Source organism: Lontra canadensis, unplaced genomic scaffold (genome assembly GCF_010015895.1).
Source record: "Lontra canadensis isolate GAN:19392208 unplaced genomic scaffold, GSC_riverotter_1.0 scaffold2, whole genome shotgun sequence".
In the NCBI taxonomy this organism is placed as follows: Eukaryota; Metazoa; Chordata; class Mammalia; order Carnivora; family Mustelidae; genus Lontra; species Lontra canadensis.
In genome coordinates this window covers 44,597,054-44,718,949 of record NW_022630996.1, presented here as the reverse complement: position 1 = coordinate 44,718,949, position 121,896 = coordinate 44,597,054, and the positions used below count along the sequence as shown (strand labels likewise).

General features: G+C 38.4%; 2 protein-coding genes across 8 annotated transcripts in view; both read left to right on the top strand.

The window, feature by feature from the left end:
• The first annotated feature begins 11,935 nt into the window (after positions 1–11,935).
• Positions 11,936–77,636, top strand: KLHL7 (kelch like family member 7). Of its 4 annotated transcripts, XM_032873374.1 has the most exons (12): positions 12,218–12,332; positions 27,854–27,987; positions 32,411–32,513; positions 33,437–33,530; positions 33,801–33,925; positions 38,103–38,278; positions 41,487–41,661; positions 51,832–51,974; positions 68,766–69,006; positions 73,036–73,237; positions 74,788–74,885; positions 75,827–77,636. In XM_032873374.1, the coding sequence occupies exons 3-12, from the start codon at positions 32,435–32,437 to the stop codon at positions 76,108–76,110; spliced, it is 1,617 nt and encodes a 538-aa protein (XP_032729265.1). In that variant the 5' UTR covers positions 12,218–12,332; positions 27,854–27,987; positions 32,411–32,434; the 3' UTR covers positions 76,111–77,636. The 4 variants fall into 4 exon arrangements, with proteins under 4 accessions (XP_032729274.1, XP_032729258.1, XP_032729265.1 ...); XM_032873383.1 differs by lacking the exons at positions 12,218–12,332; positions 27,854–27,987 and adding an exon at positions 11,936–12,035; XM_032873367.1 differs by lacking the exon at positions 27,854–27,987 and having other exon boundaries at positions 11,964–12,332.
• Positions 77,637–84,439: 6,803 nt separating this feature from the next.
• NUP42 (nucleoporin 42) overlaps positions 84,440–121,896 on the top strand; it is a 43,705-nt gene continuing 6,248 nt past the window's right edge. For 2 of the 4 annotated variants that reach the window (XM_032873348.1, XM_032873359.1), the window contains exons 1-6: positions 84,440–84,642; positions 87,205–87,433; positions 89,150–89,244; positions 95,241–95,317; positions 96,048–96,134; positions 98,711–98,795. In XM_032873348.1, the coding sequence (XP_032729239.1) occupies positions 84,531–84,642; positions 87,205–87,433; positions 89,150–89,244; positions 95,241–95,317; positions 96,048–96,134; positions 98,711–98,795 (685 nt within the window). In that variant the 5' untranslated portion in view covers positions 84,440–84,530. Of the gene's footprint in view, positions 84,643–84,810; positions 84,910–87,204; positions 87,434–89,149; positions 89,245–95,240; positions 95,318–96,047; positions 96,135–98,710; positions 98,796–106,194; positions 106,958–121,896 lie in introns of those variants that run through there. The other 2 variants (XM_032873329.1, XM_032873339.1) reach the window with 2 other exon arrangements.

Genomic DNA, 121,896 nt, shown 5'->3' with positions numbered 1-121,896 from the left:
TGAGCAAAGATGGTGATGAGGGAGCAGAAGACAAGCTGAGAACAAAGCTTAAGTTGACACCCTACATCTGCCTCCCCCATGGAATCTGTGTGACTTTCCTCAGACCCTCCTAACTGCCCTGAAATGAAGGGAAGGAAAGGACAAATGATTAATGAATAGAGACCACAGTTATGGGACATGAGTCTCCATTAGTTTACCAGTGGTCTTAGTGATTACAAGGAAAATGCATTCTTATCAATAGCCTAACTCTCAGAGACCTATAACTCTTTATCCTGGAGCTCTAACATCACCCTCCCTTCAAGAGATGTGGGAAACAGAAAAATCGGGAAAGTAAACAAAGTTAAGTTTCTTTACCACTTGCAGCCTATTGACAAGGGCTTATAATAGAAAGAGTATAACATTCCTCCAGAAAGCTCCCAACTGTCTTAATGTTATTGCCTTACTAGAAGAAAAACAACGTGAACTGGGCAATAGCCAGGCCTCCAGTATCCTGTAAATCTTCTTTAGCACATGAAAGTCCTTTTGAACACCTCTGTTTTTCCTTACTTCCCCCAACCTTCAAGTATGTAATTAGCCATTCCTAACAACCACAGTGCAGCAGCTCTTTCTGCCCGCAGGTCCTGTCCCCATGCTTTAATAAAATCACCTTTTCGCACCAAAGACATCTCAAGAATTCTTTCTTGGCTGTCGGCTCCAGACCTCACCAACATTCCAAAACTGCATCATTGGTATTGGAAAATACTGGCTCCTTTACAAAGTAAATATTGAGAACTTTCACAGATAATGCCAGAAGGAGACTCTCCAGAGGGAAGGCAGAGGGAAACCATGCAGTCCTGGCTTACTCTCAACTGATTACGGTGGCCATTGTAATTTTGTTTTCAAAGTATATTTGACTAACAACTCACAACAGATAAAAGGGCAGATAGTGTTACAGCCCTTGAAAGTTAGAGGTTACCCGTGAAGGACTTGATAAGATGTTATAATTTGATAGCCTTTAGAGAAATTAACCCTGAAGCTGTTATGATTTTATTGCCATATAGAATGTTAACCAGTTTTGTGTCTCAATTAGCAATGCCTTCTTTTGCTAACTGTGCAAACATTTGTGTGTGTGTGAGAAAGCATTAATGGAAATCAGCTCTTTTGTCTAATTGTCTAATTCCTGGTTCCCTCATTAATAATTTAAATTACAATTAGACACATTTTGCGGTGCCTGGGTGGCTCAGTTGGTTAAGTGCCTGCCTTTGGCTCAGGTTCTGATCTCAGGGTCCTGAGATGGAGCCCCACATTGGTCTCCCTGCTCAGTGGAGAGTCTGCTTCTCCCTCTCCCTCTGCCTCTTTCTCCACTCATGTACGTGCTCTCTCTCTCTCTCTCTCTCTCAAATAAATAAATAAATAAATAAAATCTTACCAAAAAAAAAAAAAAGGTAGACACATTCTGATAAACAACTGTTCAATAATTTTGCTTTTAAAGCTCTGTATTGTTCCACACATTATCTGACATATTTACCTGCTTTTCTGGACTGATAGAGGGACCCCTGAGTAGCTCAGTCGGGTAAGCATCTGATTCTTGGTTTTAGCTCAGGTCATGATCTCAGGGACGTGGGATTGAGCCCCACATCGGGCTTCATGCTCCTCGGGGAGTCTGCTTAAGATTCTCTCTCTCCGGGGCGCTGGGCGGCTCAGTGGGTTAAAGCCTCTGCCTTCGGCTCAGGTCATGATCCCAAGGTTCTGGGATGGAGCCCCACATCATCAGGCTCTCTGCTCAGCAGGGACCCTGCTTCCTCCTCTCTCTCCAGCTGCTTCTCTGCCTACCTGTGATCTCTGTCTGTCATATAAATAAACAAAAATCTTTAAAAAAAATTTGCTTAAAAAAAAAGGATTCTCTCTCTTTAAAATAACAAGCAAGGAAAGTGGGAAAGGGAGAAGCTGGTTTCCTGCTGAGCAGGGAGCTACTGTGGGACTCAATCCCAGGAGCCTGGGATCATGACCTGACCCAAAGGCAGACACTTAATGACTGAGCCATCTAGGTGCCCCTAAACTCAATAAATCTTCAAAAAAAAAAAAAAAAAAAAGGCTGACAGAGGTTTACAGTTTCCTGACCTATGTCATTTTCTTCTTAGCTTCCACCCTGTCTATAAAGAAGGGAACCATCTTAACATTCATCCCAGAGTACTGCTTTTTTGATAGTGTTGATGCCCTTGCAGTTGTGCCCAAAAGAAATAAAGTTTTTGCTCACACCAGCTCCCTGGACCTCTCCTTGCCGGCATCTCATCAGCTGACTGCCACCATGAAGGACTTGACCTGGACTATTTAGATAACCAGTATAAACATCACACTCTAATAAATACCAAAGTCTTGTTAAAATAAAATACTAAAGCTCTGTGCCGAGAGAAATGGGCCCAGGGGACTTTTCTGAAAGAACATCGGAATATTTGCAACTTCCTTGTATTTCCTATTTCTGTTATTACTTACTTGTTTTCCTAAAAGTGGTAAAACTTAAAATAAGAGGGGCCAACACTGAGGAGTTAGGAGAGTATTTTTTTCCTTTTTTATTTCTTTTCAATTATCTCTCATTCCCTTTATTTAAGCGTTTTGAGCAGTTTGGTTTATCATTTGGTTTCCAGACAGATTTCCTATGTATTTTCAGTGTGTTCTGCTCGCTTGCCATATCAAGAGGCTGTCTTTTTGAACCATTTCCTCACAATAATGAAAGATTTTCCCAACAGACTTTGAATGTTGGTACAGCAATGCAGTACTTGGGGATTGTATTCAAACTATTTGGGGATTTAGAAAATCATTGTAATTTTCCCATTTGTTGTGACTATTGTTGGAAATACTTGTGGAATATGGGGAAAGGTAGATGACATATAGAGGGGAAGAGGATAGAAAATAAGCCTAGAGAAGCTGGAAAGGGTTGCCTTAAAGTCTGGTCTATAAGGCCCAGTAAGAAGGGAGTTGGGGGGCAGAATTCCAACTGACTTTACAGGGCCACTCTCCTTTGTGTTTGTGAGGTAGAAGGGAGGGCAATGAGGAAGAATGAAGATAACCCTATGTGCCTGAGAACAACTGTCCTTGAGGGGGCAGGTGATGTGTGCACTGGGAGAAAGAGGCAGCAGACCTATATTCGAAATAAGCCAGACAAAGATGTTGAAGCTCTGTAGTAAGGAATTCAGAAGCATGTGTTTCTTCCACCCACTTGACCTGAGTTCTGAGACAGAATTAAATGCCTTGGGCTGAAATCCTTTCACAGAAGGATTCATTGTCATGTTGTCTTCTTAACTAAAACAACATTTCATTTACAAGCTAAGGTTACAGTGAATTAGAGTGTAACCCACAGGCAAAACAGTCAATTAAGCAATTATAAGAAATGTACCAATCTCCCTGGGTTTCTTCTGTGTTCCAAATAATTTCTTGAGTGTATTTTCTTTCATCCCCATGTCTTTTTTACTAGAGCACCTATATTTAAATTTCATATTTTTTAAACCGAGGATGTGACTAAATTATACCTTTCCCCCCCATCATGTAGTTTGAAGACTAAATATGTTTGGCACTTTAATTGAAAAAAAGAACCACTATATTACTGGACATGGCCACTTGAATTAACGTATTGGTATGCGAGTTGAAGACCACCACCTTGCTCCTTTCCCATCATGTTTGAAAGAACATTGACTTTAATTATACTCCAGTATTGAATTTTCTCTTTGAGATTTAGACCTAAAATAAAGGGTTTTGAAAGACATTTTCTAACCTTCTTGCCTAGATCTTGATGTGAGAAGCAAAAGCAAAAGAAAAATTATTTAATTTCCTAACTACTTATAGGCCATTGACAAGTTCTTGAAACAGGCAAAGTGACATTCCTCTGAGACTCAGCTGCCTTGATGTTAATACTTCACTAAGTGCAAAAGCCATTCTTAGCCCAACGCTCAGGATCCTGTAAGTCTACTTTAACGTATAAAAATTCCCTTGGAAGCTTCCTTTATCTCTACTCCCCAAGAGATATGTTGACAATCATCCCCCAAGCATATGGCCCACTGGTATCCAACTGAAGGGTCTCATGACTAAGGTTTTATTAGACAGTAGTAAATGACCTTTTCCTAACAATAGTTAACCCCCTCAAGGTCCTGGAAACCTTGCTTCCAAAATTTCTTAGTAACTTAAGTCATCCCTCACCCCCTCCCAACTTGAAAGTATATAATCTACCACTCCTCATGACCCCAATGCAGCTCTTTCTGCCCATGGGTCCTGTTCCTGCACTTTAATAAAATCACCTTTTTGCACCAAAGGCATCTCATGAATTCTTTCTTGGCCATTGGCTTTGAATCCTAGCATCTCTTCTACAACAGATATAATTTTTTTTTTTTTTTTGGTAATATAACATCAAGAAAGTCAAGGCACCCAGAAAACTTCAAATCTGAGATATGAAAAAAGAAAATAGGAGTGCCTGGATGGCTCAGTGGGTTAAAGCCTCTGCCTTCAGCTCAGTCATGATCCCAGGGTCCTCGGATCAGCCCCACATTGGGCTCTCTGCTCAGTGGGGAGTTGCTTCCTCCTCTCTCTCTGCCTGCCTCTCTGCCTACTTATGATCTCTGTCTGTCAAATAAATAAATAAAATCTTAAAAAAAAAAAAAAAGAAAGAAAGAAAATAGTGCTTGACAATTGAATTACTCAGTTAAGAGCTCAAAGCAGAGCCCCATTCTTCTGGCTTGTTCTTTCATGTTCAAGGCTCTTTCTGATCAGGTCTTAGCAAGAAGAGAGAATAAATAGATATGTAAGAAATCTGGGAAATAACTACCCACTCCTCCAAAGCAAAGATCTTTTTTGCAATTGACAAAGTAATAATAACACAAATGCTTTTGATTACTTACTATGTGCCAAACACCATACAAGGTGCTCTAATTCCCACAACAATGCTGTAAGACATGGATTTTCATCCCCACTTTCTAGCTGAAGAACCTCAGGTTCAGGGAGATTAAGGAACATTCTTAGGATTACACGGCTAGTAAGAAATGAAGGTTGGGATGGAATCAGATTGGCTTGATGCCATTATGCCGCTTTGCTTCCTAAAAGTTACACAACAAAAAGGTTTTGCCAGAGATCAGAGATAGATAATGGTCACATAATTGGGGGGAGAAAACTTCTTCAAGAAAAACAATAGAAAAATACCTTACTTTTGCAATTTTTACGAAAATATATGAGCATGTGATTACATGGTGAGGGCCCTTCCTGTTACCTGGAAGGAGTCAGGGCAAGTAACCCTTAAGCTTCATTAACATCATATATAGCCCACCTCTGTTAGGAATTCAACATTGCAGATTAACTTTGCCTAGTTAATAGTGAGAGAAGGTGCTTTTGTAATGCCACAGGACATTTCGACAACTCCCTCCCTCCCCCAAACATATTCATTACTGTTGAAAACAAAGATGCTGCTGGGAAAGAGGGTGTTTTGGTTAGAGCCCTCAACACATGACAGCACTTTTGGAAGGAATGGAAGTGAGTACTTGTTTCTTTCTCTCTCAAGTTCAAAAGAATCAATATCATTAGATGGACTTGGACATCCCAACCCAAATTAGGCAACAGGGAAGAGCAACAATATCCCTAGGAGATGATTTACCATGAGGACGGGGAAAGATAGGAGAAGAGATGAGTCAATTGAAAAGTCAATCCCAAATCTGGATTCATTAGTGAATAAGTCCCCAGCACACCCAGCTGGAGGCCGACCAGGTCTGTGTGTACCATGAGCACTTGAAGGTGGTAAAGCTGGGCTATATTTGGCATAGATCGCATTTGACAATGAATTGTGCACTTCTCCCCTGTGCAATGAGGAACAGCCATGGTTTGGACTAGGATCTACAGTATCCTTGGTGGCATAATTAGAGCCACGGCTATTTGGCTTGGCCAGGGTCAGCAGACAGTTATCCTGAGGTTCAGTTCCTGCAACAGTAGTGATGATGCAGATGGTCCCTGGGCAGCAGGAACATGGCCTAGTCAAGGCATGTCTTCAGACTGCTCTGATTTCAGAAATCAGTATACCAGGCGTCTTAGCCAACCCTGTCTCAGCAGCGCATTCTGGAGTTACAGCATCAGGAGCAGCTCTGTGGAATCCTCTAGCCTCAAGGGGCACACTGACTTTTGGGTTTGCTAAGAAAAGAATAATACTTTATATAATACTATATAATAATAATACTAGAATGACAGACATCTGGACATGAATCAGCTCCCTTGGGGCTTCTTGAATGTACTTGAGGAAGAACACTCCAAACACCCCCCCCAAAAAAACCTGGACTTCCTGCAGTCGTGCATGCCACACAAAATTGTATTGTAAAAGGAAGTGTGACTGGTAAGGATCATACGAGGACACGTTTTTCCAGGTCACTTCGAATACTTCTTTTCTGTCTGAAAGATCCTGTTTCTCTTTGAGCTACATGAATCAGTAATCTACTTTTGCTCATTTGTATTCTTGCCTTGGAAACTTCATCATACATCTTCAATGACTTACATTATCTCAAACTCAATTTGCCTAAAACTCACCTCAGCGGAAAATGCTTACAAAATCAAAAACCAAAAATGAACAAAGGACATAAATAGGCAATTCATAATAGAAAAAACTCATATGGCCAATAAACATATGAAAAGATGTTCAATCTTATTAGGAATTTTTTAAACAACACTGAAAAAAATTTTTTTTGCCTGTCATATTGATAAAAGTTTCCCCAACACCTAAGCTTCCACTCTCGTAATTCAGATCCAAAGTTCTTTTTGGAAAGGTGATCCCAAGGTCTACAAGCTCGTTACCGGTTTCCTCTGTCCCCTTGGGACTCTTCTTTCCAGGTGAATGATCCCTCCATTCATCAGGTATCTTCACAAAGAGATCAAAGATCTTTTGACATTTAGAAAAGCTAAGAAAACACTACGGGTCCAACAAAATTAACTGATTTCTTCTAAATGTTCATTCATTTGCTCTCTCCTGAGAGCAGCAGAAGATCTGGATAGATGAAAAGACACACTACAAACCTTTCACCTGACTATTTTCACTTGCTACCATGATGCCTTTGATGCTTTTAGGTGTCTTGTAATCCTAATAGAATCTAAGCTTTTGAGGGGAAGTGAAGGAGCCCAGAACCATGTTATATTTCTTTGACTTCTGCTACAGTAGTTCTCACACAGAAAATGTGAGATAAATGTTCGCTCATTTTTTTATTACCTTCCACACAGTATAAAAATTTCAACAATAAATTTAATTCAGAAAGGTGGATAGCATGGTTGTTCAGTACTTGAACACTACGGTTGGGCAGATTTAATTTCCCATCTTGACACTGCTGTTTACTAGCTGTTTCTTGACCTTCCTAAGCCTTGTCTTCGTTTTTTGTAAAATGGGGAGATAGTGGTATGGTTCTTGACACAGAGTATGCACTCAATAAATGTTATATTTATATATGTTATATTTGAGAAATTATCTTGTAAACAAGCTGTAATAAGTAAACCTATTAAATCTTTAGATGATTTTTTATAGCAGCATGACCACAATAGCCAAGAAATGGAAAGAGCCCAGATGTCCATCGACAGATGAATGAATAAAGATGTTACACACACACACACACACACACACACACACACACACACAATATTACCCATCCATCAAAAGGAATGAAATCTTGCCATTTGCAATGAAGCAGGTGGAACTAGAGGGTATTATGCTAAGTAAAATAAATTAGTCAATTGCTCCCTCTTGTGGCAGGATTCTTAGTCAGAGAAAGATAAGTATCACATAATTACACTAATAAGTGGAATTTTATTTTTATATTTTTTTTTAAAGATTTTATTTATTTATTTGATAGACAGAGATCAGAAGTAGGCAGAGAGGCAGGCAGAGAGAGAGAGAGGAAGGGAAGCAGGCTCGCTGCTGAGCAGAGAGCCCGATGCGGGGCTCGATCCCAGGACCCTGGGATCATGACCTGAGCCGAAGGCAGAGGCTTAACCCACTGAGCCACCCAGGCGCCCCTAATAAGTGGAATTTTAAAGAACAAAACAGATGAACATAGAGGAAGGGAGTTTACAATGAAGATGAAAGGAATGGTAAAAAGAAAATATGTAACAGTGATTACGATATAGTAAATTTTCAGTAAATGTTAATTTTTGTTGACTTTATTGAAGGAAAAATGGTTTCAATAAGACTAATTGTCAGCTTAAACCCCCCACTTCCTTACTGTTTATGATTATGAGCTGTGTAAACAAAAATTGGGGTTTTGATTTTATTGAGCACTTATCCATTGCTGGCAAGAATATAATTAGGTACAACCACTGTGGAGAAAAATTTGATAAAACCTCGTAAAGCTGACAATGCATATTTCCTCTCTAAGCAATTCCACAATATGGGCCTTACTTAGAATGTCACACATATATACAAGGAGATATGTATTTGTATATGAGTAGCTATGTTTTGGTAATAGAAAAAAGTCTGAACAAGCCACATTCCCCTAATAGAAAAATGGATAAAGGATGAGATTGCAGCAGTTCAATCACGTCTTCTTTATTTTAAATATTTATTTATTTTAGAGAGAGGGAGAGAGAGAGAGAAAGAGCACAAGGGAGGAGGAGAGGGAAATAATCTTGAAGCAGACTCCACACTGAGCGGGGAACTCAATATGGAGCTCAATCTCATGAGCCATGGAATCACGACTTGAGTGAAACCAAGAGCCAGTTGGTTAATTGACTTAGCCACCCAGGCACTCCCAGGCTCCACTTCTGATTCTAGTTCTTTGGTTGTTTCCACCATATCAACAGTTCTGTCCTTCACTGAAGTCTTGACCCCTCCAGGTCATCCGTGATGATCAGAATGAATTTTTCTTCTAAACTCCCATTAATGTTGACATTTTGGCCTCTTTCCAGGAGTTACAAATGTTCTTAATGACATCTAAAATGGTGAATCCCTTCCAGAAGATTTTCAATTCATTGTGCTCAGATTCATCAGAGGAATCACTATCTATAGCAGCTATAGCTTTATGAAATGTATTTCTTAAATAATAAGACTTGAAAAACAAAGTTATTCTTTGATCCATGGGCTGCATGGATTGTTGCAATGGATGTTGTGTCAGCAGGCATGAAAACAACATTAATGTTGTTTTACATCTCTGTTAGAGCTCTCGAGTGACCAGGAGTATTGTCAATGAGCAATCATATTTTGAAAGGAATCATTTTTTTCTGAGCAGATCTCGACAGTGGGCTTAAAATATTAAGTAAACCATGTCATAAACAGATGTGCCATCACCTAGGCTTTGTTGTTCCATGTATAGTGCACAGAGTAAAGCTAGCATAATTCTTAAGAGCCCTAGGATTTTTGGAATGGTAAATGAGCATTGGCTTCAACTTAAAGTCACCAGCTTCATTAGCCCCTAACGAGAAAGTAACCCTGTCCTTTGAAACTTTAAAACCAGGCATTGATTTTTCTTCTCTATCTATGAAAGTCCCATGGCGTCTTCTTTTAATAGAAGGCTGTTTCACCTATATTGAAAATCTGTTGCTTGGTGTAGCCACCTTCATTGATTATCTTAGCTAGATCTTCTAAATAACTTGCTATAGCTTCTACATCATCGCTGTTTCACCTTGCAATTTTACATCTTGGAGATGACTTTTTTCCTTAAGTCTCACGAAACAACATCCCCAGCTTAAAATTTCTGTGGCTTCCTTGCCTCTTTCAGCCTTCACAGAACTGAAGAGAGTTAGACACTTGCTCTGGATTAGGCTCTGGCTTAAGGCAGTGCTGTGACTTGTTTGATCTTCTATCTAGACCACTAGAACTTTCTCCATGTAAACAGTAAGGTTGTTTCACTTTCTTATCATTTGTTTGCTCACTGGAGTAACACTTCCAAATTCCTTCAAGAACTTTTCCTTTTCATTCACAAGTTGGCCAACAGTTTGGTACAAGACACCTAGCTTTGGGCCTATCTCATGTCTTCCTTTACTTCCAACATGTCTTCCTCACTAAGCTCAATCATTTCTAGCTTTTGACTTACAGTTCACAGATCTGTAACTGCTCCTTCCGCTTGAACACTTAGAGGCCATTATAGGGCTATTAAATGACCTAATTCCCATAATGATGTGTCTCAGGGAATATGGAGGTCTGAGGAGAGAGTGACAGGGAAACAGCTGGTTGGTGGAACAATCCAGAACACACATATTTATTCAATTCACCATCTGATATAGAGGCGGTTTGTGATACCCCAAAACAATTCGAATGGTAACGTCAAAGATCACTATCAAGAGGACCATAACAAATATAATAATGACGAAAAATATGAAATACTGCTAGAATTACCAAAACGTGACACACAGACACAAAATGAGCAAATGTGGGAAAAATTGTACTGATAGACTTGCTCAGTACAGTGTTGCCACAAATTTTTAAATTGTAAAAATTAAAAAAAAGCAATACCTGCAAAGTGCAATGAAGTGAAGAAGAATAAAATGAGGTGTATTCTGCAATATGTGAAAGAACTGTTTTGACATCAAGTAGGATGATTGCTGTTCCTTATTTCCTTTGCCTTGTTACAGAATAGTATTCCATCTCATCACCTGTATTTTTGCCTTTGAATCATGGATCCTTAGTGTCTCCCAAGGCCTTAGAGTTAAAAGACAGGTTTCTACTTCCTTTCAATGAAAAGAAATTTTTAAATACACTCTTATTCTTCAGTGTTTTAGGTCTTTTAATAAAACAAACTAAAGGGGCGCCTGGGTGGCTCAGTGGGTTAAAGCCTCTGCCTTCTGCTGGGGTCATGATCCCAGGATCCTGGGATGGAGCCCTGCATCCGTGCTCTCTTCTCTGCAGGGAGTCTGCTCCCTCCTGCCTCTCTATCTGCTTCTGAGCTCTGTCAAATAAATAAATAAAATCTTAAAAAATAAATAAAAAATAAACTAAATTATCCTTGTTTTTTGTTTCATGAAGAACAAATGGTTTCTCTTGCCAGGGTCCACTCTAGAACCTCAAATTATTGACTAGTTAAAATAGAAGATATGGAAACCTCTAGATTAAAAGAAGAAAGATAAAGGGCCATAGACATAAATCCCTTACTCTTTCATAAAAATGGAGGCTTATAGCCACTGCTTTCATGTGTTATTGCATATCGTTTGTCAAGAGAAAGCATAATGCTTCAATAGTGTAAATTATTTTCCATAAAATATGTCTCTGTATATGCCTATATAGACCTAGGTAGAAAATTAAAAGGATATGTAGAAAATTTTTAGAATGTAAAATAATGCACCATTTCAAATAATCTTGTATTATTACCATAGACTAGAAAGAACAGATTATTATCGTTAAAAAAAATAAATAAAAAGCCTTTTCCTGAGTCCTGTGACTGAATTTCGCGTCACGGTAGAATACTTGGGGAAGGCTAACTGGGCTAACTGAAGATTTCTGGAGCTGATACCTCATCTGGTTTCAAACACTAAGTAAACCAGCCTAAGTAAGCCAGCATTCCACATCAAGGAGACACCAACGGGACTGTGTGTTTTTGTTTTGATCAAGCAAACAGCTCTTGTGTTCCATGTACGATGCCTTTCACTTGCAGTAACGTAATCATCTTTCATCATTTAGTAAATACATCTAGAGCGTCTACAATTTGCCAGGCTGTGATGCTGCCGGGAAGAAATCACCAACCCGGTTCCTGTGGTGCTTACACTAAGGGGAGATACTGCCTATGTACCCCAAAAAAATCTCGCCACATAACCTAAATCTGTAAAACCTGGCTTGGGGATACGGAAGAGCATGCACACCCTTGGAGCGGCTGGAGGCCTAAAGCCCGCCGGCAGCCGGCGGCGACAAAAGCAGGAGACCCGCCCCGCGTCGCCGGGAGAGGCGCGCCGCAGTGACGCGCAGGCCTCGGCCACAGCTCCCATACGAGCCGCGCGCCGCTGTGACGCGCAGGCCTCGCCCCCTGCTCCCCTCCGAGCGCGCCCGCCCCCGCGAGCCAAGTGCGCAGACTCGTCGGCCCGGCTCCGGTTCTGTCGGGACGCTGCCGAGCCCGCGACGTCGCCTCCCGGTGAGTTTCTGAGGGGGCCGCCAGGCCTTGTCCTTCCGCAGTGGCCGCGCGGGCAGCAGGGCGCTGCAGCCGCAGTCCCGGCCGCGCTGTTTGGTAAACAGAAGCCCCAGCGTGCCCGGAGCGTGCAACCCCTCGCTCGGCCCGGCCAGACCCGGGCGTGACCCGAGCTGACGGAGGATGGCAGCCTCCGGGGTGGAGAAGAGCAGCAAGAAGAAGACCGAGAAGAAACTTGCTGCTCGAGAAGAAGCTAAATTGTTGGCGGGCTTCATGGGCGTCATGAATAACATGCGGAAACAGGTACCGCCTTTGTGGGAGTGACGGACGCCAGGGGGGAGGGGGTCCGGGACTCGCGCCCCTGGCTCCCTGGGCCGAAACCGCGCCCGGTGGGGTCGCGGCTCTCTTCCTCGGCCCTCGCCCTTCCTTCCATTTTCGCACGCCGGCCGAGCTGCTGTTGAGTCGAGGGTCGCTTTAAACCGTTCTCGAGCCGCAGCGTCTGCTCGTCTGCGGATGCTGTGGCTCCCAAGTCCCACTCCTGGGGGACTCCCCGGGCTGGCATTCGGCGTCGCGTATCGGTTGTGTAACAGCTCTGCCCTAGTTCTCTCTTTGTGAGGCGAGGATCCCTCCATTGGTGAGCCGCTCAGGTGTCGTGAGATCTTGTGCGGAGAAGCCCATTGGCACAGCCCAACCCGAAGCCCCCGAAGGGAAAGGCACAGCTGGCCTGAAATCAGCTCCTCTTAAATAAGGATCCCCGCCCCTCCTCTGTGTTAGCCGGGAGGAGCTAGTTGGAGACAAATTCTCCTGTACGTGTTAATTTCGAGCAGAAACAGTCACGGATAATACCGCGCAGCCTTTTAAGGCCCCTGTGCGCCTCTGTGATTAAGAGCAGCTCTTTGTTCTGTCTTTGATGTGTGGCGCATTAATGAAAATCTTCACGTCGGCGAAAGGTGGGTTATGAAAAGAATGGATTTTAACACGGAGAATGTGCACTAGAGATGGTTTTCTGTTTTGTTTTGTTTTTTAAATTCCATGACCTCTTATACCAAAGGGCGTAGGAAAGTCACTTGGTTAATTTTTTTATTCCGTAAGCTTTATTTCTAAAAAATGCGCATCTAAGGTGATGCGGGAATGTTTCTGTTTTGTAACCGTGGTTCTGTTTTTAGAGAAGACAAAAGGATGTGCGTATGAATAATAGCAAAACCTCATTTGCTTATCTGGTGGTTCTCATGAGAATATGGAAAACAGGACAGGAATCTAAGATTTATATGAAGATACTAGCTTCTGGTTTCTTTAAGCAAACTCTGACTGCCGGGATCTTGTCTTTGTTCATCAGCTCCTGGCATGGTGCATGAATGCAGTAGATATCTGTCCAAATGCCTTTAAATCTTTCCAGGCTTTTGTGCCGAAGTAGCTGTGAACGTCTGAATTCAGTATTGTGTGTAACTTACTTTCATGTATCTATTTTCATGTATACATTCAAGTGCCTTTTTTGTTAACCTTTTTATATTTATAACACCAGTGACTTCATATTACTGGTGCATTTAACAAGTGTCTGCTTGTAAAGGGTGAACACCCTTCACCAGTGCTCAAATTTGTTTCCAACAATCCTCCCAACTCCCCCCAGATATGTGGTTTTGTCTATCCACACCAGCATGGTGAAGCATTGCCTCATTCCTTATGGAGATAGGGTGCAACTAGGTTGCAGCATCAGTTGTTTACTTGAAAAAGAGGGGATTTTCTGAAACTCTATGTTTAGCTCTTGGGGTTTAAAAATTGATTCATATCTGGTTCTTGGACTTAGCTTTAGACTACATTAATTTCTGTTTATTTACTGTTAAGCTAGAGATAAAGTTACTGAAAAATCAGGATTCTGTTACTGTTACTTAGTAGGAAGGGGAAAATAGATACTGGGTGGAACAGCTAGGGATCTCTTCCACAGTGGTTAACTGACCTTAATATGTTGGATTCTCTCTTTGTCAATGGCTTTACATGTTATTCGGGTATTCTCCAATAGAACTTCTACCAACTTCATGGAGTCCCGCATCTTTTTCAAGATGTGCAGTTTCAGTCTGTGGTTGATTTATTTACATTGTGCTTGTATTGTTCTGTTTAACATTTGTAACGCAAGAGAGACTCACCAAGAATGACTGACAAGGGCAGTTGATGGGAATTGGCAGAAACAAACTGGTCTGAGCCAGAAGAATGTTTGAGTGGGAACCAGTTTTTTAAATGTTCTTGTCCTTTAGTGAATATTATGCTGTGACTATTTTTGCTTCCCCATATGACCTCATTACTTTGGGAATCAAAATAATGTGTGCCTCAATGACAAGGACCCTTCTGTACATACCCAGGAACATTCTTACAGGAAGTTGAGAACATGGCAAAATTAGAATATCTGAATTCCAGTTCCTGCTTTACCATTAATTAGTTTTGTGATCTTAGATAAATATGATTTAGGTCATTTCATCTCTCGGTAGCCTGGCAGCCAACTCTATACATAGTGGCCGGTGGGGTTTCTTCAGAGCCAGCAGCCTCAGCTTCTTATGGAGCCTTTTCCTTCATCATCCTTGCAGTCATTTTTAGCCTTTTGTTTTTAAAGTAAACTTTCCAATGAAGTATAGGAATCACTGAAAGGATACAAATCATAAACATGTAGCTCAATGAATTATTGCAAAATAAACATATCACCACCAACAAGAAATAGAACATGAAGAGCATACTAGAGGTCCCCCTTTACATTCTTCTCAGTCACTACCCACCTTCCAAAGATAACCAGTGTTTTAACTTTTATCATCATAGATTTGTTTTTTCCTGTCTTAGAACTTATATAAATGGAATTATACGGTATATAATCTTGGGTATTGGTTTCTGAAAGCTAACATTGTTTTTGTGATATTTATTATGTGGTTCTGTGTAGCTCTAGTACATCCTCATTGTATTTAGTATTCCATTGTATAAATATATGACAATTTATCTATTCTATCATTATGGACATTTGAGTTATTTCTCATTTAGCACTATGAAGAATAGTACTACTTATTTTTTTTAAGATTTTATTTATTTGTCAGTGAGGGAGCACAGGCAGAGAGAGCAGCAGGCAGAGCGAAAATTAGGCTCCCTGTGTAGCAAGGATCCTGATATGGGACCAGATTCCAGGACCCTGAGATCGCAACCTGCGCTGAAGGCAGACACTTAACCAACTGAGCCACCCAGGCGTCCCAGGATATACTACTTTGAACATTTTTGTATGTTTTGCTCATGTCATTAGTTATGATACACTCAGCTTTAATAGATACTGTTATTTAGTTTCCAAGGCTGTGCCAGTTTACACTTATGCCAGCTGTGTATTAGTTTTCTACTCTACATCCTTATCAACACTCAGTATTGTCAGTCTTTATAATGTTAGTCATTCTAGAGGGTGTATAGTAGCATCTTATTTAATTACGTTGAGCACCTTTTTATTTCCTTATTTTTATTTCCTTAACTTTTTGTTTAGATTAATTTTATTAATTTTATTACCTGATAAACAACAGAAGAGCTCTGCAAAGTAGGGCTAGGTCATAGTCACTACTTTTCATACCTAATTGCTTTGGCTCTTGTGTTAATGAAGTCTAGGAGACCCTTAAGGGTCAGGAGACTCAGGAGACCTTCCTGAGTACCACTACAGTTTACAGTTGCCTCATGTTAAGTGAATTAAAGCATAATTAGAATTTAAAAGCTTATGTTAAAGCCCTATTGAGAATTATGTGAGAGAACCAAAAAAGCTGATTTAAGGATTGGATGCTGAGCAGTCAGCTGGGCTTACTTACTAAGTAAAATGACTTAACTTCTGTACACTCAACTCTTCAAGATTGTAAATTACTAGTAGTCATTAATCTTTACACGGTCTGTTGTGAATAATCTAAACCTTCTGCCTTAAATTCTCAATAATAGAAACAATTCTTGAGCATTTATTTTCAACCAGCCATTCTGCAATGTGTTTTACATGCTTTGTCTCATTTGTTTCCTCCAACAGCTCCCATTGACAACTCCCATCCTCCAGACCTTCCTATTTTTAACTCTCCACTGTCTTCTTCTTTCTGTCCGCTTAGGAGTTAATCATCTCTCTCTTCACTCCCTTTCCAATGCCCCAGGCTTTCATGACCTTCCATCCTTTTTTCCCATCCATCTGATAAAAAGCATCGATGACTGTTTACCTTTTTTTGTGCAAGGTTTCTAAGCACAGCTGGAAAATATCCCATTACTGGGCAGTTCTTTGCCAGGTAAGTCCTGTTTTCCTTCACAATGAGTCCTCTCTCAGTATCTATACTTTCAGTATATCACCCTTTTTTGATACCATAAATAAATAGAAGACATTATTTTAGAACTGTCTAACTTTTAAATTTCCACCACGAAATCTATATACTTATTTTGACAGTTCTTAATTTTTGTTACAGTGAAGGAACTGCCTCTTTCCATCTAAAGCCAGCACTTTCACTTGGGCTTTGGCTCCCTCAATTAGCCTAGTCAGGAAAGTTATACTGTTGGTTATTCCATCTCTGTTGAGCATCTTTAACTTCTCCTTCTCTACCAGAGTCTAGCATTTAGGCATGTTTTAACTTCTCTAGTTTTTAAATTAACCATCCAGTCCAGTCTACCCATTCTTAGTTTCAATATTCCTCTATAAATAATACCTCTCTTCCCCCTGTTAAAGCCAAAGGGAAGGGTGGGTAGATTCACTGCCCCACCCCCCTTTTTGGCTCACTATTGACTTACTTCTCTAGCTCAATTTGGCTTTCTGACTCCTCCATTTGGATGAATACTTACTGAGACCCACTGTATGCTAGGCATTTTGCTAGATTCTATAGTTGCAGTGATGAGCAAAATTAGACAGTCCGTGCTCAGGTTTTAGTCTAGTAGGAGAGTGAGACATGAGTCAAGCAGTCACACAAAAGAAATGTAAAATTGCAACAGTGGTAGGTATTATTAAAGAGAAGAATGTGATACAGTGAGGGGTTGGATGATTTGACCATCAAATCAGGAAGATTTCCCCAAGGAACTGATAAATGAATGGAGAGTTGAAATAAGAGTACATGTTAATTAGACACCTTAAGGTAGAGCCTCTTAGGTAAATGGAACAACAGATGCAGAGGCCCTGATTCAGAGACCTATGTACCATAGAGTGGCAAGTGCAGGAGGCTGATTAAAGACCAGTGTGGCTGGAGCACCAAACATTAGGGGGAAGATGGTGTAAGATGAAACTGGAAAAGTAGCTAGAGACCTGCCCATGCACAGTCTCCTAAGTCAAGTTAGGGGGATTTGCCTTTATTCTAAAACTCCTTCAGATCTGTGTTGTGCAAGTGAGAGAAGGAGGGAGACAGATGGAAGTCAGATTATCTTGAGTAAGATATGAGACAATTGAAACAGTCATTGGAGAAATTTGGCCCTGAAGGAAGTAGGGAAGTCAAATGAAGTTCGTTTGGTTTTATTTGTTTAAATTGGAGAGATGTAAGTGTGCTTAAAAACTGGAAGGGAAGAATTCACTCGGTATGCAAAGAGCTCAGATGTCCACTGATAGATGAATGAATAAAGAAGATGTGAGATATATAATGATATGTGACATATATAATGTAATGGAATATTACTTAACCATCAAAAAGAATGAAATCTTGCCATTTGCAATGACATGGATGGAACTAGAGGGTATTATGCTAAGCAAAATAAGTCAATCAGAGAAAGACAAATACCATATGATTTCACTTACATGTGGAATTTAAGAAACAGTTGAACATAAGTGAAGGGAAGGAAAAATAAGATGAAAACAGGGAAGCAAACCATAAGAGGTTCTTAACTATAGGAAACAAATTGAGGGTTTCTTCAGGGGAGGTGGGAAGTGGGGATGGGATAATTGGATGATGGGCATTAAGGAGGGCACTTGAAGTAATGAGCACTGGGTGTTGTATGCGACTGATGAGTCACTAAATTCTAACGCTGAAACTGATAATACAGTATATGTTATTTCAGTTGAATTTAAATTAAAAATTTTAAAAAAGAATTCATTTGAGGTGTAGCACTTGAATGTATATGAGACAGAATGGATAATTGATAGATGATTCCTGAGATGAGATCTAAAGTAAAGGTAATTAATCTCTCTCGGGAGAAGGACAGTTTCTCTTCTGTAAGAGTGGGAAGGAAGAGAGGTGGGTATATAGGTGTGTTTGGAATCAAGAGAATAAAGGAGTTTCTGTCCAGAGGCCTTTGTTCTCTCTGAAAGTGGTAGATGAGATCATCCACTAGAATGAAGGAGGAAAATGAAGCTAGAAGTCGAGGCAAATAATTTTTGTGAAGAGTAGAATTGGTAGGATTGCTGCCAGTATTTTTGAAGGTTTTTTGAGGTTTATTATCGTGGATTTGTAAGGAATATTTATTCTTAACCAGGGTTTCAAAGCCCTGTCTGATGTGATCCCAGTCTATTTCAGTCAGATTTCATACCATTCTTCTCTTAGCCATTTCACTCCAGGCACCTGTCTCCCTTCAGAGCCTGAAATGTACCAATGCCTTTTAACTCTCTTTCTCTCCTATTCATGCTTCAGTTCTTTCTTTAATGCCACTTCCTTCCCGAATGCCCTACATTATGTTAAGGACCTCTGTTATTATATACTCCATTCCTTTGGTTCACACACTGATCATCTCTGTAAAGGCAAGAAAGACTTAATGTATGTCTTTGCTACTAGGCTCTAAGCTTCGTGAAGGCAGGGACACTGTCTTACTCAGTGCTGTATTGCTAACATCTACAACATAGGTGCTCAGATATTTGTTAAGTAAATAGTTGATGTCATGGTATGGTTGATAACACCTAGAGGTTGAGGGCAGAGTAAGAAGAAAAGTGGACAGAGGATGAAACTCGGGGAGCACCAACATTTTAAAGGATAGGAAGAAAAGTACATTGGAAATTAAGGTATAGAAGGAAGAAAGACAGCAGGGACTAAAGTCATTGAAACTAAGATACAAGTTACAAAGAAGAGACAGTCAGGAGTATCAAATGTAGTGAGGAGGCCAAAAAAGATAAAAGTGTCCCCTGGATTTAAAAATTGGTGGTTTTAGCAAGTTAAGTTTTAATGGAGTGGTGGGGGAGGGGGCATATTTTAGAGGCCAAAGGAAGGACAAAGTGATGAGTACATACGTGGAGAGGGACCTGTCTTCTGTACGGCCCAGGCTTTTCAGGATGGGATTAATATTCTTCAAACTCCAGTAGTATATACCAAAAGAATACAAAAATACTAATTCAGAGGGATACATGCACCCCCACGTTTATAGCATCATTATCTGCAGTAGCCAAACTACAGAAACAACCCAAGTGCCTATTGACTGATGAGTGGATAAAGAAGATGTGTGTATACACACACACACACGGAATATGACCCAGCCATTAAAAGAGAGAAATCTTGGCATTTACAACAACTTGGGTGGAGCTAGAGGGTATTATTTAAGCAAAATAATTAAGTCAGAGAAAGACAAATACCATATGATTTCTACTCGTTCATGGAATTTAAGAAACAAAGTAAATGAGTGGAGGGGAAAGGGTGGGCACAAACCAAGAAACAGGCTCTTAATTATAGAGACCAAACTGATATTACCAGAAGGGAGGTAGGGGGAGTGGGTTAAATAGGTGATGGGGATTAAAAAGGGGCACTTGTGATGAGCACCAGGTGATGTATGGAAATGTTGAATCATTATATTGTACACTTCAAACTAATATTACATGGTATGTTAACTAACTAGAATTTAAATAAAAACTAAAAATGTATGTGTATCTCCACATTAAAAAAAAAAACTCCAAAATAAATAAATAAATAAATAAATAAACTCCAGTAGTATAAAGTGCATACTGCCATCATGACACTTACCGCATGTGTGTTGAGTGAACCACAGAAGCGTATCTTAAGGGAGACATGATTGTATTAAAATTCCCTTCTGAAGAGGAGAAAGACAGTCAAGATTTGGGAGATGCAAGAACTATGCCAACCCCAAAGCCCTCTAGCCTTTGTCTGGGACACTGCCTTCATTGGACTTCAGCTTTGACTACCATTAACCTGTTGCAGAGTTTCAAATTCTGGATAGAGAGTATCTGATAGACCTAGCTTGGGATGAGTGCTAAACCTTTGAATCAGTTATCTATGCTAAGGAGAACAAGGTCTTGTAGCACAAGCATGATCTTGAAAGGCTCATTATGTACTGAGACCATTTCCTGAGAGGGGAGAATTATAAGTCAGTTAGCTACTCCAGTGAACATTTACTACAAAGATTCATATTGTTGGGGTGCCTGGGTGGTTCAGTGGATTAAGCCTCTGCTTTCAGCTCAGGTCATGATCTCAGGATCCTGGGATCGAGCTCAGCAGGGAGCCTCCTTCCCCATCTCTCTCTGCCTGACTCCTTGCCTGCTTGTGATCTCTCTCTATCAAATAAATAAATAAAAAGTTTTTTAAAAAATCATGTCATTGAAATAGCCAGCATATTAAATATTTTAGTACATAATAATATAGCATACAATTTAGTTTCATTCTGTTAAACTGTCAAAAATGTGGTTGATTAATATTTAAGAGAGACAGTCTTAAGAATATGCCATCTATGCTAAATGCCATAAATTCTATACTTAATGTAAGGTTAACATGCTGGAAAATGGTGTGCCAGGATTAAATGAGTTCATTTTGCACTTAAGTTGAATCACAATTTAATATTATACTGTAAACTTTTATCATGAAAAATTATTCTAGAGTGGTTTATGGGGCACCTGGGTGGTTCAATTGGTTAAGTGTCTGCCTTCAGCTCAGGTCATGATCCCAGGGTCCTGGGATTGAGCCCCCCATCGGGCTCCCTGTAAAGTAGGAAACCTGCTTCTCCCTCTCCTTCTGCCTCCTGCTCCTGTGCTTATGCGCGCACGTGCGCACTCTTTCTCTCTCTCTCAAATAAAATATTTTTAAAAAATAAAGTGGCTTTGTGTCTTCTATAAAATTTCTTTTAGTACTGTTGCCTTTAGTCACTCATTGCTGTGGGAAACAGTATGCAATAGCGGAAATAACATGGATTTTGGAGTCAAACAGATCTGGGTTTGAATCCTAGTTCTGTCTTCTTACTAATTGTGTGACATTGGGCAAGTCACAACTTCTTTAGACTTTTATGTTTGTATGTGCGCAACAATGACCATAATATTATATTGACCTACCTTACTGATGTAGGGGATAGTGAGACAGAAAGTGAAAAATTTTTTTTTTAAGATTTTATTTATTTATTTGACAGAGAGAGATCACGAGTAGGCAGAGAGGCAGGCAGAGAGAGAGGAGGAAGCAGACTGCTGAGCAGAGAGCCCGATGCGGGGCTCAATCCCAGGACCCTGGGATCATGATCTGAGCCAAAGGCAGAGGCTTTAACCCACTGAGCCACCCAGGCGCCCCGAAAACTTTTTTTTTTTTAAGATTTTGTTTATTTGAGAGAGAACACAAGAGCTGGGTGAGAGGCAGAGGGAGAAGCAGACTCCCCACTGGGCAGGGAGCCCGGTGCTCAATCCCAGGACTCTGGAATGGTGACCTGAGCTGAAGACAGATGCTTAACCAGCTGAGCCACCCAGGTGCCCCTGAAAATTCTTGATAAATTATTCAGTATTGTCATATATTGTTGGTATTGCTATTATCACAATGAGTCTCCTGGAATTCTTGGTTACCAGCAACCAAAATATGTCCTCTCTTAAGCCAAAATAATTTGTTGCAAGAATATCAGGAGCTTACCGTATTGACCACAGACTGGAAGAGGAGCAGGCATGGCAAACAAGCAGAAACCTTGGCATTCTCTGTTAGATAGGTTTTGGAGACTCTGGAAGCAATTATAGTGCGGGAAAAGTCTTGACTATTTGCTGCTGCTGCTGCTGCCGCTGCCATAAAAACAATTTTTCCACCATCTTTCTATTATTTGCTCAAAATTCAGAATTCTGAAAATAGGTATATAATTGGCTGGCCTTAGATCCTTTGCCAGATTTTGGCTTTGCTGAGTAAAGAGAAGAAATAACTGGGGCACCTGGGTGGCTCAGAGTGTTAAGCCTCTACCTTTGGCTTGGATCGTGATCTCAGGGTCCTGGGATCCCGAGCCCCGCATCAGGCTCTCTGCTCAGCGAGGAGCCTGCTTCCCCCTCTCTCTCTGTCTGCCTGCTTGTGATCTCTCTCTCTCTCTGTGTCAAATAAAATCTTAAAAAAAAAAAAAAAAGAGTAAATAACTGACTCTTAACTTCCGTATTGCCCTCTTACCAACATAGTTCATAAAGAGGAATTTTTCCAGAAATGGGAGCTTGGGGTTCTAATAGGCAGGAAATTGGATGCTAGATTGCCAGAATCCATTAAAAAAAAAAAGTCATCAGATTTTTCACTTAACTATATCTGACTTCAAGATTACTTGGTGATAGGGTGCCTGGGTGGCTTAGTGGGTTAGGGCCTCTGCCTTTGGCTCAGGTCATGATCTCGGTCCTGGGATCGAGCCCCTCATTGGTCTCCCTGCTTACTGAGGAGCCTGCTTCCCTTCCTCTCTCTCTGCCCGCCTCTCTGCCTACTTGTGATCTCTGTCAAATAAATAAGTAAAATCTTTAAAAAAGAAAAAAAAGATTACTTGGTGATATCCGTTCCTTCTATAGTCATTTCAAGATTCTGAGGCCTAATTCTTAATAGATTCTTTACATGATTATGGAGGGAAAAATTTCATAGTTAAAACTTAAATAAATATAAGAGCAAGAATGAAAATAAAAATAGAAGCCTCATTCATTGTTTATTATTCATTTGTTAATATTTTTATTATTCATAATTTCTTCTTTCACTGCCTATTCCTATTCTTTAGGACCTGCAGTTCAGGGTTCTTTATCTAATGGCATGACCTATTCCTTTATTCCTAGGTGTCTTGAACCTTTGGTCTTGCCTATATAGGGCACTTTAGTCTTTCATTAACATTTATTACTGGATTTAGTACCAGCAGGGGGCCTGGGATTTGGTTTTACAGTATTTATAAGCTGAGTAGTTAGCCTATTGCTGTTTGATGGATGCTGGCAGAAGACATGAGACTCCTAGGTTAGAGACAACAGATTTGATTAGTCACAGCACAGTATCATGAGCTTCCACATGTATGTGTCAGTTCCCCTTGCCCCACAAGTACTATGAGGGTGACCCACTGGGGCCCAGATGGATGTTATACACACAGTGGGTTTGTGTCATAGCTACGGAATGAACACTGAGCTTAAGGAGTCTGTCATTTTATAGCAAACAGTAAGCGAGCCTATTCTTTACTCCTATAGGGAAGACTATCTCATCCCTTATCGTTGCTTACTGCCAACATAACCCTGAGAAATGGCCCATGGCATGTCCAAGAAGATATGTAGGAATTCAAGAGAACCGTAGAGGACTCTTCTCTCCCAAGAACAAGAAGGTACCCAGGGGGATCCCCTGAGCTCCAGCTATCTTCTGTCCCATAGAGAAGAGAAACCTTTTTCTTTTTCCTTCAGGTTCAGGCAGCTAACCAAATGTAGTAACTTTTGTTCTTTCTACGCAGTGCGAGAAGAATGACTAAATACCCAGGTTGTAGCCTTAACTTCTAATTCTGTAAAAATATTACTCTGTCACTTGTTTGAAGCATTCTTCTTTTGGGTCCTCGTATCTTCAAACTAGCAGAATCCACCTCCAGGAGGACTGATTGGTGATATCAGAAGCAAAGTATTTGCGAGTGAATCATTAAGCATGAGGGGAGCTTCTTCCATCCCTTGGTTGCCAGGCTAAGTCTGACTATATAGAAAGCGTTTTGTCTGTGTAAATTTTTTTAATGTTTATTTTTTTATTTTTTTAAAAGATTTTATTTATTCACTTGAAAGAGAGTACAAGCAGGGGGAGAGCAGAGGGAGAGGGAGAATAAGGCTCCCCACTGAGCAAGGACCCACCAACCCCCAATGTGATACTCAGCCTCAGGACCTGAAGATGATGACCTGAGCCAAACCATCTGCCCCTTGTCTCTGTAAATTATGTGAAATCACATCACTTGAAAATGGATTCTGCTGCTTAAAAAGTTTGAAAACCACTGTTATAAGGCTTTTCACTGAAAGGAAAAGGAGAATGGATATACATACACACACACACATTTATGTGTATGTTGTGTGTGTGTTTGTCTCTCTCTGTCCATCTGTGTGTGGTGTGGGGAACAGAGGGCAAAGGGGCTGGGGCTGGGAAAACATGTCTGACCTTCAGCCTCACCTAGGAGGAGGAGCTCATCTCTCTCCCACAAGTTTTGCCCAGTGAGAGTGAAGTTATCTTAATCTGATGAAGCAAGAAGTTAAGACATTGTTTTATTAATGGTGCAGTTATTCTTTTGAGATGTACATCTACTAAGATCTCCATCAGCTAAGGAGACTAGGTAAAGTATGTCTTATAGTGGACTTTACAGATGGATTTGGGCCCAGCCATCTTTTATTCCCCACTACAGGACATATGAATATGCAAATTCCAAAATTTAAATATTGGGGTATCCAGGTGTGAGTAGATTAGGATTATTACCAAGTACCCATCTATCAATAATGTGTTTTTTTTAATATATATAATTTTTTAAAGATTTTGTTTATTTGAGGAAGAGGGTGCATGTGCTTGCCCATGAGCCTGGGGACAGGCCTGAGGAAGAAGCAGGCTCCATGCTGAGCGGGGAGCCCAGTACTGAGCAACCAGGACCCCGGGTTCATGACCTGAGCCCAAGGCAGACACTTAATTGACTGAGCCACCCAGTCATCCCAGTAGTGTGTTTTATTATGTATTGTCTGGCTGTTAATCTTTATGTAAACTCCCTGATGAGAATCTCAGAAGGCTGAATAGTAGAATTTGGGCACCAAAGCCCCATCCGAACTCCCAACAGAAAGTAACTGGACTGAGTAAATAAATAAGAATTTGTTTCCAGGTGTTTTGGGGTTTTTTTTAGGTTTTCTGTTTGTTTTTTGTGGTTGTTGTTGTTTTACCTGCACAGGGAGCATTTTGTTCTATCTTAAAGGTATCCTCTATCAATAACTGTTCTTCTGTGTATCCTCTGTAGACCAGCTTAGAAAGGTTATTTAAATTTTTTACTCCAGAAAGCTTTTAAATGGGTCGATAATCTATTAACTCCAGATTGGAAATTCACTTCTATTTCCCATCCCAAATTTTTCTCAGCCAAGATTTCTTTCATGGCTCTCCGGATTATCTGCAGTGACCAACCAAGTGACAGCTTAAAACACTCCCATCTAGTTACATATTAGAAATATGAAGTCCCCAAAATTTGACTCTTATGAACCCACTCATTATTAAATTCCCCTATCTGTGATCTCCCTGTCAGTTAAAATTAAAGGCCCTTCCAAATATGTGCTCTCCCTTGTTTCTTACACTGCTCAGGCTCAGCCAGGAAGCATTAGCATAAGTGTTTGGGCAGATTCTGGGAAGCTTTCTTCACTAGCTGCTGCCTGGGCTGTCTTTCATTGGAATATATTAAATTAGTTTAGCACCTCCAAAGATGAATTTCTCCGATTTCAAGGTAGTTGGTGCCACGTGTTTTCAGAATGTTGAAGGGTTCCTAGGGGTCTTAAGATTAGCACGGCATCATCTCCACCCCCACAAACCCAAAAAGATACAAGCAAATCTCCCATCTCTACAATAAATAGTGCAGATATTGACACCTTACTATGAAGTCCTAACCTACATTATTGCTCCCAGGCTAAAAAAACAGAAACTTCAGTTTCTAGGGAACAGAGAATCTTCAAAGAAAACATAAAGATGTCTGGGCTTTTTGCTTGCACATGTTGCCAGTCTGTGTTTGCTATCTATAATTTGCAGACTCTAAACTCAGGTGAGAGGAATCACTTATCCAGAGGCTAATAGAACACTTTACCATATAGGGAAGGAATTTTCATCCACACGTAATAATACTTCACTGACATAGGATACCTTTGTTCTTGGAAAAATTTGCCAGGGGGATTTACCCAGCTTCTAGGTCTTCTAGAGTCTCCCTTTTTCCTGTTGTCTGTCCTGCACATTTAAATCATAATTTTTATTTCTCTTTTGAACCTTATGTTCTTGACAACCCAGTGCTGAAATAGTTGAGTTCTGTGTAGTGACAAAGTATTTTCTTTTGAGAGAAGAATGATCCACATTTGTAGCAGGCAGTCGTGCGGAGCAGTTAGTGCCTTTGCATTCTCTACAGTTCTGATCCAACTGGGTGTTCTTTATCCCTGTATCCCCAGTATGATCCTATCCTGTGAAATTCCTTGTATCTACTACTAATCCTAACTCTTGGAGGGATCTTTTTTCCTTTCCATTTGTCTCAGCTGGAGAATGACCTTTCACTGATTCCTCTAAAGCCTGTGGTCCCCATAGGGACTAACATGGCCTTTACAGTATGCTTCTCAGGACCTTGCCTTTCCTCATTATTTGAGTCTTCCAGGCTTTGGAAACTCAGCGGTAGGAGACATATTCCTTTTTGTTACCTATTATGTGTCAAAATGGGCTATGACTCTCTTGTCTGTTCCTTTCAGGCATCCCCAACTGAATTGTTAACCTGTTCAAGTTGAATTCTTTCCTTTCTACATAGTATAGAGCTAACATTGTTTAGATTAGAATACCTTCCTTACTTTTCCTTGCCTTTTGATTTTGGGCCCAAATGTTTGTTTTGCTTCTTTTCTTTAGTGCCTTTCTTATAGACACTGTCACAGTGGAAATCAAGAGGTCCCGTGTGCTCAGGATTGATCAGCTGCTGCCAACCTTCATACCCTCAATAAAGTAATTCCAATTATGGACAGGTTCAGCCTCTCATTTAGGCTTGGATTATGTCTGGGTTGTTTGACTTCCCTTTAATGTGACCTAATACTCTCCCTTAGGGTCTTTTCTCCACAGACTTCCCAGATATGTTCCACTATAGTATGTAACATTCCTGTCTTCCCACCCATGTCACCTTGCAAATTACATAATGGATGCACTGCTTTGTTGCTGATCTTCCTTTTCTAAAACTTTACAGATCTGTCCGAATTTAATGTAATCACCTGTTACAACTGTCTCAGTCTTTAAGGATAGTCCTCTCATTATGTGTTTGATTTCTTACTGTTAGCTTTAAGAGAGCTCTACGACAAAAATTTCTTCGATCCAGGCTTTTTCTGAGAACCGTTTTAGTCTACTGCTGAATTTTGCTTTTCTTCCTTCATATATCTCTTTGGCTTATATCACCTTACTTGAATAAATAACAGACTCTTTTTTTCTAGTCTCATCTTGTAAAGAGCAGTTAAAACGAACTGTTTCTCCTTTGCCTTTTAAAGTTGTTTGACCTAACTTGCCATGTTTCCCTTAAGGAAGAAATCCCCCCTTTCCTCTATTAATCTGGGTATCTCACGTTGTTTTTCTTTTACTTTCCCATGTGCCTTACTGTGATTATGTATTTTTAAATCCAGTGCTATTTTTCTTGATTTTCTGAGCAGATAAGATTCCTAAGGCCTTTTTTTTCTTTTTTAAGATTTTATTTATTTATTTGACAGACAGAGATCACAAGCAGGCAGAGAGGCAGGCAGAGAGAGAGAGGAGGAAGCAGGCTCCCCGCCTAGCAAAGAGCCCGATGTGGGGCTCGATCCCAGGACCCTGGGATCATGACCTCAGCTGAAGGCAGAGGCTTTAACCCACTGAGCCACCCAGGCACCCCTCCGAAGGCCTTTTTAATTTTTCTCTTAGTTTATTATGGCTTTGTTGAGGCTTTCTTAGTATCTCAATCGAAGAAGATGATTTACCCCCATATAATAAGGGCTCCATTTCCCTTTATCTTTTCAGTGATTTAAGTCCATCACCCAACTATAGTTGAATCTACTACAGTCTACTCAGGGATTTATATCCAGGGCCAACTTGAAATCACGCTGGGCAGGACTGATTGCAGAACCTTGTTGACAAGCTACATAAATCCAAAGGTTAGTCATTCCTCAGTCCTCTTCTTGGGATATGATGAAGGATACAGTTTGGGAATAGAATTAGCTGCATGCCTCCTAGTAATGCCAGCACATATTGTTAAAAGTTAGAACCTTATACAATGCTGTGGAGCTTACATGGAGACTACTGCCGTTTGCAGTCCTACCTGGCAAACACATGAAGAGAACAGGTCATTCTACCAACACTTGCCTGAAATGATTTCCTGTTTTGAAGTGAAATCTTTCCCAACCAAAGGACTAATATCTGTAGGCACTAAAGCATCACCTAAGTTTCTCCTTGTCTTCAGTGCATTGAATGTCTCTGCATAATGGATTTCAGCAGCCCTCTTCTACTGTTGGTTCCAAACATTTGAGATGAGTTATGTTCCACTTTGGGGCAGACTTACAGAAGAAAATGAACCAGAAGGCCTAGCAGTGTGTGTGTGGTCAGTAACCTCTATTTTATTCTTGCTTATCCTATAGAACCTCTTCCACAAGTGACAGTGGCGAAAAGGACTGAACCTTCCTTCCCAGTACTTAACTTGCCCCAGAGAAGAGACACTGTATTATGAGAGAGAAATCTGTTTCCCCTCAATGGGTAACAGTTACACTAATACCATTTTTTCAATTATCCATTCTCTTATCACTTTTTTTAAAATTAGTAGACTTTGCTTTTTAGAGTAGTTTTAGGTTTACCAAAAAATAGAGCAGAAAGTACATTTTTCCATTTTCCCTCTCCCCCTCCCAGTTTCCCCTACTGTTAACATCTTGCTTACACAAGTATGATACATTTATTAAAATTGATGAGCCAGTATTTTGTTACATTATTATTGACCACAGTTTACATTAAGGTTTATTCTCTGTGTTGTACATTCTGTGGATGTTGACAGTTGTGTACTATAAATGTGTCCTGTTAAAGTATCATAGGAAGTAGTTTCACTGCCCTGAACATTGCCTGTGCTCCACCTTCTGGCCACATTTTTGAAATAGTATCTTTATCATATATTAAATTCCTGTTTAATGTAGATCCCTTACATTTCTTATGTTTATTTCTCAACATTTAATTATTTTGTTGCTGCCATGCCAGGTTGTTGTGGTTTTTTCCCCTCATTTGTGTTTCTTTATGGCTTACTGCTCACATGTAGGTTAGCTAATTGCTTTTTCATATTTATCTTATTTCTGTCTAACCATCTTACTGACTTTTTTATTTAGTTCTCTAAGTGTTAAGTTTATTTATCTTTATTTTCTTCCTGATTTTGTTACCTAAAAACCCAAGTTCAGCTGCTCATTGCTCAAAAGCCAATACTTAAGAGACCAATTTTGATTGGAAAGGAATATGACCTTTATCCAGAAGGCTGGCCACCTGGGGAGAAGGGAGACTTTTGTCTAAATACCAACTGAGGTTTTTACCTGGCCCAGAGATTTTTAAAAGCACTTTAGGGCAGTTAATCAGTAAAAAGGGAGCACAGTGGTCTGTAACACTTCTTGACTGTGTGCAGACTCGATGGTACCAGCTACAGACAGACATTATAGCAGTGCTTGAAGGTTGCATATTGGTGCTCTGGTTCCCATACAAAGAAAGGTTTGGTTCATCAAGAGGGCTACAGGTGCTTGCTAAACTTAAAGATTGGTAAGTTGTCTGGGGCAGAGACAATTTTCAATTTGGCTAAAATTTTCAGAACAATAATTGATTAATAGTAGTAACAGCATATGTGTCTCTGTTTCAAACTTAAATGAGAATGCTTCTTTTGTGTCACCATTAAATGTGATGTTTGCTTTTGAGTTGAATCACCTTCAGCGTATAGATATATCATTTCCTTTATTAAAGAGTATACAAGGAAATGAATTTTTAATTTTGCCTTCTATTGAAGGTTTTCTATGTGAAGTTTTTCTCTTTTAACCTATGAATATCCTGAATTATATTAAAGAATTACTGTTCTTGAATGCTCCTTGCATTCCTAGAACAATGTTTGACTAATAACCCTGCTGAATTCACTTTGCAAATATTTGACAGATCTATAAGTAAGTCCCTAAAAGAAGAAAAAAGTGCACAAGTACAAAGAAAATGGGATTAAAATACCACCTGGTAGTTAGAGAAAAAAGAAGACAGCAAGAAAGCATAATAAATTATGTAAAAGATTATGGCCTCTGTAAAATGAAACGTGAGTTATCAGTAATAAATATGAAGGACCTAAATCCTACTAAAAGTAATTTTAGATGGTGAGAATTTCAGATTAAGTCACACAAATCTGTGCAATATATAAGAGACTAAAAATTCAAAAGCTGAAAATAACAAATATAAAGATAACAAATATAGGTGGATATAAACAAATTGCCAGGGTTTATGTATTTTTTTCTTGTTTTATCCAGTGAACATGTATTGTCCAAAGGGTAGTTTTTGTTTAAGTTTCTCTTCATTTCACATAGGACTTGTTACCTTTCATATTCTCCAGTGTAACCCAGATCTCTGTCTCTTCCCATTTTCTGTCTGCAGATAGACTCTTCCTGAGTGGAACCTCTTTCTTTAAGTCAGTCCCGTCTCTTTGGAAACCTGTTAGTCTACATAGTACAGTTAGATGTACCATTTGGATACAAAAGGTTCCATCCATTCCTTCCATAACATTTATATCCAACTGGAGATTATTCTTAGCACTAAATTGCTGTGCAGAGAATGCTCTGATTTCTTTAACTTCCTAAAGTGCCTGTAAATCCATGCCACTAAAACTCACTATTACTGAGTATATATTTTGGAAAGGTTTTTCGCTGCCTTTCAGTATAGTTGTACATCTTCTGGAACTTCCTGTCAGCAGCCATAGACTCCTCCCTTATCTGACTTTCTTGTTCTTCTGTCCAAATTCTTTTTTTCCCTTCTTTCCTTCTTTTCTTTCCACCTTTTTTTTCTCTTTCTTTCTCTTGAGCAACTAGATCAGCTTGTTTTGTTGTAACCAAATAGTTGACCTGGTTTTGCTACCTGGTATTTTTGGTATGGTATGTGGCAAAGTCACCTAAGAACTATGCCTACTCTGTACCTCCCCCACCAAATCAAAGGAAATAAAAATTGAAAAATTTGAGACACTGTTGGGATAACAATGGCTTTAATCATAAGTAATCTGAATATAATATCTAAGCAGTAGTCTGTAGGCCTTATAAAAAAAATCTTAATGTAGCAGTAAAAGTGAAATATGTTCATCTTTTAGCCCACTATAAAATAAAAATAAAGCCCATTTCCTTTCTTGCACTGAGCATTACCATCTCACTTGGATTTTTATTTGTGGATTAATAAAGTAGAATATAGTGACTTACCTATCAGAAATTATAGTTTCTTTTTTTAAGATCTTATTTATTTATTTGAGAGAGAGAGTAAGAGCACAAGCAGATGGGAGGTGTGGGGGTGGAGGGAGAAGCAGACTCCCCGATGAGCAGGGAGCCTGTTGTGGAACTCCAGCCCAGGACCCTGGGTCATAACCTGAGCCGAAAGCAGACACTTAACCAACTGAGACACCCAGGTGACCTGTATTAATAGTTTAGTAAATCCTTAAAATTTACAAAATGTGATAGAATTTTTTTTATTCTAAAAGTATTATTTGCCTCATATTCCCAGTGCTAAAAGAGTTCCTAACATATCACAATCTCCAGATTTTCTCTGAGACTAACCTGTACATTTGATCTTCAACTTCATTAAGAAATTGAAATTTTGTTTGACAATAAAGATATTCTTTCTCCTTGAAATTCATTTTAAGTGTCCCAGTAAACCTTAAATTTTTTCATTACTATTTATTTCTACAGCATTGTAAGTATTTAATTTAACTCTGCCTTCTTTTGACAACCTAGAGTGATACCATTTTGGCCTTGGTCAGAAATCACAATTTAAAAAGCAGTTGCTATCCAGCTCCTATCAGACATACATTTGAGAGAGGTGTTACTAAGGAAAGAGTGCTAAGTGGTCATTGGGTTTGTCCATTCTGCATTCTGAATTGTTTTTGTTTCAAGTTAAAGCTGTGTAAGCTACTTTCTTGGGAAATACAGTGTGCACTTTGGGTCTTACCAAGTATAGATAATTTTTTAAAAACCCAGATTGCTATGTTTGAAAAACCATCAAGGACATTGCTCTTACTTCATTTAAAATCTCCATAAAATATCACCATGAGAAATACCTTACATTTTGTGTCAGAAAAAAATTGGTTTTTCTAAAGGATTAGTAGACTGCTTTTTTAAAGGAAGCTCAGTGCCATATTTTGATACAGCAAATCATGATAGCAACTCTACATCTCTTCTAAATGTGTCTGAGGAACAGATTCTGTGCTGGACAAAGACTGGATTTGAATAGAAAATAGAGATGAAGCATTTGTCAAGCACCGGTTTTGTATGTTTGCTAAGCCAGGCCCAGTGCGCCCCTTTTAATTTCATTTATTTCTCTCTTTACTAGAAAACGTTATGTGATGTGATCCTTATGGTCCAGGAAAGAAAGATACCTGCTCATCGAGTTGTCCTTGCAGCAGCCAGTCATTTTTTTAACTTAATGTTCACAAGTAAGTATATTAAAGTAAAACATAATATTTTTTCCATGAGAATGAGGTGGAGTCTAAATGAAAATATCTTCCTAGTTTTTAAAGCACTTAAGAAATTAAGGCCATAAAACAGTGAAGCGATTGAAAAGTGGTTGTAGTGAGGATTGAGCAAAAGAAAAATGTCCTTTCATCAGCCTTACAGGCCCAAAGCTTTTATGGATGAAGGTACAGTTTCTACTTGAATGCCCAGTTTTCTTCTTGATGTTAGATGGAAAGGCAAAGAAGAAAATAAATGTTTAGGATAATTTGTCTAGCAAGTTAAACTAAATAAAAATGAAGTATGAAATACCATACTAGAAAGAACTCTAGATTTAAAGTTAAGAACTGGATCCAAGTCCTGGTTCCTCTGTTTAGTATTATTTTATGAGTTTGATCAGGTTATGTAATATATCTGCCTCAAGTTTTCTCTTTGGTGCTCTGGCTACCTATAAGGTTTTTGGTAGAGAATGAGAGCTTTGTTAGCTATAGCTATATTTATTATAGCAGTTGCATTGCTGTAATTGTCATTGTTCTTGTAGATGTTTGCCAGCTACATCAGATGTAGTTTTGCTCATAGCAATTTAGAAGAGTGCTGCTAAAGTATTTTAGGACTTGGGGGAATACTAAGACTATTTTATGTATATTTTTACTTGGCCTTTTTTTTTTGTTTAAAGAAATACACTAATTCACTAATTTCCTAGCTTATTTTAATTTAAGGCACTTTTCAAGTGTGGAGAATTAATTTGCATTTATTATAGGAATGTTGGGCTTTCTGGGTATATTTTTTCCAGAGAAATCTCTGTCCTATTATTCTTTTCCATATTTAACATGACCTGGAATGATCTGGCCCTCAGTTAAACTAATAATAGTACTCGTGACATTTATATTTCTTCTCTTCATTTTAGCTAACATGCTTGAATCAAAGTCCTTTGAAGTTGAACTCAAAGATGCTGAACCAGACATTATCGAACAACTTGTGGAATTTGCTTATACTGCTAGGTAAGTTAAGAAGGATCATTTATGTTATAGAGAAGTAAGGTTGGCATCTATCACGCTGGAGCATTGTGGTGACAAATTGGTGTGCTCCAAATTCTTCAACATGAAAAACTACAAGGATGGGGAAGTTTGAGGAACATATGCCATACTGATGCAAGGACTGAAAAGTTTAATTTTCTGTTTAATTTCGGGGGCTAAAAGGATACGTTTTACAATAGCATTATTTAAATAATAAACTGTAGGAGATTAATATTCACTTTAACTTCTTTGCAGAATTTCTGTGAATAGCAACAACGTTCAGTCCTTGTTAGATGCAGCAAACCAGTACCAGATTGAACCTGTGAAGAAAATGTGTGTTGATTTTTTGAAAGAACAAGTTGATGCTTCAAATTGTCTTGGTAAGAAATCAAATTCCTACTAAAAACCAAACTTTAATGTGTATTTTAATTTTAAAAAGTGTGTTCATAAGTATCTTCATTTAATTTTAAAGACATTGTCCACTAGAAAATATGCTCAAAATACATTTTAAGAGATGCTTAAGGAGGTGCCTATTAATCTAGGCCTCAAGAAGCCCATTAAAAACTGTACTACAAAAAAAAAAAAAACACAAAACTGTACTACATTTTCTAAAATACAAAATAACTTTAATAATGATTTTTTATGTATCTGGAATGAAGAATAAGAATTGCATCTGGTGGTGCTGTGATATATGATATCATAAGTATGAGTGTTCACCTTTGTTGAAGCACTTAAGATGCTACAGTCCGTCTTGAATGAGAAAACTGGGGTTGCATATATTGCCTGAGGTCTTATAGCTAGTATGTGAAGGTGCTGAGGTTGGAATTTAAGTAATCTTGTTCTCAACTACTACACTATGTTGCTTCTTTACATTGTCAGTTATGCTAGCTGTTGTTTACTAGAAGACCTAAAAATCCTAGACTATAAAGTAAGATACTAATTAAGGGACTGCTATGGGGGCACGTGGGTGGCTCAGTCAGTTAAGCATTCAACTTTTGATCTCAGCTCAGGCCATGATATTGGGGTCTTGAGAGTGAGCCCCATGTTGGGCCCCACACTCAACACAGAGTCTGCTTATCCCTCTCCCTCTGTTCCTCTCTCTGCTTGTGCATTTGTCTCTCTCCCTCTCTCAAATAAATAAATACATCCTTTAAAAAGACCAGTCTCTAATCTCACCTGTGCAATAGAGACATTCTGGGATGAGTCTATTTCTCTGGGCCATAGTTTGGGGCTCCATTCATCAATAAGATTAACGTTCCTGAGATTTTACTTATTTCTCCTTATATAAATATTCTCACAAAATTTATTATAAAAAGGGAATTCAAAGAAGTTTTTGGAAGATGATGACTTAAATATTTTTCCCTAACTCCCTACCACTCTAAATTTCCAACCAGGTACTTCAACTAAAAGAAAAACAGAGTAGGGAGTGGATATGATGGTACAAAGCATACTGTGGAACCTGGAGCAAGTTTGCGCTAACCACATCTTGGGCTTTGGGCTTCTGAGGAGACCATTTAGGAGTTTTACTTCTGGATCCCTCTGTCATCATTGTTTTCAAAGCTGAGAGGAGGGACAGCATAGCAGCCTAAAAAAGAGCCTGATTCTCTCTGGCTATCAATGGGGCAAAGATAGTGGCCCAACCAGTTGAGCCAACTACACTCTCAGTACCCAAAGGAACTACTTCAGCCTGCTTTCTATTTAGCCCTGAATGTGGCTCTACCTGTGAGCTGATCAGAGAACGCTTTGTTTTTACCACTTGTCAGTTCTCTGCTGCCTAGAAGACCCCAGCAAGCTGTTTTCCACAAATACCAAAGGAACTTAGGATACCTGATGGAACAGGGCAAAAATCATACTAGATTAAAGGAAACCCAGTAGTTTGAGGGACAGAAAGCAAGGTAAACAGCCAAAATGAATGTTTCCTATAAACAAATTTAATATAAGAAGAGGAGAACTTAAGATAGAAAGGATGCATATGAAGGGGGTGGGGGGAAGCTGTGATTTTCCATGAAATTCCATTGAATTGAAAAATAGAATGGATATTCCTAAAAATCAGACTAAAGAAGATCAAACAGAGAAAACTGCCTCATGATATCAAAACAAAAATGCAAAGAAATGGAAATAATTAGTGAAAACATAAAAGATGAAAGGAAGATGAAGGGACACTGATATGAAGTAGGAAGTTCAGAAGGAACAGATGGAGGAAATGCAGTATCAAAGAAGTAATAAAACTTATTTGAGCTCAAAATAAAACCTTTACTTTTCACACCAAATTATACTAAGTACCAGACCTGATGAAGTAAGATATTCCTCTCCTAGATATATCCTAGTGATATTTTTTGCCTCCAAAATCAGGAGAGAACTTCTCTTTGGGGTGATAAAAATGCTCTGGCACTAGATAGTGGTGATGGTGGCACAACATGGTGAATAAACTAAATGTCAATAATGATAAGTTTTATGTTGCATATGTTTTACCATAATTTTTTAAAAAACCAATATAAAAAGAATTTATAAGCTTTTAGAGAGAAAGAGTATGGTAGGTTAGCCAGAAATTGGCCACAAATTCTTTCCATCTCTGTATGAGTCTTTGTATATGTGACTTTGTAGCCTTCAATCAAGAGGTAGAGTTTTTTCCCTTTGTAGCCTAGGCTTGGCCATGTAGCTTGCTTTAGCCCATGGGACATTGGCAAATGTGACATGAGCAAAGGCTTAAAAATTGATTATGCATTGGGGCTTGCCCTTCTTTGCTGCTGGGGACTCTTTTGCCATCATGAAAAGATTAGAGGCCATTTGGGGCACAGATGAGCTGTACTAGCTGATGTCTGTACCAGCCAGCTTACTTACTACGAGATAAGTAAATGAAGCCAGTCTAGACCATCCATTCCCAATTGAGCAACCAGCTAACTACAGACATAAGCTAAACCAGCCATGTTCAAAAGAACTACCCAGTTGACTCAGAGAATTGCAAGAAATAATACGTTACTGTTATGTTGAGCCACTAAGTTCTAGAGTTGTTTTTCCTGCAGCACTAGATAATTGGGGTTCCTGGGTGCTCACTTGGTTAAGCATTTATCTTTGCCTCAGGTCATGATCTCAGGGTCCTGGGATCAAGCTCTGCATCGGGCTCTCTGCTCAGCTGGAAGTCTCCTTCTCTGAGCTCACTCACATGCTCTCAAATAAAATCTAAAAGAAAAAGATAACTAATATAAAAGTTTACTTAGAAAAGAAAGAGAATCAGAGTGACATTAATTTATCTGTAACAGGAAGTTAGAAGGTAGTAGAATTCGACATGCAAATGGAGAAAAAAAATTACATTTTAAAACATTCATTGGACACATTGCTAAGACAAATATTTTTTTAAAGATTTTATTTATTTATTTATTTATTTGACAGAGAGAGAGAGAGAGAGAGAGACAGTAAAAGAGGGAACACAAGCAGGGGGAGTGGAAGAAGCAGCAGGCTCCCCGCTGAGCAGGGAGCCCAGTGCAGGGCTCGATCCCAGGACCCTGGGATCATGACCTGAGCCAAAGGCAGACACTTTAATGACTGAGCCACCCAGGTGCCCTTGAAGAATTATTTTAAAAAGAATTTTTAAAGAGGTATTAAAAATGAACTTACAGGCTATATAGAAATATATGACAATAAGCACAGAAAAAATCAAAACTTTGGAATGTGACTCAAGTATTTCTTTAAAGAGAATTTGTAGTCTTCAAATACTTCCAAATAAATGCATTTATTTTTATCTCAACAGAGTGGTCTACTTGAAGAGGTAGAAAGGAAAAATTTTTACACCTAATGAAAGTAGAAGAAAATACCTTTTTAAAGTAAAATTAATAAAATAGAAAAATAACCCTAATAGACTATAGATTGGCCAGAGAAACAAAAGCTAATTATTTCAAAGAATGGTATAAAATACCTAACAAGTCTAATCAAGAAGGAAAGATGAGGGGCCTCTAGATGGCTTAGTCAGTTGAACCTCCAGCTCTTGGTTTCGCCTCCAGTCTTGGTCACAGGGTCCTGGGAGCAAGACTTCCCCACCCCCAACCCCAGTTAGCCAAATTGAATCCATCAATGAATATCTTTTTAAAAATAATTCTTTACCAAAAAAAAGTAATAATAATAATACTTTGCCACCCTGGTGTGAGATATTGGTAGTGGAGGAAGTTGTTTGTTTGTGGAACAGGAGTATATGGGAACTCTGTACTTCCTATTAAATTTTGCTATGAACCTAAGACCACTGTGGAACTTAAAATCATATCAAAATTTTCTTACACTAGAATGTTCTAAGCTTATTTTAAAATTTATTTACAAGAGAAAATGACACTGGCCAAGAAAAAATGTGAAAAAAATTGAAGGGGCTTTTCCTACAAAGTATCAAAATCAGCCATACTTAAGTCAGTATGGTATTGGCATAAGAATAAACAAATCAATAGAATAGAAAAGGATCCAAATTTATGAAATTCATTCAGCCTTGTATTTCTGGAGTCATATTTTATCTTCAGTATATGTTTGGGGTTTTTTTAAGTCATTTTCTATTCATTTACTTTCTTCTGTATTTAGGTATAAGTGTGCTAGCAGAGTGTCTGGATTGTCCTGAATTGAAAGCAACTGCAGATGACTTTATTCATCAGCATTTTACTGAAGTTTACAAAACTGATGAATTTCTGCAACTTGATGTCAAGCGAGTTACACATCTCCTCAACCAGGACACTCTGACTGTGAGAGCAGAGGATCAGGTGACTAAATTGTCTTCCCACATTTTTCTTAGTAAAAATATCCTTATTGATTTCTTATGTTTCATGTTTGGATACATGACAAGGAAAAGAATCATATTAGGAGAGAATCTGTTCTTTAAACAGAGTATTCCAAAATCGTTTCATAGGAAAGTAAATCTTGGGTGCTTGCAAGGGCTTTTTCTGTCTGAGAGGTAGGCCATTTGGTAGAAGTAAAGTTTATTGGATACCATGGTAGGAAGAATAATGCTTCCCCTCCAAAGATATCCACATCCTAATCCCCAGAACCAGTAAGTACCTTACATGGCAAGTGGGACTTTGCAGATGTGGTAAGTTAAAGATCTTTGAGATGAAATTATCTAGGTGGGCGCAGTGTAATCACTAGACTCCTTAAATGTGGAAAGGGAGGCAGAAGAGTCTGTGTCAGAGTGATGGGATGTAAGAAAGACTTGGCCAGTGATTGCTGGCTTTGAAGATGGGAGGAAGAGGCCACAAGCCAAGGAATGCAGGCAGCTGGGAAAGGCAATGAAATGCTTTCTCCTCTAGATCCTCAGGCAACCCTACTGACACACTGATTTTAACCCAGTGTGACACATTTTTACTCTCAAACTGTTGGAGGTGTAAGCTGGGTACAGGCATTTGGGAGCTAGGTGGTCCAACAGTAACACTTTGATATGCAGACATTTAGTTAATCCCTCTTTTCAGTCCCACACCCTTCTCTGTATTTGAAGGCAGTAAATTTATGATAATTTGTTACAGCAGCAATAGAAAACTAATAGAGGTACTATAAGATCATAAGCCTTGAGTTACTTTTCTTCTAAAGATAAAAGATTTGCACTGAGCCATTTTTGTCTGGTCTTAATGGCCCAGAGTCATTGGTTATAGTAGTCTGCAAATTGACAAGTTGGACCTGGAAGACCTGGCTAGGCAAACAACAACAATAACAAACACAACCACACTTCTCAGTTACATGACTAAAATTAACTGACTTACATGCATTATGGAAAAGGAATTTAAAAATAACTTTAGTCTGAAGAAAACCTGGCAAATGGTATCCACAGATCATCAGACCTGATGAGCACTACATATAGGTTAATATTGTCAATGATAAGTCATGTTGATATTATGTACCCTTAATATAAAGTAAGGAGAATGGCATGGCACCTCTGTGGTCTTCCTCTGAAAAAACTGTAATTCTGGTCTAATGAGGAAAACATAAGACAAACCCAAATTGAAGGACATTTTACAAAATATCTGACTAGCAGGGGCACCTGGGTGGCTCAGACAGTGATCTCAGGGTCCTGGGATCGAGCACTGCATCAGGCTTCCTGCTCAGCAGGGAACCTGCTTCTCCCTCTCTACTGCTCTGTCTGCTTGTGCTCTGTCTCTGTTAAATAAATAAAATCTTAAAAAAAAATTTTTTTTTAATAAAAATAAAAAAAAAATACCTGACTAGCACTCAAAACTGTCGAAGTGATCGGAAACAAGGAAAGTCTGAGAAACTGTGATAGTCTAGAAGATCCTAAGGTGACATAATGAGTAATGAGATGTGGTATCTTTTATGGGTTATGGGACAGAGGGAAAAATTAGATAAAAAACTAAAGTTTTGGAAGTATGGACTGTACTTAATAATTGATTTGTTAGTTGTGATAAGAGTATCTTGCTACTATGGTGAGTGCTGTGAAGTGTGTAAACCTGGTGAATCACAGACCTGTACCCCTGGGGCTAATAATATATTATATGTTAATAAAAAATAAAAAATTTATATATAAAAGAAGAGTACCTTGCTAATAATATAACATTTTAACAGCAGGGTGCAGGGTATATGAGGACTCTTCACTATCTTTGCAACTTTTTTGTAAATATAAAACTTTCCCAAGATTAGAAATTTATTTTTAAAAAAATAGGCCAGTTCCCATAAAAAAATAATTCATATGGAGATCAGAACTTAGGCCATATTAACACTAACTCCAACTGAACCAACTTAAGTAGCTCAAACAATTATGTGGCAGACTTTTATGTTTATGAAATAAAAGGTGTGTTATCAGTGTGTTTAAACTCATGATTTGTGGGGCACCTGGCTGGCTCAGTTGGTAGAGCATGGGACTCTTGATCTCAGGGCTATGAGCTCAAGCCCCATATTGGGCACGGAGCCTAATTTATTTACTTATTTATTTATATTTATTTATTTGAGAGAGCACATGAGCAGAAATAGCAGAGGGAGAGAATCTCAAGTAGATTGCACCAAACGCAGAACCAACTCAGGGCTTGAGCTCATAACCAAGAGTAAGATGCTTAACTGACAACGCCACCCTGGGGACCCCTGCGCATGGAACCTACTTTAAAAACAAAACAAAACTAGTAATTTATAAATCAAATTGTATTGATAAACTTGGACTTGTTTGGTAAAAATAAATGAGTGTTATAGTACTATTTTGAAAACAATTTTTATATAAATATCCTTTAAAATATAGAATTTTTATATTGTAAAGTTTCTGGAAAACAGGTATCAATTCATAATTAGGAATATTGTATTGAAATAAAGTCATAGATGACCTTCATATGTCTTGGGGTGCAAACCTCCCCCTGAGGAAATTAGTCTGTGTTCCTGGTACCGAGTGAACATGTATTGAAACTATCATTAACCAGTAGGTGTCTTTCCATTGAAATGTACATCACAGCTCCTTCTGAGAAGAAGTTACTTTCTTTTTTTTTTTTAAGATTTTATTTATTTATTTGACAGACAGAGATCACAAGTAGGCAGAAAGGCAGGCAGAGAGAGAGAGAGAGAGGAGGAAGCAGGCTCCCTGCCGAGCAGAGAGCCCAATGCAAGGCTCCATCCCAGGACCTTGAGATCATGACCTGAGCCGAAGGCAGAGGCTTTAACCCACTGAGCCACCCAGGTGCCCCCAAGAAGTTACATTTTGTTTTAAAAAATCATAAATTCAGTATCCTCCCGTGATTGCGTTATATAGTAGTAATTAGTTCTAAAAAATATCTATCTACAAGAGTCATTAGAGCAGTGGGTAAACTATTGTGACGTACAGGCAAGTATTTGGGAATGATAGAAAATATCTGAATAAAATATTGGGAATAAGTGGTTGTATCTTCATGAGATCCTCCCCCAATCTTCAGTATGAGAATAAATAGGTAATTGGAAATGTTGCTGCCTTCTAAGAACTTTATTTACTATGCTTTTTTCCCTCCTTAGGTTTATGATGCTGCGGTCAGATGGTTGAAATATGATGAACCTAATCGCCAGCCATTTATGGTTGATATCCTTGCTAAAGTCAGGTTTCCTCTTATATCAAAGAATTTCTTAAGTAAAACGGTACAAGCTGAACCACTTATTCAAGACAATCCTGAATGCCTTAAGATGGTGATAAGTAAGTTGCCTTACTGTCCATTCGTAACCTGATCGTATAGCTAGTTTCTCTTGAGCTTAAAAACTTTAGAATGGATCAGACTCAGCACCAGGGAAAAACATTCAAGACTTAGCTCTTTTAGATACTTAATCCACAGGGGTTGTCAGCTCTTTACTTGGAGGAGACTTACATAAGCCCTTATTTTATAGGGACACTGTGATAGAAGGTAAAAATTATTTATACCTTGTTTTCTTTTGTGTATGATAGCTTTCATGCTCTTCATTACTGGTGTTTCATTTTTTATATTAGTCGACCAAATAGTGTAATGTGATCACTTTTTCCTTTTTTTTTTTTTTTGGCCTAGAACTAATAGGTGCCATACTTTTTCATTTACTTAGTTTTTCTTGACTTGGAGGCTAAATAAATGTTCCTCTGTAAATGTTCCCTAATAAAATTGTACAATTAGACAATCTGTTGCTTTTCTTTTATTTCTTGGAAACATCCTTCATAGAGCCTTCTTTCTACGTATTCCAGTATGAACTGTTTGCACTCTAACCTTAAGGCACACTTACCTTAGACTTCCCTTCTCTGCCATCCTGGATGTCCTTTCACTTCTCTCGTAAGTTAGACCCACTGTCTTCCTGAACCCCAGGTGTTCCCTTTTCATAAGTCTCTCTATTGAATGGAATGTATCCCCTGAAAGCTTCCTGAGAAAGTATATCTGATAGTAAATATTTGGAGACTACATGAATCTCATGTCTTTATTTTACCATAGAGAGTTGAAGGATTCTTAAACTGGGTATAGAATTATGTTGAAAATCATTTTCAGTTAGAATTTTGAAGGCAGGGGCGCCTACGTGGCTCAGTGGGTTAAAGCCTCTGCCGTGGGCTCAGGTCATGATCCCAGGGTTCTGGGATCGAGCCCCACATCGCATTGGGCTCTCTGCTCAGCGGGGAGCCTGCTTCCTCCTCTCTCTGTGCCTGCCTCTCTGCCTACTTGTGATCTCTCTCTGTCAAGTAAATAAATTAAATCTTTAAAAAAAAAAAAGAATTTTGAAGGCATCGCTCCATTATTAACTAGCTTCTGGTGTTATTTTTGAGAAATCTGTCAAAATCTGTCAGTCTGACCCACTTATTTTTTTATTCCTCCTTTGTAAGCATTTAAAAATCTTTGGAGGTGGGGGTGCTCCTGGGTAGCTTAGTCGGTTAAGTGTCAGGTCTTGGTTTTTGCTTAAGTTCTGATCTCCCGAGTCCTGAGATCAAGCTTGGCCTCAGGCTCTGTGCTCAGCAGGGAGTCTGCAGCCAAGCATCTCCTTCTGCCCCTCCCCATCTTGTGCATGTGCATGCACACGTGCGCGCTCTCTCCTCTCAAATAAATCAGTCTTTAAATAAATAAAATCTTTTCTCATATCCCTGATGTTCTTCTGGAAGTTCACAATAATGTAACTTGATATGCCTCTTTTTCTTTTTTTTTAAGTTATCATGTTGGGCATTTTCTATCTTTTCAACAGATTTCTTTGTTCTCTGTTACTGGTATTGTGATTCTTCAGCAATTGAGTCTCTAATCTTGTCTCTCTTGTTACCCATCTTTGCTTCTTTGTTCTGTCTTCTGAGAGATAGCCTTAATTTTTTTATCAACACTTTTATTTCAGCTCTTTTTAATTTCTGCGAGCTTTTATTTTATTCTCTGGTTTCTTATTTCATGGCTATAATATCTTATCCTGAAGTAGCATTGTAGTACCTTTCATGCTCTCTTGTCTGTGTTTTCTGTATTACCTTTGAATTTTGTTTTTCTCTGTTTGTTGCTATTGGAAGCTTTTCTTAAATGGTATCATCTGTGAGTCATATTTATAAGACTAATTTATTATTAAACTAGTAGATAAGGCAGTATATGTGCATGGGCTCCTTACCTCTTGGGCTCAACTGCAGGGTAATCATTGTAAACACAGTTTCTTAATTGAGGAGCCTTCAAATGTCAGTATCTGTAGATACTTTCTCAGGTAGCTAGGTATAGACAGCTGGGTATAGACATTGCTTGGTAGGGAGTATCTTGATACATAAACTTAGTCCTTGTCTTCAGGTTCATACCCTTCTCTGTGTGATTCCTTGAGACTAGAGTATCTCCAAAGACCAGTCCTCACATATCCTACAGTGGAGAAGGCATGGCAGATTACCTGACTGTGTAGGAGACCTGGCAGTTCAAATGTTGTTTATTCAGAATTTTAGAGTTCTCTTATCTTCATCCCCACCCCACTTTCTGGGATACTTTTTATCTCCAATTAGGAATCTTTCCATGGTTCTACAGGATAATTTGGCTTGCTTCTCATTGGCATCTCCTTCCACATCCATTTCGGTTTAGCATTCTATCTGCTACCTGTCTTCATTAACTAAGTTTTAGGGTTACAAACCTATTATCAACGGTAGAGTTTGTGTTTGTTAGTTGCTTCCCTGTTGTCTGGGATGGCTTTTAAGAGAAGCGGAGAAAAAAAGGTCTTAAAATGGCACATTCAATCTCAAGTTCTTTTATATTGTTAAATCTGAATCTGGCTTTAGAGGTTTAGTTGGAAATGTCTTCCTTATTCCAAGATGATTTTTTTTTAATTTTATAAATTATTCTCATGCACTTAATAGATTTCTTCTTTTCTCCTTTTTTTTTTGTTTAATTTTAAAACTTATACCCAACTGAAATTTATTTGAATAAATAAGAATCTAGGTTATTGGGTTTTTTTTCCTTTGTAAGTCTGGCAAGATGGCCCAGTATCATTATCGAATAATTCATCTGTTCCCACTGATTTGAAACATCATAAACTAAATTCCCACTTATCTATACATACACAAAAATCAGTTTCTCTTCCATTTCATTCTGGTACCTTTTAATTATTGTTGTACCTCATTTAAATTCTATATCCTGGAGAATTTATAATTTTCTTCTTATAATTTATACACTTAAAAAATTTTTTAGATATTTTTGTTGTTGCTATTATGAATTATATATTTTTCTTTGTATTAGTTATTATTGATCCCTTTTAAAACTTTTTTCAGTTGATTTCTCTTTTTCTAGGGCTTTAATTTTTTATCTGCTATAATGATAATTCTAGCTTTTCCCCCTATTATCTTGTTACATTGCCCTATTACATTAAACGGCTTTTTCATGACAGTGTTCAATTAACTGATAATGGTGATAAATGGCAGCCTTGTCTTTTCCTTACTTTAATGGGAATACCTTTAGTTCTAGTGGTGTGGACATGGGTTTTGACTGTCATTGGCTTATGTATGTGTGTGGTACTTAGGTGGATATGAGTGGAGTGGATAGTAGGTGTCTATAATTAAGAAAGTACTTTTTCTAATTCTTAAACTTTAATAAACACCTATAAAAGTTATTTTTTTCCTGAGTTTGAGGATTTTGGCAAATACTTCTTTAGTGTTATTGTTTTAAAATTTGGTATGCATATTTAAGCTATACAGAAAGGTATAAAAAATAATACAAATATTCATGAACTTATCTAGCACCTTAAGAAATCAGTACAGATGAAGCATCCAGTGTACTCCTTCCCAGTGACAGCTCCCATTCTTCCACCTGAGAGGAAACAGCCCTGAATATGGTGTTTGATTACCATACGATTCTGTAAACAGTTACCATATATATAGGCAACATCTAGTATTGTTTCGCATGTTTCTAAACTCTTTTATATAAATGTTACACTGTATGTATTCTTCTGGAAATTGCTTTTAAAAATACTTTGTAATTCTCATGTTTTCTCTTGTGACCAATAAGTTAAGTAGAAGGGTGCTTTGAAATTAGCCTTTGGTTATAGATTTTTACTTAATTGCATTGTGGTCCAGGAACATCATGATCAGATCTTTAGTATTTATTGAAAGTTGTCAATTTTTGTAAAGTTGTCATTTGTATCTTTTATGACCTATTTTTTTGGTCTAGTTAATTTATCAGTTATTGACAAAGTTGTATTATATTTACCCACTATAGTAGATTTCTCAGTTTCTTCTGTAATTCTGTTAATTTTTCTTCTATATATTTTGAGGGCTTATTAGTGTGAGTTTAGAAATGTTATCTTCCTAGTGAATGGAACATTTTTTCATTATGTAGTCATCTACTTTTTCCCTATAAGATTGTTGCCTTTCTGTATTTTATTAGATATTTATATAACTAATCTACCTTTTTATCTGGTTAGTGATTTCCTGGCTTTATCCTTTTGTGTCTTTTCAAACATTTTTTATCTTTATATTTTAGGTGTATCTTTTTCAAAACAGCATATAGTTTAATTTTCTTTTTTAAACCCTTTTTGATTATCTTTTAACAGGTAAATTATATTCCATCTAATTTATTGTAAGTACTACTTATTTGAATTATTTCTAATGCCTTATTTTGCACTTTTTGTTCATCTCAGTTTTTCTGTACTTCTCTCTTGTCTCCTTTTGGGTTGAGGTTTTTTCCCTACATTTTTTCCTTCTACTGTTTGAGAAGTTTTATATTCTGTGCCAGTCTTTTTAATAGTTATCTTTTCTATTTTAATACATGTACCTTAGACAGTAATATTTCTACCCTCCTCCGTGGGGCACCTGGGTGACTCAGTCAGTTAAGCATCTGTTTTCGGCTCAGGTCATGATCCCAGAGTCCTGGGATTGAGCCCCACATTGGACTGACTCCCTGCTCCATGGGAAGCCTGCTTCTCTGTCTCCGTATGCCTGCTGCTCCCCCTCCTTGTGCTTTCTCGTTCTCTCTCTCTGTCAAATAAATCTTTAAAAATTTTATATTTCTACCCTCCTCCAGAAGAAAACAAGGATCTTAGGACACTTTAATTCAGTCTCTGTATTTACATGTTTCCTTGTTCTGTAATTTAGTTCTCTTTTTCTAACTTTCCAGATGAGACATGGTAATTTTTTAATAATTTTTTTAAAAATCATGAGTGTTTAGATTTATCCATATTTGCCAGTTTCTTTCCCCACCATTTCTTCTTGTGTCTTAGACCTTCCTTCTGAGATTATTTTCCATATTTCTAAATAACGTCTTTTACAAACTTCATACATTTATAGTCTATTTGTTGTAAATTGTTTTGGTTATCTGGAACTGTCTCTCCCCCCCCACCCCATGCTCTTCTTAAATGAAAGGTTAACTGGGCATATAATTCTAGATTGAATACTTTGAAGATCATTCATCCTGCCTTCATCATTACTATTGGTCCCTGCTGTTCGTCTAGTTGTCATTCTTTGTAAATGATCTGGGTTTTTTCTATGGCTTTTTACAAGAGCTTTTCTTTACTTCTGGTGTTTAGCACCAAATATGTGTGGGCATTCATTTCTTTGGTTTATCCTGCTTGGTATTTGTTTTGTTTCCTGAATCCAGTGATCTGTGTTTTTCATCATTTAGAAAATTCTCAGCCATTTTTCTTCAAATAATGCCTCTGCTTCGGGAATTCTAATTAGAAATGTTGGCAAGTCTTTACTTTGTGATTTCTAAACTTTTCATTCATCTTTGTCTCTTTGTGTTATATTTGGGATAAATCTTGAAAAGTATATTCCACTTCACTAATGCTACTTTCATCTGTTTCTGTTCTGATCAGTTGTTTAACTTAGCCTTTGAGTTTTGAATATTAGCTACTTAATTTTTTTCAGAGCAGCCTGGTCATTTTTTATGCTTTTTGCTCATGTTTTCTGTTCTTTCATTTCTATAAACATTTTAAATATAGTCATTTTGTGTTTTGTGTTAATGATGCTAATATCTGAAGAGTCTCTGAAGACCAGATGCTGCTGTTTGTTTGTTCTTTTGACTTATTCCTGTCTACTTAATTCCTTATGTGTTTTGTAATTTTGGATTGTGAGCTTATATTTTTTTATCTTAATTTCTGAGAATATTGGGAGGCCTAGGTTAGATTATTGTGGGTCTTCCTGCTCTCCTCAAAAAGAAATTGGTATTTGCTTTTGCCAGGTGTCCTGGGGCACAAGAAAAAACAAGATTATGTTGAATCTTTCTTAACTTATGGTTTCCTAGACATGCAAGTAGGTAAATTCAAACCTCAAACCTGCACAACGGCAGGCCATCATTATAAATTCTTAGGAAGGAAACTACCTCACCTGGAGCTGAAATTTAAGTAGGCAAATTACAGTTTACCTCTTTTGCCATAGGGCAGTTTGGTTTTTTTGGCTTTTTTTTTTTTTTTTTTTAAGCTTATCTTTTCATTAAAGGTATAACAATCCAAGTGATCTTGCTTTAGGCAATGATCTCAATTCCGACAGCTTACTTGTATAAATCCAAGACCTTATCTTCTCTCCCTCATACACCCAGTAAGATAATTTCTGAGTTTCTGATGTTATCAAAAACCCTCATAGTGGTACCATTAGTACTTACCATTCTAGAGGTCTCTTAATGCTTACCATTCTAGACTTTAGTTTTCTCATTTTTCTCCCTCTGATCTTAGTTGTACATTTTCTTTGCCATTTTAACCATCTTGTTTTAAGTAATCTCTACCCCCCTCCCCAGTGTGGGGATTGAACTCAAAACCCAGAAATCAAGAGAATTGCATACCCTACTGACTGAGCCAGCCAGGTACCCCTTAACTGTACATTTAAAAAAATGTGGGGGTTAGTGATGCCTAGGTGGCTCAGTTGGTTAAGCATCTGCCTTTGGCTCAGATCATGATCCTGGGGTCCTGGGATTGAGCCCCATATCCAGCTCCTTTGCTCAGTGGAAAATCTGCTCAAGGATTCTCTTTCTCTCCCTCCCTCCCTTCTCTCCCATTCCTCCCCCTACTCATGCTCACTTGCTCTCAAGAAACAAAAAGAATGTGGGTGGTTTTTTTTCTTTCTTTTCAAGATTTATTTTCTTTTATTCTTTTTAAGATTTTGTTTATTTGAGAGAGAGAAGGGGTGTGAGCAGGGGGAATGGCAGTGGGAGAGGGAGAAGTAGGCTCCCCATTGAGCAGGGAGCCCAATGCAGGGCTCAATCCCAGGACCCTGGGATCATGACCTGAGCCGAAGGCAGATGCTTAACCGACTGAGCCACCCAGGCACCCTTATTTATTTATTTTAGAGAGAGAGAGCACAAGCAAGAGGGGCAAAGAGAGGGAGAGAGAATCCCCAGCAGACTCCACACTGAGCACAGAGCCTGATGTGGGGCTTGTTCTCACAACTCTGAGACCACAACCTGAGCTGAAACCAAGAGTCGGATACTTTAGCAACTGTGCCACCCAGGCACCCCTAAAACAAAGTTTAAATGTTTATTCTTTCCAACGTTACAGTTATTTTGTACCAGGAAGTATTTGTGAAAGTCTGAACTGTGATACTGCTGTAAATAGAAGTTTAGCTTATTCTTTAAAAAAGGCATGAAATACGAGTGTACTGACTGCAGTATGCTGAGTTAAGTATACTCCTGCAGCTCTCCTGGGCTCTTGAATTCCCATTCATCTTAAACCAAAAAACCAATGTGGACAGTATCTACAAATGCAATCAGCAGTTAGATTTCAGTTAATGTGGTGAGCAAGAAAGCCTCTCATAGAAGGTAGTTAGAACCAACTTTGAACCAAAAGTTGTTCTTGGTACCTCATCTGGACATTTCATTTAAGGTATAGCTGGTCTCAGTCACAAAGTTTTAAGGAAATAAGTGAAAGAGAAATGAGCATTTTCCCTCCTGCTTAAGACATCTTTCTCAAGAGTGGCCTTAAGTTTGAATGTCTTATTTATTAAATTGTATCACTTGCCTCTTAATTTGGAAGTTAAGTAAAATTTTCATTAAACACCTAGTTAATAATATTGTCATGATTTTAGATATGTTGACCCAAGATTATCCCTTAATTGGAAAAACATATGATATATTCATACAATAGAATGCTTTGTATTCACTAAAAATATTTTAAATGAATAATTTAGAAATTTTTCATAAGTGGCAAAAGCATAAAATACACTTGTGGCCTGTGTGGAGCCCTCCTAAGAGCAGTAGCTCTCAAACCCGAGCATTTCTGGTTCCAAAGTCTTGGGGTAGTATACAGTAATCTGGATTTTTAACAAGTTTTCAGGGGCCGTTGCTGCTGGTGATGGTCAGGGAGCCACAGTTTAAGAGCCTCTGTCTTAGACCTAGAGTTGGGTGGCTGAAGAGGGGGTTAACAAACTACATGCCACAGACTGTAGCTAGCTCTGAGTTAATAGTGATCTCTGCATTTATAAAGTATTATAAAAACAAATGGAGAGTATGTGACAGAAACCTTATGTGACCTGCAAAGCCTAAAATATTTACTATCTGGCCCTTTCCCAAAAAAGTCTGACCCCTGACCTAGAGCATGCACCAGAGCCTTAGCTGCAAAGGTTGCCTGTTGTTCTAATACAAAGTGCTTTTACTCAAATTGTAAAATGAAGGAAATTCTAAATATTGATACTGATTTTCATTCACTCACAGACTTCTCCAGCCTGTCTCTCTTTTTTAAAGGCCCAACACAGACTCATGAACAAAGTGTTTTGCATGTGTTAAGAATTGTTGACATTATTTTTTTTATCAATAATACTACATATATAGTTCAAAACAATATGAAAGGGCATATAGTGAAAAGTAGATCTCTCCATTAATAATATTGTCATGATTTTAGATATGTTGCTCCCTACCCCCTTATCCCCTCATGCTGGAGATTACAATCTTATATATCCTTCCATTGGTAGTCTGCATACACATTTACCTACATATACTTGTATAAATTACGTATTTAACTATATGCATAAAATATAAATTTTTAAAACACAAATGGTATCATACTGTGTATTCTGCTATTGCTCTTTTTCATTCCACATTAGTTTTTGGAGATCATTCTCTTGGTACATATTACCCTTTTTTGGTTTTAACAGCCACTTATAATATTCCATTGTATGAATATACAGTAATTTTTATCCACTTCCCTGGCTGAACTTTTAGGTTGATAAACTCATAGAAGAATTACTGACTAAACAGTGTGTGCATTTGTAATTTTGGGGAGATCATATATATTGCCTTCCATATAGTTTGTACCTGTCCACATCCCCACCAGCAGTGTGTAGGAAGCAGTGTGTGTTCCCCCCACACCACACCTATAATATACCCTGTTTCCAGACAGTTTGATCATGGACAATCTGATAAATGAAGAAGTATGATTTACTTTGTATTTCTCTAACTAGAGCACTTGAGCATCTTTTCCTGTGTTTAAGAGTAGTTTGTAGTTCTTTTTCTGTGGGCTGTGTTTAGTTACTTAGTGGAATTTTCTATTAGTAACTGGTTTTAATCTTATTAATAGGGTTTCTTTCCAGTTGGTCTGTTACATGATTAATAAATACTTTCCTAGTTTGTCATTGTCTTTTGGTTTTGTTTCTTCTTTGTGCCATGCAGCAACTTAACTTGAAATTTTATGTAGTTAAGTCTGAAATGTTTTTTCATGGCTTCTGTGTTTTATGCCTTAGCTTCCATATTTGGGGCCTTTTTTTTTTTTTTTAAGATTTTAAAAATTTATTTTAGAGGAAGAGAGAGCACAAGCTGGAGGGTCAGAGGGAGAGGAAGAAAGAATCTCCAGCAGACTCCATGCTGAGCACGGAGTCCAACACTGGGCTTTATTCAGGACCTGAGCCAGAAACAAGAGTCGGGCACTTAGCTCCTCCACCCACTCCTGCTCACTCGCTCTCTCTCAAATAAATAAGTCTTTCTAAAAAATCATCTAAAGCACCTACTTCTCGAAGTTTCATGTGCATCTAAATTACCTAGGGTTTTGTTTAGTATGTAGATCCTGATTCACTAAGCCTAGTAGATTTTGAGGTTCAGTAGTTCTAACAGACTCCCAGATGCTGAAGCTGCTGGCCTTTGAACCACATTTTAAGTGGCAGTACTAGTGCCTGGACCGTACCAACAGAATTTTTAATTTTTGAGTCTGTGGTGGTTTCAGAGATTTTTGGTAGCTGTTGCTTGAAGAGCCAGATAATTCACTGGTATATAGTAAGTGGGTGGGGCGTTCTTAGCATGGAAGTGATTGCTGAGAATAATAAATTGTTAGGACTCAGATCCTTACACATTTTCTTGCCTCTTTGCCCCTCACTCTTTGCTTAAATGCTGTAGAGGGATAGTAGAAAAACAGTTACAGAAATAAAAGCACTATGATGTTTGGTTATTTCCTTTTCAAAGAATTAAAGTGCCTGAAGTTTCTTGAAAAATTGCCATGTGTTTTTCTGCAGGTGGAATGAGATATCATCTGCTGTCTCCAGAGGATCGAGAGGAATTGGTAGAAGGCACAAGGCCCAGAAGAAAGAAACATGACTATCGCATAGCCCTCTTTGGAGGCTCCCAGCCACAGTCTTGTAGATATTTTAACCCAAAGGTAACTAACTTTTGTTTTTGCTTTTGAAAGCCCTTAGCACATAAACACTCAACTGCCATGGGTAATAATAGCTCATGCCTTCTAGAGAAGTTGCAGTTTATTTGTTCTTTTACATCTTTTGAGATACACAGTTCTCTTTGTTTAACAAATAAGGAATTTGAGGCTTAGTCAGATTTTAAATATTTTTGTAATTCCTCTGAAGCACTGCATAGTAACCACTATCAGAGAAAATGGAAAACTAGTTCTCCTATCTTATTTTGTTAGCAACTCCTTGCTTTCCTTATGTGTCATTTTCAATGAAAATGTTCTGGGGATATATGTGGTATTCTTTCTTTAGTAATTATGTTTTAATGTAAAATAATACATAGTAATTCTAGAAAATTTGGAAAATAGAACAAAGAAATAACATTTAACAAAGAAATAACAAAGAAAAAAGATTAAGTTACCTTTAACTCAACCATCGAGAAATGATCACCAATTTTGATGTGTTTTCCAGTATATGTTATGCCATTTGGGCCAGAAAAACCTAAGTCATAGGTCTAGAATCACAATTTTTCTTAATAGATTATTAGTTAAAACCTTGAGAGAGTCCACTCACATTTCTACCCCTTGTTTCTTAGACCTGTGTGTTTTGGCTATGGAAGAGAGAATGCTGCATTTTGCTAGTTCTATATGTTTTGCTGGGGCTGAGCAAATATCACAGTCATGAAAGATAGCACCTGTAACTCATGTTGAATCTAGCATATAATGGTCTGTTTCATCATTTTGTTGGCCCATTTTTGATTGATGATAGATACCTGATGAGTCCATCATCCTCTTGACATCACGATACTTATCTGATACTCATTTCTTTGGAGGTATTCTATGTAATACTGTAGTAGAGACTAACAAAGCATTTATAAAAATGCATATGATGATGCTGTCCAGAGTACAAAACATTGTAAAGGTCAATCCAAATCCAGAATCAGTATCCATTCCAATGAGGGCAGGGCATTGTCTCTTTATCAGTGGAGGGGTCCCACTGTAGTTAGCCAGGCATTAGGTAACTGGTTCCCCAAGGTGTGGTAACAAATCAAGGGCTTAGGACTGGTCCATATTCCTGACGAAATGGGCGCTGTCTGGTATGGATAGCAGCATTGGCCTTAGGGAAAGGAAATGCATTAGTTTCCATTGCTCCTGGCTTATGCAGCCTCTGTCACTGCCCCTGTGGTCTCTCATAAACCCACTGCGCAAGCCTCAGATTGGAGAGGGAAGATAGAGATGCAGTCCTATCCATGTGATTATTAAGAGACTTTGCTGAAGTTGTGGGTACTCCGGTAAGAATTCATATGGGATGCAAATTTGTATCTTTTCTAAAGGGTCATCGGCATTATCCTTCTTCAAATCTTTCTGTCAGCAATCTTACATTGTTACTTATTTCAGGTCTATATCCACCTAGGTAAACTTTATCAAGAATTGATAAAACCTTAGCCTTTCCCTCCTGAAGGGTATAATGGAAAATAAAAGGAACTACTTAAGATTCTGCCAGATCAGGGGCCTGGGTGGCTCAGTGGGTTAAGCCTCTGCCTTCGGCTTAGGTCATGATCTCAAGGTCTTGGGATCGAGGCCTGCATTGGGCTCTCTGCTCAGCAGGGAGCCTGCTTCCCCCTCTCTCTGCCTGCCTTTCTGCCTACTTGTGATCTTTCTTTCTCTGTCAAATAAATAAATAAAATCTTAAGGAAAAAAAAAAAAGAAGAAAAAGATTCTGCCTGATCAGATTCACAGACCTGTACCCCTGGGGTTAATAATACGTTATATGTTAATTTAAGGAAAAAAATAGATTCTGCCAGATCAGAAGATTTCTTCTCAGTTGTCCCTCAGTACCATTCTGAAGGGACTGTAATGCTTTAACCATCTACTCTTGGCTAGTACTATCATAAATGGACCAAGCTCAGGTCTCTCAAATTTATCAGCTGATTTATAGGGACCACCTCTATGAAGACATAGAGGTGAGGGAGAAGGCCTCCTAGGAAAGGGTGTAATTAGCTCATTTGGGTATTCTGTGCCTTTGAGACCTTTGTAAGCCCAGGGTTGCGTTTAAATACCAAATTACTGGTTGAAGGTATGCTATTTGGTAGATCGGGTAAAACTGTTCAGTGTGTTAATGGTGTGGTTACCTGATTTCCCTTGATGTCAGATGTTTGCTATCTGTCAAGACCCAGTGACCAGCCAGGAGCTATTTCCTAAAAAAAAATGATACCTGCTTAAAGGAGGTTTGCTTAGCTCCAGAATCCCAGATCATGCTCTGTGGTCATATTGGAACATGGCCCAAGCAATAAGCAGCGTCCTAGTCAGTATCCTGATGTCTCAGGATCACTAAGTAACCTGAGCAGCCAAGCCATTTTACTGTAGCCTGTCCCACTTAAAAAGCTGTCTCCTGCTCTAGCTTTTACTTGCAACTGGCAGCTTTTTGGTTTACCCACTAAAAGTATTTAAGTGGGACACCCAATTACAGGATATGCCATCTGTTAATATGTAGGAGGTACTTGGCACAGGAAGGTGTATCCTTTGTTTCCAAGGAGCTATACCAACATGCTATAGATCAGAACTTGACAAATTTTATCTTAAGAGACCAGATAATATTTTCAGGGTTTTCATACATGAACAAATGGGCATGGCTGTGTTCCAATAAAACATTATTTACAGAAACAGGCAGTGGGCTAGAGTTGATCTGAGGCCATAGTTTGCCAACAACCCCTGCTCTAGACCTGTGGGCATCTAAGAACTTTATAGTGACCATCACTGTATTGTAGGATAAACTTCTGTCAAGCACTTGTCTTACCATGTCCTGTTCTCCAAACCTGATCAGTATTATGGGCATCAATATATGAGACCGTAGGTGACTACTCTTGGTAAAGTGAGAAGGGACCAAGGCTCCTGCAGCTTAGATTATAGCACACAGAGAGTTCAAGAGATCCTTGAGGTCAGACCTGGAAATTATTTTGTTTTTCCTGCCAGCCAAAAAAGTCCCATCTAATTGTCTGAGTAGACACTAAAAGAAATATACTTTAGCCAAAGTGTTAGCTATATGCCAACTTTTAGTAGTTGTTTCAATCTGGTCCAGGACGAAGACCACACCTGGCACTGCCACAACAATTAGAGGCACTGGTCTTGGCAGTTCAAAGCAGCAGTTCCTCCTCTGTTTTGGTAGAGAAGGAGGTTTTACCAAAGAAGGCTTCTTCTGTTTACTGTAATCTTAACATCACGATTCATAGAGTGGATATGCTGGCAGATAGCAAAAAGATCTCTCCAAGAACAGAGGATCAGAATTGGATTGGCTAAACACCATTATATTTGGACTGTCCATATTGGGCTGCTCTTAGCCCATCTATCTGTGTCTGGCCCATTCCTCCATCTCCAGAATATAAGCTGACTTTCTTACAAAGACATCTAGCTTCCTTTCTCAGTAAAGACTGGTGTCTGGCAGGTACCACAAGGCTTCGTGGCCTATGCAGTACAATCCAATAAGCACAATGGTATTGTGCTTAAGAGATTGATACACCTACTGTTTCACACCAGGTAAGGTTAAGACTTTTAACATACCAGTGCCTATTTAATTTCAGTGTTTTTTGATTTTTCAGGATACTTTTGAATCAAGAGCAAGTAATTTTATAAATGTGGTGGTTTTTTTCAAGCAAAAATTGAGATCCTAGGACTTTATAATTCTATGAACTACAGCTTTCAGGTGTTGATAATAATCCCCTCTTGTTTTCCAAAGTCTAACTATGGTATTGGTTTCTACAGTTAAAAGCAAAAAACCTAGCTACACTTATGAGCAAAGCATAACATACAGACTTGAATCACTATGTTGTGCACCTAAAACTAATGTAACATATGTTAGCTATACTTCAGTTTTTTAAAAAGGCAATTAAAGTACATTTCAGTAGGAAAAAATTTACATTAAAGGAGGTAGCTCTTGTGGTGGACAGAGGGACAGGAGAATCCTGATTTCATTTAGGAGACAGTATACATTGTTTCTAATATATGGGAAATGTGGAATGACTCTTAGCACTTTATTTTTGATCTGTAGTTCTAACACTTTCCTTGACTTTTTTTTTTAATTGGACAGTTGAAAAGAAGCATATGTTCTCCACAACCCTGGAAATGAGACTGTGACTTCAGAATTCCTATTTGCTCTTATCAATGACGCATACATACTTATTGCTCTTTTGTATACTCAACCAAAAATTTTTAGACTTTCCATGAAAAATTCAAATAATTGAAATAACTACCAATAAAAATATCCTCATTCTGTCATTTATCTCTTGTGCCCTGAAGCTGACACCATTAGAATCCCACTTCAGTGTTTATTAAATGTGTCTATTAGAAGGCCCTCCCTTGTTTTTGCTATAAAACTTTATCCTGAGGAACGTTTACCCATTACTATTTTTGTATATAATATTTTAATATAACTTAATTAGTCACTATTCTAATAAAATAATTGGGAAGGCTGATTTCATTATAAGTTGTTATTATCTATCTTGAATCTGCCTAAATGAACATTATTTCATCATTGACTCAAGTAGATTGCTTAATGAAAAGTACTATACAGGAATTACTTTAAAATTCTTGAACTTAATCTTCTCAGAAATTAGAATTCAGAAATTCAGATTTGGCATTCATCAAGTGAGACCCATTTGTGTGTGTCCTATTCTAGCCCAAAATTTCTCATTTTCAGGATTGATCTCTTTTGAAGGGGCAATTGAAGCAGTATATTACTTAATTGAATTATTCAGAATTAAGACAGTATCCCTATAAACTGTTATTTTTAGATTTTTCCTTGGATATCACTGGTGAGAGGCAAATATTTGTATTAATGGCTGACTGAAAATGATAAAACCTTAATTTTCTTTCCTGAGTATTAATAGAAAAATGTCTTGGGTTGCTGTATAAAATTGAAATTAAATACTTCTTGTTATGGTCCTTTTATAAAGCTTATTGAGCCTCCATTTCCCCACCTCTACCTGTTTTTAAAGTTTTTAAGTGCTTAGTGATTACTAAAAAAATTGTTTATATGTAACCAGTGCTCTATTCTCTTAGTATTGGTATTCTCAAGTTGTAGAATGAGAATGTCTTACGATATTGATGCCTAAATAAAAATTGACTTAACAGACCAGTTTTTATCTGGACTCTTCCTGTCGATAAAACAGTGAGTTCTTAAGGGCTTAGAACTTTGCAAAGGTCTTGGTTCACCACTTTAATATGGTAGAGAAAAAGGGATTTTGCACACTCCCTGCCAAAAACAAAGACTAAGACCAGTAGGGTAAGGGCCAGAGCCTATAAATTACAAAGGCAGAAAGCCATATGGTGCCGTATCACATCAGGTTCAGAAGGTTTACCCTGAGTACATTTTCTTATTCAGAACTCTTAAGTAGACCCATCGCTGAGCTTAGTGTCTGGCCAAATGTGGATACTCAAGTTCAAAAGGATGAATAAATCAGTGTAATTTGGTATAACATTTCACAAACAATTTTGTCAGTTGATTTTATAGGACTGGATTTAAATATGGGTGGGCCCTAAATCAAAAGAAATGAAGTTACCTTCAACTAAGCACACATTTTCCTCTTGGAAATATTGTTTAATATAGGTACTGCAGTGCTTTGTCTCAGAGTATCATAGCCACCTGACCTCTTAAAACAGCCCTCTCCAGAGGAGATGGTCCCACTCTGTGATCAGGGTGGAAATGGGCAGTTACACATTGCATGACTATGGAAGATATGTACATAAAGAAATGTACACCTTAAAAAATTAACAAGGCTTTTATAAGAGTGTATCAGTAGTGCTTGCCACCAGCAAAAGAGTGCTGTAGAAGCGGTATACGGAGGTAAAAGGTGAGCACTCCTAAAATGATCAGGAGCACCTACAGGAACAAAATACCCAACATGGGCAGTAGTTATCCCAAGTGGATTGGTCATAAAACTGCATGCCCAGGGGCTGACATTGTTGGAATGCAAGTGTGGGTCACCATGGGTATTCCTTATGCTTCCTTAGTTGTCATTATAATAGGCCCCCGGTGGTAACATGTCCTCTGCAGCTTGTGCACATTAAGTGTTCCTCAAGCTTGATTGTTTGCAGGCAGTTTGGTTAGACAGGTGGTCCTCACGTTCATGTGGAAGAGACTGGAATGTATTCTGAAATAAATTCTCAACAGAGTGCTCTGCCTTCCTAGAATGTCTTCCAAGATTTTGAGAGCCTCTGTTCTTCCCTTTCCAAGCATCTACCCCACACACTGTTCTGTAGTTTTGTTCTGAAATCAACCTGAAAGCCCATTGCATCCCACGAAGTTCCCCCTTCAGGGATCTGTTTCCTTTTTCACTGCATCTGCAAGAAACCGCGGGGAAATATGACTAACCACAGGAGTGATGACGTCAGATTCATTCTCTTCAAGCCATAATTATTATAAATTAACAGATCAGTCCCTTAAAAGAGCTGGGAGAGAGCAGAAATGGAGCTGTAGGTGTTTGAGTGGGGGCTGTAAGTGGGTAGGAATAAAGAAACTAAAAATGGTATCTGTGTGTGGTGGTATTTTAAAGGACTCCAGCCATCCTGGAATTAGCTGGAGAGTAGTGGGCATATGAACACAGGACTACAGGGGTAAAGGTCAGGCTGAGGGTAACCAACAGAGAAGGAGATAAATTTTCACTATTTACTATACCATGTCACTTGAAAATTTCTGTTGGCTACCCTGGTAATTTTTCATATGATGACCCAGAAGCAAAGTAAGATATGTCATCCTAGGAGTATTAAAACATGTCTGAATAGGTTTGTTGTGATTATTTTCTTTGAATATTTATGATCAGTTATAAGAGATAATTATCCTCAGCTGTTAGAAACAACAGAGCACATTGTACAGAGCACATAGGTACAGAAACATGAAGCAATTGGAGGCTGAGGTCAATGAGGTGGCCACTGAACATAGCCATTTAAAAGCCCCAGTATGGGGGGGTGCCTGAGTGGCTCATTGGGTTAAGCATTCAGCTCTTGATCTCAGCTCACGTCTTGATGGTAGGGTTGTAAGTTCAAGCTCTGTGTTGGGCTCCACACCCAGGGAGGAGCCTACTTAAAAGAAAAGAGAAAGTCCAAAAATGGAACAGGCATTAACAGCCTTGTTGATTTGAAGAACTCCCCCTGAATTGGATTTGTCCATGAAAGTTTCATGAAGATTTTCTTGAGGGCAACTTATTGGTAGAGTTTGGATAGGGGGAAAAAGACTAGAATATATTGAATCCTAAGTATGAAGGCATCTTTTTGGCTTGATAAGTTTGGCTTCCAAAGCATTACTTAACTGAATGGAATCTAACAACTGTAGATTCCATTTTTGTGCTTTAAAAAATTTTGTGATTTAAAAGATTTTGTGCTTTAGAAAAAAAGAGATTAGAAAGGTGGAAGAACTGAAGGACTAGGCCATTGGTCTTTTTTTTCTTTTGTGAAGATTTTTTTTTTTTTTTTTTTTTGGTAAAGGAAAGCAGCTCTTCTACAGAAAGAGCATTTCAAGTTTAGGTATATAAGCTTAGGCAAATTGGCTAGTCTTTCTAAACTTCAGTTTTCTGGTCTGTTAACAAACTGAAATCTCAGGATTTGTGTGAATTTCTATTGTTCATTAGACTCCACCTTTTCTTTGATCTTCATGCACTCAATTTCTCCCTGCCATCTTTAGGATTCCTCACTTTCCATATTTAAAGGTAAAAAGGCTTACCATCTTCATTTCTTCATTTTGTTTGTCCCCCCTAACTGGGGCCCTTTGGCATTAGCTCCTGTACTCCACACATCTGAGACAGAGCAGGTGTTTGTCCCTTGGTGTGGACTGTTTATTAAATGCGTATGTTACTACATTTTGAGATTTGAAATAATCATTTAAAGGGTAATATGCGGGTGCCTGGGTGGTTCAGTGGGTAGGGCCTCTGCCTTCGGCTCAGGTCATGATCTCAGGGTCCAGGGATCGAGTCCCGCGTTGGGCTCTCTGCTCAGGAAGGAGCCTGCTTCCCCCTCTCTCTCTGCCTGCCTCTCTGCCTACTTGTGATTTCTCTCCGTGTGTGTCAAATAAATAAATAACATCTTTAAATAAAATAAAGGGTAATATGCCTTCCTGTGCCAAGATTTAAGATAACATATCAGCGTTCATCTAAAGGCAAATCTTGTGTTGAGATAACTGGCAGAGTGCTAGCACAGGGATAGTTCCCTCCTATTTCATTTGTTTTCTACTCAAAGGACAAGCAATATTACTGAACATAATATCCTTCTTGGGTTTCACTTTTGGGTTTCATTTCATATTTAAATTTCTAAGTAGTTTAGGTTTGAGTCTTTGGTTTTTGGTGATAAGGTTTTCATCTATGAGTGGAAAGGAAGAACATTTTGTGACTTTATAAAGAAGCAGTACTCTGAATCAGTAATCCCCTTTAAGCTGGTCTCTGGCCTTACTTCAGACTCCTTGCTCATGTTAACAGTCCTTAACAGCTGAGAACTGACCACTTAGAGGTTTGCTGTTCCTAATTTTATCTAGCAGTTTACAACAGCATAGTCATCCCCCTCCCACCCTACCCAGCACCCACTGTGGAAGCCATTTTTTTCTAACTACAATACTGTATTTCTTGAAGAATTTAGATTACAGGAGTGGTTTCTCCTAATGGCTGATTATCAAACCCCTTTCTGGACTTTAAGAGGTTAATATGTTTCCAGAAATATTTGTGTGACCCTGTGGAAAATGAGTATATTTCAAAATGTGTACAACCTGTGAAATTACTTGGCATGATCAAGTGTTTACTTCTGAAAACCAGAGTGCCCTAGTAAGTGTGCCATTTGGAAGGAAGGCAAAGACTGTTTTTGATTTGTCTTGTTGAAATGCAGTCTCAGAATATAGCAGCTGATAAGTTTTTCAGTTCCTAAACCCTTAAATTAATTTCTTAAATACCATTTTGTCATTTTTTTTTAAGATTTTATTTATTTATTTGACAGAGAAAGAGCACAAGTGCAGAGGGAGAGAGAGAAGTAGACTTTCCACTGAGCAGGGAGCACGATGCAGCGATGCAGCATTGGATCCCTAAGCCAAAGGCGGATGCTTAACCAACTGACCCACCCAGGCTGCCTTCTTAAATTAGTTTTACTTTGACTTTTTTGTTACAACATTTAGCACTGTTATAAGCATTTACTCTGAGAAGTTGTTTTCCTTTTACTGTGTTTTTGGCACTATTTGCCTGGTTGTTATGTTTACTTTTTCTGTTTAAAACAAAGAAACAAAAATGGGCACCTGGGTGGCTCAGTTTGTTAAGTATCTGCCGTCAACTCAGGTCATGACCCCAGGATCTAGGATCCAACCCTGCATAGGGCTCACTGCTCAGCAGGGAGTCTCCTACCTCTTCCTCTGGCTCTCCCTCTGGCTCTTGGTCTCTCTCTCTCTTATAAATAAAATCTTTAAAAAAAAAAATGCTCACTGTAGAAAATTAAAATACAGCATGATATAAAAGAGAAAGCCAGGACAATCCCAGTATCAAAAGACATCATCAACACCATTCTAGTCTTCTCCATTTTACATATATGGGATCATACTATATGTGCTGTCTTGCAGGAACTATTTTTACTCTTTTAGCATTTATATTGTGGAGTTATTTTCATGTCAGTGAGAATATCATCCTTTTGAAGGGCTACAGAGTATTCCATCATAAGGATATAGCATAATTTATCTAAGTCTAAGGATATACCATAATTTGTTTAATTCTTATCTTCTTCATGCCTATCTGGCCTATTTCCTATTTTTTTCTGTTAAAATACCCCTGAAGTGGGGTGCCTGGGTGGCTCGGTGGGTTGAGCCGCTGCCTTCGGCGCGGGTCATGATCTCGGGGTCCTGGGATCGAGTCCCGCGTCGGGCTCTCGGCTCAGCGGGGAGCCTGCTTCCCTCTCCCTCTCTCTCTGCCTGCCTCTCTGCCTGCTTGTGATCTCTGTCAAGTAAATAAATAAAAGCTTTAAAAAAAAAAAAAAATACTCCTGAAGTGAAACATCTTGTATATGCCCAGCTTTATACACTGTCCCAATTTTTTCTGTAGGGTAAATTCCTGGGAGAAGAATTGTTCTAGCAAAGGATGAAGGTAGAAACTATTTCGATTTACCAAAAAAGTAAAGAAAAGCCTGGTTTCTAATACCAGGTACTATATGTCGGTTGGTCATAGATTTCCTGTCCCTCAGTAGTGCCACCAAATGACCAGGGGCCAGAGTGACAAGATGCTTCCTGGAGTCAGTGTAGTTTAAAGGCAGTCCTATAGTGAGGAACTGGTTCAGATTAGGAGCCATGTGCAGGATCTACAGTCTTTGACCTTTAGAAAGTATAAAATGAAGATGGCTCCGCTGGATGAGACATTTACACAAATGTGGCCTAACATCCAATAGAAATATTCCCTTCAATATGCTAAGCCTTGGGCCAAATACCATACAAAGACAGGAGGAAAATCCCCGTTTTTCAGAGAAGCTGTGGTTTTAGTGCTTAAACATTGCTTTTCTAAGTGATCAGATAGGGAGGCTGTGCAGGAGGACCTCAGTGGCCATCCTGCCAACATCCTGATTTGTATGATTTGTAGATGAGGCTGGTTCACTTCCTTTGATGTCAAGTGAGATGCCCAGAGTAACTTAGCTAGAAATACAGCAGGAACAGGAAGAACCCAGATTACTCCATTCCCAGTCCAGTGTTCTTTCTCAGAGTCCCTGTAAGAAGATTTTTTCTTTAAGATTTTATTTACTTATTTGACAGAGAGAGATCACAAGTAGGCAGAGAAGCAGGCAGAGAGAGAGAGGGGAGGAAGCAGGCTCCCCGCTGAGCAGAGAGCCCAGTGTGGGGCTTGATCCCAGGACCCTGGAATTATGACCCGAGCCTAAGGCAGAGGCTTCAACCCACTGAGCCACCCAGGTGCCCCCCTGTAAGAAGATTTTTAAAGAAGCAGAGCAATGTAGGAGTTAAGAGTACAGTTTTGGAGTCTGACAAATTTGGACTTAAATATTGGGTTCACCACTTTCTAACTCTCTAACCTTTGACATGGTACTTAACTTTCTAAGATTTTGTTATCTATTAGATAAGGTTCTTACCTCATAGGATTATTGAGGAAATTAAATAAAATAATGTTTTAAGGTATTTCAGGATAGTTCCTGGAAAGGGCACTGCTCTATAATGAATTAACTAAGTGTTAGCTCTTTGTTCAGGGATGCTTTCTAAATCATTTGGACCCTAAGGTCATTGAATTTTAGGGCTGAAAGGGAAGGGCCCTAACATCGTCTAGTTCAGTCTTTTTGTTTCAAAGGATTAGGGAACTAACATCCCTGAAAGGTGAAGTGACTCTGTATGACCCACAGCTTCTCCACAGCCTAGCTCAGTGCCTGTGTTTCCCAGCTCCGCAGAGCTGCATTCTTTGTGACCTTCTGAAATGAATGAAGCCAGAAGTGTTTTATGCATTTTTCATGAAACTGCTTCTAGGGATGTTCTTGCATCTGGTATAAACTTGCTTTCTCTATGGATTGTTGCTGTAGTTCTATGATTATTTTTTTTAAGATTTTATTTATTTATTTGACAGAAAGAGATCATAAGTAGGCAGAGGCAGGCAGAGAGAAAGAGAGGAGGAAGCAGGCTCCCCGCTGAGCAGAAAGCCCGACACGGGGCTCGGGGCTCGATCCCAGAACCCTGGGATCATGACCTGAGCTGAAGGCAGAAGCCTTAACCTACTGAGCCAGCCAGGCGCCCCTCTATGATTATTTTTTAAACAGCTCTTAGAAACTAAAATTAGGGGTTCCTGGATGGCTCAGTCAGTTAAGAGTCTGCCTTAGGTTCAGGTCGTGATCCCAGGGTCCTGGCATTGAGCCCCAGATGAGGCTGCCTGTCAGTGGGGAGTCTGCTGCTCCCTCTGCCTCTGCTCCTCCCCCTGCCCGTGCTCTCTGCTCTCTTTCTCTCTCTTAAATAAATAAATAAATAAATAACAGTCTTTTAAAGAAAAGAAACTAAAATTAGTCAGATAATAGCTTAACAGAAAGTACTTATAATTTAGTAATCTTAAACTCAGAATACATTGACTCCTTGAAGCTTCTCCAGAAATCTTAAGGTTTTACATTTTTCTTAATTTTGCTTTCCTTTTTTCCTAAGATCTTTGTTTCCCCTCAAAATTATCCAGAATAAAATTCTCAAGTCTTATAAATAAAAAGTATTTCTTTTATTTTGGATTTGGTTATCTTGATTATTGAAATCTACATCTGTGGTGTCTCTATTCTTTGAAGACTCATGTGTTTTTAGAATGCAGATTAGTATAAAATCAGTCCTTACTCTCAAGGAAAATAGCAGGCTGATGTTTTTGCCTTGAGGGATTTAGAGAAGCTATTATACAGCCCCTCACCTGAAGAAGCATTTCACTGTCTTGTAGCATCTCACTGCTGCTGGAAAATCATCCAGGATAGGATGTAATGGAGCGCTCAGTCATCAAGTCCAGACTTTAGTGTGGTGGGGATTCAGAGCAAGGCAGTCAGGGAAGCCTACAAAAAGGAAAGAAGTCTTGACCTTGAGCTTGAAAAAAGTCTAGAGTGTATATATCACAGCAGAGGCAAGAAAGGCTAACTAGGATGAGAGAAGACAGGACTTTTATGTGAATGTGTATGCGTATGGATGCATAGATGGGTGATATGTCAAAACTTCCTTCTACCTTTGTCTTTTCCAGGCTTTCCAGTTTTCCCATTTTCCTATCTTCTCCTCAGCCAAGCACAGAGCCTTGCATGAAATAGATACTCAATAAAACTTAACTGAATTAGATTATGTTTTTAGAGTAACAGTTCTCTGCCCGCACACATACACTGTAACTCCACTGCTGTGTATCTATCTTATTGCTGACATAAAAGCTGCATGTCCCTGTAGCTTGACCTGTAGCCTAGGAGCTTAGGAAACCTTAAGCAACCCTTCTTCTATGTGCAGGCCCCAGGTTGGGAGTAGTCCCATCACTAAGATAAGACCTGGCATTCATATCTATGGAACCTATAAGTCTGACTTCTCATCTATATTTTTACCTTCTCTGCTTGCTTCCTCAGCTACGCACATTACCTCCTAGGCAGTATAACAAGTTACTAAAGGGCAAACATCAAATCACCTTCTTAGCATTCTCTTTTGGATGAGGAATAGATTGGGAAAATTTGACTTTCCAGTGAGATCTACCCATACACACATACGGGAAGAAAATTCCCCCCCGTTCATTTATACAGCCACAGCCAGGTGTTTTCAAACACAGGTGCATTTGACCCCTGGTAGGTATATTTAATGAGCTCAAATGTTAAAACATTAAATTTTAGCTGAAATGAAATTATACTTGCATTCTAGGTAAAATGTTTGCAAAGGTCATTTCATCTGCCTAGAAGATAAACTATTAGAATATTAAATATAGTCAGTATTGATCAAACTTAGTATCTAACATGTACTTTGACCAGCGACAGTATTTGGAGAGATGAAAAAGACTTAAAAACTTGAGGATAGGGGCACCTGGGTGGCTCAGTGGGTTAAGCCTCTGCCTTCAGCTTAGGTCATGATCTCAGGGTCCTGGGATCAAGTCCCGCATCGGGCTTTCTGCTTGGCAGGGAGCCTGCTTTCTCCTCTCTCTCTCTGCCTGCCTCTCTGCCTACATGTGATTTCTGTCAAATAAATAAATAAAATCTTAAAAAACAAAACAAAACTTGAGGATATCTAAGGAGATCAGAGCCCAATTACAAGTAGATAGAAGCATGTGCCTTTTTGCACCCCCCCACCACCACCACACACACACACTGGCTAATCATTTTTCCTTTGGGCTTATGGTTCCAAGAGAGCAGTTTATTTTAATTCTTAAATCTGGAGCCTAAACCCTATACGACTGGTACATATGAGCACTCATTTATTCCTTACTCAAATCCTTGAGGAATACTAGAAAATTAGAACTATTCTGGTACCAAACTCTTGGGAATTATTTCCCCTTTTTTTGGAACTTGGTATCCCTTGTCTCAATGTTCAAGCTCATTTAGCTAAAAGAAAACATTTTGTTTGTGTTTTTAATCCCAGCTTCTACATGGTCAATTATTTTTAATCTGAAGAGTAGTATATCTTAGAGATCATTCAAAAGAATCTATCACCCACTTTCTCATCCTGAAATTAAGGAAGAGCAAGGAAAGATAATGTTCTTGTGGCTATCTTTAGAAATTATAGATAAGTTCCCATTCTTGCTTTCTAATAATATCAAATAAATTGGGTATAAGAGTGGCAAGACTTGAAATTTACTGAGTTAACAGTGTATCTTATTAATGAAACTATTTTTCTGCTAATGAACTTTGACAGGTAGGAATATGAATATATTTCAGAATATGTAAGAGATTCATTAGTTTGCTTTTGAAGGATCACGCCCTGTAGAGTATAGTAATTATTTTCTCTCATTTTTTTTTTCATTCTATGGCATGCAACTCTAAGAAAACAAATTTTAAAAATAATTTTCCCCAGGGGGTGCCTGGGTGGCTCAGTTGGTTAAACGTCTGCCTTTGGCTCAGGTCATGATCTCAGGGTCCTGGGATGGACCCCAGCATCAGGCTCCCTGCTCAGCGGTGAGTCTCCTCCCTCTGCCTCTCCCCACAGCTCATGCTCATTTGTGCTCTCTCTTCCTCTTACCCTCCCTCTTTTTTTCAAATAAATAAAATATTAAAATAGTAATTTTCCCGAGTTTTTAGTACCCATTGAGGAAAACAAACTTTGGGGGAAATGTTGTATTTATCCTGTAGTTTTGTGTGCCTGCCAGTAGGTATACCACTGAGCAACCCAGGGGGACACATAGATCCTAAGTTGAGAATAAAACGAGGATTAAGACTCTCATTTTTCTGGCCACCCAGAAAGCAGAATGTTTATCATCGCTAGGAGCTGACACCTTGATGTGTTCCACATGAGGGGTTCTTCTTTTTCCTGAGACCATTCCTCATGTTCTGTGATGCTTAATCTCCTCTGATGAATGCCTGAAATACTGGACACTAGTGTGATAGCTATCCATCAGATTTTCCCAGAGGGAACTCAGTGTTAATAATCACACACACACACACCGCTTTGCTCAATGAGATCAGAAATTGTTTGGATTTCTCTTTGAAGTTCTCTAATTGTTTTCAGATATTTTCAGAAAGCAGCAGGAACCCTGTAGCTTCCTTGTTCAAAAAAAAGGGGAGGATCCAAGATACTATAGCTTTGGGAGAAATCCCCCCATACATTTACATAGAAGAAGGTCCTTGGATGTACCAAACACAGTGAGGAAATGAAATGATCCCATGAACTGCCCTTGTTGTGAAGTACTGATACATGCTCATTTCTAATCATCAGGAAGAAAAAAGTGGGTTTCCAGACTGGTTAAAACAGATTACTCAAATATTTCATAGTAAATATCACAGCTTTAGGAGTCCAGCTGAATAAACTGGCTCAACTGAATATTTTTTAAAAATTTAATATCACAGAAGTCTATAAAATATCTTCTAGCTTTAGACATCAGCAGGATAACAGCAGTTTAAGCTTCATATTATCCAGTGATTTTTTTTATATTTTATTTATTGATTTAGAGAGTGCACATATGTGTGAGCTGGGGGAGGGGCAGAGGGAGAGAAAGAATCTCAAGCATTCTCCTCACCCGTGGAGCTCGACTCAGGGCCCGATCCCACAAGCCAAGATCATGACCTGAGCTGAAATCAAGAGTCTGCGCCTAACAGACTGAGCCACCCAGGCACACTGCCAATGATTCTTTATATCATTCTGTATATCTGGCAGGAAAGGAATGGGTATGTTTACATTTGGGTTTTTATTGTTCTTGGTGGTTTTTTTTTTTGTTTTTTTTTTTTTTTTTAATTTATTTGAGAGCGAGAGAGAGAGCACAAGCAGGAGGAAGGGGCGGAGATGGGGAGAAGCAGGCTCCCCGCTGAGCAGGAAGCAAATGTGGGGCTCAGTTCCAGGACCCTGAGATCATGACCTAAGCTGAAGGTAGACACTCAACCAACTGAGCCACCCAGGCACGCTTATTCTTATTTGTAAAGATTTATTTATTTATTTGAGAAAACGTGTGTGTAGGGGAAGGAGCAGAAAGAGAATCTCAAGCAGACTCCCCACTGAGCACAAAGCCCTACATGCAGCTCTATCCCACAACCCCAACCAAGGTCATGACCTGAGCTGAAATCAAGAATCAGATATACGGGTGCACCCAGGTGACTCAGTGGGTTAAAGCCTCTGCCTTGGGCTCAGCTTGTGATTCCGGGGTCCTGGGATCGAGCCCCGCGTTGGGCTCTCTGCTCAGCAGGGAGCCTGCTTCCTCCTCTCTCTCTCTGCCTGCTTGTGATCTCTGTCTGTCAAATAAATAAATAAAATCGTAAAAAAAAAAAAGAATCAGACATTTAGGGGAGCTACCCTGGCGCACCTATTTACATTTGAAAGAAGTTTTTTTTTTTCTAAATTACAAAGCTACTTATTTTAGAATTTTCTTGTGTTATCATCCTTAATAACAGAAGGAATAGAAGACTGGTGGTAGTGATACATCCAAATGTATTAGAGTTTAATCTGGAGCCAGAAAACACCCAAAGCAGTCACCAACATTCTGAAGAAATCACATAAGATTAAATTAGATCGTGTCTCAAGCCAAACTATATGTACTCTAGCAAACTAACATACTCCTATATTTTGTATTTTCTCAACTATATCTTTGCCTCATTTGTGTCAATTATATTTTTGCATTACTGACCACTTCCTGTCCTTTCCGGTTACAGGATTATAGCTGGACAGACATCCGCTGCCCCTTTGAAAAACGAAGAGATGCAGCATGTGTATTTTGGGACAATGTAGTATACATTTTGGGTGGCTCTCAGCTTTTCCCCATAAAACGAATGGATTGCTATAATGTTGTGAAGGATAGCTGGTATTCCAAACTGGGCCCTCCGACACCTCGAGACAGCCTTGCCGCCTGTGCAGCAGAAGGCAAAATTTACACATCTGGAGGTTCCGAAGTTGGTAAGGACTTAACTCAGTATTTTTGTCTGGGGAAGGTGTTTTACCAAGTGTTCCTTGGCTTTCATATTTACATAAACAATTGGTGTCTTTTTGACTTTTTTTTTTTTGAAGATTTTATTTATTTGACAGAGATCACAAGTAGACAGATAGGCAGAGAGAGATGGGGGAAGCAGACTCCCCAGTGAGCAGAGAGCCCGATGCGGGGCTCTATCCCAGGACCCTGAGATCGTGACTTGAGCCGAAGGCAGAGGTTTTAACCCACTGAGCCACCCAGGCGCCCCTTTTTAACATAATTTAAATACATATCTGTCACATTTTAGATCCCATTTCCCTAAAGGTTTACCTTACTTTTTTATGAATCATTTTACAAGAACTTCAGGTTCCTAGATTATGTTAATTATCCCATTTTTTCTCATACCATCTGGATTTTAGTTCTATCTAGATTAATTTCATTTTTAAAAAATATTTTCTTTTTATTTATTTGTGAGTGAGACTAAATGAGCAGGGGAGGGGGGAGGGCAGAAAGAGAAGGAGAAGCAGACTCCCCCACTAAGCAAAGAGCCCAACATGGGGCTCAGTCCCAAGGACCCTGAGATCATGACCTGAGCCAAGGGCAGACAGTTGACTGACTGAGCCACCTTGGTGCCCCTAGATTAATTTTAGATACATAATATTATTTGCTTTAAAGATTTCAGAGTTTGGCTCACTGACAGACCCTTTAAAATCTGTTACATTCACATTTTTAAAATCTGTTATACCTTATTACCTGTTCTTTATTTGTATCAGAGAAAAGTAAGAATCATATTTCTCATTTGCATTTATTCTTTAACTATTTAATATAAAGGCTGGGAGTGCTGTTTTAATGCTTATTGATCAGAACAGGGTATAGATTTGGGTGTAAAAAATCTTTGTCGTTGATGGGTAATTTGTTAGTGTCCAGTGGTGGTCTTTTTCTAAATGAATAATTTTTCTAAATGGATATTCTAGGTGCAGACTAGATGCATAATAGCTCTCACCTTTTCAAATAATTTCTTTAGTTAAATAATGGGCTTATAAAGAAAACTAGGAAGACCCAAGTAAACCTGAGGTGTGGAATTCAAATGTCAATTAAGTCTTTATTTTCTTTGATGATTTTTATATTAGGCCAAAGAATGTTTTACTTTTGGTCAGCATATTTATGTTTTAAGTTTTTACTCCCCCACAAGATATCAAAAGAATATTAGAAAAATTAAAGATATTTTAAAATGTGACTTAAGAAATTACCTTTTCCCCCCTTTAAAAACATTTTTTAGAGAATGTCTAATATAGCATATTTCAAATACAATAAATTGTAAAGATAGTAGAAAGTAACTATACTGTAGAAACACTTTTTGTGGAAATTAAAGTAGATAACTTAATATCTTCAGCAATTACTAAGTCAGTTTTTTACTTAAATAGTAGTTTTCTCATGTCTGCCATAAAGTCTGTATTTCCTCTTGGCACCAACTGAATCTACCAAATTGAAAATGTTCTGAGAGTTTAAAAAAAAAAAAAAAGTTATTGTTAATCGAGACCATTACTTCTTCCATTTGTTACTCCCTGAACTTTGTTTTCTGTAGACCTTGACTGTGATGGAGAACCTTAAGGGTGTTATTGTTTTTAAGTATTACCAAGAAGTCCAGGAGTGGGAGATGAGTTACAATTAGGTTAAATTTTAACTTCATGGGGCACCTGGGTGGCTCAGTGAGTTAAGCCTCTGCCTTCAGCTCAGGTCACGATCTCAGGTGCTAGGATCAAGACCCACATTGGGTTCCCTGCTCAGCAGGGAGCCTGCTTCCCCCTCTTTCTCTGCCTGCCTCTCTGCCTACTTGTGATCTGTCAAATAAATAAAATCTTTAAAAAATTTTTTTTTAATTTTTTAAAAAGTTTTTATTTAAATCCTAGTTAACATACAGTGTAATATTAGTTTCAGGTATACATATTAGTCATTCAACACTTCATGCAACACCCAGTGCTCATCGCAGCAAAACAATGAAATTTTTTTCTGATTATAATTTCAAATGTGAAAAAGGCAGAAGATTTAAGAAAAAGTTGAAATATTTTAAAAATGAAACAGCAATGTCTAGTCTAGTGGTCTTAATGGGTGTGTGTGTGTGTGTGTATCTCTCCACATATAAATAATCCTAATGCTTTTAAAATCATACGTATATACATATTTATGTATATATATTCAGTGTCATACTATATAAAATTTTCCTTTTTTCTTAATAATTTTTTGTATTTTTTTATAAACATATAATGTATTATTAACCCCAGGGGTACAGGTCTGTGAATCGCCAGGTTTACACACTTCACAGCACTCACCATAACATATACCCTCCCCAATGTCTATAACCCCACCACCCTCTCCCTACCCTCCTCCCCCTGGCAACCCTCAGTTTGTTTTGTGAGATTAAGAGTCTCTTACGATTTATCTCCCTCCTGATCCCATCTTGTTTCATTTATTCTCTTCCTACCCCCCAAACCCCCAATGTTGCATCTCCACTTCCTCTTATCAGGGAGATCATATGATAGTTGTCTTTCTCAGATTGACTTATTTTGCTAAGCATAATACCCTCTAGTTCCATCCTCATCATCGCAAATCACAAGACTTCATTTCTTTTGATGGCTGCATAGTATTCCATTGTATATATATACCACATCTTCTTTATCCATTCATCTATTGATGGACATCTAGGTTCTTTCCATAGTTTGGCTATTGTGGACATTGCTGCTATAAACATTCAGGTGCATGTGCCCCTTCAGATCACTATGTTTGTATCTTTAGGGTAAATACCCAGTAGTGCAATTGCTGGGTCATAGGGTAGCTCTATTTTCAACTTTTTGAGGAACCTCCATGCTGTTTTCCAGAGTGGTTGCACCAGCTTGCATTCCCACCAACAGTGTAAGAGGGTTCCCCTTTCTCTGCATCCTCGCCAGCATCTGTCATTTCCTGACCTGTTAATTTTAGCCATTCTGACTGGTGTGAGGTGGTATTGCATTGTGGTTTTGATTTGTATTTCCCTGATGCTGAGTGATGTGGAGCACTTTTTCATGTGTCTGTTGGCCGTCTGGATGTCTTCTTTGCAGAAATGTCTGTTCATGTCCTCTGCCCATTTCTTGATTGGATTATTTGTTCTTTGGGTGTTGAGTTGCTAAGCTCTTTATAGATTTTGGATACTAGCTCTTTATCTCATATGTCGTTTGCAAATATCTTCTCCCATTCTGTCAGTTTTCTTTTGGTTTTGTTAACTGTTTCCTTTGCTGTGCAAAAGCTAAAAAAAAATTTTTTTAACTTTTTTCTTGGGAAGGAAAAAAGCACTTGTTGCTTTATTAGTATCATTTCTAAAACTCTTTATTGAGCCCCTATAATGTACAGAAGTTATAAGACAGGATGTATATGTTTTGCTGTTAAAATGTGTAATCAAACACACCAGAGACATACAGTGATACCTTGAGAGTACAGTCCCAACTGGGTCAGCATGACTTCAGGGCTTACTCATACAGCCACTGAGAGTAGTCAGGAAGAATAGTTTTGTTAATGGTGCAGTGACTATTATAGAATGTTAAATGATAAACCTGAGCATATTATCAGATAGTAGTTTTCAGAGTTTAAGGTATGGATTTACCATCTATAAATAGCTATGCTTTTCTCCTTTATAAGGATTTAAAGTTTAAATAATTACCGTGATGCCTAACTGGGTGTGAAGACATACATAATGTTACTTAATTTTTCTTCTGAAATCAAACCAATTTCTTTTCCTAAAGTTAGTTACCAATAAATCTCTCCAGCACATCCTTTTAAAAAATATTTTTCTGAGATCTGTACAAACCGGGTTAGCTTTTTCTTAAGCTATTCCCCCATTTTGCTGTTATTGTTAATTAAGTTCAGAAAAGACTACAACTTTATAAATTCTTCCCTCCAGTAAGTAATGACCAGCTCTACTGTCAGCTCCCTCCCAACCCACATATACACTAAGAGAAGCCTGATGGAGCCTTTTTCTTTTATAGGAAACTCAGCTCTATATTTATTTGAGTGCTATGACACAAGAACTGAAAGCTGGCACACTAAGCCCAGCATGCTGACTCAGCGCTGCAGCCACGGCATGGTGGAAGCCAATGGCCTGATCTATGTTTGTGGCGGAAGTTTAGGGAACAATGTTTCTGGGCGAGTGCTGAATTCCTGTGAGGTTTATGATCCTGCCACAGAAACGTATGTATCAATTAAAATTCTTATTTTAGGGGCACCTGGGTGGCTCAGTGGGTTAAAGCCTCTGCCTTCGGCTCAGGTCATGATCCCAGGGTCCTGGGATCGAGCCCCGCATTGGGCTCTCTGCTCAGCGGGGAGCCTGCTTCCTCCTCTATCTCTGCCTGCCTCTCTGCTTACTAGGGATCTCTGTCAAATAAATAAATAAAATCTTTAAAAAAAATTAAAATTTTTATTTTAAAATCATGTGGGACTAGACCTGTTCTTAACTCAGTGAAAGTGTGCTGTGTATAATTTGTCTTTCAAGTAACTTCTTTCTTTCTTTAGATGTAAGTGTTTATAAACTTATGTGTAGGAGTGTGTGGGAATAACCTTATGCATAACTTATTAAAACTATACTGTGTATAAACCAAAAAAAAAAAGGCCTTGGTTCACAGTTAATTGTATTCTATAAGCTCAGAGGAATAAGATGGCAAAAAGCAGAAGGACCCCAACAGAAGAATTTAGCTCTTGTATTAAAAATGTGTACACACTTTTGAAGGAGCTATGTTCAGGACATGTTTATGTTCTGGACCCTTCCTCTGTACTTTAAGAAATGGCTTGACCTTAATATACCCTGTGGGTTGTGTTTTGTTTTTTTTTAAGATTTTATTTATTTATTTGACAGACAGAGATCACAAATAGGCAAAGAGGCAGGCAGAGAGAGAGGGGGAAGCAGGCTCCCTGCTGAGCAGAAAGCCCGATGCGGGACTCGATCCCAGGACCCTGAGATCATGACCTGAGCCGAAGGCAGACGCTTTACCGACTGAGCCACCCAGGCACCCCTCAATCTCATTATTTATAGTAGTGGCCATGAACATAACAACATGCTAATAAGTTATTAAATTTGACAGAAAGACAGTACTTTTGTTACTTATGAATAGTAACAGATACTACTAATTTGCTAGAGCCCAATGTTAAATTTGTGTTTGATTCATACATAAATACTAATTAAAACCACATGTAAAGGGTGCCTGGATGACTCAGTTCAAGCAACTAACTGCCTTTGGCTCAGGTCATGGTCCTAGAGTCCTAGGATCGAGGTCTGCATCGCCTACCTGCTCAGCAGGGTGTCTGCTTCTCCCTCTGACCCTCCCCCTCATACTCTCTCTCTCACAAATAAATAAAATCTTAAAAAAAGAAATACATGACAGTATTAGCATTTTATATTCTCTTAAGTATCCTCCCTTTCTTTTTTGTTAACCATTTTAACAAGTTACTGTGAACTAGGAAATGGATTTCTTCCAAAGATGTGTTAGTCTCCAAATAATTCTCTATTTCTCATATTCTGTTGGAGTCAAAAGGAATAAAATCCCCGTTTACCTCACCTATAAATAAATTACCCAAAACCATATTAAACTTTTGTCTTCTAGCCTTTCAGATATGTGTTTGTGTGTGGGTGTGAACACATGTGAGTACTAAATGAGCACTAAACTGGGATAACAGACCTTTCTTATAAAGTAGTTTGTGTACTTCCCGCGAACAAATACTCTAAAAGCTTCCTCTCATTTTTTCAGATGGACTGAGCTGTGTCCAATGATTGAGGCCAGGAAGAATCATGGACTGGTATTTGTAAAAGACAAGATATTTGCTGTAGGTGGTCAGAATGGCTTGGGTATGTGACATTAAATCACTGTTCAACTTTCCCAATGAGTTTGCTGATACCTCCTTCTCATAAATCTTTGAAACATTTCCTAAAATCTAAATACAGGCATTTATCACATACATTATTATGTTTATAGTTTCTGAGAACTAATATATTTTATGAAACATTACAGTATATTTAACATCCCTCTGATGGCCATCAGTCATTGTGACAGTCTCAGCTTCACACATTTCCAGACACCCCCAGGTAATAATGTCATACTAGCTAAAGAACTATTAAGTGACAGAAACATTTGAGTTTTTACAAACTTTTAAATACAACTTTTATGAGTTGTATACAGGCCCTAAATGACAAAGTTTCCTTACCACTTTTAAACATTGCATGAAAATATCAATATTACTATTTTTAAATTAGTAAATTTGATTTTTATTTTCTTAATTTGTAGTAAAAAATCTGAAATTATTTCTTTAAATAATGGAGAATCTGGATGGAATATATAGTCCACAAACCTCATTTTAGTACCTTTAAGCATTACATAAGTATAATAAAGAAATACTTTCTTCCCTTCTTTTGTCTCTGGCCATTGCTGTTTTCCATAAACTGCTAAAAGATAAATGGCAGAAGGATTAAAAACTTTTGAATAATTATAGTCAAAGTTAATCAGAAGGAAAATCCACTGGTTTGTTTACCTTCCCAGAACAGATAGAACATTTATAATTTTGTAAAATAAACATACATATTTAGGATTCAAGTAAAAATTAAGTTAAATTTTTATTGTGTTAAAGTAAAAATAAGAATAGATGATAGCTATATGGGTATTCATTTTAAGATTCATAACTGTTGCATATTTGAAAATGTTCATAATAAAATGTTGGGAAGATCTAAAGAATTATTACCTTAAGAGATCTTAGAACTGTTAATACAGTTCATGTTATTTTATTCTTTTGAAGGTGGTCTGGACAACGTGGAATATTATGATATTAAGTTAAACGAATGGAAGATGGTCTCACCAATGCCATGGAAGGGTGTAACAGTGAAGTGTGCAGCAGTTGGCTCTATAGTTTATGTCTTGGCTGGTTTTCAAGGTGTGGGTCGATTAGGACACATCCTTGAATATAATACCGAGACAGACAAATGGGTCGCCAACTCCAAAGTCCGAGCTTTTCCAGTAACAAGTTGTTTAATATGTGTTGTTGATACTTGTGGAGCAAATGAAGAAACACTTGAAACATGAAAAGTGAATGGACTTCAAGATTTATCGGAGACTCAAAAATATGGCCACCAGTGCTTTGTTCCAAGAGTTTGGTTACAAAGTTTTAGTTTGGTGTTTTGTTTTTTTAAAGGAAATTTCAAGTAAAGTAAGATCGCTATGAAATAGATGTTTCTTTTATATGAATTTCCTTAATTCAAAGACCATATTTTAGCTGGCCACTTAACCAAGACATATCTAGCAAGAAAACTTGAAAAATCATAAGCATTTGATGAAAATATGAATTCTTGAATGAATTTTACATTTGAAACTATGATTATGGCAGAGTGGGGGATTGGCTCATCAGTGAAACAGTCTCATCTTAGCTCTAGATTCTATTTTCATACATCATAGAAGTGCTATGTAGTTAGGTCTGTTTGTTTCTGTTCAGTCAAGAACTAAGAAATAGTATGAATTGTAAGTCAAATCAGGCAACTCTGATGAAGCATCTTAGTCTCACCTAATTTTGCTTGTCTTCATTTGTTCCATATAGTGCCAAATTTATTTCATTTTAAAAGCAAGCAAGAGTGAGTCAAGGTATACACCTGTTCTCTTACAGAACTTCATAAACACATTTTGGGCTTAAACGTACCCAAGTCCTCATGAAATATATTCAGTCCAATTAAATATATTCCATCTTTCAAACACAAAATGTCAAGCTTAGCACCCTCATTAATTTATAGTACTGTTTTGCCCAGTGGTTTAAAAAATGATTATGCCTTTTCAGTCCTCACTGTTAAATAAAATAAAATCATAGTAAGAATGATTAGCAAAAGATAAAGCTATTTATAGCTAACTTCTAGGTTACTGGAATAGCACTGATAGTTATACAGTATCAATGTTGACTTTGAACTTCTTATGGATTAAAAAGATACATGATTTCTTTTCCTTAGTAGGACACATCAGATTTGACCCAGTTATCTCCTAAAAGTTTTGTAATAATTTGAGTTAAATGTTTGTCATCTCGTATTAATTGCTTTGATCTGGTCAATAAATCTTTCACAAACCCAACTACTCATTTCTTTCCTAGTAATGTTTTGCCCTTTTACATTACAGAATGTATGGAATGAGCCATGTAAAGCTGTCACCATCAGTATTTTTATCCAATAATATTAAATATTTTTTAACTTAAAATAGACTGCTAAGTTTTATTCATCCTTCATTTCAAATGTGTTAGGCAGTGGTTGTTTTTAAAATTTGTGAAGCTGTATTTCTATTTTAATTTTCATTGCTTTATTTGTATGGGGTTATAATCTTAAATCCTAAAAATGTTTAAATGACAAAGATTATAAATATAGAGTATAATGATAGGGGCGCCTGCATTGCACAGTCAGGTTAAGCATCCCGACTGTTGGTTTCAGCTAAGGTCATGAGCTGAGGGTTGTAAGATCAGCCCTGTGTGGAGCTCCTCTGCTGCCTAAGACTCTCTCTCCCTTTCCCTTTGCCCCTTTCCCCTGTGCTTGCACATATGCACACTCTAGAAAATAAATAAATCTTTTTAAAAAGCATAATGATATATTTTTATTTAGTTTTTTATGCATGTTACAGCTTTATTGAAATGTAAATCACATTATACAATTCACCCATTTAAAGTGTGTATCATTCAGTGGTCTTTAATACATTCACAGAGTTGTGCAATCATCATCACAATTTTGGAACATTCCCATCACCACAGAAGTAAAGTCCATACTCATTAGCAGTCACTCCCCGTTTTCCCCTATATTAATTTCTTGTGGCTCCTGTAATGAATCGCCACAAAGTTGGTGATTTAAAACAACAGAAACTTATTCTTTCACAACTCAGGAAGCCAGAAGTCCTAAATCAGGGTGTCAGCAGGGTTGCCTCCTTCTGGAGTTCTGAGGCAAAAACTGCCAACCTGCCCCCTAGCTTCTGGTGGTTGCTGGCGGTCCTTGACATTCATTGACTTAAAACTGTGCCACTTCACTCACTGCTTCTGGCTTCACATGTCCTTCTTTCCTGTGTTTCCCTTGTGTCTTGATAGGTTGTGATAAGGACAGCAGTCACTGGATTTAGCTAAACCTCCTCCCAATCTAGCATGACCTTATCTTAACTAATGACATCTACAAACAATCTATTTCCAGATTAGGTCACATTCTGAAGTTCCAAGTGGACATGAATTTGGGGGGGGGGGGGGCATTATCCAACCCAATTACATCCTCCAGATATCCTAGACCTAGACAACCATTAAATTTTTCTGTCTGTAGGGGCGCCTGGGTGGCTCAGTGGGTTAGAGCCTCTGCCTTCGGCTCAGGTCATGATCCCAGGGTCCCGGGATTGAGCCCCGCATCGGGCTCTCTGCTCAGCGGGGAGCCTGCTTTCTCCTCTCTCTGCCTGCCTGCCTCTCTGCCTACTTGTGATCTCTGTCTGTCAAATAAATAAATAAAATATTTAAAAAAAAAAATTTTCTGTCTGTAGATTTGCCTGTCTTGAACATTTTTATGTTGGGTTTTGAATTTTGTACTCCACCGGGGGAAAAAAGTCCGGGTTTTTTGGAGAGAAGAACATCTATTTATCATATTACAATTTACTTATATTACTTAATACAATACTCTCCCATATGGAATGTGAGCACTGTTTGAAATATTGTAAATGGACTAGCCTTTTCTTTGGCTGTATCAACTGACTGGAACATACTATAAGTATGTAGACAGGTTTGATGTAGATTAAACCTGGGTTTGGGTGTTTTGTGGGGTTTTTTAGGGGAGGTGATGTTAGTAATCTCAGTAATTACTAATTAGTATTTTCTGCCTTGGGAAATATTCTACAAAATTGTAAATGCCAGGATAATGGCACAGTATATTGGCAAGTTGGTCTGTTTTTTTTGTGGGGTTTTTGGTGTTTTGTTTTTTTTAAAGATGTATTTATTTACTTGAGGGGCAGAAGGAGAAACTCCTCAAGCAGACTCCCTGCCAAGTGTGGAGCCCAGACTCCCGAGATCCCGACCCAAGCCAAAACCCAAAAGTCGGACACCGCATTGTTTTTCTATTTCTTTTTCCCCCATAAAAGTCCTGTCCTTTCTATAAATGGCTCTGCTTTCTTTTTAGTAAACGTGATATGTTAATTTTCCATCATTTGCAGTGACCCTATTTTGATGACAGCAGTTTATATTTTCAAAAATCACAACTTGAACATGAAAGTTTAATGTCTTGAAAAAAGTGTTGTGGGGCGCCTGGGTGGCTCAGTCAGTTAAGTGTCTGCCTTTGGCTCAGGTCATGATCCTGGGGTCCTGGCATCGAACCCCACATCGGGCTCTCTGCTCAGTGGAAAGTGTGCTCCGCCTCCTCCCTATGCCTGCCACTCCCCCTGCTGTGTTCTCTTTCTTTCTCTCTCTCTCTCTTTAATAAATAAAATCTTTCTTTTAAAAAAAAAAGTTGCTATAAAAAACAGGACTGGGGCACCTGGGTGGCTCAGTGGGTTGGGCCTCTGCCTTTGGCTCGGGTCATGATCCCGGGGTCCTGGGATCGAGCCCCGCATCAGGCTCTCTGCTCAGCAGGGAGCCTGCTTCCCTTCCTCTCTCTTTGCCTGCCTCTCTGCCTGCTTGTGATCTCTCTCTGTCAAATAAATAAATAAAAATCTTAAAAAAAACAAACAGGACTTAATTACAATTGTGACCTATCTTTCAAAAACCTGATCTACAATCTTACAGGAAATTCTGAGTCATAAAAATGAGCCAGTTAATAAACAATTATTAACTAAGGAATCTATATTCCTTTTGCCTTATATTCTATTAACAGCAAAAAAATGAGATTTGCTGCCTGTCAGGATAAGAGAGTATTTGAAGGAAAGGTTGACTTTTTTTTTTTTTTTTTTAGGGAGAGGGAGAGAAGTGGGAGGGGGCAAAGGGAGAGGGAGAAAATCTTAAGCAGGCTCCATGCCTAGCTAAGAGCCCAACTGGAGCTCGATCCCAGAACCCTGAGATGATGGCCTGAGCCAAAATCAAGAGTTGGATACTTAACTGACTGAGCCACCCAGGTGCCCCCGAAATTTCACTTTTTAATGACACCATTAACATATACCAACAATGTCAGAAAATTCAATCCACTCCAACATGGCACCAAACCAAGACCAAAAAATCTGATAATATAAAGAGACATTTTCAGGTTGCATCCTTCAACATGTGCTAAATCCTTTAAATATTCCTCCTAATAGTTGCCTCAAAAGACTTCCAAAAGTTTGAGCAACTTTCATCTTCCTAACTTCCTCCTTCCCAAGGCTATTCAAACTACTTTGGGAGAAATAAAAATTTAAAAGTTTGTGCTGGGAAATTGAAAGGTTTTACTTTTCCAGAGCTTTAAGCCTCCTCTCATAACAGCTATAATACGGGTTCTGGATCTTGTTTGTTCAATTCTTATAGGGAACTTCTCTGATTATATCTTCCAACCATCTGTTGAATTTGTTTCTGCTACCCATGTTTAATATCTAAGAATACTTTTTTTAAAATGATTATTTCATATAGCATTGTTACTGTTTCATGGTACCCTCTCTAAAGATACTTTAGTTTTTTTTAACATTTTCTACACACTTGGTGTGTTTCTGCTTATTTTTTTCTGTTTGCTTTGCTCTTTTCTAGTCCCTGTCTGCAAATTTTATTTAAAATGAGACATTGAATGAGTTGATAATTTTTATGTGCAAAGGTGGGCCTAATTATCAGTGAACCTCATCATATGATGAGGGAATGGTCACCTATTTTTGTTGGGAATCCACCAGATCTATAGATATTTTTCTGGGATGTTTGATTCTCAAAAAAATAATCTTCCAAACCCCTACCTTAGGTGCCGAGTGCAAGTTGGGGAAAAAGGGACTGTAAGGCTGGCTACAGGATTTCTGGAGCTCAGGCAAAGAGGACTATACTTCACCATTCAATAAACATAGCTTGCATTGTCAGTACTGTAACTTCTCTGTACTTGATGTCTTGGACTCAAAGCCTCTCTTGTCCCCACCCCACCCCATTTTTTTTCAAGGAGAAAACCTATTTCCCATCATGTAGGGATAGCTGCCCCACTGGGTGGATTTATGGAGCTGGATTCTAATTGCACTACATAGAGATTTTCAGTCTACCCTTCTATGGTACCTGGTGGCTCTTAATTTCTGAGGATTTTCAGCCTCTCTAGGGACATCAGTGTGCACCTTTCCAGAATGTGACCTTCCTCCTCTCTGCTAAGTAATTTACTATTCCACCAAGCGCATTCAATCTTCATAAACTGTGGTTTGAGATTATGGTTATTTGCTGGTCTAATCAAAGGTTGTGGTTTTTGCTTGTTTCCCCTTACTTTGAGATGATTTTTCAAGAGGAAAGGGAGGCAGAACTATTTTTACTTTGCCTTCTTGAGATTAGAAGTTTCCTTTCTGTGACCCCATTCTTGATTTCCACCAACCCGGCCCTAATTGATCACTACTGAATTCTGCATTCCTTAGCCCTAGGCTCCCATTGTCTCCCACTGTCTCACGAGCACTCACCTAGATGATCTCAACTGAGATCTGGCCTTGCCTACCTTTCCACCTTCACACAGCGCCATGTCCATTCTCATTTAAGCTTCAGCCACCACTGGCATTATTTTAGGTCTTTGATCCCAGCAGAGTCCTTACACATGTTGGTCTTTGCATAGACAAGAAAGTCAGTGGCCACAAGGTGAAACTGGCTAATACAAGGGAATTGCTCAAAATAAGTATAGATAGTGAGAACCAAGTTTCTCACTATCAAAGGAGGAAGTTAGAAATACAGGAAGAAAATAAAAGAAATTCTGTGATCTTGGGATCAAACTGGAGGTTATCAGTATAAACTCATAGTTTCTAATACATATACAGAAATATACATTGATGTAAACGTATGTCTGTCTATAGTATATATTTCCTAGCAATGCCCACAAAAGGGCTTGGGAGAAAAGACCTCACAACAGCAATGAGAAAATTTGAAGCTCAGATCTTGGCCTCTAAGTACCATTGAAAGACCCAGGACTGCTGGGAGAAATGGCTGATTCTAGGACTAGATCAGGGAAAGTATAAAATTGAGCCTGGAGCATCTTTTGGGCCAAGGAGTAAAGAAGTGTTCAAAGAATTAATGGGGTGTGTCAAAAAACAAAGATTAGAGGTCTCTCACTGGCCAAACTGAGGATGATTTGAACCTCAAAATAATGACAGTAATAGATTATATAGCCCACTGAATAAAATTGGAAAATTGGAGGCCATAGTGATAGGAATAAATAAATGAAAGAACCAAAAAGCTTGGGGAGGAATGGCACATTTATACTTTCAAAGTATCTCCTTACAAAATCCTTATTAATAACGAAGACAAAAAGAGTCATTGTAGTAGCTCAGCAGACACCATCTTAACCGAGTGATCAAAGTAAACGCCTCAGGTAATGGGACAAACTGAAATTGTGCACAACCTGAGAGGTGCAATGTAAAGACCATGACATCATGTCTGCGATAATCCTGCCAAAGACGCTAAATCTGAATCCAATCACAAGAAAATAGCAGATAAATCTGCATTGAGGAACTTCTACAAAGTAACTAGCTGTAATCTCTAATAGTTTTAAGGTCTTGAAAGTCAAGGAAAGACTGAGGAAATGTTCCAGGATGAAGAAGACTAAAGAAATACAAGTAAGGCTAAATAAAGGGGGGAAAAAATTCGAATAAGACAGTAATTCTAACCGGATCTTTTTCTTTTAAAAACTTTGGGACATTTGGCAAAACATGAACAGAATCTAAGGATTAGATAGTAGTTATTCATCAATACTAACATCCTGATTTTGGTGATTGTACTGTGGTTATGTGGGAGAATGTCTTTATAGGAAATAAAGTATTTGGGTGATGGGGTATCAGGTCTGTAATACAGTCTCTTATACTGTATTTGTAAATCTTTACATTTCAAAATAAGTGAATTGATTTTTTTTTTTTTTTAAGTAAGCTCTACACCCAATGTGGGTCTTGAACTCACAACCCTGAGATCACGAATTGCATGGTCTACTGCCTGAGCCAGCCAGGGGCCCCACTTGATTTTTTTTTTTTTTTTTTTTTTTTTTTACTAAATAAACTAGGTTTAAATAAACTTGGGCATAGAGATTACTTAAAATAAAAACTTTAAACTACATTGTAGCAGTTATTCCCAGTGCTTTTGTAGCTTCCACTGTATTCAAAATCCAAAGATGCGAACAAGAACAATGGCCAATCATCTTAAAACACCAGGGATAAATCTATAATCCAACAAAGTCATATTTATTGCCTCCTGGCAACCAAGGAGACCGCGAACCAGAGGAATGGTAGGGGTGTCTCACCCTACGAAGGAAAAGACAACTGTAAGATTTGCGGGCTAGGTGGATTTTAGGTAAGATTTTATAAGCTCAAAGCAAAGCAGAGCTCTGTGTAAAGGCATCAACATCGGATCTGGACTGAGAAGTGGATGTGGGGTCATGTTTCCTTGGAAACTACAATTTTTTTTTTTTCTTTTTAAGATTTTATTTGTCAGAGAGAGCGAGCGCGCACAAGCAGCGGGAGCAAGCAGCAGGCAGAGCAAGCAGAGGGAGAAACAGGGTCCCTACCGAGCAAGGAGCTCAACCCCGGACTCACGCCAGCAGCCTGGGATCATGACCTGAGCAGAAGGCAGCCGGCAACCCACTGAGCCACCCAGGCCTCCCGGAAACTACAAAATTAAGAAAAATAGAAATGCTTTTTTCAGGAACGCCTTATCGGAAGGTGGGCACCTGTATAGAAATCGATGCTGCTTCTCTGTGTCCAAGTGTCTTAGTTCCTCCAGGCAAGAGTGGGATGTTTCATTCTTACTGATACAATTTCAAACAGCGGCGTGTACACGGACTTTAAAGAACTAGCTTTCTCAGAGTGTAAGAATGTAGTGTTTATCCAAAGATGGGGTTATGATACTTTTCAGTTGCAGTCTGTCCTTGAAGGAAACACTGTTTCCTGTTTACCTTTTAAGTGGCTTTATCGGTTATCCACCTGATGAATGGCTGCGCGGATTTTCACTTTCTCAACTGTACAAATGCAAATTACAACTCGGTCTCTAAAATCCTCCGTGGCTGTGCTGAAAATCTAAATTTCCTTAACCTGCTCTCCTCTTATTTCGGACCCTCAAGCTTTCCTTGCAGTCCGAGGCTCTGCACCACGTGCAAACGTGCCTCTCCCCCCACGTTAACCATTCAAGCTTTCCGCTCTCCCAAGCCCAACTCAGCGAGCGGGAGCCGCCCGCTCTTCTCAAATCCTATTGGGTAGAACCTACGCCTCTCATCCCGGGGCAGGACGAGAGAAGGGGGGAGGTGGGGACGCGAGAAGATGACGTCACGGTAGCAGGGAGGGACCTTCGGTTGCTTTGGGCTCTCCGTCCGCTGAGGGTGCTGACTGAAGACCGTTCCGTGGGCGACGCCGTCGCTATGACCATTTGTCAGTTCTTCCTTCAAGGCCGGTGCCGCTTTGGAGACCGGTGCTGGAACGAACATCCCGGCGCCGGGGGTGCGGGCGGAGGACGGCAGCAGCAGCCCTCAGGTGACGTGCCCCTCCTTCCTCCGCCGCCGGTGGAGCTGGGGAAGGCCTGGAGCCAGGGCCGTGGGGCTGAGAACGGGCGTCCGGCGTGGGGCCCGCCGCTCGGCATAGCGCAGCGGCGCACCAGTCAGGTGACGGTGACGTGCTCGCGTCGTCCCCCTTTCGGTCCCGCCCACAGGCCCGGCACAGGTTGTCTCCGGTGCTCCTCTCTGCTGTGTGGGGATTCGGCTGGTTGTAGTTGAGGGGATGAAGACGGGGACTTGGCCTTTGGTACGAATGCGAAACAATGAGTTTTTAGGTCGGAAGTACGTGTCAAAACTCTCCTGTCTGTGCGTGGTGATGGTCCGGAGAATTGGTGGAGGTCGACCCAGACGCCTCCTTGCTTTCCTACCCTTCTGCGTACTGGTTCTTTATTCTCCCTTAACACCCTAAATATAATTTTTACTGAACTTTTTTTTTCGAGAGAGGCTAGCAGCTGCGGTCACAGCCTGGATGCTTAACGTTGGGGAAGTCGCAAACTCCTTCGAACAATCTGATAGCTGCAATGCTCTCCCTTGGGCGAGTGTACGTGCTCGTAACGTTGGAGGTAGAACTGGAAAGGCGGGTTGCCCAGTAAAGAACTCTGAGGTGGGGGCGCCTGGGTGGCCCAGTGAGTTAAGCCTTCGGCTCAAGTCATGATCTCGGGATCCTGGGATCGAAACCCGCATCGGACTTTCTGCTCAGCAGGGAGCCTGCTTCCCTTCCTCTCTCTGCCTGCCTCTCTGCCTACTTGTGATCTCTGTCTGTCAAATAAATAAATAAAATCTTAAAAAAGAAGAAGAAGAAAAAGAACTCTGAGGTATGAGAGAAGGGGTGTGGAGGACCGCGTTGTCCTACTGGGTCTAAGTCATTGTCAAAGTTTTTGGAATATTTAAGCCAATTGTGGATGAGGTGAAAGGACAGCGTTCAAGGAGAGGAGGGATCAGAAATGAAACCACGCAAAGCAAGGTTTTAAAGGTCAGATGAATAGGTAGGTTTTTATTTTCTTAGGATTGAAACTTAGTCCTTAAAAGTATCACAAGATGCTGACCCCCTTCTGTTCCTTTCCTTCCCTTCCCTCTTTTAGGACTGTTCGTCTGATCTTTAATTTGTGTTGCATAGTGGTTTCACGTCTGATCACTCTCTTGAAGACAGGACTTTTGCATCACCCACAATTAGTCTTGTGAAATATTCCAAACCAAAAATTAGGACTGGGGGGTCTGATACTTGGGAACGTATTTCCTCGGAAAATGTTACTTAATATTTGACATTCTGTGGAGACTCACTATAGACGTAGTAATTAGAAAGCAAATATTTAATGGGTTGATGGATGAAGAAAATATTTAAAAAAAAAAAACCTCAACAAGTAAACAGTGTTTATCTCCCAGAAATGAATGCTTCTGTAATTAATAAATGAAGACCAAAAGCTATATACAAAAGAAAGAATGAACTTCTTCAGTTGTGTCATCCCCCAACGAATTTGGAACTTCAGAAAAATAAAATACCATTAACCCTTAAATGAGGGATCTGGCCCAGCAATCTGTTCCTTTTTCTCTTTGGTTTTATTAGGTAGTTTTAGAGTTGGGAGATGAATTTTCATGAAGGAATAGATCTCGCATCATTCCAGTTTTTAATACATTTCATGGCATATCTCTTAATTCAGTCAGAAACAAGGCAAATTATCTTAGTTCCAACTAGGAAGTGCTGAGTAAATGAGGTAGTTTAAGATTTTATTTATTTATTTGACACAGAGAGAGCACAAGCAGGGGGAGTGGCAGGCAGAGGAAGCCTGATGTGGGCTCAATCCCAGGACCCTGGGATCATGACCTGAGCCAAAGGCAGATGCTTAACCCACCTGAGCTGCCCAGGTGCCCAACAATTTTTTAAAATACAGAGACAAGGGAAGAGAGTCCTGTTGCCTCATTGTGATAATTATGAAATATTAGAATCTGCTGATAATAGAACTGAATGCATTTTATTCACATGTAAATTATAATCTCCCTGTGAAAGATTGGTGGGTAGATGTTATTTCCCCAGAGGGAAGACTGAGTCAAGTAGATTTAAGCATCTGTTCAAGGATAGAGGGTAGAATCTAATTTTTCATATTCAACAAACTCTTTAATACATTGCCCATTTTCTGATGTTACTGCTCTATAGGGCACTGTAAGAGAGCAAAGAATGATTAAGACAGCTTTTTATCCTGAAGGAGTTTATGATTTAGGATACATCCTAAATCTACTATCAAGCAATTATTTACTTAATAAGTTTATATCAGCTGAACTTACTAATATATCATTATTTTCCTCAGGGTTTGCACTTCCCTCAATCTTGTTAAACAAAAAATGCCATTAGACCATTACATGATTTGTTGGTTACAAGTAACTATATATAAGCCAAAAATGAAGAGTTTTCTGATTTAAAATGAGTGGCAGTGTGGTGCTTCTTGAATCTTTGTATAATGTCTGCACATAGTAAGAGAATATAATGAAATTTTTAGAGGTTTAAAAGAGGAATTGCCAATAAAATTGTTTTATTCTTTATTTTCAGGTAGTAACAGACGTGGATGGAATACCACCAGCCAAAGATACTCCAGCGTTATCCAGCCATCCAGCTTCTCCAAATCAACACCATGGGGGGGCAGCAGAGATCAAGAAAAGCCATCTTTCAGTTCCTTCAATTCTGGAGCTTCACCTAGCAGGAACAGAGGGTTTGGAGTGTCCCAGAACCCATTTGCTTCACCCAGCCCTGATGGGCAGAAAGATGAAAAGAAACTTCTGTAAGTGGAAGCCTTCGAGAAATTACTACCCATTTGCTTTTTTTTTTTTTTTTTTTTTTTCCAAAAGTACCTACAGTATTTTCTTTAAAAAAGAAGTGATATTGGGGCACTCTCTCTGCCTGCCTCTCTGCCTACTTGTGATCTCTGTCTGTCAAATAAATAAATAAAATCTTAAAAAAAAAAATGTAATACATCATTAAAAAATCAGAATAAGCAAAAAGAAGAAAAAGCACCCACAATCCTATCACGCAGAGATAACCACTATTTTGCATATGTCATAGTATACTTTATTACCCTTAAAAATATGTCACCTTTCCAGACCAGCACAATGACTTCTGAGAGCTAATTATGCTTTTTCCATTTTTCTATTGATAACACTATATTGTGAATATCTTTCTAAGGTAGTTTTGCTTGAGTTTGTTGTATATTATTAGTTCTTTACAAAGTATGAGGTAATTTAAAGCAGTTTGTACTCTTGGTGGTCACTTAAGGCATCTGGTATATTTTTCCTAAAACTTTTACTTTCACTACCCCCGTTGAAACTGGTTTCATTTGATTTCCTTTATTACTGTAGAGTAGATTCTCTATTATTTCCTGATCATAGTAGAATGTGACTCGTGCCAAAATAGTCCCTGGCATTCTGTAACTGTTGCCTCAGCTCCCAGGACAGAACTTAAATATATTCGTTAGTCTTTTATTTCTCATAATAAATTAGAATGAGTGGTAAATATTTTGATCCATATATCATATACAATTGATTTTTTTAAAAAAACGTAAAAGAGCAAACAAAGCCCGCTTTCCTGTATTTGATGTTGTAAAAATCCTGAATTTAGTACATTATCTCTGTGGTATCTATCATTTTATTAATTGTAACATTCTGGATGGGGGAGGGAAACATTTAATTTAGAGTTGAATCTACCCACCGCTTTGCCAATAAATTAACTATATGGGCGTGGATCTGTTGTCCCTTTTTGCAAAATACGAGAATTAGACAAAATGATCTCTAAAGTCCTACCCACTTTAAAAATTTTATGGTTCTATATTACGTGGTTCTTTCTTTTTTTTATTTAATTTTATTTTTTTTTCAGTGTTCCAAAATTCATTGTTTATGCACCACACACAGTGCTCCATGCAATACGTGGTTCTTTCTTTTCCCAGTTAAATGTTATTGATGTTTATGATAATGAATGAAGAAAGATTAAAATTAGTATTGTATATTTTAGTTCTTTAAAATATGTATAGTTTGATAGTTCTCATTTACCAAATTTATTGCTTAATGGTTCAATTTACTGGAAAACCAAAACCATGAACTTATTTAATGTTATAATACTTAAAATCATTAAATATAGTTGTTAGTTCATAAATTCTGCTCTAAAGAATAGTCTTCAGAAAATACAATGGAAAAAATCTAGGGGCACCTGGGTGGCTCAGTCAGTTAAGCATCTGACTCTTGATTTCAGCTCAGGTGGTGATCTCAGAGTCCTGAGATTGCGCCCTGTGTCAGGCTCCACCCTCAGCGGGGAATCTGCTTCTCCTTCTTCCTCGGCAGCCCCCTTTGCATGTGTACTCTCTCTTGCTCCCTCTAAAAATAAATAAAATCTTTTCTTTTTTAATCTGAAATTACATATTTACTACAATTTAAAAATCATTGAAAATTATAAACAATAAATTTTAATAAGCAGATGAAAAAGATCCTTTGCTCTTTTTTTTCCCCAGGGAAGGAATTATAAAAGATATGGAAATTTGGGAATCATCAGGGCAGTGGATGTTTTCTGTTTATTCACCAATGAAAAAGAAACCTAATATTTCAGGTAATTGAGAAATTGTATGTTTTTAAAATATGTTTTACAACTCTTATTTTCTAAAACCAAGATCGTGCCAAGTAAACTAACTACAAACTTAGCTACAGTTAAGAAAGTTTGGACATTGTTTCAAGTATTCCAGTATTCTGGCAGAACTTCGTAATTCAGAAATAAGGATTAGAAGATACAGTTCTGTTTTTTTGTTTTTTTTTTTAGAAGATACAGTTCATTTAAGATACATAGTTCACAGGCGCCTGGGTGGCTCAGTGGGTTAAGCCGCTGCCTTCGGCTCAGGTCATGATCTCATGGTCCTGGGATGAGTCCCGCATGGGGCTCTCTGCTCAGCAGGGAGCCTGCTTCTCTCTCTCTCTCTCTCTCTGTGCCTGCCTCTGTGTCTACTTGTGATCTCTCTCTGTCAAATAAATAAATAAAATCTTTAAAAAAAAAAAAAAAGATACATAGTTCACATGAGAAAATACTGAAATCAGTACCCACCACAATTCCAATTCTGTAAGCCCCCGAAAAATCTCTGCTTTCTTGTTTGCCTATGGGTACAACTTAAAATCTCTTAGCTTCCTGCAGTGACTAGAAGAGTCACATCTTACCTGCCATTAAGGCCGTGGCTGCCTGATGCTGTTCTCCCTTTCTTCCCTATATTTTCTTCTAAAGATAGCTATTTTTCATAAAGCATGTTGAGACCTGTCCTGGAGATGTGCGAAGGTAAAGAACTTCAGCTGGCTAGCATTTGTTTAGAATGCCCTTTTCCCTCTGTTTTCTCTGGTCTGTAGTCCCCTAAGCCCTTTCTGAGCTGAAACCTAGAACACCACACTTTTCTAATCCCACTTGGGTGGTCCTGGGCATCTGCCCTATGGAGTAAACAGCAAGTATCTAGCAGATGAGAGCCTTTGCAATCTCTCAGAACTCTAGGATCCCTGCTCTGTCTCAGCTCTACCTGTTCATTTCCCTATGAGCATTGGTATCACATCAGTCCTTAGTTATTTATTCACTCAGTCATTCAAGAAAATACTTACAGAATTTCTTTTGTGCCAGGCCCTATTCTTAGCTCTAAGGATAGAGTGATAAGCAAGACAGACAAGGTCCCTCCCTTAGAGAGCTTGTGTTTTTGAGGGAAGGAGACAATAAGTAATATAAATAAATAAGATAATTTCACTAGTTTAAAAAAAAAGATAATTTCACTAGTGTTTTCTTTTCTTTTCTTTAATTTTGGTAAGATTTATTTATCTATTCCAGAGAGAGAGAGAGAGGGTGCACAAGCCAAGGGAGGGGCAGAGGGAGAGAAAGCAAGAGGGGAGCAGACTCCCTGCTGAGTGGGGAACCCAACACCGGGCTTGATCCCACAACCTGTGAGATCAACACCTGAACTGAAACCAAGAGTCAGACACTTAACCAACTAAACCACCCAGTCTCCCCTAAAAAATAATATTTTTAGTATCTGAATATTCCATGTGATATTTGGGACATACTTATACTAAAAAAGTATTTGTTGTGTATCTGAAATTCAAATGTAACTGGGTATCCTGTATTATTATTTGCTAAGTCTGGCAACTCTATTCCTGAGAGCATTCTAAAGGCTCAAAATTCAATTTTCATAATAGTACTAAGACATTAATTGCCATTTTCACTCTGTTGACATTTGCACTATTGGTACAAAAACATTGATGGGTAAAACTTATATCTTAGTGTGAATCAAGGCAGAGGCAACTTACTGTACTAGGAGACTATAGAAGTCAATACAAAACCATTTTTTTTAAAGTTTGTTTACTTAAGTAATCTCTACAACCAGTATGGGGCTCAAATTCACAACCCTGGAAGGCAGCTATGCTCACCACTATACCACCAACACTCAAATTCACAACCCTGAATCAAGAGTCACATGCTCCTCTGACTGAGCCAGTCAGGCACCACTGTAAAAAAAAAAAAAAAAAAAAAAAAATTTATGCCATTTTTTCACTTAAAATTTCTGATAAAGAAGTAAAAATGTTGATTTTATTAATCTTGACCCTTGAGTGCACACCTTTTTAATCTGTGTGACAAAATGGGAAGCACACATAAGTGCTTCTGCCACATACTCAGATATGATAGTTGTCTTGAGGGAAAGCACTGAGGTTATCATTTGAGTTGTGAGCTCAACTAGCCACTTTTTTCACAGACAATATTTACTTGAAAGAATGACTGATAACTGTCGTTACCTAGACTTTGGTATTTGGCAACATTTTCTAAAAAAACTAATGAAGTAAGCCTATCACCTCAAAGAAAAAAAATGACTATTTTTTTAATCTTTTTTTTTTTAATTTTTAAAGATTTTATTTACTTATTTGACAGAGAGAGAGAGATCACAAGTAGGCAAAGAGGCAGAGAGAGAGGGGGAAGCAGGCTCCCTTCTGAGCAGAGAGCCTGATGTGGGGCTCGATCCCAGGACCATGAGATCATGACCTGAGCCGAAGGCAGAGGCTTAACCCACTGAGCCACCCAGGCGCCCCAATCTTTTTTTTTTTTTTTAAGATTTTTTATTTATTTATTTGTCAGAGAGAGCAGAAGCACAGAGAACAGTAGGCAGAACAGGCAGAGCAGGCAGAGGGAGAAGCAGGCTCCCTGCTGAGCAAGGAGCCCAATGTGGGACTCTATCCCAGGACTCTGGGGTCATGACCTGAGCCAAAGACAGACACTTAACCAACTGAGCCACCCAGGCGTACCAAAAAATGACTGTTTATTGCCAGTGACAAAATTCAGGCTTTCAAGTGAAAATTATGCATGGCTGAAAAATCCATTCTAAGCACAAGATAAACCACTGGATTTAATATAGTAGTACAAAAAGTTAATGAATATGGTTTGAATTTGCATTATAGCTAACCTTTAAGAAACTACAACCTCTCAAGTTTTGAGGTAGTGTCAAAGAGGAATGTCCACAATTACCTGAAAAAGCTATTTAAGTCCTCCATTTCCAACTACTTATCTGTATTAGAACAAACTTTCTTCATATACTTCAACTAGGCAATATATTGCAACAGATTGAATGTAGAAGCAGAATAATCCAGCAGTCTTCTATTAAAGTCAAACGTTAAAAAAATTTACAAACAGACCCTCCATCAGCAAAAAGCTGATGACTCACTGAAAGTTCTGAAGAGGCTTACCATTTTTTAGCAATAAAATATTTTAAAATTAAGGTATATTAAAAAATTGGCAAACATAAGACAATGCTGCTCATCTCACTAAATTTTTATTTTTTTGCTTTGAAAATTAGTCTTTTCATTTATGTTGATATGTAGTTGGTTCCTTTTTTTTAAAGATGTATTTACTTATTTGAGAGAGAGAGAGTGCATGCAGGGGGAGGGGCAGAGGAAGAGGGGGAGAGAGAGAGAATCTCAAGTCGACTCCAGACTCCAAGGTGAACATGGAGCCCAACGCAGGGCTCAGTCCCATGACCCTGAGATCGTGACCTGAGACGAAATGAAGAGTTGGATGCTCAACCAACGTACCACCAAGGCGCCCCTGGTTTCTTATTTTTATGTGATTTAATAAATATGTTCTGTATTTCTTATTTTTCATTTTAAATATGGTCAATATTGATATGTATAACCTATATAAGCAAAAGCTTTTGGGGTTTTTTTAGTGATTTTTAAGAATATATTTGGGTCATGAGACCAGGAAGGTGGGGAACTGCTGTCCTGGATTTTTTTTTTTAACATTTTATTTATTTGAGAGAGAGAGAGATCACAAGCAGGGGGGAGGGGTAGAGGGAGATGCATGAGTAGGGAGCCCGATGCAGGACTCCATTCCAGGACCCTAGGATCATGACCTGAGCTGAAAGCAGACATTTAACCTACTGAGACACCCAGGCACCCAACTGCTGTCCTTAGACATCAATTATAATGCATTAACTTTTCCTGTGCATCTAAAATAATACTATTTTTGTATCACCCTTGACAGAATTGAGAAAATACTCACATAATTTTCTGTGTCCTCTGGGGCTCAGAGGAGGAACAGCTGGAAGGAGGAAAAAGTGACTTGAGGGACAGCATTCCTTTAGCTAGAGTGTTTATCCATTCTTAGGAGACAGTATTGAAGATGAGTCCTAAGTGAAAAGAAGGTTGTCACTTAGGGAAATTTGGGGAAAACATTCTTGGCAATGGGAATAACTAGTGCATAGGCCCTTGCAGGAACAAGGTTGGCAAGTTTGAGGACTAGTGAGGCCTGAACCACTGGAGGAGAGTGAAGAAGGGAAAGAGTCATAGGACACAGGCCATGGAGTCAGCCTGTCATATTGGGCCTAATTTTTCTAGGTAGCCATGTGGAGCTTTAAGCGGGAGAAGGACATGATCTGATTAGAAAAAACTCACTTGGACTATTGTATGAAAAGAAATGGTATGTAGGGAGTGGTAGGGGGGTGGGAAGCAAAATAGAGGCAAGGAGATGAGTTAGGAGATAAATGCTTGTGACTGACTGAATTATAGTTACTAGCAGTGGAGACAGAATTGGTCAAATCCATGTTCTGTTTTGGAGTTAGAACTGGCAGGATCCTGATTAATTAGATGTGAGGAATGAAAAATGCAAGGGGATTCCTGGGTTTTTTGGCCTGAACAGTTAATAAAGATGGTATAAAGATAAATTGTTAGAAGAATCCAAGGTTTTGGGGGCGCCTGGATGGCTCAGTGGGTTAAGCCTCTGCCTTTGGCTCAGGTCATGGTCTCAGAATCTTGGGATCAAGCCCCACATGGGGCTCTCTGCTCAGCAGGGAGCCGGCTTCCCTCTCTTTCTCTCTGCCTGCTGCTCTGGTGACTTGTGATCTGTCAAATAAATAAAATCTTAAAAAAAAAAAAAAAAGAATCCAAGGTTCTAATTTGAACGTTTAGTCTTTTCTTTATTCTGGGGTATAGGGGTGTGTGGAGTTAATGATGTGTGGGATATGAGTAATTCTCTGTAGAAAACATCCTGAACTTTCTTAAAAAGTTTTCCTAATTATAAATTTATGGCTGTTGCCATAAAAGACTTGAAAAATACAAAAATATGTAAACAAAATAAAGATCACCTGATTTCATAGAGATAACTATAACATTTTTGAGTCTTTCTTTCAAAATATGCACATACAACCATATTTCCTGTGTATATATATAAATATATAAAATTAGGATCATAATCTAGTTTTGTATTCTACTTTGTTGTTTTCAGTTTGTCTCTACTACTAAAAATACTAGAATGAACATCTTCATACATAAAACTCTTTGTTTATATATCTAATTATTTCCTGAGGTTAAATCCTAGAAATTCTATTTAAGGACAGAAGGTGTAAACATATTTAAGACATTTGATGCTTATTTACAATTTTTCTCCCAGAAAAACACCTTAATTCCCTTAAAAGCAATTTAGGAGAATATCCATTTTACCACATTCTTAATAATAGTAAATACCATCCATTTTTAATTTTTTCCATTAAGTAAAGCATTTTGTTTCTATTTTTAGTTGTATTTTTAAATTCAACTCTTTTATTTTACTTATTTACTGGCTATTTGAATTTTTTTATGAGTTGGGTGTTTATTTGCCCATATTAACTTATTTTTCTTATTGGTTTGTAAGTACTATTTATACATTGACATTAGCTCTTCTCCAGTCATATATGTTACAGTCATGGTTTTCTCAGTTTACCATTTGCCTTTTAATTTTGCTTATAGTTTCTGGCATGCAGAATATTCTTTAGACAGAAGTTTGAATGTGTATGTGGTCAACCCTTTCTTTTCTTTGTTATTCCTTCCATTCCATTTATCTTTAGAAAATTTCTCCCTTTGAAAATCAGATATCCAATTGTATTCTATTTTAATTTTATACTTTGTTCAACATTAAAATATAGGCTTTGAAATTTTTCCTTATGATTGTAAAAATTTCCTTATGATCAACATCAACATATTTTCTTGTCTAGAACTTACAGCTTTACTATATTATTAAAAGTATTGGTATTTATTTTAAAGATTCCAATTGATTCCTCACTTCAGGTTTTACAGACATTTCACCAGAGGAGTTGAGGCTTGAATACTGTAACTTCTTAACCAGCAATAACTTACAGAGTTATGTAAGTTTGTTTCCTATTCATCTACTTTAATACCAGATTAGCTGTTAATTACTGTCTTCTCTGTTTGTAGTGGCTTGCTTATATATTGGCAAAGTGGATGAGGTCTAGAATCTTTCTCAAGACAAGGCTATTTATATTTTTTAAATTACTTTCTTCGAAATTGGTTGGTTATCTAACATGGTAATAATATATTTTGGCTATATAACTAGAATGTCACTATTTTTATTAGAAATAATAGCGGTTATTCCTAGAAGTCAGACCCTTTCATCATTTGACATTTATGGAGCATCTCTTAGGTGCAGACACCATGATCAATGCTAGAAAAACAAAGTGAAAAAAGACACCGTCTGTACATATTAACATTCTCATGTATCAGATGTCAAAAAATAAAGCTGGGCTTAAGTAAGTTTGGTACTAAAGGAAATGACATAAACTGTATTTTGTGTTGTCTACAGTCATGATCAAGCATTTCTACTAGTACCCATGTTTGACTCCCATCCATATGTAACTCTCTCTGTGCTGCCACATACTTGAGATTCTGAACCAGGGGACACCAGGAGTTGGAGAACAGGGAGGGAACTATAGCTGGAATGTCTTGGGCAAATTGTACAATTTTCCATAAAAATGTTTTATAAACTCTTTGTGATTTTGGCAAGTAAAGACACGAAGTTGTTAGAGAAAGTTAAAACACTCAAAATTGACTCATTATTTTTCTGTCTTCTCTCTTCAGCTAAATTCCCTCCAACAGTTAATAAATCAATGGAGAAATAGAATAAATGAACTGAAGAGCCTAAATACATCAACTAACATAGCCTTGGTGAGTATTGGAGAGTTTTCTACTGGAAATATCTGTTGCTTTTTTGCAGAGAATTTCACTTTGAATTTGGAAAGCAAAACTAAAATTCTCTGTCAGGAATTATGATACACACACATTCTCAAGACTGTATCATTATTTAAAGTCACAGTCCTGGAATTGCTTTCTCTCTGTTCCTTAGTCAGAAAAGCAGAGATAACTTTGCTTTCCTAAAACTATTTTTAGGGTAAATTTTTTTTACTTTGGTGGTCTAGTTTTGAAAACATTATATAAATTTCAGTATGTAACATTATCAGCATTTACAAAGAAATTGCTCTGAAAAATGATATGAATATACATTTAGACTAATGTATACTTTTGTGACTGAAAAACACTCACCATATGTTCCCTGACTTATATAGAAATGTCTTTAGTAGATACATACCCACTTGTCTCCAAAGATACATGGTCCCGACTGTAGCATATTCATTATCTCTATCACTAAAGTTATGATGTTTTATTCCCATAAAAACTCTTTAGGAACCTTATTTTGAAATAAGATATTTACAGTTTCCCAGCTGATTTATGCTTCTACTTTCTGAAAAGGATATGAGAGTTGTGGTTGTCTAACTTAATAAATGACTATGTGACCATTCTAGCACCCACCCCTTTCTTAAATATGTACTTCCTAAACAGATTTTTGGGTGAGTTCATTTCTTCACTGTTTAGTTGTTATGATGCCATTTAAATTTAGTAGGACATATTGGAAGTATTCTGTCCCTATGTGAGAGGTGGCCCAGCTCACCACTGCTAATGTAGAAGAGATAACGGAGTCCAAAGAACTGCAGAACTTCCCTTGGGATTAGAACTTCCTTGCCCTTTGTCAGCTCTCTAGGGGCCCCTCCAGAGGTGAGGAGGGTCCTGAACCGTCCACCCACAAGGGGCTTAGAATGTGTCAGTAGTTTATTCTTTATGCCAAGTAGTTAATTCTTTGTTCTTTTAATCCAGCATATGTATATGTATATGTTTATCTATTTACCTGTTGAATATTACACTGAAGGAGAGAAGCTAGACCAAAAAAGAAAAAAGAAAAAAAGTACATACTATGTGATTTCATTTATATGAAAAACTAAAGAAAACAAACTTCATCAGAGTACCTGGGTGGCTCAGTCAGTTAAGCATCTGACTCTTGATTTCAGCTCAGGTCATGATCTCAGGGCGATGAGATTGAGCCCCTTGTTGGGCTCTGCACTCAGTGCAGTGTCTGCTTCACATTCTCTCTCCTTCTCCCTCCTACTCACTCTCTCTCAAATAAATAAATTTTTAAAAATCTCTTTTTTTTTTTAAGATTTATTTGTTTGTTTGACAGAGACAGCAAGAGAGAGAACACAAGCTGGGGGAGTGAGAGAGGAAGAAGCAGGCTTCATGCCAAGCAGGGAACCCAATTCGGGGCTCGATCCCAGGACTATGGGATCATGACCTGAGCCGAAGGCAAACACTTAATGACTGAGCCACACAGGCGCCCCTTTATAAATCTTTAGAAAAGAGAAAACAAACCTTATGTATAGTGATAGGAAGGAGATGAGTGGTTCATGGTACCTAGGGTTTGGGAGAGGCTTGACTGAGAAGGAACACAAGGGATCTTTGAAGCGTGATGGAAATATTTTAAATCTTGATTGTCATGGCTATAAGTTTGTCAGAACTCACTGAAATATATGTATGTATGACAGATGCACTTTATTGCTTATAAACTACACTTCAGTGAAATTGATTTTTGAACAATGCTATTGAGGCTTCCAAATGAGAGAGATCATATCTATTTGAGTTGATCAGGAAAAGATTCTTGTGGGTAAGGAGTAAGGGAAAGTTCCTCAAAAGGGAGATTAAAGGGTCACCTGGGTGGCTCAGTCAGTTGGGCATCTCCTTTGGCTCAGGTCATGATCTCAGGGTCCTGGGATCAAGTCCCACATCGGGCTCCCTCTCCCTTTACCGCTCACCCCCTGCTCATGCTTTCTCTCTCAAATAAATAAATTAAATATTTTTTTTTAAAAAGGGAGATTAAGATTTCATTCTGCACAGATGAAAAACATTTCTAGTGTAGAAAATAGCAAGAACAAAAAGTATTCTCAGGGATAGGAAATATTTACTAGAGTTCAATAATAAGCTTTTAATGTAATTGTGAATCAGCTTGAGGTCAAGTATTAGAGTAAGCAGATTGGGTAGCCTCTAAAGGCCCTTTATATGAAATCTAGGTTTCTTGATAATTAACCTATAGACACTGAAAAATATTATTATAATTTTTTTTCATTTTCAAACATATTCATTGAAGAAATTTAGAAAATATTTTAGAAGCTTAAATTAAAATTAAAATCACCCATAATTCATCAGCCAGTTGCTCTTACCTCATTGAGATTGGTCTGTCTTCTTCTGTGCATATTCATATTGTGGGCATTTTTCTATGTTAAACATATATTTTTTTAAACATATTTTTTAAGTGTACATTTTAAAAATTGAATTTGCCTATAAAGTGTATGGGAAAGATAACTCAGAATTATTCATTAATTACTTTATTATTTGCCTCCTTTTTTTTTTTTTTAAAGCTCTCAGATGTAAAGGATGGAATAAATCAACCAGCATCTGCATTTGGATTTGGCAGTACAAATGCAGTAACATTTGGATCACCAGGTAAATGATAAAGTAATGCAAGACTTCATTAATTTTAGAAATGTGGGATTTTAGAGGTTTTAGATCATAAAGTCTGAAGGTATGTTAAATGGATTTTAATTTTTTTTAATTTTTAAAATATTTTTATTTTTAATTTTTTAAAATTTAGATTCATTTAATTAACATATAGTGTAGGGGCACCTGAGTGGCTCGGTGGGTTGAGGCCTCTGTCTTCAGCTTGGGTCATGATCCCAGGGTCCTGAGATTGAGCCCAGGGTCCTGGGATCGAGCCCCGCTTTGGACTCTCTGCTCTGCGGGGGACCTGCTTCCCCATCTCTGTCTCTGCCTGTCTCTCTGCCTACTTGTGATCTGTCAAGTGAATGAATAAAATCTTTAAAAAAAAAAAACAAACAAACAAACATATAGTGTATTATTAGTTTCAGAGGTAGAGTTCAGTGATTCATCAGTCTTATATAACATCCAATGCCCATTGAATCACATGCCCTCCTTAATGTCCATCACCCAGTTACCCCATCCCCCAACACCCTCCCCTCCAGGAACCCTCAGTTGAATGTATAGATTGTTCCAGGTAGCATAGACATTTTAACAGTATTTGTTCTTTCAATCTATTAATTCTTTCAATCAATCAATGTTTTCCCATTTCCTTTTGTCTTCCTCAATTTCATGATTGTTCTATAGTTTTCTGAATACAGATCCTTTGCCTCTTATTCCTAGGTATCTTAGAGTTTTGGGGACAATTGTGAATGGGATCAACTCCTTAATTTCTCTTTCTTGTGTCTCATTCTTAGTGTATAGAAATACAGCTGATTTCTGTGCATTGATTTTATATCCTACCACTTTACTGAATTCCTGTATGAGTTATAGCAATTTGGTGGTGGAGGCTTTTGGGTTTTCCACATAGAGTATCATGTCATCTGCAAAGCATGAGAGTTTGACTTCTTCTGTGCCAATTCAGATGCCTTTTATTTCTTTTTGTTGTCTGATTGCTGGGGCTAGGACTTCTAGTACTATGTTGAACAGCAGTGGTGAGAGTGGACAGCCCTTTCATGTTCCTGACCTTAGGGGAAAAGCTCTCAGTTTTTCCCAATTGAGAATGATATTCACTGTGGGCTTTCCTTTTATAAGATATGGCTTATATGATACTGAGGTGTGTTCCGTCTATCCCTACACTGTGAAGAGCTTTAATCAAGAAAGGATGCTGTACTTACCAGATGCTTTTTCTGCATCTGTTGAGAGGATCATATGGTTCTTGTTCTTTCTTTTATTAATTTAGTGTATTACATTGATTGATTTGCAGATGTTGAACCACCCTGGCAGCCCAGGAATAAAACCACTTGGTCATGGTGGATAATCCTTTTAATGTACTGATTGATCCTATTGGCTATTATGTTGGTGAGAATTTTTGCATTGATGTTCATCAGGGATATTGGTCTGTAATTCTCCTTTTTGGTGGAGTCAAGGTAATGCCGGCCTCATAGAAAGAGTTTGGAAGTTTTCCTTCCATTTCTACTTTTTGAAACAGCTTTGGAAGAATAGGTATTCATTATTCTTTAAATGTTTGATAGAATTCCCCTGGGAAGCCATCCAGCCCTGGACTCTTGTTTATTGGGAGATTTTTGGTGACTGCTTCAAATTCCTTGTTGGTTATGGGTCTGTTCAGGTTTTCTATTTCTTCCTGTTTCAGTTTTGGTAGTTCATGTGTCTCTAGGAATGCATCCATGTCTTCCAGATTGCCTACTTTGTTGGCCTATAGTTGCTCATAATACATTCTTATAATTGTATTTCTTTGGTGTTGGTTGTGATCTCTCCACTTTCATTCATGATTTTATTTATTCAGGTCCTTTCTCTTTTTCTTTTTGGAAAATCTGGCCAGGGGTTTATCAATCTTATTAATTCTCTCAAAGAACCAGCTCATAGGGAGTGTCTGGGTGGCTCAGTCCTTAAGTGTCTGCCTTCGGCTCAGGTCATGATCCCAGCATCCTGGGATCGAGCCCCGCGTCGGGCTCCCTGTTCAGCGGGAAGCCTGCTTCTCCCTCTCCCACTCCCCCTGCTTGTGTTCCCTCTGTCGCTGTGTGTCTGTCTGTCAAATAAATGAGTAAAACCTTAAAAAAAAAAAAGAACCAGCACATAGTTTCATTGATCTGGTATACTGTTCTTTTAGTTTCTATTTCATTGATTTCTGCTCTAATCTTTATTGATTCTCTTCTCCTGCTGGGTTTAGGCTTTACTTGCTGTTTTTTCCTCCAGCTAGTTTAGGTGTAAGGTTAGGTTCTCTATTTGGGATCTTTCTTGTTTCTTGAAAAAGGCCTATATTACTATATATTTTAGGACTGCCTTTGCTGCATCCCAAAACTTTTGAACCATTGTGTTTTCCTTTTCATTTGTTTCCGTGAATTTTTTAAATTCTTCTTTAGTTTCCTAGTTGACCCATTCATTCTTTAGTAAGATGGTCTTTAGCTTCCATGTATTTGAGTTCTTTCCAGCTTTCCTCTTGTGGTTGAGCTCCAGTTTCAAAGCACTATGGTCTGAAAATATGCAGGGAATGATCCCAGTCTTTTGGTACCAGTTGAGACCTGATTTGTGACCCAGGATATGATCTATTCTGGAGAATGTTCCATGTGCACTAGAGAAGAATATGTATTCTGTTGCTTTGGGATGGAATGTTCTGAATATATCTGTAGTCCATCTAGTCTGGTGTGTCAATTAAAGCCCTTATTTCCTTGTTAATCTTCTGCTTAGACTATCTGTCCATTGCAGTGAGTGGGGTGTTAAAGTCCCCTACTATTATTGTATTGTTATCAAGGTGTTTCTTTAATTTTGTTATTAATTGGTTTATCCATAAATAGCTGCTCCAATGGTAAGGGTGTAAATAGTTGCAATTATTAGGTTTCTTGTTGGATAGACCTTTTAATTATGTTATAATGTCCTTCCTTATCTCTTATTTCAGTCTTTGGTTTAAAATATAATTTGTCTTTTGATGTCCATTAGCATGATAAATGGCTTTCCACCCACTCCCTTTCAATCTGAAGGTGTCCTTGGGCTTAAATTAATCTCTTGCAGACAGTGTATGGATGTGTCTTGCTTTTTTTTTTTTTTAAAGATTTTATTTATTGGGGCACCTGGGTGGCTCAGTGGGTTAAAGCCTCTGCCTTCAGCTCAGGTCATGATCCCAGGGTCCTAGGATTGAGCCCCACATCAGGCTCTCTGCTCTGCAGGGAGCCTGCTTCCCTTCTTCTCTCTCTGCCTGCCTCTCTGCCTACTTGTGATCTCTGTCTGTCAAATAAGTAAATAAAATCTTTAAAAAAAAAAAAACTTTTAAAGATTTTATTTATTTATTTGTCAGGGAGAGAGAGTATGCACAAGCCAGGCAGAGTGGCAGGCAGAGGCGGAGAGAGAAGCAGCCTCCCTGCTGAGCAAGGAGCCTGATGCGGGACTCTATCCCAGGATGCTGGGATCATGACCTGAACTGAAGGCAGCAGTTTAACCGACTGAGCCACCCAGGCGTCCCATGTCTTGCTTTTTTAACCAATCTGATACCGTGTCCTTTGCGGCATTTAGCCCATTTACATTAAGAGTAACTATTGAAAGATGGATTTAGTGCCATTGTATTACCTATAAAGTCAGTTTCTGTATATTGTCTCTGCTCCTTTCTGGTCTTTGTTACTTTTGGGCTTTCTCGTCACTTAAAGTATCCCCTTTAATATTTCTTCCAGGGCTGGTTAAGTGATCACAAATTCTTCTAGTTTCTGTTTGTTCTGGAAGCTCTTTTCTCTTCTCTTCTGAATGACAGCTTTATTGGATAAAGTATTCTTGGCTGCATATTTTTCTTATTTAGCACCCAGAATATATCATGCCAATCCTTTCTGGCCTCCAGGTCTCTGTGGATATATCTGCTGCCACTCAAATGTTTCTACCCTCCCAGGTTAAGGACCTCTTGTCCTGAGTTGCTTTCAGGATTTTCTCTTTGTCTCTGAAATTTGCAAGCTTCACTATTATAAGTTGAAACGTTGACTTATTTTTATTGATATTGAGAGGGGTTCTCTGTGCCTCCTGGACTTGAATGCCTGTTTCCCTCTCCAGGTTAGGGAGGTTCTCAGCTATAATTTGCTCAAATATACCTTCTTCCCCTCTCTCTCTTTACTCTTTCTGGGATCCCAATTATTCTAATATAGTTTCACTTTTGGTATCACTTATCTCTCGAATTCTCACCTTGTGATCCAGTGGTTGTTTATATCTCTTTTTCTCAGCTTTTTTATTCTCCATCATTTTGTCATCTGTATCACTAATTTTCTCTTCTGCCTCATTTATCCTATTATTAGAGTATCCATTTTTAAATTTTAGCCATAAATAGCCTTTTTTATTTCAACTTAATTAGATTTTAGTTCTTTTATTTCTCCAGAAAGGGACTTTCTGGTGTCAGCTATGCTTTTTTCAAGCCCAACAGTATCTTTACAATTGTTATTCTGAACTCTAGTTCTGACATCTTACTTATATCCACTGATTAGGTCTCTGGCAGTCAGTACTGCCTCTTGTTTTCTTTTTTGAAGTCAGTTTTTCTGTCTTGTCATTCTGTCCATAGAAGAATAAATGAATGAGAAAACAAAATACTAAAATAGAAACAATGACCTCAGAGAAATATACAGTAAACAAATCAGAAGAGACCTGAAACCAAAAAGAAAATTAAAAAGAGAGAGAGAGAGAGAATATAATCAGACATATGAACAGAGCAGAGCAATGCAAGAGATTCTGGGTATATTTTGGTCTGTTTGTTAGAAAACTAGATCCCAAAATTATAAAGAGAAACTTATGTATATACAAAAATCAAATTAAATACAATGAAAGGATAGAATATAACCATAAAAATGAAAATTAAAAAATACTTAAAAGAGTTGATAAGGGTAGTCTAGGTTCACCTAAGGGATGCCTGGGTGGCTCAGTTGGTTAAGCCGCTGCCTTCGAGTTAGGTCATGATCCCAGAATCCTGGGATCGAGTTCCGCATCAGGCTTCTTGCTCTGTAGGGAGCCTGCTTCTCTCTCTGCCTCTGCCTGCCACTCTGCCTGCTTGAGTGCGCGCGCTCTCTCTCTCTCTGACAAATAAATACATAAATAAAATCTTAAAAAAAAAAAAAAGCAGGATGTATGACATCCTTGTCTTAAAAAAGAGTTGATAAAATAAGAAATTGCTTGAAAAGGAAAAAGAAAAAAAGTTCAAATTGAAAGACTGTAAGATGCCTGGGTGGCTCAGTTAAGTGTCTGCCTTTGGCTCTGGTCATGATCCCAGGGTCTTGGGATCAAGCCCCACATCAGGCTCCCTGCTCAGCAGGGAGCCTGCTTCTCTCTCACCGTCTGCCTTCCCCTCCCCCTGCTTGTGCTTTCTCTCTCTCTCAAATAAATAAAGTCTTAAAAAAAAAAAAAGTAAGACTGAGGAATCATTAGAAAATACCATGAATTCTATGTACTGTTTTTCCCTAGCACTGAAGTTTTGTAGTTCTCTGTGATTGGTAAACTTGATCTTAGCTGGATGTTGTTGATGATCTTCTGGGAAAGGGGCCTGTTGCACTGATTCTCAGGTATCTTTGTCCCAGGGAGAATTGCACTGCCTTTGCCAGGGGGGGCGCACTAAGTGTAAGCACTCCAGATTGCTCTTTGTGGCTTTTGTTCCCTGAAGGCTTTCCGTGCTGTGTTAGGGGATAAGAATGAAAATGGCAGCCTCCCAGTCTCTAACCCTAGAGCTGAAAGCTCATACCCTCCACTCCTCAGTTCGCCCTCAGGGAAAAGCTATCTTCCTGGTCTCCTTTAGCATTCTGTGCTCACCCAGCCTATGACCAAGTGTTTGTATCTCAGGCATGCAACTCTGTTTCAAGTCTCCAAAGCCTACAGACTCCTGCAGCTCATACCCATACCCCTCCTCCCCACTGGCAAAGAGCGGGGTGTCTCACCACAGTTTTGCCACTCACTGGGCCCCTGCTCAGAGAACAGTTGCCCAGCCATGCCACAATTTGCGGTTTATGGCAACACGGAGCAGAAAGCCCACTCCTGAGCTTGCCATTTGTAGCTGGCTTTGCCACTCTGATGCTTGGGAACTCTGCCACATTAAGGCACCCCAGGTCTTCCTTTGCACTCTGGGGTCCTGAGATCACACTCTACCCCATAGGATTCTGCCCTGCTTCACCACCTGATCTCCTTTCAGGCAGGCATTTCCCTCACCTGGACAGATGGACTTCTAAAAGTTCCCATTTTGTGCTCCGTTGCTCTATCACTTTCTGGTAGCCAGCTTGCAAATCGTACCCCGCCCCCCGCCATTTATCTTCTGATACATCACCTTGGATTCACCTCTCTGCATCTCCTACCTTGCAGAAAGTGGTCACTTTTCTGTTTGTAGAATTGCAGCAATTTTTTCCTTAGATCTCCAGTTGAGTTCACAGGTGTTCAGAATGATTTTTTTAGCTATCTAGCTGAATTCCACGGACTAGAGAAAACGGTCTCCTACGTCTACACCATCTTCCTCCCTCTCTTTAAGTGATTTTTAAATCATCCTTGCAGATTCTACTACCTTCTATAATGGAGCTTCAGAGAATTTGGCTCATTAATCATTTGTGAAATAGGGGTCAGACTGGGCACATTTTTTGAAAGACCCTGTGGCTCAGGCTTTCAGAGTATATTTTAGCAATGGTTTTTCAAAAGTTTTATCAGAGTACATAGTGGCTATGGTAGCAGCACATTGAGGACCTTCTTTTCACAGTGCATAACAGTATAATATTGTCTCGAGTGACAATACTTATCACTTTTTTTTTAATTTAAAAGAAAAATTGTTTTAAGTTAGTATACAGAGGTAAACAGCAGTTCTTAGAGACAAAAAGGCAGATTAGGACTGAGGAGTTTGAACTGTCATAAAAAGTATAAAAATAAAAATGGCAACTCTGGAAAATTTTTAGCCAAAAACTAGAGATGTTAATTATTAGAGTACAATTTCATCAGATTTGTCTTAGTTGAGAGCTGGAAGGTGCTTGAGAATCACTCCATTTATACAGGAGGAAACTGAGATGAAGTGACCACTCTATTTAAAAGAATATAGCTAAGGAAAGAGTTACTTCTTTGATAATGGATGTGGCTGATTTATCTGAGGTTGAAACAGAAAGTGAAAGTCCACCTCCTCATCCCAGAGCTTTCTCAAAGCTGTACCCATGAGTGAGGACGATCAAATGAGGTCAGGTATAGCAGAGAGATAGGACAACAGGATTTAGTGGGTTTGTTCTAGCTTCTTCTTTTCACTTCTCCTTCCATCCAATATGCTTCTCACATTCAAACATGGTAGAAATAAGAGAAAAGGGAGGGGTGGTTAATGTAGTTACATTCTTTACTATAATAAGTTATTTTTTCCTTTTTCTGATTTTTATAGGTTTTCCAGTGAATAACAGCAGCAGTGCTAATGCTCAGAATTTTAGTTTTAAACCAAGCTCTGCCCCTTCTGGAAGTCCTCCTATGTTTGGGAATACTCCAGCATTTGGAGCTGCATCCTCTGCCAGTTCTGCCGTCACTACTTCTGTTCCAGCATTTGGATTTGGGAAACCTGCAGTCACATCTGCTGCTTCATTTTCTTTTAAAAGTCCTGCAGCCACTGGTTTTGGATCACCTGGATTTTCAGGATTTCCAGCTTCCATGGCAGCAGGCTCTTTTGGAGCTCCAGGGGCCCCAGCCTTTGGAAGTGGTACTTCTGTGGCTGGTTTTGGTAGTCTAGGTTCACATTCCCACACTGCTTTTTCCAAGTCATCTAGCAACACCTTTGGAAACAATAGCATAACTACCTCTCTCCCAGTCTCAAATGGCAGCACCACAACAGATAACAAATTATTCACACCCAAGGATCAACTCACAGCAGAAGAACTGGAGCATTTTCAATCTAAGAAATTTACTCTAGGAAAAATTCCTTTAAAGCCACCACCTACGGAACTTCTAAATATTTGAAAGGACAATTTTAAATACAGAAAAGAACAGCTCTTAAAATTGTTCTGAGTGGTTTGTATAAAATTGCTTTGAGTGATTTAAATATATACATATATATGTATATATGTACATATATACTTAAAAGGAATATAAGCTTTCATTAATAACTTTAGGGGTCTTGAAATTCAATATTTTTTCTAAGTAAAGCATAAAAAGTACTCTGCAAGAGGTTTTTTAAAAATTCAATTATGAATGGAATCAAAAAAAACTGTCAGTGTGCACTGAATAAAGTGCTTTTCTCATTCTATATCACTTTACTGTCTTACCATTTAAAGGTTTACCTTTAGACATATATATACATATGTCTAATATATATAACATATATATATATATACATATATATATATATATTTGTTTATTTTTTAGAAAGGAGATCATTTCTAAAGCCATGAGGGGAAAAAATGCTTAAATATTTAGCTTGCTTATCAAATAAACATCAGTAGCATGACTATCCTTCATGTTGAAGAAAATTCTCTTAGAGAAATAATAGTTTTTAAACTTCTTTTTATTATTCAGACTAACAAGGCATTTTCCCCTCATAATTTTGTTCCCCCTCCAATTTTGACTCTCTTATCGACCACCATTTGAGTTTTCTTCAACAATTTTAGACTGATTTTTATCAGGGCCTAACTTCTGTATAATTCTGTTTATTCCTCACATTATCCCCTCAAGTTGGCAGGTTGTAAGAGGGATGGAAATTGTGGTCTCATGTGAATAAATAGTGTATGTGGTAGGGTCAGGATTCACCAGCTCTGGTGAGTTTCTGTTAGAATTCTCAGACATGTTTTGATCTTCCTGTGCCCTCTCCCTGTGCCTCTATATCTGTGTAAGATATACAAGAGTGATGTCTTGTATATCTTACATATAGTTGATCCAAGCCAAAGACTTGTCATGAGTTGAGGCTTATGTGTCAGAGTTCTGTTTTCCTCTCTCAAGCCTCCATAATGACATAGCTCGCACAACAGAACAGCTACCTGACATAGATCTGGGATTGAGCTGATTTTTTTTTTAAAGATTTTATTTATTTATTTGACAGAGAGAGATCACAAGTAGACAGAGAGGCAGGCAGAGAGAGAAAGAGGGAAGCAGGCTCCCTGCTGAGCAGAGAACCCGATGCGGGACTCGATCCCAGGACCCTGAGATCATGACCTGAGCCGAAGGCAGCGGCTTAACCCACTGAGCCACCCAGGCGCCCTTGAGCTGATTTTTTAATGTGAAAATAGAACATTACCTAATAAAACATACACCCCAAATGATTTTAGAGTTTATGCAAAGAACTCAGTCCTCAGAAGATCCAGATTCTATTGTTATTTCTTTCAAAGAATTGTATGATTCCCAGCTAACACTTCTGGAAGCCCAAAATTTGGGATCGAATCTGTAGCCAAGGGGTATATGTTTGAAACCATCCTTGGTGTGGAAAGAGTAAAAAGATCCTAAGTTCCTGCTTTGGTCTCAAGCTCTGAAGACTTTACAGTGTTTCTTCACTCCTAGGATTTTTCTACGTGATGGAATAAACCCTATGCTACCAGGCTTACTATTCTCCTGTGGGTCCCAGTTGAACTTCCCAGTGTCCTAGAGGTTGAGGGTGCAAATTAAGGATGTAGTGTTTCTAAATTTGCCTGGCTACAAGTACTACATGAGTATTGGCTAAATTGCATATCCAGAATAATATATCCACTAGGCTAGACCTGGGGATGTGTTTTTTACAAAGTGTTTCATGAGATTGTATAAGTAAGTTTGGGAAAAAGGAGCCTATCTAGCTGCATTTAGGCTTCTTAGTAATATGTGACTTGGGAGTTTTGTTGTAATTGTTGAAGTGTATTTTATGTGCTTGCGCATGTGCACACAGACACACACACACAGTGTGGTGAACTTAGATCCAAGGTGGTTAAGTAGTACAGTTGTCAAAAAGCACAAGTGCGTGCTATGGGTTACCTAAAAGTCTGAGAAACTAAAGCGAAGGAGTTAAGTAGAAACCAGCAGTACGCAAGCATACCAGTATCAGGAGTCCAAGAAGGCCTGAGCTCCTAGACCTAGCTAAGGGGCAGCAAGACTTCAGAAAATCAGAAACCGGTACCAATGAGGTGGTGCCCAGGTAGACTGAGTTTCAAGACCCTGGAAGGGAGTGGATGCAGGGGGGGGGGAAGCAACCACAAGAGTATGTGCCACCATCTGGATTTATTCATTGAGGTCAGAACCAATTCTGGGAGAGCTGGTCTAACTGGAAAGTATACCCCCAAATAAGCAAAAACCACTTCCCTTAGCAGCTGCTGCAACAGCGCTTTACCTAGAATGGGAGCAAATGGCAGAATTGCAAACAAGGTTTTATTACAAGTAAATTGATTTAGCTAACTTGGTTATCTCATCACAGATTAGAAAGGGAGGAGTGTAACAGCTGAGAGCCAATTAGAAGAGGAGAGAGAAAACAGCTGATATTAACACTATTTGAAAAGCATAACCTGAGTTAGCCACACAGTATTATTCACAGGGATAAAATCTAGTGTCCAGCCACAGGAAATCCGTGAACTATGATAGATTGATATATTGGAATACTGGACAACATTTCTAAATGACCTAAAAGAATAGAGAGTAACTTGGAAAGGCTTTTATTCTGTAGTCAATGGGCAAAAGCTTGTTATAAAATCATATGTACAAATGTGGCCCAATTTGGGAGGAAAGTCTATATTCATAGGGAAAGGAAAGCCTAAAAGTTAATAATAGATCAAATTTTTTACTGTAAAAAAAAACCCTACATAACATTAAATTTACCATCTTAATTATTTTTAATTGTATAGTAGTGTTAAGTAGTGTGTACAACAGTCACATTGTTGTGTAACAGATCTCTGGAACTACTTCATCTTGCTACACTGAAACTACTCCATTGTTTATATGAACCACATTTTCTTTCTTTCTTTCTTTTTTTTTAAGATTGTATTTATTCATTTGACAGAGAGAAAGAGACAGAAAGCCTGCACAAGCAGGGGGAGAGAGAGAGGGAGAAGCAGGCTCCCCACCGATCAGGGAGTCTGATGCAGAGCTTGATCCCAGAACCCTAGGATCATGACCTGAGTCAAAAGCAGTCGCTTAACTAAATGAGCCACCCAGGCACCCCTGAACCACATTTTCTTTATCCATTCATCCGTTGGTGGAATTTGGGTTGCTTGCACTTCTCGTCTACTGTAAATAATGCTGCAGTGAACATGGTGTACAAATATCTCATTGAGATACTGCTTTGAGTTATTTTGGATATATACCTAGAAGTAGGTTTACTGAGTCAACGGCAACTCTTAACGTTTAGTATGTAACCTACATGCCACTTTGCAGAGCAGCTGCATTATTTTACCTTCCCATCAACAGGGTTCCGATTTCTCTGTGTCCTCCCCAACACATATTTTCTTGTTTTCATAGTAACCATCCTAATGGATGTGAGGTGATAGCTCATTGATTTGATTTGCATTTCTCTTATAGTTAGTAAGGTTAAACATCTTTTCAATTGCTTGTTGGCCATTTGTATATTTTCCTTGGCGAACAGTCTATTTAAGTCCTTTACCTATTTTTTTTTTTTTTAAGATTTATTTAGGGTCACTTGGGTGGCTCAGTCAGTTAAGCATTTGCTTTTGGGCCTTTGGCTCAGGTCATGATCCCCGGCCCTGGGATGAGCCCCACATCAGGCTCCCTGCTCAGTGGAGGCTCTGCTTGTCCCTCTCCCTCTGCCTCTCCCCAGCTTGTGTCTCTCTTAGTCTTCTCAAATAAAACTAAATAAAAATCTTATTTTAAAAAAATAGAAGATTGGGACGCCTGGGTGGCTCAGTGGGTTAAAGCCTCTGCCTTTGGCTCAGGTCATGATCCCAGAGTCCTGGGATTGAGCCCTACATCTGGCTTTCTGCTCAGTGGGGAGCCTGCTTCCCACTCTCTCTCTGCCTTCCTCTCTGCCTACTTGTGATCTCTGTCTGTCAAATAAATGAATACAATCTTTAAAAATAAATAAATAAATAAATAAAAGATTATTTATTTCTTTGAGAAAGAGAGCACAAGCTGGGGGAGAGGGAGGGAGAATCCACAAGCTGAGCGTGAAGGCTGACACACTCTATCAGAGCGGGGCTCTATCCCAGGACCCTGAGATCATGACCTGAGCCAAAACCAAGAATCGACTGCTTAACTGACTGAGCCACCTAGGTGCCCCTTTGCCTAATTTTTAATCCAGTTATTTGTTTTCTTGTTGAGTCATAGAAATTCTCTGTGTAGTCTGGATATTAACTCTTTATCAGATATATGATTTGCAAATATTTTCTCTTATTTGCCTTACTGCCTCTTCATTCTGATTGTTTCCTTTGACATATAGAAGTTATTAGGTTTGAAAAAAAAGTTAATAGGTTTGTTGTCCCTTTTGTCTATTTTTGTTTCTGTTGACTGTACTTTTGGTATCATACTCAAGAAATCATTGCCAACTCCAGTGTCTTGCTTTTTTCCTGTTGTCTTCTAGGATTATATAGCTTTAGGTCTTAGATTTAGGTCTTTAACCCATTTTAATTTATGGTGTAAGGTAAGAGTCCAACTTTGTTTTTTTTTTACATGTGGATATCCAGGTAACCCAATAGTATTTGTTGAAGAGACTGTCCTTTATCCATTTTCTAGTCTTGGCACCTTTGCCAAAAATTATTAGGGTATATATGCACGGGTTTGTTTCTGGGTTCTATTCTGTTCTGTTGGTCTATACATCTACCTTTATATCAGTACCACGCTATCTTAATTAGTGTCTCATTGTATTATGTTTTGAAATCAGGAATTTTGAGGCTGTCAATTTTGTTCTTCTTTTTCAAGATTGTTTTGGAGACTTGGGATATTTTAAGATTCCATATAAATTTTAGGGCTTTTTTTTCTACTTCTGCAAAAAAAAAAAAAAAAAAGCATTGGTGTTTAATATGGATTGTGCAGAATCTACATCATTTTGGATAGTATGCATACTTTGACAATATTAAGTCTCCCAATCCATAAGCACAGGATATCTCCATTCATTTGTGTTCTCTCTTTTTTTTTTTTAAAGCAATGCTTTATAGTTTTTTTTTTAAAGATTTTATTTATTTATTTGACAAAGATCACAAGTAGGCAGAGAGAGAGAGCAAGAGAAGTAGGCTCCCAGCTGAGCAGAGAGCCCGATGCAGGGCTGTATCCCAGGACCCTGAGATCATGACCTGAGCCGAAGGCAGAGGCTTTAACCCACCGAGCCACCCAGGCACCCCTGATTTATAGTTTTCAGAGTATAAGACTTTCACCTCCTTGGTTATGTTTATTCCTGAATATTTTACCCATTTAGATGCTATACTAAATGGGGTTATCTTCTTTATTTCCTTTATGGATTAATTACTGGTAGTGTATAAAATTTAACTGATTTTTGTATGTTGATTTTGTATCCTGCTACTTTGCTTAAATTATTAATTGTAACAGTACGTGTGTGTTGTGTGTGTGTTGAGTCTTTAAGGTTTTGTACATATAAGATCATATAATCTGTGAATAGAGATAATTTTGCTTTTTTCCTTTCCAATTTAGGTGCTTTTTAATTTCTTTCTCTTGTCTAATTGCTCTCTGGCTAAGAATTCTAGTAGTCTTTTGAATAGTAGTGGTGAAAGGAGGCATCTGCCTTATTTCTGATCTTAGAGGAAAAACTTTCAGCCTTTTATAGTTGAGTATAATGTTAGCTGTGGGGTTTTCATTTATATATGTATTTAATGTTAAGGCAGTTTGCTTCTATTCCCAGTCTGTTGAGTGCTTTTTTCATGAAATTGTTACATTTTGTCAAGTGTTTTTCTGCATCAACTGAGATAATCATATGGATTTTGTCCTACATTTGTAAATGTGGTGTGTTATATTGACTTTTTTATTGTTGAACCATCCTTGCATTCTAAGTGCAAATCCCACTTGATCATGGTATATAATCCTTTTAGTGTGCTGTTTAGTTCAGCTTACTAGTATTTTGTTGAGGATTTTTACATTGTTACTCATTAGGAATATTTTTCTACAGTTTTATTATCTTGTGTCTTCATCTAGTTTTGGTATCAGAATAATGCTGGCTTTACAGAATGATTTTGGAAGTGTTTCTTCTTCAATTCTTTGGAAGATTGTGAGGAGGATAGGTGTTAATTCTTCAAATGTTTGGTATAATCTTTCAGTGAGTCATCTGGTCCTGGTTGGGAGACTACTACTTCAATTTCCTTACCAGTTATAGGTCTGTTCAGATTTTTTATTTCTTTATGCTTCTGTCTTAGTAGGTTGTACATTTCTGGGAATTTATCTAATTCTTCTAGGTTATCCAATTTGTTATTATGGAATTGTTCATAGTAGTCTCTTATAATCCTTTTAATTTCTGTGATATTAATTATAATATGCACTGTTTCCATTCTAGTTTTAGTTATTTGAGTCTTCTGCCTCTTTTTGTTAGTCTAACTAGGGCATTGTCAATTTTGTCAATCTTTTCAAAAAACAGTGTCTTAGTCTGCTCAAGCTACCATAAAATGTCATAGACTGGGTGGCTTAAAAACAGATATTTACTTCTCACAGTTCTGGAGGCAGAAAGTCTGAGATCAGGGTGCCAGCATGGTTAGGTGCTGGTGAGAACCCTCTTCTTGGCTTGCAGATAGCTGCCTTCTTGCTGTGTGGTCACACAGCCTTTTCTTGGTGCATGTGCTTGAAGATAGAGATTGTTATATGGGCATTAATCCCAACAAGAGGTTCAGACCCTCAAGATTTCAACTAAACCTAATTATCCCTCAAGGGCCACCACCAAATTCTATCACATTGCAGATTAGGGCTTTAATACATGATTTTTTATATATTAAAAATATATAAAATATTTTTATATATTCAGTCCATAACACACCAACTCTTGATCTTGTTGATTTTTTAAATTGTTTTTCTATTCTCTATTTCATTTACCTCTGCTCTAATCTTCATTATTTCTTTCCTTCAAAGTTTGGGTTTACTTTGTTCTTTTTTTTGTCTCCTCAAGGTGTAAAGTTAGATTACGGATTTGAGATCTCTTTTGATGTAAGCACTTACCACTATAAAATTTCCTCTTAGTATTGCTTTTGTTGCATCCCATAAGCTTTGGTGTATTGTATTTGTTTTCTTTTGTCTCTAGATATTTTCTAAGTTCCTTTGTGATTTCTTCTTTAACCCATTGGTTAAGAGCATGTTGTTTAATTTCCACATATTTGTGGATTTTCCTTCTTTTACTATTTTCTAGTTTTATTCCATTGTGGTCAGAGAAGATACTTTGTATAATTTCAGTCTTCTTAAATTTGTTAAGACTTATTTTCCGGGCACGTGGGTGGCTCAGTGGGTTAAAGCCTCTGCCCTTGGCTCAGGTCATGATCTCAGGGTCCTGGAATCGAGTCCCGCATTGGGCTCTCTGCTCGGCAGGGAGCCTGCTTCCCTCTCTCTCTCTCTCTCTCTATCTGCCTGCCTCTCTGCCTACTTGTGATCTCTGTCTGTCAAATAAATAAAATCTTTAAAAAAAAAAAAAGATTTATTTTATGACCTAATCTGTGGTCTACCCTAGAGAATGTCCATGTGCACTTCAGAAAAATATGTATTATACTGTTAGGTTAAGTGTTCTCTACATGTCTGTTAAGTTTAATTGGTCTATATATAGTGTTGTTCAATTCTTATTTTCTTCTGTCTGGTTATTCTAGCCATAAATGAAAGCAGAGTATTGAAGTCTCCTACAACTACTGTTTTGCTGTCTATTTTCTCCCTTCAGCTCTGTCAGTGTTTGCTTCTTATATTTGGGAGCCCTAATATTAGGTGCATATGTTATAATTGTTGTATCTTCCTGGTGAATTGACCCTGTTATCATTATATAATGTCCTTCTTTGTCTCATGTGACAGTTTCTGTCTTAAAGTCTATTTTAACTAGGGACGCCTGGGTGGCTCAGTTGGTTAAGCAGCTGCCTTCGGCTCAGGTCATGATCCCGGCGTCCTGGGATGGAGTCCCACATCAGGCTCCTTGCTTGTCAGGGAGCCTGCTTCTCCCTCTGCCTCTGCCTGCCATTCTGTCTGCCTGTGCTCGCTCGCTCTCCCTCTCTCTCTCTCTGACAGATAAATAAATAAAATCTTAAAAAAAAAAAGTCTATTTTAACTAAATATGACCTCCCCTCCTCTTTTCAGGTTCCTGTTTGCATAAAATATCTTTTTCACGCTTTCACTTTTAGCCTATGTGTGTCTTTAGATCTAAAATGAATCTCTTGTAGACAGTATATTAATTGGATCTTGTTTTTTATCCGTTCAACCAATCTGTGTCTTTCAGTTGGTACATTTAAAATCCATTTACCTATAAGGTAATTGCTGACAAGGACTTACAATTGCCATTTTGTTCATTGTTTTCTGTATATCTTATAGCTCTTTTGTCCTTTTCTTCATACTAACTTATGTTTCATTCATTTTTAAATTTTTTTTGTAGTGACATATTTTTATTCCCTTCTCATTTTCCCTCTGCGTATATTCTATAGTTTCCTTGTGGTTATCATTGCAATTACATAAAACATCTTGCAGTTGTAACAATATATTTTAAGCCATTAACAGCTTAACTTCAATTACGTATAAAAACTCTGCCCCTTTACATAAACTCTGTACCCCACACTTTGTTATTGAGATGCAAATTACCTCTTTTTATATCACATCCTTTAGCACATATTTATATATAATTACTTTCTGTGCTTTTGTTTTTAAAATTCTATACTAGAAAGTGATAAATTCCCTACATTATAACATTACATAATTACACATTTATATATTTACCTTTACCACAGGAGTTATATATTTTGTATTTTTATATTTATATTTATTTTTACTACAGGAGTTTTTTGTATGGTTTTGGTTGCTGTTTATCATCCTTTCACTTCAGCTTGAAAGACTCCCTTCAGCATTCCTTTTTATTCCCAGCCAGTTTATGGACACTGCTGTGCTCAGTCTCTGACCGCATACATCCACAGTGGGCACAACATTTTCTTCCACTTCTGCTTCTTAATCTTCAGGTTTTCCTCATGTTTGTTGAGCCAGCAGCACATGGCACACATTTTCTTGGGCCACATTTCCAGAGGCTTTACTACTTGCCCTTGTATAATTTTCCTAGATTCTCTTTCTGAGTCTAGTTAATGTGGTGAGAGCACAGATGATGGATTTGTGAACAACTTGGATCTTGGACAGCTTGGATGCCATTCTGCCTGTCACATTGGAGACATGCAGCTGTGATAACTTTACCTTCCTGTTGTCCAGCTATTTCAACAGTTCCTCTTCCTTACCCTGAAGATCTTTTTTTTTTTTAAGATTTTATTTATTCATTTCACAGAGGTCACAAGTAGGCAGAGAGGCAGGCAGAGAAAGAGAGGAAGCAGGCTCCCCACAGAGCAAAAAGCCCAAAGTGGGGCTCGATCCCAGGATCCTGGGATCATGACCTGAGCCGAAGGCAGAGGCTTTAACCCCCTGAGCCACGCAGGCGCCCCCTTGCCCTGAAGATCTTGATACTTAATATTGGCCAGGGCTGCACAAGCCACCACATCTGCCATCTGCTCCAAGGGAAAGAACCCATCAGCATTTCTTATAGGGCAAGTCTAGTGATGAGAAACTCTCAGCTTTTATCTGGAAAAAATCTAAATTTCTCCTTTGTTTTTGAAGGATAGTTTTGCTGGATGTTGTATTCTTGGTTGGCACTTGTTTCTTTCAGTATTTTTCATATATCATCATACTCCCTTCTAGCCCACAATGTTTCTGCTGATAAATCTTTTGATAATCTAATAGGAGCTCCCTTGTACATTACAAGTCACTTCTCTCTTTCTGCTTTCAAGATTCTTTTGGTGAATTTTGACAGTTTGATTATGAAATGCCTTGGTGTAATTACCTGCAGATTTATCTTAGTTGGAGCTTTTTGAATTTCATGAATTTGCATGTCCATTTCTAATCTCAGATTGAGGGAATTTAAGGCCATTAGTTATTCTTCAGTTAGGCTCTGTGTTCCATTCTCTCTTTCTTCTTCTTCTGAGACTTCCATAATGTATATGTTGTTCTGCTTTCTGGTGTCCCATAAGTCACTTGGGCTCTCTTCATCTTTTTTCAGTATTTTTTTCTGTTTGCTCCTCTGCCTAAGTAATTTTTAAAGTCCTGTCTTTGAGTTAGTTCACTGATCCTTTCTTCTGACTTGTCAGGTCTGACATTGAATAGTGAATTTTTCAGTGCAATTATTATTGTTTTCATTTTCAGAAGTTCTGTTTGGTTCTTCTCATAGTTCTTTCTTATCATTGATACACTCATTTTGTTCATGTATTATTTTCCTGATTTTGATTGGTTGTCTATCTATGCTTTTTTTCATTTGTTGAGCATTTTTTAAATTTTTTAAAAGATTTTATTTATTTATTTGACAGAGAGATCACAAGTAGGCAGAGAGGCAAGCCGGGGGGGCAGGGTGAAGCAGGCTCCCTGCTGAGCAGAGAGCCCAATACGGGTGCGATCCCAGGACCCTGAGATCATGACCTGAGCCAAATGCAGAGGCCCAACCAACTGAGCCACCCAGGTGCCCCTCGTTGAGCATTTATGATGGCTATTTCAAATTCTTTGGTAACTTGTAAGTCTCCATTTATTTAGGGTCAGTTTCAGGAAATTTAATTTTTCTTTTTTTTTTTTTTTTAAGATTTCGTTTATTTATTTGACAGACAGAGATCACACGTAGACAGAGAGGCAGGCAGAGATAAAGGAAGGAAGCAGGTTCCCTGCTGAACAGAGAGCCAGATTCGGGGCTTGATCCCAGGACCCTGAGATCATGACCTGAGCCCAAGGCAGAGGCTTTAACCCACTGAGCCACCCAGGCGCCCCAAGTTTTCTTTTAACGGGGCCACATTTCCCTATTTCTTTGTATGTCTTGTTATCTGCTGTTGGGATTTGGGCATTTGAAATCAGCCATCCCTCCCGGACATTGTAGTCTGGTTTTGTACTGGAATGACATTCTCAATTCAGTGCTGCTAGAGATTCTGGAGATTTCTCAAGCCTTTTCTGGGGGGTGTGTCCTTTTTGGGCTTGCGTGTAACCTGACTGAAGAGTTTGTCTATTTCTACTCAGTACTCCCCATGGATACCTGCCTGTGTGCAGTGACGTCACTGGTGCTGTAGTATGCTGTGGCAATGGAGAGCCACCTAGTGCCTATCCATGGTATTGCAGACTCTTGTTCATGTTGATCACTTTGATCTTGCAGGCCAAGCTCCCAACCAGACTCCTGGTTGTCAGACAAGATGCAAACCAGTCCCTTCAACAGTCCACCTAAAAGAGTGTTGGGCATACATTTCATCCACAGGGAGAGAATGGGAGTTAAGTGTTTCCTCCCGGTAGCACTCACTGGGTCAGAGGGAGAGCTCTGGCAAGAGAAATCACCATGAACTTTACTACCAGGCTTTAAGGTGGTTGGCTTTGCACTCACCTGGAGTGCAGGAACCTCTTGACTGGGTTCCAGATTGGTCCAGGCATTGAAGTTAAATCTGTGTCTCCATGTTGGAAGGAGAGTGGAGGGCTTCGTATTCTACCATCTTGCTAATGTCACCTCTGATAGCTCTAGTTTTTATGATCTTTTGCAATGTTTTAATGTCTTAAGTACTTTAAATCTGTTAGCTAATTTAATCCTCACAACCATATGATCTAGGTGCTATTATCATGATCCTCATTTTCTAAGTGAGAAAATGACCTACCCAAGATCACCCAACAAGCCACTGGTTAAATTGGAATTCAAATGCAGGACTTAGAAGTGCATGCCTTGGGGCACCTGGGTGGCTCAGTGGGTTAAAGCCTCTGCTTTTGGCTCAGGTCATGGTCCCAGGGTCCTGGGATCCAGCCCCGAATCGGGCTCTCTGCTCAGCAGGGAACCTGCTTCCCTCTCTCTCTGCCTGCCTCTCTGCCTACTTGTGATCTCTGTCTGTCAAATAAATAAAATCTTTTTAAAAAAAAAGAGTCTCTTAAAAAAAAAAGTGAAAGAATCTTTTAAGAAGGATGTTTAAAATATGAAACAGATTAATGAAGACATCTTCTTTGTTCCAAATATTAGTTTATGTTGAGAATCATTACAGAAAAAGAAACTCAAATGGTCCAACTTCAAAAATATTCATGAAAGACAATACAACAAGATACCACTTCACACCCACCAAATTGGCAGAAATCAAAGTCTGATGAAAACAGGTGTTGAAAAAGATACAATATCATGGAGACACTGTGAGCTGTTAACACAAGTGTGGATTGGTGCAAGCACTTGAGAGAGCAATTTGGCAATATCTAGAAATGTTGAAGATGCACATCCCTTACAACCTAGTAGTTCCACTCCCCCATAAGACCATTGCTCCTCTAAGTTTGGTCCTAGGACCAGCAGCATGGATGCCACCTGGAAACTTAATACAAATGCAGAATCTCAGGCCCCACCTCAAACCTACTGAATCAGAGTTTGCCTGTTAACAAGATTTGCCAGATGATTGAATGCACCTGAATATAAGAGAAACAATTGTATGTGGGGAAAAAAACTTAAGCAAATCAATACATAGTATTGTCTGTGGTAGGAAGACATTGAAAACAACAAGAAGTCCATCTGCAGGATAACAGGTATTTGGTAAAAGAGGACATATCTATACAATAATTTGAGTTACATGTATAAACAACTAAAAAAGTACAGGTGCAAACTGATATCTATGGTATACCATTTAAAGTACAAAATGCAAAATAATATATATTATTTTTGAGTATATAAACATAGTAAGGAAATGACAACATGAGAATGACAAACACCAAATTCAGAATAGAGTTTGCTTAGGGAGGGAATAAAAGGAATGCGATTTTGGAGGCATATGCAGGGCACTTTATCTTTGTGACATTTAATCTGAACTTAATACAACAGTGGTAACATTTAATAGAGTGGATGATGAGTACATAGTTATCCAGGATGTTATTTTCTATACTTTTCCATATACTTGAAACAAGTTTAAACATTTGTAAAGATTTCATTTAGAAAAAAAAAAAGAAATGCCTTCTTTCCCACCTTAAATTGTGTATTATCAAGTAGCTTTTAGATTTCTGAAGTGATATTATGAATCATCATAGCTATGAATCAACTAGTTTGTCAAATTGTATCCAAGTCTTTTGGATTAAATATGCCACTCTGATGAAGCTTGCGTTCAAATACTGAAGCCCAGAGACGAAAACCAGGGAATGGACTGTGGATATGGACAATGTAATTTTTGCTGCCATGCTGTTGAAATGTTAAGGTCAACATACAGTCAAATATTTGTGGAGCAAAATTAAAATTATACCTGATTCACTAGTTTGTCTCTCTACGTAAACCAGACAAGGAAGATAATCTAGACTCTCTATGTTTACCAGTTACCTTGAAGGTCTTTTCTCAACCTCATCAGGCAGCTGGAAGTCTCGTCTTGTTTCCTTGTCATTTATAATATAAACAGTATTCAATCCTGTCCGCAGTGAAGCTGAGGCATAGAGGATTCTCTGCCATTAATGTATCCTTTGACATAGTACTTGTCAAGATTTTTCCACTTAGGAAACTTTTTTTTAAAGAATTTATTTATTTATTCTTTTTTTTTTTTTTAATCAGAGAAAAAGAGCACACACAGTGGGGAGCAGCAGGCAGAGGGAGAAGCAGACTCTCCCACCGAGCAGGGAGCCCAACGTAGGACTCAATCCCAGGACCCTGATATCATGACCTGAGCCAAAGCAGATGCTCAACCGACTAAGCCACCCAGGTGTCCCTACACTTGGAAAACCTTCTAGTGACTGCATGACTTACATTTCCTTTCCATCAGGAAAAAAAAGGTCAAGAGAAGACATAACTGGAATTATTTATTAACCCAGAAGCTACCCAACTCAGGAACATTCACAGAATTCAGTAGAGGAAACATAGTCTTGTATAAGAAAAAGATTGCCTGATTTATTGGAATTGTTGCTTTCTGATATTAAGGAACCGCCAAGTGCAAATGTTACACTACTATAGATTCAGTCCTAGGCCTACTGAGCAGGTTTGGAAACCACCCTGAAGGATTATGGAAAGTTCCAAACAAAGTGTCAAGTCTCTCAAGAAGGTCATCATCAAGATAAAGATGAATAAGAATCAAGTCATCTATGCAAATTCAGATGGTAACATGTATAAAAAGTCATTGCAATGAGGACATCACAATGCTGGAGTACAGTTCAGGGAATCATGAAAAGCCAGCATCAGCCTGTGGTAATTTCCCAGAGGAAAAGAATTTTAATAGTTTTGAGACAGAAGTGAAATCACAATGGGAAGAAGAGATAATCAAAGCAGTGAGAAGTGAGCTTCTAAACAGAAATCAGCGGAGTCCGGGAAGATTATATTAACTTCATTATATAGAGTTTGAAAAGCTTCTTTGTCTCTTTCGATAAAGAATCTTTACTTACTGGGAGAACTTGGGCAGGTTAACTTTTCCAATCCTTTTATCTGCAGAACAGGTACTATCCACCACCTAGTGACTGTGTGGATCAGTAATGAATGTAACATCCTTAGCAGGGAAATTATGCTTAGTAATTCCATTAGTGAGCAAAAATAATGCTTGGTCATGACAGAGAATTTAAGCTACATAGAAACTCATAAAATGCAAATTATTCTCCACCCTCCCAATGGCATTGTCTTTAACATTATTGTGCATGATTCTCTCATTTTCATACTTTATACACATTCTAATAGTTATTATCAGTGTTATCATACTATGTTTCATCTTGTCACCTAACAAAATGTTTTGAAGAATCTTCCAAATCAGCATGTATAGGTTTACCTCACTGTTTTTACTTTTAAAAAAAATTTTATTTATTTATTTATTTGACAGACATCACAAGTATGCAGAGAGGCAGGCAGAGAGAGGTGGGGGGGTGGGTAGCAGGCTCCCCGCTGAGCAGAGAACCCTATGTGGGGCTTGATCCCAGGACCCTGAGATCATGACCTGAGCCGAAGGCAGAGGCTTTAACCCACTGAGCCACCCAGGTGCCCCTTGCTGTTTTAAATGGAGGATTCCATTGTATGTCCATTGCTTAATTTATTTAACTATGCCTCTAT

Coding starts and splice junctions, on each gene's coding strand:
- KLHL7 (XM_032873367.1), top strand. CDS start 12,213: ATGGCAGCCTCCGGGGTGGAGAAGAGCAGCAAGAAGAAGACCGAGAAG. Junction 33,531..33,800: donor GAATTTGCTTATACTGCTAG/GTAAGTTAAGAA, acceptor ACTTCTTTGCAG/AATTTCTGTGAATAGCAACA. Junction 74,886..75,826: donor AGGTGGTCAGAATGGCTTGG/GTATGTGACATT, acceptor ATTCTTTTGAAG/GTGGTCTGGACAACGTGGAA.